General features: G+C 33.9%; 6 protein-coding genes across 13 annotated transcripts; 4 read left to right on the top strand and 2 right to left on the bottom strand.

The window, feature by feature from the left end:
• Window positions 1–9,314: 9,314 nt before the first annotated feature.
• Window positions 9,315–20,577, top strand: LOC114372085 (ABC transporter G family member 22-like). 4 transcript variants are annotated; one of them, XM_028329474.1, is made up of 11 exons: window positions 9,315–9,436; window positions 10,160–10,529; window positions 14,965–15,032; window positions 15,533–15,768; window positions 16,202–16,357; window positions 16,577–16,760; window positions 17,091–17,399; window positions 17,971–18,258; window positions 18,795–19,079; window positions 19,466–19,573; window positions 19,999–20,577. In XM_028329474.1, exons 1-11 carry the CDS (start codon window positions 9,326–9,328, stop codon window positions 20,218–20,220), a joined length of 2,337 nt encoding a protein of 778 aa, XP_028185275.1. In that variant the 5' UTR covers window positions 9,315–9,325; the 3' UTR covers window positions 20,221–20,577. The 4 variants fall into 4 exon arrangements, with proteins under 4 accessions (XP_028185275.1, XP_028185276.1, XP_028185277.1 ...); XM_028329475.1 differs by having other exon boundaries at window positions 19,964–20,080; XM_028329476.1 differs by lacking the exon at window positions 9,315–9,436 and adding an exon at window positions 15,175–15,269 and having other exon boundaries at window positions 10,512–10,529.
• A 2,206-nt stretch (window positions 20,578–22,783) lies between these two features.
• LOC114372247 (prolycopene isomerase, chloroplastic-like) lies at window positions 22,784–29,720 on the bottom strand. 4 transcript variants are annotated; one of them, XM_028329721.1, is made up of 13 exons: window positions 29,130–29,718; window positions 28,317–28,523; window positions 28,124–28,223; window positions 27,290–27,372; window positions 26,954–27,010; window positions 25,928–26,080; window positions 25,762–25,840; window positions 25,491–25,639; window positions 25,259–25,393; window positions 24,972–25,085; window positions 23,770–23,880; window positions 23,555–23,663; window positions 22,784–23,128 (listed from the first exon to the last, which is right to left on the bottom strand). In XM_028329721.1, the coding sequence occupies exons 1-13, from the start codon at window positions 29,586–29,588 to the stop codon at window positions 23,055–23,057; spliced, it is 1,830 nt and encodes a 609-aa protein (XP_028185522.1). In that variant the 5' UTR covers window positions 29,589–29,718; the 3' UTR covers window positions 22,784–23,054. The 4 variants fall into 4 exon arrangements, with proteins under 4 accessions (XP_028185522.1, XP_028185525.1, XP_028185524.1 ...); XM_028329724.1 differs by having other exon boundaries at window positions 29,126–29,182; XM_028329723.1 differs by lacking the exon at window positions 29,130–29,718 and having other exon boundaries at window positions 28,301–28,505.
• A 16,635-nt stretch (window positions 29,721–46,355) lies between these two features.
• Window positions 46,356–48,518, top strand: LOC114369748. Its single transcript, XM_028326996.1, has 3 exons — window positions 46,356–46,470; window positions 46,613–47,101; window positions 48,042–48,518. Exons 2-3 carry the CDS (start codon window positions 46,689–46,691, stop codon window positions 48,328–48,330), a joined length of 702 nt encoding a protein of 233 aa, XP_028182797.1. The 5' UTR covers window positions 46,356–46,470; window positions 46,613–46,688; the 3' UTR covers window positions 48,331–48,518.
• A 9,687-nt stretch (window positions 48,519–58,205) lies between these two features.
• Window positions 58,206–61,985, top strand: LOC114372119 (sucrose-phosphatase 1-like). 2 transcript variants are annotated; one of them, XM_028329532.1, is made up of 9 exons: window positions 58,206–58,359; window positions 58,674–58,756; window positions 59,012–59,311; window positions 59,431–59,532; window positions 59,655–59,849; window positions 59,942–60,229; window positions 61,157–61,343; window positions 61,540–61,586; window positions 61,666–61,985. In XM_028329532.1, the coding sequence occupies exons 2-9, from the start codon at window positions 58,697–58,699 to the stop codon at window positions 61,741–61,743; spliced, it is 1,257 nt and encodes a 418-aa protein (XP_028185333.1). In that variant the 5' UTR covers window positions 58,206–58,359; window positions 58,674–58,696; the 3' UTR covers window positions 61,744–61,985. The 2 variants fall into 2 exon arrangements, with proteins under 2 accessions (XP_028185333.1, XP_028185334.1); XM_028329533.1 differs by having other exon boundaries at window positions 58,213–58,359; window positions 58,609–58,756.
• A 17,152-nt stretch (window positions 61,986–79,137) lies between these two features.
• On the top strand, window positions 79,138–81,484 carry LOC114371397. Its single transcript, XM_028328858.1, has 7 exons — window positions 79,138–79,453; window positions 79,548–79,798; window positions 79,927–80,139; window positions 80,234–80,326; window positions 80,398–80,499; window positions 80,584–80,910; window positions 81,361–81,484. The coding sequence occupies exons 1-7, from the start codon at window positions 79,138–79,140 to the stop codon at window positions 81,430–81,432; spliced, it is 1,374 nt and encodes a 457-aa protein (XP_028184659.1). The 3' UTR covers window positions 81,433–81,484.
• A 6,381-nt stretch (window positions 81,485–87,865) lies between these two features.
• LOC114371396 lies at window positions 87,866–88,531 on the bottom strand. Its single transcript, XM_028328857.1, has one exon. The coding sequence runs from the start codon at window positions 88,529–88,531 to the stop codon at window positions 87,866–87,868; it is 666 nt and encodes a 221-aa protein (XP_028184658.1).
• Window positions 88,532–103,699: the final 15,168 nt, after the last annotated feature.

Below are 103,699 nucleotides of genomic sequence, written 5' to 3'. Positions count from 1 at the left end.
TGCAAAGGAAATAACTGACAGGATTGAAAGTCATTTTTAATTAATAATTGTAATTATCTTTGTGTATTCTGTGAATTTCTTGGACAAATATGTGTTCGGTACATGATTCTTTGGACGAGCAGGCGTCACAAGGATTGTTCGTCCTCCATGGACATCAGGATATCCTGACTGCTGTCATTGGGCGACCAGAGCACCTGGTTGTGTTCGTGCTGTTGGTGCCGGTGTCACCATAAAGCAATACTTTGGATCGGTTTCATGAACGTCCCGAAATTTTCCTCCATGCCTCATGAAGACCTAGAACAACTGACCCAACAAATCAGAGACCAACTAGAGGAGTTAATCACAGAAAAAGTGACTGGAAAGCTGATGGCATCCTTTAGCCAGATGCAATCCCAGTTTTAGTCTCAGATGCAATCACAGGAACTTGCACTACCTCCAAAGCCAGAGGTTGGTCTCTCAGATCCTTGTGTCAGCACAAAGGAGAGTTGTGTTGCTCCCTCAGGGAACGATCCAGGGACGGGTGACTCAGACAAATGTGGGCTATACATTGAAGAAAATCCTTCCCGCTTGGTTTCCCTAGGAAGAATTTATGAGGGATCCACAACAGTTCACAACATCCCTTTGTTGCATGGCCAAGTCAAGATTGGTGTTGAGGAGGTTAAAGTTGCAGAGGCTCTCGTTCCTTTACCCACTGACGAGGTTACCTTAGTGGGGCAGATACTTAACACCTTCCTTGCTTGGCCAACACATCTTGTGAAGCGTTTATCAGAACAAGTATTTTACTCTGATTATATGTTTATTTTTTTCAATTAATTTGTTCACTGTAATCAAAACTTGTTAATTAACTATGTTTGATCAACAGACAATTGTGTCACCAGCAAAACCTCCAGAAATCCCGGATGAAGAGGTCGATGATCCCCTGTACCTGATGACATTGACCATCCCACAACTGTTTTTGAAGCCTCTCCAGGTTATGTGGGATGCTACCATATTCGGGGTGTTTAATCAAAACTTCCCGTTGTATATAAAGTACGAAGATCTCTCTGAAATTGCACACGGTGGTCAATGTCTCAGCGTATCTGTTATACAGTTGTGGATTATGTAAATCATTTTAGATTAATGTTAATTACCAAAGTAATTATTTTAAATTCATACATAATTAACTTTGGCTTAACAACACAGCCATCTGACTGAGACAAGTGTGCGAGCGGAGAATTCTGATGTGTATGGATTCCTCGAGCCACAGTCCATTCAGAGATCTAGGCAATCACAATTTGAATCCGAAAGTTACATCAAGAGTTGAATACAAAGTTCAAAACGAGATGTTTACCTTGGAGCCTACCTGAATGGGTAAGTCAAACACAACAACTGAATTTAAATAATCTATACTACTACAATAACCGATATTCGTCTTTACTACAGCGGACACTGACAAATGATCGTCATTCTGCCTAAGGAAAACCTAGTTGTCTGATTTTGTTCTTTACATAACAGGCCAGACAACTACCTTAAGGGAATAATTAACAGGTTAGTATTGTTTTAATACATTTTCATTTACATAACTCAACAACATCAATATTTTAATGTTCCTCATATTCAACACTAGTGCTTTGAAAGGACTTGATGATACTCCACAACCTAAATCCAAGGCTGTTGTTAGGTGGATTGTTGTTAAGGTACGTGATTTAAATAAAACTTCTACTTATGTATTTAGTTAATGTTTAATTAATAACCTTTATTGATGTACACTAATTGTAGTTAACGCTTAATTAATATCCAAATTTCATTATGTATTTAGTGTAATAGACAAAAAGGAATCATTGAATGTGGCTACTACGTGATACACTGGATGTCCACGATAATCTTAGGATCTTTCAGGAATAATTGGGAGACAGTAATTGTTTATTTCAAACAAAGTTGGTTTTCTTATAATTGTTATTACATTATTAATTTATTTTTTTATTTGATCATGCAGTATTTTAATGAAGTTAGACCATTGGAAGCAGAGAAATTCAAGACGCTTCTCATCCAGTGGGCACAGTATTATCTAAAAGTTAGAAATCAAACATAGGATGTTAGGCAACTATGTAACTTTAGGTTACTCAATTAGTTTACATATTTTGCATTACATTTTTTACAATTGTTGTTTCATTTAACATTGAATAACCTTTGTCGATAGCTAATTTTTTGCTAAAACCTATTTGAAAGCAGAATGCAAATGATATATGTTGTGTGCTATGTGGTCTGATTTTAAATTTACAAGTTAAATTTTGATTTTTTTGTAAAAACAAAGACATTATTTAAAAAAAAATTCTTGAAAACAACATCGGTTTTTTTTACAGAAAATCGATGTTAACCTTAGTTAACATCGGATTTTATGAAAAAACCGATGTTAAATGTCAATAGTAACACATTCGTTAACATCGATTTTTTTATTATAAAAAATCGATGTTAACTGTCAATAGTAACACATTCGTTAACATCAGTTTTTTTTTACCAAAAACCGATGTTAACTGTCAACATTAACACATTCGTTAACATTGGTTTTTTACAGAAAACCGATGTTAACTCGGTTTTTTGAAAAAACCGATGTTAACTGTCAACATTAACACATTCGTTAACATCGATTTTTTTTTACAGAAAACCGATGTTAACTTTCAACATTAATATATATTTTTTGGGTGTAATTCATATTAGCAACATCGGTTATTTATATAATCGATGTTGGTAATTTTACGTTAGCATCGGTTTTTAAAAAACCGATGTTAACGATAATACTATCAACGTCAATGTAACCGATGTTGAAAGTCATAAATAACCGATGTAGAAAACATATTTTCTAATAGTAATAAAAGCTCAAATGCTACTTTAGTTTATTAAAAAAACATTATAAAATAATGAAAAAAAACACTATGTGCTAGTTAGATAAAGATTTTTAATCAATATTTTACTTTAGTAGAAGAAATTTATCAAGTATAAGTAATTCGTTATAAGCAATCGATATAAAGATACTAGAATCTCTTTAAAGACTTGTTTTTTTAGTGTACACCGGTGATAATAAAATTTGAACTTGGAATTTTGTGTAAATCATTCAAATATTTCACCATTAGACTAACCTTAATAGGTTTAAGACTTGCTTATATTTGTGACTCATGTTGCCAAATTTACTTATGTGGGAAAGTATTAGTTTTGACTTTCTAAAATTTAGTTTGACATTTGTCTTAATGACAACATAGAAATAGCTGGGTCGTTATGGTACATAATTGAGAATCTAATAAAAACTCAAATGCTACTTTAGTATATTAAAAAATATTATAAAATTATGAAAAATGCACTATATTCTAGTTAGATAAAGGTTGTTATCGATATTTTTATTTTGGTAAATTTTTGTTATCAAGTATAAGGTATCTCTTATAAACAAATGATATAAACTTTCCGGAACCCATGTGCTAATGTAAAACTTGAATCTCTTAAATACTTATATTTTCAGTGTATAAAGACAATAATAAAATTTGAACTTGAAACTTTGTGTAAGTTATTTAAATCTTTTACTATTGGACTAACTTTAATAGGTTTAAAACTTACATATATAATTGTGACTTGTGGCACCAAACTTGCTCATGGGAAAGTATGAGTTTTGACTTTCTAAGAATTAGTATGGCATTTGTTTTTAATGACAATGTGAAAATAGCTCGGTCGTTAATTAAGGTACATAATTGAGAGTTATGAAATTTATCTTTATGAATTAGACTAGTACTTTGGATTTTTATTAGACCTAGTATATATAGGTTCGAAAGACATACTCTAAAATAATTAGAACAATTATTTATATATATAATTATTGCTTATTAGAAATATTTTTTCTTACAACTGATTAATCTTATATGTACGTACAATCAGGACACCAGAAGAAGAACCTCCAAAAATAATTGTACTTCTGACCAGGTAGTACGGAAATTCAAAGGCTAATTAATGTACTCGTAATTCATTATGATTCAAGAGTTTGTGATCATTATTCCTCACAATAACATTATTTGACTAGACAGTCAACTTAGCTATAAACCATAGTTTAATATAGAATCAATAAAAAAGAGAGATAGGTACGCACGATTGATATTCAAAAATAAAATTGTGAATTAGTAATAATTGGATTGGAACAAGTGTAAGCATATGGTCCTGAACTGTGGAGATTATGGGTGCAATGATAATCCTCTAGGGATGAAATGGACATTTGGAGTATTACGTGGCGAGGTGTCGTTGATCAAACAATGCTACACAGCTTATCGTCAGGATCCACCAAACCTAACGAGTCCTTTTTGGGCCAGCGTTTGTTTTTGTCCACACCCTTTCTTTCCACACCTATTTTGTTTTGACCACTCTTCCTAGCCACAAACCCTTCCACTATATATATATGTCACCCATCAGCATGATCATTTTATTCATTTTCTCAACGTTCTCTTGAACAACCTAACCCTTGCACAATAAGAAGTTGACAGAATGACAGCTAGCTCAGATAAATAATTTGTAGTGGATATCATTAACAAATATTTACTACATCTCTATTTATGACTCAACATTTGTGTTATGAATGTACTTTTATATATTATGAATATGAATATCTCAGGTTAATAATGGATTCTGAACTTCTATAGTATATAGAGATAGATATAAACAGATAGATAAAAGTTTGAAGTGATTAATTTGTTAGCTTAATATTTAAGATTTAAATAGACTAACGGATCTTTTGTTAAATAGGCCAATAAATTCATGGATTAATAGACATATCACTAAAAAGGATTAATAGATTTACAGACTTATCGCTAATAATCAAATAAATAGGTTTAATTTGTAAGTTAACGGACCTATCACGCTAAAAATTAAAATATAGCTAACAACTCAAAATTTTATATAATATTTTATAGTTATTAAAATCAGCTTATATAAGTCAGAAATTTAATATTTTTTTGTTAAAAGAATAATTTAATATATATATATATATATATATATATTAAATACTAATACTAAAAATAATATTATTTATATATAGACTGATCCATCAAATTTATTAGACTTTTCTTAAAGCTCACAACACCTGATGTTATTATAAAAAGACTTTTCAAAAAGCCATCAAACTGAGCATTATTGGCAGACCAAACCAAGTCCTCCTCTCTGTTTTCCCCTTTCAACTTCAACAACTAACCACTATTTTTTTTTTTGTTACTTCTCTTTCTAACGCACTTCTATTATTAATTCATATTTACATGGGTCTCACTAAATTATGTGGGTAATTTTGGTGAACATTGGTATAATTAATAACTTAAATTGCACGTATGCATATTTGATACGATATTTTACTCAAACAAAAATTATGTCAGTGGGTCATTAAATCACTATTTGAACCAACTAGTTCTATTTTGTTGCTTCGAAAACTTGCTGCTATACTGGTAAACCTCTTGAGGTAGAAGCTGAAGCCATGGTACTAGGGGACGCTGTTTCATGGATTCAAATTAAAGCTTGAATTTGCATGATGTTGTTATTGAAACGGACTGCAAACAAGTTGCTGACAACATTTCTAATCACAATACTGATAACACTGATAGCTAGAATTTTTTATAGAGTGGAATGAAAATAAATTGTGATAATTTTTTTTTGAAAAAAAGTAGAATTTAAAAGTGTAGGTTCTCCTTCATTTTATTGTCCATTTCACTCCTTTTCACTGCAAACAAAGAGGGACTGACTACTGAGTTTGGTTCCATCATTGTCACTTGTAGAGAAAAACTTACTTTTCTACAAAAGGTTACAATGCGTTTTAGTCCGAGGCAAACAAATTATGTTGCTCACTATCCATAAATGTTTCTTATTGGAGGCAATAAATAATTCATAGTATTTTTATATGTTCAAAAATGTTCTATTATTTTTTCATTATAAATACCGTCAAAATTAAAAAGATAAAATATTAAAATTAGTATCATTTTTTATTTTTTGTATTTTTTACATTCATTCTAAAAAAATTATTTTATAGAGATAATATTAATTTTTTATGAGAACAGTTATATATATATATATATATATATATATATATATATATATATATATATATATATAAGTATTGTGGTGCAATTTCCTCCTCACCCTATAAGGTGCATCCGCCATTGGCTTTCTTGCAATTAAGTGCGTCAACATTGTATTTTTGCCACCATTATTTTGGTTTATTCCACCGTGTATTAAAACTTTAAATTATCAATGAAATGATATAATTCTCTTTGGTTAAAAAAGTTTTATTTGAGTTAATCAGTGTTAGCCATTACTCAATTACTACTGATTCTTTTTTAAGATTCAAAATTAATCAATTTATTCTTATTTTGTAGAAAAAATAGTTGACTTCGATTAATTACAATTTTTTATAATTAAATTTTAAATTTTTTCATTTTTCATTTTTCTTCTTTTCAAAGTTATATAGTTCTCCCTGTTTTCTTTAATTTTTATTAAAATAATTATTATAATTCACATGCACTTGTTTTTTTTTAAAAAAAATAATAGTAAGTTAGCAAATGTTTTTTTTTTAGGGAGTAATTTAACAACTTATATCTACAATAATCTAAAAAAAAACACTCAAGAGGTAGCTCACTAACATACTTCTTTTAAAAATTAAATGGATGTATATATGTTAACATATGACTATGATACTATCTTACTGCTGGCTTGGTCTTCAGGTGTGAGGAGGCTTTTGCTGGAATCGAATTCTGCTGTTGTGGTGAAGCTTGTGAAGAGTCCCCATATGAGAAGTCATCACTATGCACCTATTCTCAATGCCATCAAAGGCTAGCTGCTTAGAAATTGGTGTTAAAAATAATTCAAGTCTCACATCGACTAAAAGTAATTTCACATTAGAATATATAAGTGAGGGACAACCCTCATCTCTTGAACTAATTTTTGAGGTAGAGTTAGACCTCTCACATTATATATTCTAAGACGCACAAATATCACATATTTTATGGGAAAGCAATTTTGTAGCATATTGTTTGGTTTCTAAGGGTTACCTCCATGAGTGGGGAATCCGCGTTTTTGATACTCCTCCCCAAGCTTGTCATTTCTTGCTATGGGGAGATAGGATAGGGACTTTTTCCTATAGGAATACATGTGCGTATTGGCTTTTGTCTCCTTCGAATAATAAAAAAAAAGAATGTAAAATCTCATCAGTAATATATTTTATTTTAACTTTATTTTTAGACGATTTGAAATTTCTTACAAATAGTGTAACTTACTAAGTTATTCTTTTTGAAAAAAATATCAGCAGATCTAAGAGTGTGCTCAGAAGAAAATATGACAATAATATTAAATAAATATATCTTTTTTTTTAATCTTATATCTTTTACACTCTATTTTAATTAAAAAATATTTTATTTTTATCATCTAAATCATAAGCTAACACATCTCAAATGACACACACCCCACACACATGTGTGTGAGTTTTGCGGTATCCCGTCGAGATTTGTACTGCAATTCTTCAAGGTACAATAGCGTAACGACAATCAAAATTTTAATGCATCATGTTTGAGAAAAAATTGCGGTAACCCGTCGAGATTTGTACTGGAATTCTTCAACGTACAAGAGTGTAACGACAATCAAATTTTTAATTTGGACAGTACATGATTACAATCATATATCTTCGAAGGAACCTTCCTAGAAACTTCGTGTAACACAGAGTACAACTTAATTGATAGCACATGCTGACAGAAAACGGTGGCAAGCAGGACGACATTAATTAATTAATACTCGACAGCTTCAGTAACGATAATTTGTACTTAATCAAACCTAAGGAAAATGTTTGTTTTATGTTAGCATTTGTTTTTACACTCACTTTTATGAGATTAGTAAAATAGTTCATTTGTTTCATTCTTCTTTCGATTTATGAGAAATTTCATGAAGAAAGTTGTAACAAAAATTGTGTGAAAAATTAATTAAAAACTGTTATATAATTAAACAATTTCATACATGGTTTTTCTGATTGGTGCATTGACTATTTTTCTTATATCCGAGTGTTAATATATAGCTTTGTGTAGTTTTGTTTTGTAAGAACAAAAAATAAATACACACAAGTATATATAGAAAATGGTAGATATATATTGATAATATGATATATATTTAATTACTTCTTAAGTATATGCACTAAGTGAGGAATAAGAAAAAAAAATCTAATACGTAAAAGTGATGTCATAGAAAATGAGAAGAATAAAATAATTCATGTATACTCATATGCTAAAATTCTTAGAAAGAAAAAAAAACATATATATATATATATGTATATATATGTATAATAAAAAATAAGATGTAAAAAAAGAAAGAAAGACGAGAAAGAAAATGTACAATGATTGTTTGAAATTTCCATTTCTAACTAGTCATAAAGAAAAGACAAAAAAAAGTACTATTCAAATATATATGTAGATATATTCTGCATCGATGATACGCTTTAATTCAGAATGAAAAAACGTACTCCAGATCATATCTTTCTAGTATACAAAACTCCAAAAACCCTAGTTCCCTGCTGTGCAGGTAATCTCGGATGAAAGCAAGATCTCAAGTAGAAATGCACACTGCAGGTCCCTCTCTAATCCATGCAGCAAACAGAACTATTCTTTTATACTGAAATATACTGCATCATATGCCGACAAGGTTTACCCAACATACTTGATAGATAGTTGAGTTTCTTATTTTTGTTGTTAAAAGTTTAGTAATTAATTCTTGATTATGTGAATGAAAAAGAATCAAAAGATTATAATGGGAGTGATAAAACTACTTTGGTGATCTCTCGTCACGAAAGAAATTAGTTTCTGGGTACCAATTGAGGGAAATTGTTGTTGTATAGCTTCTGAGTTCTGTCCGCATTAGAGTTACTTAATTAGACGGCATATGAGTCATGAGTTGCCACCCCTCTCCTTTTGCACATAAGGTTAAACACCTTCATTAATACCAAAAGCATTCTCTTTGACATCAACTCAACCTCCATCGAACTAGTTGATAGAAACCTCCAAAATTTGAGGAGTTGCATCAATAATAATAATAATAATAATAATAATAAACGGATTACTACATGTTGGACGCGTGTACGGCAAACATGGCCTTACCTAGCGTGCATGGAAGGTCCATGATGTGCCATCATATCTACATGTCTCAACTAAAGCTCAGTTCTTATCTAAAAAGATGAAAACAAATATATATATATATATATATAATGGAGGTTGATATTTGCAATGAAATGCAAGGGTAATTTGGTAACTTCACATGGTGCTCTTAATTGCCCTTTATAAGAGGGCGAGTGCTCCACATGATTGGATGTGCTAATAATTTATCGATTGCTGTTGCTGAGTTGAGCTTTGGTCTCATATTCCATTTTCGGATCATCCCCAGCACTAAAAACAACTCTTGCATTCTCGAGGTATTGTCTTCTGCTTTTTCTGCCCCTATGGTTTTTCTAACTAGTAGTAATAAAAAGAAATGGATAAATTCAACGATACATCTTCCTGTACGATTTGTCTATAAATATACTATCATCAAATATTCCTATTCCTATTCCATTTATAATTTAATTAATATATTTTTCTTGTCATAAATTATTACTCCTCGTACTCTAGGAGTACATAACTATTATATGATGAAATAACTTCTTCCCTCCTAATCTTCCTCTTTGAAAATAAAAACAAAACATACCCAATAGTACTTCTGGTATATTATATGCCTTTCCTAACATATAAGTTTTCATGAACTATTATATTATATAAAACTTATATTAGATATATTACTTAATTACTATATATCTAATATGAGAGTTGCTATAATATATACCCAGTAAAATTTAAGCGTTTTGATAAGTTGTTTTTTGAATTAATAGTTAAATGAGTATGAACACATACATCAATAGCAAGAGAGAAAGAGAGAAATTCTTAATAACAAAAATTCCTAAATTAATTTCAAAGTGTTTGATAGAATTTCTCATTTTTTTTTATAAACAAAGATTTTAATTAAAAAAATGAGTATAAGAGGTAATCTAATCCAACGAATTTCGCATCTATATCCTTTGCTTAATGATGTTTTATGGTCAAATTACCCACGTAAAACAAAATTGTTACATTTTTTTTATTTCTCATTCTTTGGCAAACAGTGGGTGACTATGGAGAAAGCAAATACATCACTAGTGAGAACAAAATCAGACCAACTATTAGAATCAATGGTGGCAGGCTTAAAGTCGCCACCATCGAGCGATCACTCCGCGAACGGAGTGGTGGACTCGAGGAAGTCAAGCCGATGGCTGACGGGGGCCTCGCCGGGGCGCGGCGGGAAGAACACCCACATAAGAAAGTCAAGGAGTGCTCAGATAAGTCAAATGAAGCTAGAGCTCGATGATGTGAGTAGTGGTGCTGCACTTAGCAGAGCCTCAAGTGCTAGCTTGGGACTCTCTTTCTCCTTCACTGGCTTTACTATGCCTCCTGAAGAAATTGCTGACTCCAAGCCCTTCAGTGATGATGATATCCGTAAGTACATGACAATTTAATTACCATACACTTAATTTGTATAAGACTGATACTCAAAGACAGTTCTATAAATCATACACCTCATTATACTAGTATTTTTTATAATTAACAAGTGTCAGAAATGATTTTTTAATATGTTTTATTATTATAATTAGAGTTTCACAGTCAGAGATTCACCTTGACATTTAATCAAGACCTTCAACATTATTGAGATAAAACTTCAATTCTAAACAAATAATTAACAACACTAAAAATACCGATTAAACTACATATATTTTCTATCATATTTTTTATGTCTTTCTTTTCATCATATCATATCATTTATTACTATTATATGTATACTACTTAATTTCTCTTTTTTTCTCAATATATTTAATAGAATGTTGTGTCTACCTAATTTTTCCTTTAAATAAACTTTTTTTTAATAATTACTTATATACAAAAAAATATTGTGAAATCAACCTATTCAAATGAATTAAACTTCTTTTGTTGTCTAGATTGATTCTTTGTAGTCCTACCGTCAACCATTCAATGATACAGTTTGACTCTCGGATAAGTGAAAATAATGGACGTACACCATCACTTGTTGATTTTTATTTTATTTTATTGTGAAGGATTACTTATGTAACGAATAAACAATAACAACAACAACTTGATTTTAAAAACGTTTTTGACAATGAAATCAGACATGCATGCAAATCACAAAGCAATAGATGATCTTGTAGCTTTCCATGTATGTGTTTGTGAAAGTATGATATATATATATATATATATATATATATATATATATATATATATATATATATATATATAATATAGTTAATGTAAGGCACACTTTATATAGGAAGGGAAGCATTTTGTCATACTAATTAATACTAATTTAAGAGTAGAAGTTAATGAACCATGGACATAAGTTACCTTGTTTTTTTATTATATTACTTGGTTTGACTCTTTTTACGGTCTTCTTCTTAATTAAAAAAAATTCTTGTTAAATAATGGTATTGTTCGTCTTAACTATTTACTTAATTACTTACCTTATTTTATTTCTCTTTATTACTCCTAAACAAAACGTTAACATTTTGTAGTTTGTACCATCTGAATGAAAAATTTGATATGTTTCTTTATTAGTGAAGTATTATTTGAATTTCAGCCATTCAATTTAAAGAGCAAATGCTATATACCATCGGTCTAGGTTTGTGTCGTGCCCCTATAGTATCCACAAAATATACGTGGTGAGGTTTCCTCTGTTGTCTGATTTACTACTTTACAGATCTGGGTAGATTTCCTTTTTCTGATTAATAATAATGACACAACATATGCATTTATAAGAATGACCTTTTGGCAAGGGCAAAACAAACTCAAGTACATGTGAAAAAGTAAAAATAGAAAAAAGTCATTCATTTTCTTTTAAACTGCTATGAAACAAAAAAGTACAGTCCCTGTTGGTACCCTTCCGTTACCCAGAAAAGATTGCTAATGCTGGAAGTGATAATAACGGCCCCTGACTGGTCAGTGATAAGTATGAGAAATTTCTTTTTAAAGTTTGAAAGGCAAATTCATTGATATAAAAAATACAAGAATCTTAACCAAATCGTACTAACAGTGTGGAGGCTAAAAAAACCATTTTTTTTTCCTGATTTTAATATATGATGATTATATTGTAGGTACAAAGTATTAATTAATTTTACTAATAACTAAATTTTTAGTGAAAAATTTGGTTAACTATATTTAGTAGTATCTTAACTATGTATTTTTACCCACCGTGTTATACTCACTTATTTTGAAAGATATAGAAGTTAAAGATATTTCTATATGATATTAAAAAATGATTATTTAATATTTAAGAAAGGGGTCGAATTTAGATCTTTGTCTTAATAAAAAAATTGTGAAATTATCATATTTAAAAAATATAAGAGAATTAAAAAAAAATTATGTATATTTACTGATATTATTTTCATGTTGTTAGTTCTCGTATTTTAACTCTGATATATATACTTCCTGAACTTTTTAGATAAGTAATGATTTTCATCCTTTATAGATCACAAATAGTTTATATAGTGAGAAAGAACGAAAATAATTTTTTCCCTAAATTTAAAAACTAAATTTGTCAAAATTAAAGATTAAAATCAAGTTTCACATAAAGGAGTTGAAAACTTCAGAACTTTGGCTAGATCTCCATTCATGCCATGGTAATATGGCAACATCTTAATGTAGAGGTGGCTAACATGCTTGGAAATATATGCATGTTGAATTCACTGTTAAACCAAACACACACTTACCTACTTGCGTTCACATTGATTCACGTACGCGAAGGAAGGGAAGTGTCTTTGTCGGATCCAATCCAACCAGCCACCTCTGACTACAAACCCCGTGATTAACGATCCAAAAAAACAGGTAACTATAGTGGTACCCACACTACCCACCACTGAAACGACCAAGACAGTGGTGTAGCTGCTGTCCATAGATAAGTGTCATTTTCGTTAGACCAATCATATATACGTGTTGCCGTTAATAATTGTATCATTATTATATATTACTAGGGCGTGCCTCTCTAAAATTTATAAATAAATAATACAAAAAAGAAGATAAATATAGTAGTGAGAAGTTATGAAGTTACTGTAGGTTATAAAAAATATTTGAAAGTTTAAAAAATAGTTTAAAGACAAAATTATCTAAATGAAATATGAATATCGAATGAGATATTTTCTTTATTATTAGTATAAATTAGAAAAAAAATATGCCTTAAGGATAAAATGAGTGATTTGTTAAGGTAATGAAAGATAAAATATTAATTTGTGGATGTAATTATAAGAGAATAAAATGAATATAAAAATATTATATCAAAACACCTTATTTTCTTTATATATAGTTATAGATATATACATGTATATAATTTATTTTAATGATACATATTAAAATTTTAATATATTAAAGCATCAATTGATATATACTCGGTGTCAAATTTTCATACTATTATTAATAACTTTTTTCTAAAGTATAAAATTACCAATTCAACAATTGAATTGAAACATTTTCATAATATATTTAGTTTATAATGAAATCTCATACAAGAATAATTAATGCTTTATCATACTACTTTTCTGTAACAGATAATATATTATCTGGAATACAAGTAAATATCCACGACTAACTAAAGTATAAAGTCATGTATAAATTATGTGAAATTTGTTATATATGATTAAAATAAAAATAAAATAGTTGGATCAATCATAATCTAAAAAAATTATTAGTGTAAATATAAAATTTATCACCTTATATTAATTAATCATCTCGTCCCTATTTATACTTGCATATAGTTTTTTTACGCGCTTAAGCACACTTATTTATTCTTTTATGGACAAAAAGCACACTAATTCTATCACCTAAATATATGCAAATGTTTACATATATATAGTAACGTCGTTTTAATTAGCTGTACTAATTATCTGTAATGCATGCACACTCTCAATTTTCCATTTCTCTCTGATGTGATTCGTGGGTGGCTTTTCATTTTCTTGGGGAGACTTCTTATTTTTTTGTTTCTTCCCCTTGTTCCCATCCTCATTTATAACAATGTTCAAGCATTTTTTTCTTTCTTTCTCGGAGTACCATTATGTGGGGAACACGACCCATTTTGTGGACTAATATGTCTTTGAAAGACAATTTAGCTCTTAATTATGTCGTACCTACGGGTCCACAACATACAAGTGAACATGTCTCTTTCTGTGTTTTTTTTTCCTTCCTTTTTTCTGGGAGAGCAAATTGCCCCATTCTTGGGGCCACTCAATTAAATTCAGGTTGACTTTTTATTTTCACTGCTATGTGGATAACACTTCACTTATTGATGAACAAGTAGTTGATACAAGTGACACAAGTTTCGGGGTCGTCCCTTAAGCTTGTAATGAGGAGTTCGAATTCTAATTGATGTATTTAGAGAAATTCTTGTTGGAAGGAAATAATTCACCTATGATGGCTAACAGATTTCTTGGATAAGATGAAAAAATTTTGTGACCTACCGAGGATAATTCTATGCAACCATATGAACCAAAAAAAAAAAACTTCACTTATTGATGTCAATGCTCAAGTCACATATAACCATGGTCCATGCTACCCCACTTGAGTTTTCATGGCCAGCAAATGTTGCACCCTTTTAACGGATCATGTAATGTCAATGACATGAGAAGCATCCATGCATAGTACTTTCTTGCAAATCATATTAAAGATATTTACCACCCTATAGCATAACACAACCACATACTTAGTCAAGATCAAGAACGTGCATTTTTTATTAATTAATTTCTAGTGCACTATTGTGCCAAGTGAAACTAATATATAGTTGCATGCTTGGTATATACTATATAGGCTTCTGATTGTAGGAGCTTCTTTTTCCCACCTTGAATTTTATAAAGAGGGTCATTTACTATGTATGTTGCAGCTGAGGATATTGAAGCTGGACCTAGGACGAAGTTTCAAACGGAACCAACTCTACCAATATATCTAAAGGTAATGTACATTTTGCATATTTTAATACTAAGATCTTCTTGTTCCATGCCTGCATCTACCTCTGCATAGGTTCAAAACTTCAAATTAACCTTCTGATCGATAATAGAGCATGAGTTTGATGTGGCCCTGTGTATTTGGGCAGGCAAGGATGAAGCTTACTTTAGCAATCATTGCAACCAATAGAACATGATCATCGGATTCAGTCTTGTACAAAGTTTCATTTCATGTGACATCAATGTACAAGATTAACCCTTCTTTTCAGTTACCAGAGAAATAAATTAGTACTAATACACCTACCTTGGTACTCAAATCTCTTGAGGCTTTATAGCATGGTCTTACCGAGAAAGAAGAGTGTGGAGTATGAGTAGTTAGACACTAATTTCTTAGAAAAAATATTAATGTTTTGGTGCATTGAGCTTACTTCTGATGATGTGTTTTGTTTTGAGTTAGTGATGGATCACACTTAACGAGTTTTTCTTTTCTTATTATTGAATGTGCAGTTCACGGATGTGACCTACAAGATAGTGATCAAGGGCATGACAACAACTGAGGAGAAGGATATCTTGAATGGGATCACTGGTTCTGTAAATCCAGGGGAAGTTTTGGCATTGATGGGCCCCTCGGGAAGTGGAAAGACAACTCTTTTAAACCTTCTTGGGGGAAGGTTAAGCCATCCTATAAGTGGTGGTTCTATCACTTACAATGACCAACCATATTCCAAGTTCCTTAAGAGCAGGTAAAACATAAAATCCACCACCTTACCAAGTGCATCTAGAACAAACACATTCCAAAGTGAAAAAACTTTATGTTGTTAACCAATCAGAAATTATGCTAGGTATAATTTTTAAGATAGTTATTATTAAAATCAACAAACTTATCATACATGACGATTTCTAACCGGTTCAATGTGTAAACCTTTTATAGTTTTAGTGTTTTTACTATTTTCTCTAGATTGAAACATAGTGATGGAATTCTTAACAAGTCAAAGGTTACAAGTTTGTTAGTGATCAAAATGTTCTTCTATCAACAAGATAGTAAATGATATTTAGGATGTATCACCACAACTTTGTATGACAGACAATTTTTTTCCTTCAAATGGTGAACTTGTATTTGCTTCTTAAAGTGTGCAAAATCACCATTATATTGTACTTACGTGAAACATGTGGCAGGATAGGATTCGTGACACAAGATGATGTTCTGTTTCCTCACCTAACTGTGAAAGAGACATTGACATATGCAGCCAGGCTAAGACTACCAAAGGCATACACAAAGGAGCAAAAGGAAAAACGAGCTTTAGATGTAATCTATGAGCTTGGCTTGGAAAGGTAAATGGTTCCATTCCATCCTTAAGAATGAAATGTCAAAATTATTATGAGCACAAAAGTCACATTTATAGAGAAAGACATGTTAATATAAACTATTAGGTAAATGGTTCCATTCCATCCTTAAGGACTCAAAAGTCAAGAGTAGAGCATTATAACCATTTTACACATGTTAATATTTAATTTTGGAAGCTAATAGTTTATATTTTATGTATGGAAAAGGTGCCAAGACACTATGATTGGTGGTTCCTTTGTTCGCGGAGTATCTGGTGGTGAGAGGAAGAGAGTTTGTATTGGCAATGAGATCATAATCAACCCTTCTCTTCTTTTTCTTGATGAACCAACTTCTGGTTTGGATTCTACAACAGCCTTGAGGATTGTTCAGATGCTACAAGACATAGCAGAAGTAATTGTTATATCATATGCTAAGATTTTAGATTACACTTAATAATTCACATAATTGAAAGCAAGGGAAGGAAAGTCACTATTACTAATCATCAAGCAATGTGACAATAAGCACACTATGAGTCATGAAAATGACATTACATCTATGACAAATCAATTCAAATTCTTTTGGATCTCCATGAAAATGACACTTAATTCAAAGCATATAGTTTATTCCAATCTGAGTTTATTAATTCACATGCACATTTAATTCTATTCTTTGGTGATGAACATACAAGATATTTTTCCCATGACTAAACCTTTATCACTAACTTGTTAATTGAAATTGTAGGCAGGGAAAACAGTGGTGACAACAATCCACCAACCATCAAGCAGACTCTTCCACAAATTTGACAAGTTGATCCTTCTTGGAAAAGGGAGCCTTCTTTACTTTGGAAAAGCCTCAGAAACAATGACTTACTTCCAGTCCATAGGATGTTCACCACTTATTTCCATGAACCCGGCAGAGTTTTTGCTAGACCTTGCTAATGGAAACATAAATGATGTTTCCCTACCTTCAGAGTTGGAAGATAAAGTGCAGATGGGAAATGCAGAAGCTGAAACACAAAATGGGAAGCCATCACCAGCTGTTGTACATGAGGTAATCATCACCAGCAGTTTGTAATTTGTTTTTACCAAGAATGTAATTTCTATGCACAGTCAGTTTTATATCATCAACTAATAAAAAATCATGGGCAACTTGACAATTATGACTTTAAAGATATATGTTGTAAAATTCATCAAACTTACAATACATATCAAAAAATTGATAGATATCGATCTAAAAGTACATGAACTATTTACTCTTTATTAAAAATTTACCATAGTTTCGTATAGGTTTCACAGTAAAAGTAAAGATTTGGTGAGTTTGTTTAAACTTTTAAAAAAATTTAAAATAAATACTTTTTATATAAGTATGTTTTTAATAAACAGATGGGATTTACTTTTAAAAATAAGTAGAAAACTATGTTTTTTAAGCAGAAACAATTTAGATAAACTTACTAAAAAAAACATATAACTATTTATTTTATCAAAATAAATATTTTTTTCACAAATAAATTTAAACAAACAAGTCCATTATGCAGTTTACTCTTGAATTTTAATATGATTCAAGTATAAATGATCTTGAAGGAAGAAATTTCTCCTATTACGACTGAAATGAATTTTAACAGTATCTGGTGGAGGCATATGAAACTCGAGTAGCAGAAACAGAAAAGAAAAGACTAATGGTTCCTATACCTCTTGATGAAGCACTGAAGACTAAAGTGTGTTCTCATAAGAGACAATGGGGAGCAAGTTGGGATGAGCAATTTTCCATACTATTTTGGAGAGGAATCAAAGAACGGAGGCATGACTATTTTAGCTGGTTGAGAATCACCCAAGTTTTATCCACTGCTGTCATCTTAGGATTACTTTGGTGGCAATCAGATACTAAGAACCCAAAAGATCTGCAAGATCAGGTAAGACCATATACAGATAAGAAAATTAACCACACTTTTTCTAACACATTCTTTATTACTCTCTTTCTTCCTTTTTGAGGAGTTTTGGAAATTTTTTATTTTTATTTATTTGTCGTTTGAAAAGTTTAAGGTGACATTTATTATTCTTTCATCAATTATTTGTCACCTAATAATTAATTTGCACATACATTTATTATGGACTGAAAAGAAAAAAAAGGGATAAAATAAAAAATCCCACAACTATTTTATTAGAATCAAGAAGATTTAAAATATTTCTTAATTTCCACATGAAAACTTAAAAGACAGATAAAAAGAAATGAAGAAATTACTATTTGAGATTTATTCAAACTTATGAAATTATAAATGACTCATTTTAAATAGAGTGGCACAGTCCCACATTATTTTGTGACTCCTAAGAAATTTTAGTCAATAATAACATATTGGAAAGCATATATAATAGAATGTGTTATTAGCATTTCTCAGACATAATTTCACAAGCATAAACATTGTAAGCTATTTATCTTTGCGGATTGCAGGCAGGATTACTATTCTTTATTGCTGTTTTCTGGGGATTTTTTCCTGTTTTCACTGCAATATTCACATTTCCTCAAGAGAGAGCCATGCTGAGTAAGGAGAGAGCAGCAGACATGTACAGATTGAGTGCATACTTCCTGGCTAGAACCACAAGTGACCTTCCACTAGACCTCATTTTACCAGTGCTTTTTCTACTTGTTGTTTATTTCATGGCCGGCCTCAGACTCAGTGTTGCACCATTTTTCCTCACGGTTCTCACTGTTTTCCTCTGCATTGTGGCTGCTCAGGTATCTACTTTAACAAATTCAGAAAATATTTTCTTTTTTTTTATAAATAATATAAAATAAAGTGTAATTGTGGTGATTTTTTTTATATTATCAACTAATTAAAAAAACTCTAAATAGGATTTTTCAAGTGATTGTTACAAAAGTTAAATAATCTTTTCATATATATGATAATTTAAGATTGGATGTGTCAGTATATTCTAATTAAATAATCCTAATTTTACTTAGGTTTAGTAAAAAAATTTATACTATCAATTAAAAAACTTTTTGATGTAATTTCTAAAGTAATTATTATAAAAATCAATCGAGTTTATTACAGTAATAATCTATCATTGATATAATGCAACTAAATTAGTCTCTAGTTCTGACCGTGGCTGGTTGTGATGCAGGGACTTGGACTTGCTATTGGGGCCACACTTATGGACTTGAAAAGAGCAACAACTTTGGCTTCAGTAACTGTGATGACCTTCATGCTGGCTGGAGGATTTTTTGTGCAGGTAAACAAACATACCAGTTTTTGTTTGGAATAAAAGATTACGAAGAGCCTAACAGTTTACATTTTAACACATTGATTATAAAATATTCAAAACTATAAAATCATAATATTTATTTATTATATAAGAAATTAGATTTATAAAAATAATTATTTTAATAAATTTTAATCAATAATAAAATGTCTGTTCAAAAGACTCTGTTTAGATACTGTGTTGTTAATAATTTTGAAACATTAAAGCACTGAGGGAATTTTCACTAGTATAATAGAGTTTGAAGTAAAGAAAATCGTGAAATAATTGACACAATTTTGAATTTCAAAATTGAATTTGTTTTGGTCACTAATTTAATGGTCCAATAGCTGACATGAGTAACCTTTGCATGCAATCATTTAGTAGAAGAATGTAACAAGTGATGCTAAATTTGGCAGAGGGTCCCCATATTTTTTTCTTGGATTCGTTACATGTCATTCAACTACCACACCTACAAGCTTCTTCTCAAGGTGCAATATGAACACATCTCACCAGTCATCAATGGGATCAGAATTGATAGTGGTGCAACAGAGGTAGCTGCTCTAATAGCCATGGTTTTTGGTTACCGTTTCTTGGCATATCTTTCTCTAAGGAGAATGAAACTTCAATCTGGAGCTTAAATTCAACTTGATCACTCTTTGCATGTGGGTGATAATATTAATTAAACAAAGAATCACATGTACTAAGAAGGACCAATAATTGAAGTACCTAGCACATTAGAGATAGTGGCTTTTTTTTATTTTGTCTTGTGAATATTTATATTTCATTTAATTAGTTATGTTGAAACACCACAGTGCAAGCCACATGTTATGATCATCGTAGGCACAACATTATCTGGAGAATTCAGATTTTTGTTTTCGAGAGATACTTAATTAACTCTTCCGAGAATGTTTAATTGACTGAAGCTTGTAACTAGTACTGTAGTGGAATTATAGAGTTTATCCATCAATTCCCTACGTATATAGCGTAGTTAAGTTGCTCACGCCTTTTTGAAATGACATTTGTCAAGTAATTAAGATGTAACTTGACATGAAGAAATGTTTTATCTGACCAAAAAAGATCTTTCTGCTTTTGTTTTGAATTCAGAAGGCATTATTTATAGTTATTGAATTTGGGTTAATTATCCATTTAACTGACATATTGGGTGAGTATATCATCAGTTATGATTGACAAATAAGTTTTTTTTTTCTTAAACATATAATTATGATTCGATCCTCAAGTCCATGTGTAAAAAAAAAAAATCTTTTAAGAGGTCAATTATTTAAATTGATTTCAATATTTTTAAAAATTAGTCATTGATTTCTAATAAAGAATACCTTGAGTTCACTCAGATAAATATATCATCAATAGACATTGTAGACATTAATTGAACCAATTAAACTTTATATATAAATTTAATACATAAATATTTAAAACGACAAATATAAAATTGTTGTCATTTAAAAGAAAACGGAGCATCGATTGGAAACAAACATGTAAAAAGGTGAAAACACTACATGTAACGATTTTTTTTAAAAAAAAAAATAACATGAAACTAGTTAAGATATCAATATTGATAAAAAAAGAATTTAAGTTAAACTTACGTCCAAAAAGCCATTCAACTTTAGCACGAGCTACACAACTTTGAGAATAGAAATTCAATTTACAATAAATGAGACAGGTATACCATGGACTTGTAACCTTCAGTTTGTTAGAAGAGTGAAAATAGAAATTCAAACTTCAATAATGAGACAAGTATAACATGGACTTGTAACTTTCAGTTTGTTAGAAGCGTGAAAATAGAACTTAAACTCTTCAATGAATGGAATTAACAAGTACAACATTGACTTGCAACCTTCAGAGTTTGTTAGATGAGTAAAGAAAAAATAATAATTTAAATTAGAAGAGAAATAAAAAATGCCATAAGATTATTAGGCTATCAGCTGTTATTCAAACTTCAATAAATGAGACAAGTATAACATGGACTTGTAACTTTCAGTTTGTTAGAAGAGTCAAAATAGAACTTAAACTCTTCAACGAATGAGACATTTACTTTGTTAGAAGAGTCAAAATAGAACTTAAGCTCTTCAATGAATGAGACAAGTATAACATGAACTTGTAACTTTCAGAGTTTGTTAGATGAGTGAAGAAAAAAATAATAATTTAAATTAGAAGAGGAATAAAAAATACCATAAGATTAGACTAGTTATGTAGTTTGTCATATCCTGTTGTTATTGACGTAAGCTATGTTTTAATAAATATTTTATAAATATTTATAAAGAGAATGAATCAACTTATTTTAACAGTAATTCTTTAATTATTGTTTATTCTTATCATTTATTTTCTTGAAATTTAAAGATTATAATAAGAATTTAATTTTAACCATTAAAAGAGAATAAATGAAAGTGATTTTTTTTAAACTTATTTTTGAAGTAATTCGATCTCTTCTCATTATTTAGTCCTTGAAAGAGTAATATATTGACATTTGTCTAAGCCCTGAAAGTGTAATCTAGTTTCACTTTGTTTTTCTTTTTATTCCCCCCTCAATTTCACTTCCAAGTTGCAAAATAAAAAAATAACAATCACTTCTGATTTGGGTTATTGTTGCAGCAACCATTGACTATGTTTTTGCCCTTTGTTAGGATGAACGAGTTAAAAGGACAGATGGCTGATTAAAAAAAAAACATAATAAAACGGATGATTGTGTCTCCTTTCAACTATTTTTACTTATTTATAGCTAGGAAGAATCACCTAGGAATTTTTATAGAATTAAGACCTAACAATGAAAATGTAAAAAGGACTATACTACAATACTAAAAATATGACTAAAATTCACTTTTGATCTTTATGTTTTTGACTATATTCAGATTGATTTTCTATTATTAGTTTCTTAGTTTTTAAAGTGAGTTAAAATGATATTTTCAAAATAATGATCGTTTTTTATTTTATGATATGATTTTTAAACCTAGCCTAACATAATTTAGAAATTGTTTTTTTTTATATATTTTTCAAACTCATTTTTCCATGACTTCATTTTTTACAAGAAACTTATACAATATGACTTTAATTTATAGATTTTTCTTGTGATCAATTTTTTTCCTGTGAATAATTTATCTAGATTCTTTCAAAAAAATAGATCAATTCTCCTTTTTTTTATTCAGTAGCAGACAAGGTTATAAAAGTCTAGGGAGTGTATTACTAAAGTTAAAAAAAATATTGCAAAAATAAAATTAAGAAAATATTTAATATTTAAATATTATTATAAATTACTTAAATCACGTATAAGACATGATATTATCAAAATTATTACATTAAACTTATACATTTTAAACTTTGGCCCCTTCTGTGACAAATTGATGACTCTTGAAAATTGTGGATGAAATCTGCAATGAACCAATGCTGTAATGAAAGTTGAGCTTCTTATGAAAAATGGATGATGATACTGCATCCAACAAATGCTCCTATATATTAAATCTCATGCCATTGTTCTTAACCAACCAAGCAACCGAAGCAGCATGGAATCCAACACAGGTGACTTCTTCTCCAGCCCTATTTAAAGGAATAAAAATTAAATAAAATGAGGGTAAAGAAAAATCCAATTAGAAGTTCACCATTCTCAGCAAGAGCAGTTCAACAGTGTTATATACCATGATATCCCAATATTCACAGATTCAAATTCTGGCAATGTGTATTAAAAATTTTGAAATTAACAGGAGCAAACATATATAACTAAAATATAAATTTAACTTAAAAGGTAAGCACAATAGAAACAACAACTTTGTGCATTTGCTATTGACATTTGAAGGAATAACACACATGCATTTCTTCACATTATGTGAAACATAATGTAAATTTGCCAGAACATGGGAGTGCTTATAACTTTGTGCATTTGAAGCATTAAGTAAGGGTTTGCCAGAATTTGAAGGAAAGCTTGCTATTAATGTGTTGCACATTTGAAGGAATGCTCTATCTTACCAATATCAGCAGCTACTCGATGAGCACACATAACTCCTGAGAAAGCTACAGCAATAACACCTTGTCCAGGGAAGCAGCTATCACCAACACAGTAAAGACCATCTATGCCCTGAAAGTTTTATTGGTTTATGGCTTTAGTTAATCAGTGCCTTCTAAAAGCATAGCAGAGTGTTTCCATAACTGAACCAGTTATTTTCTTGTGGAAGTAGACTTACTGTGGTATTGAATGGCATTCCCAATAACCCTTTTGGGATTCTGCGCGGCATCGGACCATAAGTTCCCTCGTCACGAGCCAGGTATCGCCGGTGTGTCTTTGGGGTCCCTACCTATAATGAGGCTTAAAATTTCAGAAAAAACATACACATAATAGAAAAAGGCATAAGAATCAAACACAAAAAGAATTCCTAAGCATTATATAGATAGTCTCATCCATCTAAACAGATAATTCAAACACTAACAGAATAGCAAGCATGCTTCTTAGCTACCAGCTTCGATGAAAGTGGTTCTCCTGTTTTGATTCAAAATGATTTTCTAATAGCTCTTAATTTAATCAAGTATAAGCTGTCCCACTTCCAGATGTTTTTCTAAAAGTAATCCTATTGAATTAATTTTGACTGCTTTAAATGAAAGGATTTCATCCACACGACTAAAACAAAAATTTGAAAAATTAACGGAAACTACAAACACCTATGAAAGAAAGAAAAAACTAGCATATGAAATATTCAGTATTGATTGTTTTACAAATTATGTCTACGGGTAATACCAACAATAACATGGGAACAGCTTCTCTTGCCTACTATTCTAGTTGCAGTCTGTTACAAGCATCACAAAAAAGAGTATCACATTTGAGGACGGCCACAGAATCACCTAAAACAAAGAAATAAAGGTTTTTTTTAACAATTAAAAACACTTAAACAGAAACAGGCATCACTATATTAAATGCTGGGTGGGGTTTGGATCTTTCAAGAACAAATGCAGTTATGCTGCACCAACATTTATGCTTAACCGTCACCTTTAGCACGACACAATTTAGGCCCACAAGCAGTGAAGTAGACTGTAATAAGTTCTTTTCAAATATAACACCAGATTATTATTTTGTCGACAGGAAAATAGCATTATTCAAATGCCATTACACAAATCAATGTTCCACATACCACAATATCATATCTGCATAATTCTGAATTAACCAAAGAGAGATCAACAAATCCAAGTAACGAACTGCCAGATTAACTAAATTTTTAAAATTAAAACATTTTAACCAATGCAGACAGAAAATTTGTGTTCATGCCCATGTGGTTGAGCTAATAAAGATAAGTACAATAACATCTCCTTGATTTATTTTTGAATTGCTTGTTACAGCATAGGAAGTCACAGAAATACCATTCAGTAGTATGACGTCTGAGGTTATAGTCCATACCTCCATAAAATCAATGGATGATCTAAGACCTGGAAACAATTTATTCTCTAATCTGCTTGTGATTTCATCTGCTACAAGCTGCTTCTTTGCCTCGTAGTCTGCTCTTGAAAGACCCTAGCACAGAAAACAGTGACATATTTGATATTGAGATTTTAAGCATAAACTAATCTGCAAATGAGTAAAACAGCAGGCAAAAAGAAAAACAAAAAAAACTATAAGTCATAGAAGCAAGCAACGTGAAAATCTTCAACTTTGTTTACCAGTAATCATTATTCAGTATTGCCTACCTCCCAGTCCTCCACAGAAGAAGTTGTGAATATATGAAGGATATGACGGCCTTCAGGAGCCAATGATGAATCAAGAACAGTTGGTATACTTAGAAAGATACTTCCATATGGCTCCTCCAATTTGGACCAGTTGCTCTAGAGAGGTGCAGATGAAATGCATAAATAAAGTTAATTATTTGTTCTAAGGCACAAAGACTATTAAGGAATATAAGTTGAGCAAACTTCCAACTACCTCAAGCACGAAATGGTGACAGTCTGTATCTGGTGGTAAAACCTCTGCTTTAACCCCCATGTGAATTGAAAGAAAAGATGGAGCTTTAACATAAACTTTCTGGAAGTTCTCTTCTTCTTTCGGAAGTGGAATGTCCTTCAGTAACTTTCCTACAATGTAGCATTATGCAATTAGAGGTTAACTAAGACCGAATGAAGGCAGAGAAACATATCGGAGATTATCATTGAAATATTAACAAAAAATCTTATAAAAATTCTTATTTGGAACCAACCAAATGTATCCCATCTGGTAGCATTTGATATTATGGTTTTGGCAAAGAACTCTCTGCCATTTGAAAGCCTCACACCAACCTGCAAAAAGCATAGTACAGTTCTTGAGGAAACAAAACTTCTTTCCAAAATATGTATTCAATGTTTCTATACTGATGTCTCACTTACAGCTTTGCCCTGCTCAATTATAATACTGGTGACATTTGCTTTGTAAGCTATCTCACTACCCTGATCAACGAGACCTTTTGCTAAGGACTTTGCAATCCCACCAACACCCCCAAGAGGGTAGTTAATCCCACCAAAGTGTCTGTCACATAGAACCTGAAGGAGAAAAAGGAGTCTAGCTATGCAGGAAATGGAGAGCAAGAGAGGCATAGGTGAACTATGCAAATGGACACTATACTTGACATTACATTAGTGTTTTCACTGTTTGGACAGGTAACATGAATTTCTAATTCAAACAGTGTTATCTGTCAGTCACCCCTACACTTCTCATGGTGGGTTTAATATGTTGAGTCCCTGTAAAAATTGCAAATTTTGGTTTTAGTCCTTCAAAAAAAAATTGTCGGTTTTGGTCCTTATAAATTTTTTAAATTTTGAGCATGGTTCCTATTCCTATTTAGTGATAATCTAGCATGCATTCAGACATGCCACGTCACATTCAATGTTGGAGTGGTCATTTAGGTAGCATGCTAAGATGTATGCCAATGACATGTCATCACTAAATAATAATAGGGATTAGGGACTATTTTCCAAAAAAAATAAAATAAATAAATTATGAGAACAAAGTCCAACCGAAAAGAGTAGAACTTAAACCAAAATTTGCTATATTTATAAGGATTAAGGACTAAATTTAACCCTTTACGCATTTTAGAATCAGTTATTAGAAAGAAAAAACAACAGATCAAAAACATGACAAATACTAACTGAAGGGTGGCATTTACATCTTACAATTTATATGTTTAACATTTCAAATAAAAAAATAATAGAATATTTGTAAAGTTATTAGGACTAAGCAGTCTATGTTGGATCAAATTCATGCTAGTTCCATATTTTACTTTCTAATCCCCCAATCCCATCCATTGCAACCAGAAACAATGAATGCAAGCATGAATCCTCCTCTCCTAGACAATTTAAGAAATGCAATAAGATTAAAAGAACTAAAAGAATGAAAAAGATAAATGAATAGATTACCATGGCAGCATTGATCATTGGTGTCTGCAAAGCATTGACTGTGCTCACTATAAAACACTGCAATAACACATATTTTACCAATCATGCACCAATAACTGAATAATTAATCAATGTGTAAATCAGTGGTGCTATCTCACTTGAAAATAGTTTTTAGAAAAAGATACAAATCATGTGGCACTGTTTATTTTTGCCTCAATTTCTACAATGGGACCCACAACAATTTTCCTCAACCTCATACATGAGATCCACTAGAATTGATTCCTCATCAGGACACATTTTCCTTAATAATTTCTTGAAACTTCTAACTGAATCAAACAAATAGTTACATCTATCTACCTCTGCATCTATGAAAGACAACAACTGTGGATCTTGAATGTACTTCCGAGCTATGGCTCCAGCATTTTGAGGCAAATAATAGGCTGCCAAAAATATCGTCAGAAAGGCTAAAGAACAAAACATCTGAAAACATTGATAAAAGGCACAAATATGGAGGGATGTGCAGATGGTGGTCAATGCCAACCCATATCAGTAGTGCACTGTTACTAGGCATGTCATGCTTATTGGTTAATAGAGACTGGTCTATCACCTAAATGCCATACAAAAGAAATATACCAAGAATGATCACACCCTTTGCTATGTTCTAATAGACAAAGAAAAAGTTAAAGATGCTCACATTGATTGAAATTTTCATTTCAAAGGTTTTCATAAATTAAGTATCACAGCGTGGTATTACAATAAATTGACACATTTCAAAGATTTAAGCCAATTTAATCACAAATTCAGAGACCCCTTAGGAGATCAATACAGGTTGGCTGAAATGTTTGTTCTATCCACATTCTTCACAGTTAAAAGTAGATTATGTACATCAGATGTAATTCTCTAGGTCTAGTGTATCCTTATTCAGGAAGATAAAAAAAATTAATTGTATGAGGAATTTTCATAAGCATCAGTAACTCAAATCTTGCCCTGATATTCATGGTTAGGGTAAAATTTGTTGAGTCAACTATGCAGCATTTAAGAAGCAAACTGTAAATAACATATAGTTTAGTGATGCATTTGTTCCCTTTGAGACCCTTTGTTCCCACTCAACATTTCTTTTAAATCATACATTTGAAGTTTAGAGTTTTACATTTGTGGCCTCTCATTTTAAAATAAACAAGATGAAAATACCTAGTGTCAAGCATTCAAGTGGCTTCTGAAAAAACTGTCCAAAAAGGTAGAGTGGCTCTTCTAGTGACTTCAATTCCAACGAATTCAGGGCATCAAAAATCTAGCCATAACACATAAAAGCTCTTAAAAAGTGAATTTCAAAGAGAGGCAAAAATGCCTTTAGGGGGCTGCAGTCACCTCAATTAAGACAAACCTTCCAGCATTCACCGTAGAATTTGAGAATACCCTCCTTTTCATGGGGAAAGTAACTGGTCAATTCTTCAGTAAATTTATCATATTCTTTGTGCACTCGAACAGAAAGGTTATTTGGTAGATGGAAGTAAACGGTTGTTGGATCAGGCACCACTTGCATCCGACAACCAACTGCTTCCAACGCTTGTGTTATCAAATTGAGATTACCCTACAAAATTTAACTCACATGATGCTCATGATCCTAGGAAGCATACCATTCAACATAAAGAATAATTAGAAGTACCCAAAAAGCTACTGTTGGCTAAGGCATTACTCATAAATTAGCAAAATATAGTTATTTGGAGCTTAATTGATCAAAAACCAAGTTTTGCATAAAGCAACTCATGGCCATGGCCTCATGGGATTGTCACTGAAAAATCATCTATGTTTATGCTTTTGATTCCATAATTTACTTCTCATGCGGTCTTTCTGTTATCATAAACTAATCTTAAGAGCAAACTAGATGCAGCCATTTTGCTCATTGCCACTAGCTAAGCACAATTAAACTGATAGATTATCACAGAATAGTGTGTTTACTTATTAGTAAACCCAAAAACAAAAACAAAAAGTGATTGCATGGAAACCAGGGAGAAACAGTAAGTCCCTCTCACAAACAAAGCATCCATATTCCTTCACTGTAACATTCAGCCCAGTGACCTCTCACCCCCAAATGTTCAACACCATCCATATCTCATCACATCACTAATGAAATGAAATTAAAGTAAATGATAACAGAAAAAGAATCACATGCACCAAAATTGAATAAATAACTGACCTTATCACTGAAACCAAACATGACAGAGGACCCCACATCAAAAGTATACCCATCTCTCTGGTAAAAACCAGAGCTTCCACCAGGAATCACATACTTCTCCAAAACCAAAACTCTTGCACCCTTCACTGCTAACTGTGTCCCTGCAACCAACCCTCCAATCCCAGACCCTATAACAATTGCATCAAACTCTTCTTCACCCTTACCCTTCACTCCTCCTCCCTCTGCCACCACTTCTTCTACTCCCAGCGTTGACTTTGACCGCACAGCCAACACCCCTTTTCTTCTGGGGGCATTGGAGCAAGACCCAGATGGGAATTCACTCACTACATGGTTTGCAAAGGCTAAAGATTGAAACTGTGGCTGAAGGTTGGGGCTTTGAGAAGAAGCCCTTGTTGGGAAATGATGGGGAGTGTGGGAAAAGGTGTGTTCAGAAACGGTGAGGAAAGAGGAATTGAGCATTTTTTTTTTTTTTTTATGTTTTGGTGGAGGTGTGACAAATTGGCATTGGAATGGAGGGTTGGGGAAAGAAATGTTTTGTAATTTGTAATGGCGTTGGTGTGTAAGGATTCCACTCACTAGTAAAATTGATTCCTACAATAGAGAAAGACAGATAACGTTTGTTTGTTATTTGTTGGTCCAAACCGGGAAATTATTAAATTCAATAAATTCAAAATGACAAAAAAATCATTTAATTGTTATTAATATTTAATTTACTGTATTTAATAAGTGGATGCGCATATTTATTGTATATTATGATTATTTATATTTTCCCTTAATAGTTAATATTGAGTACTATTTTTCGAAGAAGTATTAAAAGATTTGCAAGCATTCATGCATGTTACTCTACCTTTAGACTCCTTAATTAAAGTTCATACAATTAAACCACCTCTACTCGATCAATCAGAATGTGTTTAGAAGAAGGGGACTTTTTTCATTGGCCGAAAATCAGGATTTTTAAAAATCACGCCGGAAAATTATGATTCTAAAAAATAATTAAAATCTCTTTTTATTTATTCATTGGAATTTGTTTGATTCGTCATTAGTAATCTTGAAAATATTTATATAAGTTTCTCAAAAAATTTAATTACTTATTATATTAAATGATCTAGTAAAAATAATGTAGTATTTATATTGCACTAAAACTTTTTTTAAACTTGAGAAAAGTTAGATTCTCACATGTCCGGTTATGAAAACATTAACTAAAAATATTGTTTCGTGAGAATTATTTTTTAACAAAATAAACTGGAAAAACAAACATTTCTAAATTCAAATTACAAAGAAACTAAAATTTTTGCCTTTACTAAACGCTCTCTTACCGTTTGTACGTAGAAATAGGATACCACATTTCTAGACAACATTCATGGAAATTTGTTATTTTCTTTCTCTTGTTCTTTTTATTACTTATCAAGTTATCATCTCTTCGTGTAAAAAGTTATCATCTCTGTTTTTAAAAATTTATAAGTTTTTATTTTTTTTCAATAGCACGTTATTTGTATAATTATCTTTCCTCTATATTCACTATTGGCATTGTAGTCTACAAGAAAAACTGTTGTATATAATTTTATTGAAAAAATTATATTTTGAATTTATGAAACCCTCTATCTCATACATATATCTACTAATAATAAAAAAAATAGGAATGTGAAATTAATTAAGAGTTTTTGAAACACATTCAAATAAAAACATTTCAAAAGGGTAAAAGACTCACATTCATTTTTCTAAAATCACAATAGAACTTATACAAATAAATAATAAAATCATCTCGGCTCAAAACAAGAATGTCCAAAACATGATACAATTAATATGGAAACTTATGTCTCAATGTCACATCTTATCAGAGTATTGTGTCCCGACATTTTTCAGCATATTATTCCTTAAAGCAATCCACCTAGTCATATACTCATTCGAACACAAAGTTTGAGATCATCACAGGATCCAAACACAAACAACACACAGGGAGTGAGTTATCACATTCCTAACTAATAGAGAGAAACAAGACACCATGTAGATATACATATCATATAAACGAAATACAACTTACTTAAACATAGTTCACGTCATTCCACCACTTGTCGTGTAACATCACATCTCAACACAACACGTCTCATTTATTTTTAGATCATTCACATACTCAAGGATCAAAACACAATATCACTAAATCAATCAATATCGATCAATACACAAACATTATGCAACAGACACACTAAGACTCAATCCTAAATGCAATGTGGTACCATGTAAGTGAAAAATCACACCGGGGCGTTTAGGAGTACATAACAAGACACACCACACAATGGGTATGTCAGGTCACTCTCGCTAAATAAAATCATAAGGTGACCTGTCAGGGTCAATCTATTTTGCGAGAATGCTCCAACCATATGAGATCAACATAGGCTTAAAGGAACATTCAAACCGAGTGTCTTTAACCCCCAAGGCCTAGAGTCTGAAGAATCCATTAGAGTCTCACCTTCCTAATTGAGGTCCAACCCCTAAAACAATTTTTGTACACAGACACTGCTCATGAATTATATAATACCCATGACCTCACTGCAAAAACATTACTTCGCAGAAACATTATTTTGCAAATCCCAATGGTGAGAATATGTGAAGATGGGTTCCGAAGGTGGTGTTCCAATTTCACAATGATCCAACGGTTGAGGAGTCCAGGATCGTAATTTTACTAGGATAGGTTTGAGTGTATATGAGAAAAGAGAAAGCTTAGTGCAAGGAACATTTCTCCCACTATAGACATTATAAAGAGAAAGCTTCCCTTACCAAATAGGTTTTGAGATTTTATTAAAGAAGTTATAAAGATAAACTTGGTGCTCTTAGAGAGCTATTTACTCAACTCTTCCTTTGGATTCAACTAGAAGAGACCTATATCAATGCCAAACAAGCTTCAATCAAATTTTGATCCACCCATCAAGATTTTAGATGAAACCCATTTCTTGGTTAGTTACTTGTCGAAGGAGAAAATGAAATCTAAATATCAAAAGAGACTAAGATAGGTGTTTACCAACTAGGAATCAACTAAGGAGACTCTAGAGAAGTAGAAATATGCCACTAATGATGTAGAAATTCAAAGTTCAAGCTCCAAGGAAGAGGAAAAACTTTGAAGGAGGAAAGTATGAAGGAAATGAGAGAAAAAGGATGGGATTTCAACATATAAGAGAATTGAAGAAAGTCTTTGAGGTGGGTTTGGGCTTTTGCTATCCACCTATACTTTTTTCCTATACACACCCCTTCCTAGTACTTTGGTAAGACTCCCTTAGTGGTTTGTGTTGATTTGTGGTCTTAGAGTCCAGACACATTGTGATCCATGAGTTGATACTATAGCCTTAGATGTTGGATATAACTTAGAATGTGTTGATCTCCACATAGAAAAAATTTGAAATAATCAAAGGAAAACTATATGTATGTGTATTATTATTGTTTTTGTACATCTAAGCATGTGTTGAGTTGTTGGATACAAGCACTACTATGCAAATACCACAACGGTTATCGAAGAACTGTCATCGTATGGGTAGCGGTGGCAATTTTGTAATTATTGGCACCATTTCAAAGACGATTTGCATCAAAAATGTCTTTGAAACCATAAAAATGATGATGTTTTGAGGAAAACCGGCATAATATTACAATATTCAAATACAGTCTCGCGAAAATCGTATTTGAATTAGGGCAATTTAAGTTATTCGGTCGTGCCATGATATCACCCCGCTCATTCACACAACCTCCCGCCGTTCTCTCGATGTTTGATTACTCCGTTGAAGTCGTTGTGCTCTGTGATCATTGAAGTCGCTGCCGTCGATGTTTGTGAAATAACAGGTTTTGGACAACCGGTTTATTCGTTGTATTCTTCTCTTGTTGGTTTAGTTTTGTTACTACTTTTTGTTTTATGACAACATATTATTTGCACTAGATTTCCATTATGTAGTTATATTTGTTAATAAAATGGAAATGGCTAACTAATTAATGTTAGAGGTACATTGTAGTCCTTTGGTGCTCGCGATCCCTAGTTGAGCTGTGATGGGGCCGATTCTATTTTCCCCTATAAGATGTGGTTAAGTCATGCATATACCTATCATATGTGTGTGGCTTAATTAGTGTAAGGGTTTGAGATGTTGTATTGTAGCTCATTATTAGTATTAGTGAATATTAGGCTGCACATTAAAGTAGCTAGCTAGCCATGTAGCTAGATTAAGGGGATTGGTTGTTGAAGTATTGAGTCATGAAAATAGATGGTCTTGTCAGTGCATACCTTTTGTAACATCCCATTTTACGTAGACTAGATTAAAAATAATAGTTTGAGAGAAAATAAAAAGGTATTTTATACATTTGATAACAAATAAAATAGAATTTGTTTTTATAAAATAATAAAAATAAATAAAATAATAGTATTCAGACGGTAGCTTTTACGACTGTTCATCCTTTCAATTTCGTTTTCCCTCTCCTCTTCCCCAAAATCCTTTCTTTTTCCCGCAGCCCACCAAACTTGTGTCAAAAAAACAATGATCTTGGACTCATTCACCATTAGATCGTCGTGAAATTTGAGCACAACGTTCACAAACCAATTACGAGAATCCTCACCGTTGGGAATTTCAAAAACATGTCTGAGCTAAGAGAAATACCCTTCACACCGCAGCTTTCTCTTTTCCCACCGAAACCCAAAATAGTCTCAGTAAAACTGTGATACTGGTTTCGTTAACCGTTGGATTTTCATGAAATTTTGATATGTAGTTTAAAATTCAATTCCCCACACTTTCACAGTTGGGATTTACGAGATAATTCTCATGGAGAGAGAAAAATGAATCTCATGAAGACAATATATATGGAGGCTTCAATCTCTTCTTCGTCTCTCTGACGTTTAGGAACTCTATCGGAGCAATCGGAGGAAAAACTGGAGAAATCTCAGGGAAACGCTAGAGATGCCGCTATCGCTGTCGGAAGACACGTGAGTCCGCTTAGAAGTAAGAGATGAGTTATTCACAATTGGGGGTTAGTGAGAACATGTGTAGGGATCCTTAGAGGATTAAATTAAGGTTTTATTTTGGGATGTTTATTAAATTGCAATTTTTTCTTTATGATTATAAATAAAATATTGATGTTCTGATAAGAATTGTTGGATAAATTGTGCTCTTGATATTTGTATATTTTGACCTATGATTTTGATATAATTGTGTAATATTATTTGAGGGGTTTTAGTCCCCAGGTTATGATAGTCTTTTGTATAAATTGTTATATTGAGGATATGAAATGATGATTGAAATTGTGAGTATGTGGTGAATTGAACATGTGATGAATGATGGAATACATGTATATTGAGATGTGTATTATGTTGTGAGCTATGAAATTTACAATCACATAACTATAAGACCCTTTAGGGGCGGTGAGTTTTCCGCGACGAGTATTGTGATGGGATCCATTGTGGGAACCTGATGAGTTTAATCACAAGTGCAATGAGTTAAAATGATTTTGAAAATAATTGAGTAGTTGTATGTATTGCATAGTTCATAGGTAAAGTGAATATGATTCATGAGGTGTGATAACATGCTATTTTGATATTATACCATTGTAATTGAGATCGAGTGTATGTGATAAACTGAGTATGCACGTGATTGAGATGTTGTGTGCATTGAGATGTAAATTGTGGATTGTACAATCACACGACTATAAGATCATTTAAGGGCGACGAGTTAATGCTAAGTCCCTTTAAGGGCGATGAGTTAATGCTAAGACCCTTTATGGGTGACGAGTTAATGCTAAGACCCTTAAAGGGTGACGAGTTAAAAATATTCGAGAACAATTGAGGAGTCGGGTGTTTTGTACAGTTCATAGATAGAGTCTGTGTGCTAAAATATTTTATGGGTTGGACCTGAATCAGGAGGGAGAGGCCCTGAAGGACTCTTCAGAGTGTAGGCCTTGGGGGTCACCCGATTTGAGTGCTCTTTTAAGCCTATTTCGATCCCACATGGTTGGAGCATTCTCGCAAAACACTGTGACCCTGACTGGTCTCCCTATGATATCACCTAGTGAGAGCGACTTGACTTGCTAGTGTGTGGTTTGTCTTGTCATGTACTCCTAGGCGGTCGACGAGGTTTTTCACTGACATGGTACCACATTGCATATAGGATTGAGTCTTAGTGTATATGCTGCATAACGCTTGTGTATTGTTCTATATTGATTGATTTAATGATATTGTGTTTTGACTATTAAGTATGCGAATGTTGTGAAAACGAATGAGATGTGTGGTGAAATAGAGTGAGTTATGCTCAAGTAAATGGTATTTTGTTATATAATATTTATACCTGTATGTTGTCTTATTTTTCTCTATTAGTTAGGAATGTGATAACTCACTTCCTGTGTGTTGTTTGTCTTTGGATCCTGTGATGATCTTGAACTTTGTGTTCGGGGAAGCAGATGACTAGGTGAATTGCTTTAAGGAACCTTGTGCTGAAGGACGTCAAGACACAACGCTCTGATAGAATGTGACATTGGGGTATAGGGTTTTATATTAATTGTATAAATTCTTACACGACCGTGTTTGAGCCTAGATGACTTTATTATTTATTTGGACAAGTTTAAATATGATGTAGAAGAAAGTGAATGTGAACCTTTTACCCCCTTTGAAAGACTTGTATTTAAAAATACTTTTAATTAATATTTGAATTTTTATTCCTTTATTAGTATATATATGTGAGGGGTAGAGGGTGTCACACCTTTATCTCATACCAATGTAAATGTTTTTTCTTTTGTCTTTTCCTATTTCAATGTTTGATCTCTTTCTATCCCAAATGGATTTGATTAATTGTTGTCTAGCATTTAATAGGTAAACTAGTGAATGCTATCTTTTCGTACATTATATATTAGGGTCCATATTCTTAGAATTTAGCATGATATAGATATACCATGAATTGAAAAATGCTTCGCATCTCCATAATCCAAATTGTTGTTCACTAGCCTTTTCTAATTTCTAGTAAAACTAAAACTAGTTCACCATTGGCTCCACTCTCTCTAGCTTGTTTTCATAATAAACTTTGGAAAACTATAACCATGAATTTGAATGGTGTTTGGTTAATTCGAGAAAAGTAGTTGGTATTGGCATTTGCTTGTCCTTAATACCCGTAATGTTTGTTCAACTTTGAGTGCAAAAGTAACAGTCTTGCATGTGCATAACAGAGGGTGGTAGTGGCAAAGGAAGGTTATCGTATTTTCTAGCACAACTAATAAGCCTTTTTTCTAACTAAGTAACTAACTATATATATGGTAGGGTAGCATATTCCCAACTATTTTTTTCATTGTTTTTAACAAATACCAACCATTCTGAATCACAGAACATGGGTAGCCTCTTTTCAAGATTGAACCTGTAATAACATGAACACAATAGCCTAAGGTTCACACTTGACATTTTAAACTTGTTTTAGGCATCTCATAAAGTCACCATTCAGAAAGGATGGCCATAAAGTTTTCCCAGACTACCATAATTACAAGCTAGTCATGGCCATAGAGACGGAAGTTGAAAGTCTTAAATGTTAAAACTTATCAAAACATGTAAAAAATATTATAAGTTTTACCGACAAATTCTTAAAATAAATTATAAAAAAACTTATAGAAGGATTTATATTCTCTCTGGTTCCTAGAATTTTTCAATACGACAGATATAGACACAAAGGTCTTGTAAGCCCCACATGAACACATGAACATGTAGGATCCACCGTGGTGGTGGTCGAGGGAGTGTCCTCGTTGGTAGTGCTCTTTGGATCACCTTCTGGTGTTTGGGTTATTGGGAAATTGGTGTTGGCATTTATCCCACTCATTAGAATCGTAGCTTGATCATAGGCTCTAACAGCGTCTTCTGTTATTTCTAATGTCCCTAGCTGATGCAAGCTCCATTGGAGCTTGTAGGCCTAGGATCTTCTTCATCAATGGATTCCTTTGCTTCTTGGAAGATAAATGGCAGCGGAATGGAGAAGGAAGAGAGAGAGGAGACGCCACTTCAAGGAGAAGATGAGTTTAGAAAAAGCTCACCACCATAGGAGGTCATGGATAAGAGCTTGGAGGAAGAAGGAGATGAATGAAGGGAGAGGGAGAGAAGAGCACGAAATTTTGTGCTCAAAAAGAGCTCTGAAATCTGAAGTTAATATTCAAATGATCAAAGTTGAAAAAAAATGCACACACATGACCTCTATTTATAGCCTAAGTGTCACACAAAATTGGAGGGAAATTCAAATTTCACTTGAATTTGAAATTGAATTTGTGGAGCCAAACTTTGGAGCCAAAATTTCACTAATTATGATTAGTGAATTTTAGTTATGGTTCAGCCCACTAATCCAAGATCAATTCCAAGATTCTCCACTAAGTGTGCTTAGGTGTCATGAGGCATGAAAAGCATGAAGGACATGCACAAAGTGTGACTATATGATGTGGCAATGGGGTGTAGTAAGCAAATGCTCACCTCCCCTTCTAAAATTTAATTGGATTGGGCTTCTACCAATTCAATTAAATTTATTTCCAACCACACACATCAAATATCCACTTAGTGCATGTGAAATTACAAAACTACCCCTAATACAAAAACTAGTCTAGGTGCCCTAAAATACAAGGGCTGAAAAATATTATATTTCTAGGATACCCTACCTACAATATGGAGCCCTAAATACAAGGCCCAAAATTAATGAAACCTTAATCTAATATTTACCAAGATAAGTGGGCTCATACTTAGCACATGGGCCCGAAATCTACCCTAAGGCTCATGAGAACCCTAGGGCCTTCTCTTGCATTTTTGGCCCAATCTTCTTGGAGTCTTCTATCCAATGCCCTTGGGGGGTAGGATTGCATCATTCCCTCCCCCTTGAAAAGGATTTGACCTCAAATCCAGAGGTTCTTGAAACTCATGGATTCTTTCCTCAACACCTGTAAAAAGAATGAAAACATATGTATTAGTGATGTTGGGTATGTTAGAGTATGGTAAGGACTGAAAACCCCTTTCCTGGTCATCTTCCCATGAGAGAATATAGTTCCGCACCCACTCAATGAGTGGTGCTACAAGTATAGAAAAATATGGGACAAACCTTTTGTAAAAGTTTGCTAAGATATTGAAGCCCCAAATTTCCCTTATACTTGGTGGAGTAGGCCACTCAAGAATGACCTTTATTCTCTTAGGGTCCATGGGAAGCCCTTGATCACTATTTAAAAATTTAAGGAAAGTAATGGAATAAGACATACCTTTTTCTTTATTTTCATGTTGATTATTCCTACAAAAAATTACGACAAACCTAAGGTGTCCCACATGAGCACCTAGGTTTGCATTGAAACAAAAAATAAGAACAAACCTACCTAATGAGTCCCTATGTACACAAACCATGAAGATGTTGGGTGCATGAGTGATTTTAGAAAAGAGGGTTGCACTACTCAACATATTCATCATACCACCTATCATAGGGATTTGGTGCCTAATAATACCTATTTTAGGCACCAACAAAGCACAAGGATTTAAGCTCTTGCGAACCAAACCCTCATCCAACAACTCTTTTACTTGAGGAATAACCTCAAGCTCAAGAGGTATAGCGGTGCTAAGAGATTTTTCCCTTGATAGGAGAAGGTAGAAAGATTGTTTAAGAAGGAGTGCCCTTTTAATATCACCTTTTGTTGCAAAATGATTTTCCTTCTTAACAATCTTCTTGGAGGAATCGTTTTCCTCCTTTCCCTTCCCTTTGGCCTTTGAAGACAAGGCCTTACTATCCTTCTTTTTCTTTTGTTTTTCTAGTTTTTCCTCCTCATCCCTCTTATCTTTCATAGTTAGTTGATCTTTGGCCACCTGTGAAGGTGTTTGAGGATGCAACACAAATTTAGTGCCAAGATGGGTGAGGGTAATTTCATTAGTTAGGCCATTATAAATTATCTTCCTATCAAATTGCCATGGCCTTCCTAAAAGAATATGTCCTGCCTCCATGGGAACTATATCACAATTAACTTCATCCTTATATGTCCCAATGGAGAAAGGTACCTTCACTTGTTGATTAACTATCATTTCCCCATGCTCATTGAGCCATTGAAGTTTATAAGGTTTTGGGTGGGGAATGATAGTGAGGTTCAACTTGGAAACTAATCTTGTGCTACAACAATTGCAACAAGATCCACTATCCACAATGAGAGAACAAGTTTTATCTAAAATTTTGCATCTTGTATGAAAGATGTTCTCTCTTTGGGATTGAGATAGATCACACGATTGACCTCCAAGGAGCCTTCTAACCATTAAGAGGTCACCTTCTTCATGGGGGTAGACTTCCTCACTAGACTCTTCACCCCTTACTTCATCTTCACTTCCACTAGAGGAAGGGCAAGAAGTAGTCTCCTCTTGACTACTATAAATGTCTTGACCCCTCATGATCATGGTTTTCTTTGTGGGGCATTGAGAGGCAATGTGACCTCTCCCAAGAAATTTGAAGCATTTAATGTTGCTAGTCCTTTCTTGGGAACTAGTCTTAGGGGTGTATTTTTCTATGGTCTTACCCTTATCTTTCTTGGGTTTTGAAGGTGCAGCTCCTAAAATTCCATGGGCTTGGTCCTTCCTTGGATAAGAGTGAGAGCCATAAGATTTTGAAGAAGGCTTTCTTTTAAGTTGTTGCTCCACTCTTATACAAAGTTGGACTAGCTCATCTAGGTCCCTATATGGAAGAAGTTCAACCTTGTCCCTCACTTCCATATTAAGCCCACTAAGGAACCTAGCTATGCTTGTTCTTTCCTCCTCCCTAAGTCCAGCTCTTAAAAGGAGTAATTCCATTTGTTGTCTATATTCTTCAACACTCATACTCCCTTGTCTAAGCCTTTGGAGCTTGTCCATAAGCTCCCTTTCATAGTAGGAGGGAATGTGCCTCTTCCTAAGGGCACTCTTAAGATCATTCCAATACTCTACTGGAGGATCCCCATGAATCCTTCGCTCCCTAACAAGGGAAGTCCACCAATAGAGGGCATACCCTTGAAAGCTAAGGGTAGCCAATGGAACTTTTCTCTCTTCGCTAATATGATGGCAAGCAAAGAGTTGTTCAACCTTCATTTCCCAATCTAAGTAAGCCTCAACATTATCTTTTCCATGGAAATATGGGAGGCTAATGTTAACCTCTTGAGGCCTTTTATCCTTTTCTCTTCTTTGGGAGTGATGTTTAGTATGTGAACTATGACGCCCTCTATAATAGTCGCTAAGTTCTTCACTTAAACTCTTGCAAGAGTCATGACTACTATAGGAGGCATGTTTTTCCCTTTTCATTTCTTTCATTATTTTTCTTCTTTCTTCCTCTCTTATTTTCTCTCTTTTATCTTGACTTATTTCTTCCACTCTTTTTTTACCTTTTTCTTTTCTCTCTTGTTTTTCTTTCCACAACTTAAGGGATCTCAACTCATCTAATATCTTATACAAGGGGTCCTTAGGAGTAGAGCCCTCACCATTAACACTAGATGAAGAATGAAGACTCATGTTGGTTCCTAAGTTATGGTTCTTTCTTGTTGGGGGTTTGAAAACAAAAGGTAAAAGAAACTATGGTTGAAACTAGCCAAAATAAACACTAAAAGAGGTGTGAAAGATAAGGTAAAAACTAATTGGTAAAAGGCAAGCTATCTAGGCGGTTTGACAATGGAGGGTAAAAGAAATAAGCTATGAAAGTAAGCAAGAAATTAAAGTGCAAGAAATGCAAACTAGGCGGATCCTAAGAGTGTTTGGATGACCTCATTTAAGGTTCCCAACAAAACACTCACTATCCTAAGGAAAAATTGCCTAAAATTATTACACACAAATGGAAGTAGGGTGACCTAGTGGAGGCTCCCAACTTACTTCCAATGAAAGGTCTTTTTGTTACAAAATTTGAAAGCAAAGCAAATTGCCAATTACAAAATTACAAAGAAAAAAAAAAGTCCTCAATTGTAGTGGCTATTCTCTCTTTAGTGTTTCACTCAATTTGGAGTGCTTCTTAGTCCAATAGCTCTTAAGGTGGTTGGCCCCTTTCTTCTTGACTCAAATTCTTCAAGATATGGCACCAATCCTCCTTTCCAATTCCCTATATGGAAACTCACAAACAAGGAAACAAAGAGACAAGCAATAACCAAAGACAAAAAAAAAATGAAATGAAAGATAAACCAATAGAGTTTTAACAAGACAAATTTTCAAGGATTATTCAACAATTAAAGCAATGAAAAGCACAAAAAAGCAAGCTAGGACTCAAAGAGAAACCTAGAATGGCTTTAGAGTAGAGTAGAAAAACTAAAAAAAAAAAAGACTCAAGAAACCTCTAGTTTTGGCACTTGTTTTCACAATAATTTTCAATTTAAATTTCAGAACTAGGATTGGTATAAAATAGGCACCAATTATAGAACAAATTTTTGAGCCAAAACAACAAGCACACTTTCCTTTCACCTTTTTTTTTCCTGGACACTGATTTTTCTGTCAACTTGTGAGATTTTTCTTATTTTTTCCTTTAATCCAAATCGCTTGGTTCTTTTTTTATATTTTTTTTCCAGATGTCTAGAAAATTCAGTAAAAAATTCAGCTCAAAACTCGTAGTGACCAATTCCCAGTAATTTATACAATTTTGTATGTTCAAGCTTCCAGCACTAGTGATTTCAACCTAGAAATCAAGAGTAGTGTTTATGTTGTTTAAGGCTTGGATAGTTACAATTTGTGTTTGCTTATGCTCAATTATATTGAATAACACAATTCAAGAGAGCTTAAGACTTATTTTGATTCACAAATCCAGCCACAACTCAGCACCACAACTCAACTTCATCATAGGCATCATGTAGGAAACTTAGAAAACAAAAAAAAAAAAAAAGAGTTCAACAACAAGACTACTTCTAGGAATTGATTTAGAACATGTTATGAACTAAATAACATGTATGAATTAGACTCAAAATTCAAAAGATAGGCTAAGAATGACAAGAATACATGAACAAATGTATCTAGAATTCAATCAACAAAATAAAAATTCAACACAAACTTAGAGCATAATGTGACAATTACTATGACTAAACATGACTCTAAGACAACATGGATTAAGTGATTTACACTTAGATTTTTGTGTTTTTTTTTTCTAATCAATATTTTGGAAGAAAATTTAGATCTAAGGTTCAGCACAAGAATATTATGAATGAAAAATGATAGAACCTAAAATCAACACAAAAACAAGATTCAAGAGTAGATCTACAAAATTTGAACCATGGAAATGCAAGAACAAGTGTAGATCAAAGATTTAATCGGTTTATTTTTTTTTGAATCTACTCTAAACAGCACCAAACCACAAGAAAATGGAGGATATACATGGAGAATAAGATGAAGAACAAGGAATTAAAGAGAATTCACCAAACAAAAAGATAGAGGAAGCAAAAGAACATCACCTAGATGAAGATGCTCTTGATACCACATGATGCAAGCTCCATTGGAGCTTGTAGGCCTAGGATCTTCTTCATCAATGGATTCTTTTGCTTCTTGGAAGATAAATGGCAGCGGAATGGAGAAGGAAGAGAGAGAGGAGACGCCACTTCAAGGAGAAGATGAGTTTAGAAAAAGCTCACCACCATAGGAGGCCATGGATAAGAGCTTGGAGGAAGAAGGAGATGAATGAAGGGAGAGGGAGAGAAGAGCACGAAATTTTGTGCTCAAAAAGAGCTCTGAAATCTGAAGTTAATATTCAAATGATCAAAGTTGAAAAAAATGCACACACATGACCTCTATTTATAGCCTAAGTGTCACACAAAATTGGAGGGAAATTCAAATTTCACTTGAATTTGAAATTGAATTTGTGGAGCCAAACTTTGGAGCCAAAATTTCACTAATTATGATTAGTGAATTTTAGTTATGGTTCAGCCCACTAATCCAAGATCAATTCCAAGATTCTCCACTAAGTGTGCTTAGGTGTCATGAGGCATGAAAAGCATGAAGGACATGCACAAAGTGTGACTATATGATGTGGCAATGGGGTGTAGTAAGCAAATGCTCACCTCCCCCTCTAAAATTTAATTGGATTGGGCCTCTACCAATTCAATTAAATTTATTTCCAACCACACACATCAAATATCCACTTAGTGCATGTGAAATTACAAAACTACCCCTAATACAAAAACTAGTCTAGGTGCCCTAAAATACAAGGGCTGAAAAATCTTATATTTCTAGGGTACCCTACCTACAATATGGAGCCCTAAATACAAGGTCCAAAATTAATGAAACCTTAATCTAATATGTACCAAGATAAGTGGGCTCATACTTAGCCCATGGGCCCGAAATCTACCCTAAGGCTCATGAGAACCCTAGGGCCTTCTCTTGCATTTTTGGCCCAATCTTCTTGGAGTCTTCTATCCAATGCCCTTGGGGGGTAGGATTGCATCACTAGCCCACACCTTTCTCTTCCAATTCCATAAAAGAAATATATTACTAATTTGTTAGTGTTCCATACGCCAAAAAATCTCACATCGCTTTGACAAAAATGAAGTGGAAATAAGTTACAAAAGTGGGTGGCGAATTTCGGATACCCATGAACCCTAATGGCGCACTGCTTGACACCTCTAAACTTCTTTGATTGCACCATGATGTTGTTAAAAGTTTTTTAATTGGGGTTCGGGGATGGTTCAACTGATGTTATGTTTTTGGACTCAATAAATAGTTATGGCCAAGTACACAAGGAACAAAGTACCAATAGATATAGAGTAAGATTTCAACCTTAAGAACGCACATTGCCGGCTAAATAAAAGGTTCAAGTACAACAATTAATATTTGAACGTGGACACAAACTTGTTGTGCTCATCGAATATGTTTGTGCTCATAATAATTTCTACAATTTTGATTTTCTTAACTGATTGCATGTGGTCTAGTCTCTAATGCATTATTTAACTCATAAAAAATCCCCCCTAGTTCGATGAAGATGATGATCCAAAGTCCAAACCTTCCTAAATCACTGTATCAAGGTAAATTTATCTTAAGGTGTTGTCATGCAGAAAAATAATTGTTAAAACATTGTTGCAATTGAATTTGGATATTGTTAGTTTATTTATTCAGTATGTTATACACTCCTTTTTCTTAAAACATGCTCAAATCACTACAGAAATATGCATATTTTATGATGTAAAATTAAAGTCGGTTCGCCTGAAACCGTCTTAAAATAAACACGGTGGCAAAATTGTAATTAAAAGGAGATGAGCGATGACGATTTTTACAAACACTGTCGTCATTGAGATTTTTCGCTTTTCAAACACTACGGTCTTTAGAAAAAACCGTCATTGTCTAAACCTTCATTTTCTCGCTCCCTTCTCATTTTCTCACTTCCTCCAAGCCCTCTCTCTCACTCTGACTCTCACCCTCACTTCCTCTAAACCCTCGCCTCCCTCTTCTGCTCCATCGTCACCGCCAAACTCCTCTCCTTTTAGTTCCCCAGCTTCGACCTCTCCCTCCTCTGCATCCTTTACCCCGACACCACCTACAGCCTTGTTAGAGGAGGAGCTCTTCCGTTCAACACCATGTTTCCTGAGGGCCCTCTTTTTAATAGCCCTTACTGCTTCATATCTCGGCTTTCAAGGCTTCGTTGATTCCGACAAGTGCTACCTCTCCGCCTCTTTCACGCACAGATGCACCTCACGATGCAAGCTGGGGTTCGCTACACCATGCAGAATCCCCACTCCTACATCCAGAGCACTATCGTAGGCCTCATCACGCTTCTCGAGGCCTGTAAATCGGTGAACCCTCAGCCCGTAATCATTTAGGCCTCATCCAACTCCGTGTATGTGGTCAACGAGAAGGTTTCTTTTTCCTCAACGAGAGGACTATGCTAGAGTTGTTGAACCAGTTAGATGGTTTCGATTCAAGAAGAGATGTTAAAGTGTGTCTTTTCCTTTACTCTCATGACCAATTTTTTTTTTTAAATATTTCTCTTCAAGTGACGCATGCTGATTTCAAGAAGGCAAAGGATAAGGTTATGTTTAAGAAGAAAAAAAGGGTGCCAGAAGGATTGCATATGTAAAGCATCTTCATCATTTACCCCAGAAGTTCTATTGTAGCATTCTTTCTGAAAACTTGAAGGCTATTATCATTGATATTACAAGGCTCGGGAACTGTGGGCATTTGTGGCTTCACAATCTAGTATCTCTTTACTCATCCATCAATTGCATTGAGCATTGACGCGATTAATATTCTTGTTCTGATTATGTCAATCTTTAAAGCAAATTTGAGTTATGAATCATTTTCAGATTATGTGATTTAGAGTGATAGTAGCAAAATTGTTTGGTCCTATTGCTGTGTCCATTCCTCATTTTCAAATCTGCCTCTTTGGTAAAATTTCTCATGATTTGAGAAATTTTTTTTGTAGAAGTGTGCAACTTATGTTGTTCTTTGCTATTGTATTTGGTTAGAGAAAAATGCCTAGGCATCTTTTTGGCCAAGATTCGATTTATGATAGCAATGTGTATTTAGGTTCTCTCTTGTATATTACTTATAACTATCTGAAGAGTGTTTCCATTTATAATGAATGGTTTTGAACATGCATTGGTCTGTTAAATTGCTTGTGTTATACCAGATTATTGTCTACTTTCGTTCCTACTTGTTATGAATTCTATTTTGGTTTGGTATATATGGATATGAATCACTAAAGATTGGGTTCCTAATTGTATCCTGAATAGACATATCAACTATTTTCCTCCTTTGATTTTAATTTTTGTCTTTGTTATCTAAATTCTTCCTTGTTGCTCTTTTTCCCATAGTAGTTGAAATTTTCTTTTTCAGGGTTAAAACCAACATTAGATTTCATGTTAGGGATATTGAAGTGGCAGCAGTTCCATGTGGCTTCAGACGTGCTATTGGCAATAAAGTGGACCAGTACTGTTTGCTCTATTATTTTGTTTTGCATATTAGTTTTGACTTAGTTTCTTGTGTTTCTATCTATGATTCTATCACTCTATTTTTCTAATAAAAGGTGTATTAAGATATGGCAGTTGGTCATGATCATGGATCTCGTAATTGTGCAGTTCCACTTCCAATTTTTTTATTATTTGTAGACCAATAAATGCACAGGGTACAGTATAGGATAGGAAGAAAGATCAATATATATCCAGATTTTTATTAATGTTGTTAAAAGTGATTGTAGGTTATTAATAATTGGTGATTATTGGTATCACAAGTAACTTTTGAATGATTTTGATGCATTGCATAACCATTTCTTTTGCTTTCTTACCCTTTACTTCAAGTTTGTGTGTGTGTGTGTGTGTGTGTGTGTGTGTGTGTGTGTGGTATCTTGAAGATATTGAGGATCAAGCACCACCTCGGAGGAATGAACATCATCGTGTTTCAAGTACGGTGGCAATAAAGGAAGTAAAGGTGAGATAGAGAGCTTTTTCACTATTACCAATGTTGTTATTGACATCCACTTACAACATTTCATAATTGTAATTGCTTTTAAAAAAGCTATTATTTATTAAAACATACAGTTGTTACTTTGTTCTGTTATATAATTTTGCAGAAAGTTGAGCCTCAAATTTCTAAAGTGGATTCAAACTCTGCAAATGAAGAGGAAATCAACTGGTAACAAGTAACAGATGATAACCACACGTGGCACTCTAGAATGTGCACACCAGACAACACTAAGGATTCTTCAGCAACTGAGTGGCTTCTCGTGGGATGCGAAAGCACTAATAGCAATAGTTGGTTTCTCTTTATATGGGGAGTTTTGGAGGCTTGATCGGGTTCAAGCTGTAGATCAATTTGGGAACTCACTGAGAAAGCTGAATCAAGTCCAAATCAGCAGAAGGGTCCCTGTAGATATGATTGATCCGGTCGCAGTTTTCAGAGAAATGCTTAATTACATCAATCTATGGGCAAAATGGTTTTCCATGGATTACAACACAGAGGCTGTGCATTCCTTGCAAGCTGGCATGCAAGATATCCCTCTTGTTGTGTACTGGACAATTGCTTCCACTGTTGCTTCTATTGGCAACCTTGTTGATATATCGTAAGCTCTTCCCCTAATTGCTTCATTTTGCATTTGCAAATTAACCATATTATTAGCATCAAACATTCAACAACTTTACTATTGATGATTAATCTTATCTGAAATCTGAATTATCCCTTTTAATGGGATTGTTCTCCTAACATGGTTAATTTTTTGGTTAATATATTATTAGTGTCAAATATTCACCAACTTTTTTTTGACAGGTTGTCTGACTTAACTATAGATTGGTAATTACTTTTTGTTTTATTTGCTTTGTGACACTTTTTTTCTATATAATTATTTTCAGAAATTGTTCGATTAAAGATAAATTTAGTTGAATTTTAATTGGTATGCACTATGTTACTAATTTTATTAAATATTTTAATGTATCATTAATTTTTATTAATTAAACTAAATAATATTAAATGTCTATGTAAAATTATTTTAGATTCTCATTGTATATCAATTAAATTTATTTTAGGAAACAACTGATGAACAACACTAGACCTTAACATGGTAGTATGCTTGATTAACCTTCAAAGATTTAGCTGGCTCTTCAAAGATTTTCACATTGTTTTGACCTGAAGCTATGATTCTACCTGTTTTGCAAGATCCTGGGCATGACACAAGGATTAAATCTTATTTTTGGGTGGGACTTGTTCACTTGTGTCTTTTTAGCTACTACTGGTGTTGTTTTTCATATACTTCTCTCAGTTCTTCTAATAAGTATCATCATCTACTTATTCAAAAATCTCTGTTAAACAATACTATACTTATCAAATTGCATTTGTTCTAGGACAACTTGTTGCAGGTTTTGTATTGTTTTTTATTTTTACTTGGACATATACAATGAAATGTCTGCATCCTTCGAAAACTACAAAGAACATATGCTTAATGTGTCTGTGGATATATTTGCACCTCATGTTTTGCGTGTCATAATTTCACATGTACCCGAATCAAGCTCATTAGAAGAGAGAATGGTGGAGTTGCAAGTGAAAGTGAGAGGACAAGTTTCTCAAACTGATTTATTAATCCGGTTATTGGAATTCTTAAAACTGGCTCACCACGTGAGCTTGGTTTCCATGGACGCAAACACCCACATTGCAGAAGGGAATAATGCACTACATCAACTATCCTTCAGATTGAGGATTATTCAGGTATGTGTATGTATATCTATCTCTAGAACAATTCATGAAATATCATATAATAACTTTGTCATCAAGAAATGTCGTATAATAATGGAAGCTTAAGTGCTTTCATGTATAATTTTTTTTAACAAAAATTAAACATTATAATTTTGGTGGGTCCAATTGATTGGTCATAAAATTAAGCATTATATTATTATTATGATAATATATATCACAACGAACTTGCCTTTAGAGAAGGAATCTACATGTACATTTGATTAAATAAAGACGTGTTTCACCTGCTACTTCACCTAGGGATTAACTTAGTTTTTATCATGAATCTATATATATATATATATATATATATATATATATATATATATACACACTAGTTGAAGTCAAGATTAAACAATATAAGCAAGTTGAATACATGTTTAAGTTAGCCACATGTGTCTAAAAAAATATATTATATGCATAAAATAATTTGAGTATTATTTATGTTTGTTGGATCAAGTGACCTCAGAATAATTAAGTAGGGGGATTGAATTAATTATGAACGTGTCTTGACTAATTAAAAATTTATCCTTCTTAATGTTACTAGATTCAATTAGGTTTTATTACTAAGTTATGAGAAAGTAAAGAACAGAAACAATAACTTAGACAAAAGTAAAGCGAAAATAAAAAATGCGCAGTGGAAATTAAAGAGTGTAGGGAAGAAGAAAACAAACACAAGTTTTTATACTAGTTTGGTAACAACCCGTGCCTACATCCAGTCCCCAAACAACCACCGATTCTTGAGATTTCCAATAACCTTGTAAAATCCTTTACAAGCAAAGATCCACAAGGGATGTACCCTCCATTGTTCTCTTCGAACAACCAAGTGGATGTACGCTCCACTTGAACTGATTCACAAGAGATGTACCCTCTCTTGTTCTCAGTATTACAACCCAAGTAGATGTACGCTCTACTTGTACCACAAAGGATGTACGCTCCAATGTGTTAAGACAAAGAATTCTTAAGCGGTTAGTCTCTTGAATCTTTGTAAGGGGAAACAAAAGATATCTCAGGCGGTTAGTCCTTTGAAATATTTTGTTCAAAGGGAGGAGGAAGAATCAAAAGAATTCTCAGGCGGTTAGTCCTTTGAATTCTTTTGGCAAGAGGGAGAAGAAAGAAAAGATAGTACACTTTTGTTTTCTGCAGAATTTCCACTTGCAGAAAAACAGTTTTGAAACCGAAGTTTAGAAAGCTTTTTGGCAAAAGTTTTTGCAAAGAAAAACAATGGGCAATGGTAAGAAAAGATTTGAAAGAGATATGCATTTTTTTGGATGCTTTTTAAAATGTGTGCCAAGGTCTTGCTTTTTATAGACTCTTCATGTCTGGTAAAAAAAACATTGGAAGAGTTATGACTTTTAAGAAAATCATGTTAAGAGTTATAACTCTTAACTATTTTCTTCAAAACTATTCACTGGTAATCGATTACCACAATGGTGTAATCGATTAGACAATGTATTTTATGAAAAGTTATGACTCTTCACAATTGGATTTGAATTCCAACGTTCAGATTCACTTGTAATCGATTACTAATATAGTGTAACTGATTACACTATTTGAAAATCATTTTGGAACGTTACAAATTATTTGAAAACATTTTGAAAACCAATCTGGTCACTGGTAATCGATTACTGTCAACTAGTAATTGATTACCAGAGAGTAATCACTCTGGTAACTTTAGAAAATTTGAGAAAATTCTTTTGTAAAACAAAACTGTGCTATTTGGTTTTTGAAGAAAAAAATATTTTAATACTTATCTTGATGCTTTTCTTGAAGTTCTTTTACATCTTGAGTCTTCTCTTGAATCTTCACTTTAATATTGATTCTTGATTGAACGACCCTTTGATTCTTGATACGTGCTTGACTCTTGATTCTTGACTTGAGTCTTTGGCATCATCAAAATAAATTTGGAAAGCTTTGCTTCCGCAATATTAATGTATTATAGTAAACCTATATTTGGAATAAGTTGTATCACTATTCGTATCCAAATGATAATGAGTATTATAAGCTTGTATAATATACATTTAGTTCAGTTTTTTCTTGCATGGTTCAACAATTGATTTTTTTTTTGTTACCTTTATAAAACTCATGGCACAACATATTCTAAGACAGAGAGAAAAGAAGCTTGAAGAAGAAGACGAAAGGAATGCTTCTCATTACTTAATTCAATCATGAATACAAATTATATACAAAAGTTAGTTTATAATAAACTAACTGATAGCTATGACAGCTAAGACAACTAAGACAGTTATAACTACTCTAACTGACAACTATGACAACTAACACAGTTATAACTACTCTAACTGAAATGAGAGAGAAGGCTAATATCCCCCCTTAAGCTGGGGAATGAATGTCATTCATACCTAGCTTGGAATAGATAAAATGAAACGCACCGGGAGCTAAAACTTTTGTGTAAACATCATCAAGTTGTTGTGCTGAAACAATAGGCAAGAGTTTGGTCAAACCCGAAAGTAGCTTGTCACGAACCAAGTGACAATCAATCTCAATATGCTTGGTTCTTTCATGGAAGACAAGATTAGCTGCAATGTGGAGAGCTGATTTATTGTCACAGAACACCAAAGCAGGCTTATGAATAATACCAAAGTCATGAAGCAAATATGTGAGTCATTGAATTTCACAAGTTACAGTAGCAAGGGCATGATATTCGGCTTCAAAAGAACTTCTTGAGACTGTGGCTTGATTCTTAGATTTCCATGATATAAGTGATGAACCAAGATAAACAGAAAAACCAGTAACGAATTTCCTAGTATCAATACATCCAGCCCAATCATAATCGCTAAAGGCTTTGAGTTGAAGCTCGCTGGTAGAAGGAAAGAAAATACCCAAACCAGGAGCAGCTTTAGTGTATCAAAGAATATGATAAAGAGTCGTGTAATGAGCAATAGTGGGAGAAGCAATGAACCCACTCAGGTGTTGAACAACAAAGGTGATATCAGGTCTGGTATTTGTAAGGTATATTAACCTGCCAATTAAGCGTCTATATGAAGAAATTTGTGAATCAGAAAGCAATGACTCAGAGGATTGATGTAGTCTAGTACAATAATCAAAAGGAGTAGAAACAGGCTTGGAATTTAACATATAAGTATCGATGAGAAGATCAAAAGCATACTTTCTTTGACAAATGTTAATACCAGAGGTTCCACGAGCAACTTCAAATCCAAGAAAATACTTCAAATTACCAAGGTTTTTGATCTTAAAAGTGTTATCCAGTAATGTTGTAATATGAGAAATAACAGAGAGATCATTGCCACTCAGAACAATATCATCAACGTAGACCAATAATGCAGTGAATGAATTTTCTCTTTTCAAAGTAAAGAGAGAATAGTCAGCAACAGACTGTTTGAAGCCATGAGCAACAAGAAAACTAGATAATCGAGCATACCATTGACGACTGGCCTATTTCAACCCATAGAGAGATCTTTGTAACTTACAAACTTGACCAGGTTTAGTAGATTTCATACCTGGAGGTAGAATGATATACACCTCTTCATTAAGATCAACATGAAGGAGCGCATTATTGACATCAAGCTGTCTAATAAACCACTTATTCGAAGCAGCGAGTGCCAGCAAAAGTCGAACTGTAGTAATTTTGGCTATTGAAGAAAAAGTATCTAAATAGTCCAGGCCTTCAATTTGGGTATAGCCCTTAGCAACCAAGCGAGCCTTATACCGTTCAATAGAGCCATCTGCATTATGTTTGATCTTGTACACTCATTTGCAACCAATCACATTTTTATGCTGAGGTAAATTAGTAAGCACACATGTATGATTCCTTTCTAAAGCAGAAATTTCATCATGCATAGCTCGAACCCATGAATCATGTTTACAGGCTTCAATATAAGACTTAGGCTCAAAATTAGTATAGACATTAAGAATAAAGTTGTGATAATGGGAATAAAGCTTATTATAGGAAATCATAGAGGAAATAAGATGTTTAGTGTATGGATGATTAGTGATAGTGGTTGATGCATGGTTTGATAGTCATTGTATTTGATGGGTTTGGTTTGAACTCTGTCAACCTTACGAAGGGAATGTTCAGAGGAGGTGGGCTTAGTATATGGCTAGTCAATGGATATAGGTTCAGGTTGAGGAGGTAAAGGTGTAGGAGAAGAGGAATCTATAGGAGAAGAAAAAGCTTCTGGATTATGGGTAGTGATGGAAGGGTGGGCAAAGGTGGTAGGGTCAACAATGTTGAGAGTAGAGAAGGGAAAACAGTTCTCATAAAAAATGACATTTCGAGACACTTCAATGGTTCGTGTTTGGAGATTATACACAATGTAACCTTTCTTGTGGGGTTTAAATCTCAGAAACACACAAGGTAAGGCTCTAGGATCTAGCTTTTTTCTGTTAGCACTAAGAGTGCTAGTGTAACATAGACAACCAAAAACTCAAAGTAAATTAACATCATATAATACATAATAAAGTTTTTGATATGGAGACTCATTATAGCCAGGGATGTATTGTTGTGATGGCTAGAGGTTGACTTGAGTTTGTACAAACCAGTTTCAACATCAACTGTATCAATCATCCTCTTGGTGGAGATTTCCTATATAAGACATTTATTAGCCAAGAATACAAGCTGATAATGCATGGAATTAGTCAATTTGGAAATGGAGATCAAATTGAAATTGAAATTAGGTAGATACAACACATCAGTCAGAACAAGAAATTCTGAAATATGCACAGTCCCAGAGTATCTAGCAATCAGTTGTTCTCCATTAGGGAGGCTAATAGTGATGGGAGAAATCTGTTTACACTCACTATACAAATCAAGGGAAGATGTAATGTGATCAGTAGCCCTCGAGTCAAGGAACCAAGTATTGAGATCAAAATCATTATTTATGGTGCAAACTATAGGTAAAACACTTCCTATAACATAATCAATTTTAGGAACTATACCAAGTTGATTGATATGGACTGTCTGTGTAGAAGAAGAACATCCAGTGGTAGATGTCTATTGTAGAAAACTCATTAGAGCTTGATATTGTTGTGATGTCAGTTTCATTTTTGAATTCCGTCCTTCCTGAAATGTAGTTGCTGCTACAGAATTCTCAATATTCATTATTTTTGTAGCTGTGTTATTGATATTAGCACCGGACGCCTTGTGCAAACGATGTCCTGATGGATATCCATGTTTCTTGAAGCACTCTGTCTTAGTGTGGTCAGTGATACCACAGTAATTGCACACTTTGCAGCTTCTGTCAGCATTTGAGCCTCTATTGTGACACCCTCCACCCTATACATATATATACTAATAATAAAAGGAATAAGAAATCATAATTAATTAATTTTTTTTAAACACATTTAAATACAAGCCTTTCAAAAGGATAAAAGGCTCACATTCACTTTTCTAACATCATAATAAAACTTGTCCAAATAAATAATAAATCATCTCGGCTCAAAACAAGGTCGTCCGAGACTTCATGCAATTAATACAGAAATTTATACCCTAATGTCACATCCTATCAGAGTATTGTGTTCCCGTGTCTTTTACTATCTATTTAAAGTTGTTTTTATGTGTTCATTGCTTCTATCTACACTTAATTCTTGCATGCTTGTGGCTTGATCACCCATTTGTGTGTAAAGTTAGGATTTTTAGCATTGGAAAGTGTTTTAAATCCTTAGAACTGGATAAAGCAGGCTAGAGAACTGTATGTCTGGACACGGAGTGCAGGGATTTAGTTTATATTATGTCATAATCTTAATGCAAATCGTTTAGACTAAGTTCGAAGAGGGATCTAGAACGAAGTTTAGATAGAGTTAGACCAATTCACTTGAGGGATCCTAGTTGGGGGTAGTTGTTTTCGGCATAGAACACGAAAAACAACCTTAAATAGAGAAAAATACTCAATAACATCAAGTAGGTTCAGTAGAAACACCCAACATTTTTAATCATCTGTTTATCTCTCACCTTTAAATAGTTAATTTTGTAGTTAAATTAGAACTGTAGACACAATTTCTTTTTATATTTACTGGCTTTATACAAATGTTTACTTACTGATTGAATGTTCTCTGAATGAAACAAGTTCCCTGTGATTCGATACTCGGTTCTTACTGTTTTATATTACTTGCGCGACTCAGTACACTTGCTGATTAGTATCGCAATTGGGAGAGTGTGGAACAAGTTTTTGGCGCCGTTGCCGGGGAACTTCTTTCCATTTGGGAAGTATAGTTCAGTTGTAGACATTTATTCTTTATTCTTTGATTAATTTTTGTGTGAATAGTTGAAATTTATTCTTCTCTTGATTTGGTTAACTGCTGCTCTTGTTAGTGTTTTGTATGCGAGGTAACCCTTCTGCAGGTGATTTAGCTCCATTGGATTTGGAGATAGAAGCCACTTGTAGGAGGAACAACGCAGAGAGAAGAAGAAAAATTTTGCAGGACAGGACAACACAACCAGGTCCGAAAGAAGCTCAATCATCTGAGTCATCTTCTATCTTTCTAGAGCCAAGAGAACCAGAAGTAGGTGCATCTGAGGCTGATATCATGGCTAAAGGTCAACCTAAGAGGGTTACTCTTGAGGATTACTCTAGCTCAACTGTGCCCCAATTCTTCACAAGTATAGCACGACCGGAAGTTCAAGCACATAACATTACTTATCCTTATTCCTTAATACAGTTAATTTAGGGAAATCTATTTCATGGCTTGCCAAACGAAGACCTGTATGCACACTTGGCCACATACATTAAGATTTGCAATACAATGAAGATTGCCGGTGTGCTTGAAGACGCAGTGAGGCTGAGTTTGTTCTCTTTTTCATTATGTGGGGAAGCCAAGAGGTGGCTACATTCATTTATAGGAAATAGTTTGAAGACTTGGGATGAAGTAGTTGAGAAATTCTTGAAGAAATATTTTCCTGAGTCCAAAACAGCTGAAGGAAAAGTAGTCATCTCTTCATTTCACCAGTTTCCGGATTAGTCCCTAAGCGATGCATTAGAAAGATTTCGTAGCTTGTTGCGGAAAACACCAACTCATGGATTCTTAGAACCAATTCAACTGAATATCTTTATTGATGGGCTAAGGCCATAGTCCAAACAGTTATTAGATGCTTCTGTTGGGGGGAAAATCAAGTTGAAGACCCCAGAAGAAGCCATGGAGCTTATTGAAAATATGATTGCTAGTGATCATGCCATTCTGCGTGATCGGACTCACATTCCCACAAAGAGAAGCCTGCTAGAGCTTTCCTCTCAAATTGCACTATTGGCACAGAACAAGTTGCTATCTGAGCAGCTTGAGACATTGACAGAAACTTTGAGTAAGTTGCCTAATCAATTGCAAGTGACTCAACCTTCACATTCAGCTGTTTTACAGGTTGGAGGATCCAGCATATGTGGAGGGGCTCACGAATCTGGCTGTTGTATCCCACTAAGAGTCAGGGTCATGCATCTTCAAATTGTGATAATGACTATTCTTATACATATTTTTTTTTAATAAAACCATGATTGCTCCTATGAATTAGAGTTTTGGTGTGTCCACTAAATAGTTTATGCATATGTTATGATTTTAGACCAAGAAGACCTTGTTGGTGATATATTTATGATGTTAGAGGACACAATCAATTGATGAATCAGGTATAAACTTGTTAACCCCTAAGTAGAGTTGGTCTTTTGCATGAGTTTTCGTTCATATGCATTGATTTTGTGTGCATTATTAATTAGTTGATGATATGCAGTGACAAAACTAGGTAAAGCAAAATAGGGGTAGCTACCCTGAAGCAAAAGAACCTTGACATTTACATTTGAAAAAAAAAAAAAAAAGCATTCACCCCCTCTACATAAGCAAATTGCCTTTAAGAATTTAAGGTAGCATTTCAGTTTTGGTGGTCAAACTGAAGTGTTTAAGAATTATTAGAAATATTATATTATATTTTTTATTAGACTAATTAAAGTTTTGCCCCCTTAACTATATTTTTTGGTTCCGTCATTGATGAGATAATTGAAATATTTGAGGACAATAGTAATGCGAGAATCAATCTTCGCTTCAACAAACATTTATTCTCCTTTTCATCTTACTTTTACATTTATTTTTCTTCTTGTTTCTTTGTATATTTCTAAATCGGTGTACATATAAATCATTACGCACCTTTTACTTTTTCTTGCTTTTTTTTTTCATCCCCTTGCCCCGCAAAAGTTTCAGAGTTTTTTTATTGTGAAAATTTGGTAGCTTTTATATTTAAGAACCTTTAGAAAATCTAAAAGATGAAAAAATATTATATAAAAAATTGGTTTCATTATTGTTCTAGTCTCTTAGAGTTGTGCTTTGTAGTTTATAAAATTTAAAAATGTTTTTTAGTCCCTAAATTTTAATAAATTATTTTTTTAATCTCTGTAATAAATTGATATTTTATAATGATTTTTAATATTTTGTGGTGATAACATTTTATATTAGTTTTTTAAAGTAAAAAAAAGTCACATTGTCTATAAGACTTCACATATAATTATTTTTAAAGTAAAAAAAATCTCTCTTAATTTTTATTTTAGATTTCATTTTTTATTAGACCGACCTTGTGTAATATTTTCTAATACTTTATGACAGTTCAAGCAATTAAAAAATATAAAATAATTTATGACAACTAAAAATTGACATAAAATGTCAATTTAGTATGCCAATGACAAAATAATAATTTATTAAAATTCTGGGACAAGAAAAAAAAATTTAAAATTTTAGTAACTAAAAAAATATACCCCAAATTAACAACTAAAAGAGTAATTGATTGCTAACATATTCCCCACGAATATGCTATCTATTTGTTTGTTGCCAAAATTCCATCGAATATGCTAATACCTAACAAAATTACCTACCATTATCTTTAACTGAAATATGAAAAGGAAAATGGAAGACAGTCTTTAATTTTTTGTTATTTTTATTATTTATAGGTACAATTTATTATTGTTATTTAGTTTCTTTGCCTTTTCTCGTGTCCATCTTTGGTTTGTTTGCTTGAGGTGACATACTCGCACTCATGATAATTGATCGAATCCAATCCCATTTGGTAACTCAAATTGAACGGTGGCCCCTTATTTCATTATCTCGTGCCTACTTCATGTGTGTGAAGGACATTTTTTTGCTTGGTTTCTATAAGTTTTCAAAATTTAGTGTTTTCAACCTAACCAATTAAAAACAAAGCAAAAGGTTACCGTACTAATTTAATTATGTTTCTTTATTTGTTTTAAAAATGACACTAATTCATAACCTAATAATAATTTATTTTTCTATTATATTTTCAATGTATTTCTCATTTAAAATTAAAATAAAAGATATCATGTTATTATATTTATGCCCTTATTTCATTTATCTAGCATGCCACTATTTTAATTTTAAAACTTTAGAGCATTAGAAAATAAAAATATTTCAAAATTAATTATAAAAGATACCACTTATACTCAGTTAAAAAAAAAAGCTTCTGTGGTACTTTTTATTGTTATAAAAATAGTTCCAAATCTTTATCTTAAAATAAAATTCTATAAAAACAGTTCTTCAGTACTCGGATTACCTATTTTAGTAATAAAACGAATTTTACACAAAATGATTACGCAAACAAAATTTATGAACTCTCTGATTAGTGGTGTCAAATTAATTGTTAATAGTTATATCAAAGCGAGTACATCTATCTTAATTTTACAGGGAAAAAATCTAAGTTTTTTCTAATTTAATTATTTGTATTTACTTTGAATATTAGTATCTAATCACATAGAGTATTGCTAACTTTCATAATAATTAACATTAAAAATCAGTTTAGGAATGATTTCTAATTAATCAAGAGGGTAAAAATCCATGAGTTTTAAATTCTTGTGTTGAATTTCAGTTTAAAATAACCTCTATAATATTTGTTTTTTTGGTTGTGACGTGTGGGTGAACGTCTTACCCTCACAGTCACAGGTACAGAATAAGCGCTAACCGATTTCCGTTATATTCTCATCTGTGACTCAGTCACACTGCAATCCCTTCTTCCTCAGTACCTCTTCTTCTTCTCCTCCTTCAATCATAACATTATATAAAATATATGGTACACTGATTACATTTATAATATTATATTATTATATATAACTTCACAATCTCTAGCTATTCATTCTCATACAGGTAATTCTCATCACCTTCGCCTTCTTCCTTTACTTCACTTCTCCCAACTAAGTGTTTTACATTTCAACTTTCAATATAAGCCCACTTTTCGGTAAAAAAAAAATTATATTTTAGTTATGAGTAACTTAATTAGCGGGAACTAATATTTCTAATAAAATTAATAAAATAATATTTATTCATAAAAAAAAGATAATTGTGATTTCCATCATTGTCGTCGTCATTTTGATTTATTTGTTAATTTGGATTCAGGAATGTACTGCATAAAATTCTGATTCAATAATCTTTCCCTCTTTGTGTTGAATTCCTATCTGAAGGATTGATTTGGGGATTGGACATCATGGATCGCCTAAAATCTTCTCCGCAGCTCATGATTGTTTCGGATCTTGATCACACAATGGTATGTTTCTGTAACTGCTCATCTTATTGTTTGATTATTTCAAAATTTTTAATCTGGGGTCACGATTTCGTCGCAAAAACATGGACAAATGCTAGCCTTAATTGCAGTCACAGACAGCCCAAAAACATTGATGTTGCAGCCAAAATCGCAGTCATGGACTGTTATTTAAAAGTTAAAGCCTTGTTATTATTGTTGTTGTTATCGGTGGTGATGATGTTGGTTGTGATTTGAATGGTTGATATGTTTCGTGTGCAGGTTGATCATCATGATTCTGAGAATTGGTCCCTTTTTAGGTTCAATGCCCTTTGGGAAGCCCATTATCGCCAAGATTCTCTGCTGGTGTTCTCAACTGGAAGGTCACCTACACTCTACAAACAACTGAGGAAGGAAAAGCCTCTGATAACTCCTGATATAGCCATTATGTCTGTGGGGACTGAGATTACTTATGGGAAATCAATGGTGCCTGATGATGGATGGGTTCGGTGTTTGAACCAGAAATGGGATAAGGACATAGTCATCGAGGAAACAAGCAAGTTTCCCGAACTTAAGCGTCAGGTATGGTTTGTTTTCAGATTGTCTTCTTTGATTTGGGTGTATAGTGTATCTTGTTTGATTCTTTGGTTATTCTTTTGAGCTAGCATCTTAATTAGTTTGATTCATGATTGATGGTGCAGGCTGAAACAGAACAACGGCCGCACAAGGTTAGCTTTTATGTTGAGAAAGACAAGGCTAAGCATGTTACGGAGACTCTTTCTAAGGTTTTGGAAGGGCGTGGGGTAAGATATAATGACACTTATATTCATTGCTTTCTTTTCATGAATAGTTTTTGTATGTAATTTAGATTTTTTGACACCTTACTTTGTATATAGATCCATAACATTGGGTAATTTTTTGCCAGTTAGATGTTAAAATAATATATAGTGGAGGAGTTGATTTGGATGTATTACCAAAAGGTGCTGGCAAAGGCCAAGCTCTTGCCTATCTGCTCAAAAAGTTTGAGACTGAGGGAAAGCCACCTGTTAATACTCTTGTTTGTGGTGACTCTGGAAATGATGCCGAGCTGTTCAGCATTCCGGGAGTTTATGGAGTCATGGTTGGTGGTTTTGCTTGTTTATTGCCATATTTTGTCTTGCTGGTTAAAAGTTGAGATATTGCTTATTGCATTTGTTTCTGTTCGTTGTGTAGGTAAGCAATGCCCAAGAGGAACTGTTGCAGTGGCATGCAGAAAATGCAAAAGATAACCCCAAGATTCTTCATGCCTCAGAGCGTTGCGCATCTGGGATAATACAAGCCATAGGTCATTTTAAGTTAGGCCTAAACCTGTCCCCTAGAGATGTTTCAGACATTGGACAAAACGTTGAAAATGGATCTCCAGGCCTTGAAATGGTTAACTTTAGTTTGTTACTCGAATCATGGAGGCGTGCAGAAGTTGAGAAAACGGAGCTGTTTATTTCTGGTTTAAAGGCAACCACTGTATGTCTGATATCCTTTATCTTTACAGATTACCTATTGTGTGTTCTATTTGTGTTTGCAGACTACTGGGCATTTGAAATGTTATCCTAATTAAGTCCATTTTACCATTTTTTTTTAAATATGAACTGAAAACTCTTTTCCTCTTCACTGCATTGTTTCTATATTCACTTTTCAAGGACTAGCAAGTTCTAAGATTTACAAACAGGAAATTAAATAGCAAAATAGAATGAATATCTGGGGTGTAATCAATCAATTTGCCTATTATTTTTACAGGTCTTAAGTTTTTTAGTATATTGTTCATTTTGCTTTGGTATAATTTCCTATTTCCCCTTTTCTGAGTGAATGTTGTTGCTGAAGAATATCTTATTTTAGCGTATATTTTTCTTTTCTAGAATATATTCCTTCAATATTATGTTTTTTTTTTCTCTATACAACCATTAAGTTTTATCATTAGCATATATGACCATCCTACATTTTCTTATATATTCCACATTCTTGCTCAACTGTTCAACCATTTCAACAGCTTGGAATAAGGCATTTCCACAGTTGATTTCAGGAAATTCTATCATAAGTTGTCGGAAAAGCTTCTTTCTCCATCTCTTTTACATATGACCATCCTACATTTTCTTATATATTCCACATTCTTGCTCAACTGTTCAACCATTTTAATAGCTTGGAATGAGGCATTTCCACAGTTGATTTCTGGGAAATTCTATCACAAGTCATCAGAAAAGCTTCTTTCTCCCTCTTGTTCTCTATCTTCCCACCATAATATTTGTATTTTCCCTTTCTCATTTTCTTGTTTCTTGATCTACGAATTCTTTATTTTTCCAGCGGCACATTTGGACATGACTTTTTCATAGTAAAGTCTTTTTGTAAAGTTTCTTTTTGATAAATATCTAAATTGTTCTTTCTTTTAATATGCAGCTCCCATCTGGTTTCTTTATCCATCCTTCTGGTGCTGACCATAATATTAAGGAGTATGTAAATATTCTTAGAAAGGTGCATGGTGACAAACAGGGAAAACAGTTCAGGATTTGGGTGGATGATTTATTGGCTACACCGTTAGGTTCAGATACATGGCTAGTGAAATTTGACAAGTGGGAGTTATCTGGTATGATTTTGCATAACTTTTTGCTTTTTATGCTCTTTTCATTTCCCACCCCTTTGTATCTCAAAATAAGCAATTCTATATCATGTTTTTATGTTGGGATTGGTTTTATGAATAATAATCTATCTGCAAGGAAATTAGAAAATTTGGCATTGGATATCTTACCATTTTAGCTACTGCTAATTTGCCAACATCGCAGGTGAAGAGCGGCAGGGTTGTGTTGTTACCGCCATAATAAGCAAAAAGGTATGTTGTAATGCATCAACATCAACATTTTTTCATGTTTTGTATTTAATATTTTCTAAGAATGAAATTTGAGTTTCAGGATTCGGATTGGTTCACTTGGGTGCATGTGCATGAAACCTGGTTGGAAAACTCAGAGCAAGGTTTATGGATACTTTAGTTTGTTCCTACGGCTTATCCAAGTTCCCGTGTGTCTTGTGATAACTTCTGCAATAAATGTAATGTAATCAATCACAAAGTAATTTCTATTCCTGAAATTTTTAAAGACCTTCCATCATGTGAAGGTGTCTTATGTCATATGTATTTCAAATTTACTGTAAATCTTTTCTGGTTGCATAGCTGTCATGAGAATCCAATTTTTAACACATCGGCTTGATTATAGGTTATTTCAATCTGTTGTTATGTCTGGTTTTTATTCTTTTTTCCCCTACCTTTCGGCTGAACGGGATTCATCATTTGCATAATTAATAGAATAATAAAAATCATAATATTCTCCTTCCAATTGAGTTAGAAAAATTGTGTGTTCTGTAAATGTTTATATTAAACTTCTGTAAAGCATGGGGCAATTTGCAGTTTCTGTATTTTGGCTTCTAATTTCTTGTTTGTCTTTGCTTCAAGCTCTCTAAAGTTCAGTGTTTATTCAAATTCTTGAATCGCAACTTTAATTATTTTCTTGCGATAAGGTCCCCTGCGTGTGACTGTTGTGCGAGATTAGTATGTTAGGAAGTAATTTCTGCCCTTTTTAACCGTCAGAAAAATGTAATAACATAAAATAATAGTAAAATGAATGTCAAGTCATCACTTATGGTTGGATTGATATGAGAGAAAGTAGGAAGAAAGAAAATAGAGAAGAAAGAAAACATGCTTTACTATGGTTGAAAAGAAAATGAGAGGAAAATGAAAGGATAAGTTAGACTTTTAGAAATAAAAATTTAAATTTTTCCTTTTTATCATTTTCTTTTCAATTCAAATTTTAAAATTTTCTTTCTTCCTTTTTCTCCTTCCATCTAACCAAAGGGACCATTAATGTCTTAAATAGATGAAAAGAACCAAAGCATTGGAAAAATAAAAATAAAGGACCTTGACTGTTGAAAAGTTTAGGAATCAAAATCATAAATACCAAAAAGTTCAAAGATAAAAAAAAAACCATAGTTTATCTAGAAAAAATTATATTTAAAAATTTATTTTGATCTTAAACTTTTGGACTATTTATACTCTGCACTTCATTCATTTTAACTTTTTAATTTTTGTTATCTTAAATCTAAGTTATTTATATATTTTTTACTTAAAAAAATTCACTTAATGCCCCCAATACTTGCTAGTGACTTATATGAGCTTAGATGATGAATATAAGACTGAGTAAGATGTCAAAAATACTATATTCACAAGGCTCCGCCAGCCGACCAAATATTTTATATTGGTGGTTTGAAAAAATGTGAACCCAACATTTTCTCAGACACACCCTCTATCTTGGCTCTTCCTACAATGCTATTTTCATTAGCTGCTTATGCTTTCGGATAACATTCACATATTGCACTACTGGCTATCATTTATTTATTTATTTTTATCGGCCAATAAAACTTCATTAAGACTTGGTAAAAAAAAATTCATTAAGATGGGTACAAGGGGTAACTTTTTCATTTACAAAAAAGTGCAGATTACAACTAAACATGTATACCCATTCCCTTCTATAAGGACCAGTGACTGCATAAAAACTCAAAAAATTCCCCATCCAGAGTTGTAGTACCATTTAGCTGTGCACGTATATATTTTCTGTACTCTCACTATTGCATCGGATATCTCATTACATTTCGAAAGGCCTATTCTAAAATGCAAATTTACATTCCGGAATTCAATGGGAGGTGTAAGATGTGATATTAGGGGTGCAGGATACAATAGCCAGGTATACATCCTCAGATGTGCATATATCCATGAGAAAAGAGAAACCTCTACAAACTTCTAAGACACATAAGATGGTTTGGTGTACCATTCATAAAAAGAAAAATTGAAGTTATGATGTTTTGCAGCAAGCCAAGCCAAGCCCAAGACCTAAATCTAATAATTTCAATCATTGAATGAAAGTCCAAAAACTATAACCCTTGAAAATGATTTGATTTCAATGGCACCACAGAGACCAAACAATAGCACAACAAACCACCCTCCAAGCTTTAGTTTCCCCCTCCCCAACCAGTAGCAATTATGTTGAACCCATATAGCAATGATACCAAACAGATGATGCAAAAGAGCAATGGAATAACAAACGTACCATATTTCCTCCTCCATATGACAAAAGGTGAATTGTAATCCAAGGCTTGTATGGCTATGTTCCGACTTCCCAAGTTAGCTTTTGTTGGGAGCCTATGTAAAATCTTAAGGTTTCTCGAGATTAACAATTATAAGAAACCAGTTGAATTTTGAAACCTATGATTCTCACACAATCATTAGAGAGTAAGACATACATTTGTCCATAGTGAGATTCCTACCGAGTCTTTGGTGTGTCTTGATTCCTTGAAAAAGGAAAGAAACAAAATTTTGCTCCATTGACAATTTTTATCTCTCCATGTTGTGATGGCTAAGGATTAGAGAGAATACTTTTTTGTTAGAAAAGAGTCTTTATTTCACGTTAGTGGGTATTAATCCATTTATAACCACTACTCTCATCAAATAGTAGTTATTTCTAGAAACTTCTCCAATTTAGTCCTTAATTATTAATTATTTATTTATTAGTCCCTACATATGTCGTTTGCCTCTCACATGAGACATTAATTTTTACATTCTCCCACTTGACTCATGTGACATTACCAAACATTATGGACTAAATAAATAAATAGATTAAACTAACATAATGCACATTAAAATGACTAAATCATTTTATACATTGGATACAACATAATTTCATGATTAAGAATAAGAACCAATTTGAGTCATGATGGTAGAGAATAGGTAATCAGAAACATATTATAAATGAGCTCAGAGTGTCAGTAAAATGAATAAGATAAATTACACTTAATGATCATCAATAACAATAGTGCCAATATTTTCAACATGTTCTATAAATGTCTTAGGTGGTAACCCCTTTGTCAAAGGGTCAGGTATCATAAGGTTTGTGCTAATATGTTCTATTGACACTCTTTGTTTCTAAACTTCTTCCTTCACAACAAAGTACTTCAATTCCATATGCTTAGCACCCTTAGAGTACTTATCGTTCTTAGAAAAAAATATTAGATCGAGTGACCTCAGAATAATTAAGAAGGGGGGGTTGAATTAATTATTCCTAAACCTTTACTAATTAAAAAATTACTCTTCTAAGGCTTTTACTTATGTTGTTAAGAGAATATGGAGTAGAAGAGAAACTTAACAGAAAGTAAAAGCGGAAATTAAATACACAGCGGAAAGTAAAAGAGTAGGGAATAAAGAGACAAACACACAAGAGTTTTTATACTGGTTCAGCAACAACCCGTGCCTACATCCCGTCCCCAAGCGACCTACGGTCCTTGAGATTTATTTCAACCTTGTAAAAATCCTTTTACAAGCAAAGATCCACAAGGGATATACCCTCCCTTGTTCTCTTTGAACCTAGTGAATGTACCCTCTACTAGAACTGATCCACAAGAGATGTACCCTCTCTTGCTCTCAGTCAAACCCAAGTAGATGTACCCTCTACTTGTACCACAAAGGATGTACCCTCCAATGTGTTAAGACAAAGATCTCAGGCTGTTAAACCTTTGATACTTTGTGAATGGGGATACAAAAAAATTCTCAGGCGGTTAGTCCTTTGAACACTTTTGTATTAGGGAATGGGAAGAATCAAAAGAATTCTCAGACTGTGTCATTTTGAATTCTTTAACAAGGGAGAAGGGAGACACAAAAGAATTCAGGCGGTTAGTCCTTTGTTCTTTTGGAAAAGGGAGAAGAGAGACACAAAAAGAATTCAGGCGGTTAGTCCTCGGCGAATTCTTTTTGGCAAAGGGAGAAGAGAATGAAAAGATGAATAACATAAGTTTTTAAGGTTTAGAAAACCAGAAAACTTCAGAAAGCTTTTGGTACAAAGAAGAAGAAGAAGTTCAAAGAGATTCAAGGCTTGTAAAGGATTGTATGAAATAAGTGTAAAAGTATTGAATGAATGAATAAGTGTATAACAAAGCCTTGTTTTTATAGACTCTTCATGTCTGGTCAAGAAGACCATTTAGAAGAGTTATAACTTTTTAGAAAAACTTAAAACCAATTTGAAAAATTCAAAAACCTTTTGAAGAGTTACATCTTTTGATTTATTCAGAAACAATCACTGGTAATCGATTACCAAATCAGTGTAATCGATTACACAAGGCTTTTATGTGAAAGGATGTGACTCTTCACATTTGAATTTGAATTTCAACGTTCAAAGGGACTAGTAATCGATTACCAAAACATTGTAATCGATTACAGCTTTTTTGAAATTAATTGGAACGTTGTAAATTCAATTTGAAAACTTTTTCAAAACAATTTTGCTACTGGTAATCGATTACAACAATCTGGTAATCGATTACCAGAGAGTAAAAACTCTTTGGTAAACATGTTTTGAGAAAAATCATGTGCTACTCAATTTTTGAGAAAATTTTTTTATACTTATCTTGATTAAGCCTTCTCTTGATTCTTGAATCTTGAGTCTTGAATCTTGATCTTGATTCTTGAGATCTTGAACCTTGAATCTTGATTCTTGACTCTAAACTTTCTTCTTGAGTCTTGAATTCTTCTTGATTCTTATCTTGAACTCTTGAATTGTTCTTGATTCACTTGAGTTGTTCTTTGATTGATCTTTGATTCACTTGAGTTGTTCTTTGATTGATCTTTGAGCTTTTTGTCATCACCTTTGTCATCATCTTTTGTTATCATCATTGTTATCATCAAAACACCTTTGAATCACCTTTGATTCACCATGAAGCTTTGCTTCTACAAAAAATACTGTGGTGGAGTTATCACGATACATATTTAGCGGTCTAGCAATACTGTTGACAATTCCAAGCCCTAAAATAAACTTCCACAACCAAATAGCCTGAATTATAGCCTCAAAACATGCTACAAATTCAGCTTCCGTGGTAGATGGAATAACAACTGATTGCTTTGCACTCTTCCATGATACTGCTTCTCCAGCTAAAAGGAATACATAGCCAAAAGTGAATTTTCTCGTATCCATACATCCAACAAAGTCTGAGTCTGAATACCCAATCACCTCCAGGTGATCAGACCGTAAGCATGTGATCTTTTGTTCCCTGTAAGTATCTCAGAACTTTCTTTGCAGCTTTCTAATGTTCCATTCCCGGGTTACTTTGATATCTTCCTAACCTTCCATCTGCAAAACTTATGTCTAGTCGAGTACAGATCTGAGCATATATAATACTCCCAATAACAAATGCATACGAAATTGCTTCCACTTGTTTTCGTTCCAAATCATTTTTAGGACATTGTGCGAGACTAAATTTGTTTCCTTTCTGAATTAGAACGGGTGATGCTGAGCACTTTTCCATCTTGAATCTCTTTAGTACTTTATTGATATATGCTTTCTAAGACAAGCCTAACAATCCTTGTGATCTATTTTGGAATATTTCTTTCCATATCACATAGCTTGTCTCACCCATGTCTTTCATTTCAAAGATACTAGATAGAAACTTCTTAGTCTCATGTAGAAGACCAAGATACAATCAACATATAGAATTAGAAAAATAACCTTACTCCCACTGACCTTCAGATATATCCATCGATCAATAGTATTTTCCTTAAATCCAAAGGAAACAATGGTATCATTAAAGTTAAAATACCATTGGCAAGAAGCTTGCTTAAGACCGTATATTGGTTTCTTTAATTTGCACACCATGTGTTCCTCTCCTTCAAATGAGAATCCCATTGGTCGGTCCATATAAACATTTTCCTCTAAATCTCCATTAAGAAAGACAATTTTTATATCCATCTAATGTAGCTCCAAGTCATTATAGGCTACTAATGCCATGATAATCCTGAAAGAATCCTTTCATGAGACCGATGAAAACGTCTCTTTATAATCAAAGTCATCTTTCTGAGTAAACCCCTTAGCAAAAAGTCTAGTCTTGTAATGTTCAAGGTCGCCATTGGAATCACGTTTAGTCTTGAACACCCACTTACATCCAACTCTCTTACAACCCTTTGGAAATTCTACAAGGTCCCAAACACAATTATGTTCCATGGAATTTAGCTCTTCTTTCATGGCATCTAACCACTTCTCATAATTATCACAGCTTTAAACTTGTAGAAACAAAACTGGATCATTATCATTAACGCTTAAGTCTATTTATGTTTCATGTACGTATACCACATAGTCATTCAAAGTAGTTGGTCTCCTTTTTCTTTGAGACCTCCTTAATGCTACTTCTTGTGGTTCTTCCACAATAGGTTCATTGTGTTGCTCTTCTTCATTGTTGTTTGGAACAACAACTGAAGGAACAATCACCTTACTGCTAGAGGCACAATTTAAAGGGACTCATACTCTAACTTCGTTAATTTCCACATCTGGTGGAACTGTACTCCCACTAATTTCACCATTTTCAATGAACTTTGCATTTCTAGTTTCGAAAATTCTCATATTATGATTAAGACGATAAAATATATACCCTTTGACTTTTCTAGATAACCAATGAAATATACGTTGAATGTTCTTGCATCCAATTTTCTTTCTTATGGATTATAAATCCTTATTTCTATCTAGCAACCCCAAATATCCAGGTGCCTTATACTAGGTGTCCTATTCGTCCATAGTTCAAAACGTGTCTTTGGAACTGCCTTACTAGGAACCCTATTCAACAAGTACATGGTAGTTTTCAAGGCATGCATCCATAAAGATACAAGTAAAGTTGAATTACTTAACACACTTCTAACCATATCCATTAAAGTTCTATTATGCCTTTCTGATACACCATTTTGTTGTGGTGTACCAGGCATTGTGTATTGCACTCAAATGCCACGTTTTTTAAGGAGTTTAGCAAATGGACCTAGGTGTTGCCCAATTTCATCGTATCTTTTGTAATACTCACCACCTCTATCAAACTTAACAACTCTTACCTTTCTGTCTAATTGTATTTCTAGTAACTTTCTAAGGCATCCATTGCTTGAGATTTTTCATGCAGTAAGTAGACATAATCGTAATGTGAATAGTCATCAATAAAGGTGATAAAGTATCTTTCCCTTTCGAAAGAATTAACATCAAAAGGCCCACAAATCTCAGTATGCACAATTTCAAGAAGTTGAGTGCTCCTTGTAGCTTCTTTCTTTGTATGTTTGTTTTCCCTTAATACAATCCACACAAATATTTAGATCCATAAAATCTAGATCGGGAAGAATTTCATTCTTTATTAATCTTTCCATCCTTTCTCTAGAAATGTGACCTAAATGTTTACAATAAAGTAGATCATTCATTCACTAAACTACATTTAGTGCCAACATTATGATGCATAGTTAAAACGGTTTTAGCATACAAACCATCTAATTTCAATTTATATAAACCATCACAAAGAACACCAGTACCAATGAGATGATTATGCTCAAATAAACTGAAACATAAAGTTTAGATAAGAACACCAGATTTCCCATACACATGGCAATTATTGCTCTTTGATGCCTTCTTATGGATTTGCAAAGAGTAATCATTGATCTTTAATGGCCCTTTGCCTTTACCATGCTTCTTCACAAATTTCTTTCCAACTTCTTGATTCCCTTGGTGGCTTACAAAATGGACAGAGTGACTTCCTTGATTCTTAAGCCTCGTTTCTTTTTGAACTAACATACTATGCAATTCATGCACATTCTATTTATCTTTTATGGTATTATAGCTCATTTAGAATGAGCCATACTCATACGATAATGAGTTCAGAATAAACTAAACAAAAAGTGTTCTCATTCATAGCCATTTCGAGGGCCTTAAGTCTTGTTGCAATGTTTGTCATCTCAATAACATGCTCATGCATAGTACATGAACCATCAAACTTCGTAGTGGTCAGTGTACTCATTAATGTCCCAGCAAGAGACTTATCATTTGTTTGAGAATGCTCTCCCACTAACCCCATAAACTTGTTAGCACTATTGATTTTAGGGATAATTGTCTTAATATTGTCTGCAACAATCATTCTAATGAATATTAGGCTAAGTCTGTTAGATCTTTCCCAAGCTTTATAATGAGATTTCTCTTCATTGCTACTAGAATCAATAATAGTAGCAAGTTTCTCTTCCAATATAGAAAGTCCAAGATCCATTACATCGAGGTGAAATTGGACTCGCTCATTCCAATTAGAGAATTTAAGCCCATTAAAAATTGACGCAAATGATACACGAGAATTCAATGAATTGGGAATAGGTACTACATAATAAAATTCACATAAACATTTTGAGACATAAAACACATGTCATACATATAATTCATTCAGATAACAATCAATGTATATTGATGCTCTCCTTTAGGAGATACACCAACACACAACATACAACATGATGATGCTGATATAATTTTAACATTATTTGGCAATTAAAAATGTACCAATTTGAATCACCTACTACCTTTGGGTATATAAATAAAACTAATGATACATACAAATCACCTACAATTATATTCATTAATTATAAGAACAACTAATCAACCTTTGGGTGATCCATAGATGTCTTATAACGATGAATTTCAATTACCCATAAACCAATAGTTATATATTTTAGCATCTATTATTCTATGAGTAATTGAAATAATCATTAATTTGAAATTAAATAACCTTATAGATTTAATCACTTTGGTGACTAACAAATCCATCATACACTTAATTCCAAACAAATACACAACCTACACATACTTACTCCTATCATCAATTTCAAAGCATTCTCGCTAATTTCATTCTAGACCATAAACTTTCAATCCTTTGTTCATGTTCAACAATAATACTAGAAAATAGTGAGCACGTGGGAATGAGAATAACAAAACATGGATTGAGAGTAGCAACTCCAAAAGAATACTATTTATCTACATCATCCTTTTTTTTTCACATACATGGAAAAGAGAGAAGGTTGTGGCTTTCTCCATTCAAACGAAAAGCCTATTAGGTTTCTATTACTTTCCTTCAATTCATCATTCAAACAAAATATATGCTTCCTTCTTCGAGTGTTATTAATTTAGTTTATCATACAAACTCAACAAACAAAACATTGTCACCCATGATATACAACAAGTAGAGTTCAAGAGGAAGCCAATTCACACACACACAAATTAGATACAAAATTCCATATGGCGGAAAAATAAAATTAGGGTTCATGCATAATTAGGAGAAAATAAATCATTCTTGGAGAATCATAAATTTCATAACCCATGCTCTGGTACCACATGTAAAATCTTAAGGGTTCCCGAGATTAACAATTATAGGAAACCAATAGGATCTTGAAACCTATAGTTCACACACAATCATTAGAGAGTAAGACATACCTTTGTTCATAGTGAGATCCCTATCGAGTCTCTAGTGTGTCTTGATTCCTTGAAAGAGGAAAGAAACAAGATTTCATTCTTTTATTCTTTTTATCTCTCTACATTCGTGGTGACTAAGGATTAGAGAGAATAGTTTTTTGTCAAAAAGGGAATCTTATTTCACATTAATAGGTATTAACTCCTTTATAACCACTACTCCCATCAAATAATAATTATTTCTAGAAACTTATCTAATTTAGCCCAATTATAATTTAGTCCTTAATTATTAATTATTTATTTATTAGTCCCTACATAAGTCACATGCCTCTCACATGAGACATTAATTCTCACTACCTATCCTTAACTAGAAGTCAAACACAATATGTTACATTGGTGGGAACCTGTAATATCCACAATCATCTATTGAAAAGTGCATCAACAAAGTTGCCTTATTAACAAAATATGAGTTAGTTTGTTTACATTTTAAATAAGTGCTTTTTTAAAAAACACTTTTTTTATTAAGTAGATACAATTTAATTCTTAAAATAAGTAAAAAAAAAATATTTTTAATGCTTAGAAAGCTATTCACCAATGGCATTTCCCACTCAAATCATACTTTCCTCCGCTTGACTTGAGATCCATTCCCATCTCCCATTTACCCACCTCCTCCATTATTGGTTATGATTATTATAATAAATTTAAGAATTTGTTTGATTTGTTAAAATATACAATACTAGATAGAACAACTATAATTGTTCTATGTTTGTTTTAAGAAAAGATCACAAGACAAGTGGACAACACAACTGAAGTGGAGATCAACAAGACAAAAAACTATTTTCTTGTTATTCAATTATCCACAAAATAACTTTTTTTTTTTACAAATACAACATATTCAAAAAGACTAAAATACTCACTTTCTTTATTTTCTTCTCTTTCCTTATTTTTTCCCCTATTATCAATTATGAGTGTAACCGACTTAAAATCGTTCATCTGCTCATATGAATTGTTTTTTTCACAGTTGTTAACTTCAAAAATGCTCCTCCACTCAATCATTTGTTCCTACTGGAGGCTAGTAAAAAAATTAAAAGAGTGAAATTTGATAATATATGTCTTTGATACATATCATAATATATATTTTTATAATAATAATAATAACAATATATGCATTATTGTATCATAATATATTATATTTTGTTAATAAAAAAGCTTTTGATACCCTTGAATGGAACTTCCTAACTCATGTTCTTCAGTGCTTTGGGTTTAATCGCACCTTCTTTCTTGGATTTGTGCTATTCTTCAGTGGGCCAAACTTTCATTCTCGGTCAATGGTAAAGCAACAGGTTTCTTCCCTTGTGTGCGTGCGTGGGGTGCAACAAGGGGACCCTTCTCAAGGAATTTGGCACTTGAATTCATAATTTTATATGGTCTGAGGATGGTAATCAAAGGGAACTTGTTACCATGGCTTGGGATTTTGTTTAGGATTGGGTTTGAGATCTTTAAGGCACATTAATGATGCAACTATGATGATGATGGCTTGGAGCTCTGAACAAGGCTGGAAATGATGTCACCTATGCTAGGTTTGTTGGAATTTTCAATTCCTATTTTCCCAGACTATTTTTCTGTTGTGATTTTTATGGGAAGTGAGTTTTTGTACATGGTTCATTTTCTGTCTACATTGAAACCATGTTGAGCAACGTTCATCAACAAATCATGATCTTATTATCCATACTCTGTTGAGCTTTATGATGGACATAGCTCTATAAATAGAATCGGGTGCTCTCAATTTTAAGGTTAGATATAAAGCTAAGGTTGAATATAAAAATACTTTATCTTATTGTAATTATATCTACAACATATATATATATATATATATATATATATATATATATATATATATATATATATATATATATATATATATATATTTTGTTTGCAACAACAAAGACAATAAGTAACATAAAAACATCTACAACATGTATAATTTTATGGTTATCCATTGTTAATGTAATTTTTTCTTACATTGCAACTGATTGTAAATCATCAATATGATTTTTAGAGTAATTATTATTGAAGTAAATAAAATTATCATACAAGTAATAATTTGTGATTAGATGATAATGTACTTACAACATCACTTATTACATAGTCTATTTCTCATTTAATATATATAATATATAATATATAAAACATTAAAATTTTAAGTATATATTTATTAAATTCCTCTTATATACTTGAAATATGTTGTTTTCAAGAATACAATATTATATATTTTTCATAGGAGATAATCCTACTATAATCGGTAGGGTTACTATAGGCCTCAACTTTTGACATCTAAATATTTAATACTACGATATACTTATGATCCAAACTTGAGATCATAAATTAAATTGGAATAACCTGTGTCATCGTGTCATGTTGAAAAACAACACCATAACAACAAATGAAGCTAGGTAGAGGCAACACATTTCTAAAAGCCTCCATGTCCCTATGGGCTTGAGAGTTGACTCCTCTTCTAGGTTCATGATGAACTAGAGTACTATTAAAATCCCCTATATAAGGTCCAAGGTTTCGAGACATTTCCCATTATCTCACAAAAATCATCCCACGAGGCTTGTCTACGAGCAAACTGGGGAGCTCCATAGACCACTAGCTGTGAGGAGCCAATATATTGAATTCCTCCAAGTCACTAGCATGTGAACAAATTGCTGAGAGCTTCTCAAAATATCCACTTTCCAAACATTTGTATCCCACAAACACCACATCCCACCTGAGTGACCTCTAGCCACCTCCACAGAAGTGCCTCAAAGACCAATGCAACGGATGATCCCCTTAGGCTTCTCACCATAAGTATGCGTTTCCATAAGGATAACAAAAGAAGTGAAATGCTGCTTCATCATATCTTTAACTAAGGTACAAAAATCTTTATTTCATCCTACGACAACTCCTCGAGGAACAGAAGAGGTAACACGACTTGTAAGAGTTATATGCATATATAAAAAATTATATTTACAAACATACAAATACATAAAAAATAATATAGGAACGAAAAAAAGGAGATCATTTATAATAAAAGATAAAGATAAAGATCCAACATATAAATAAGACAAAATTCTAAATAGATTCTTAAGTCAGAAAATAGATTCAACTGTTACAATTAGAAATAAATTTCTAATGTAACTTCACTCACTCTCTACTCACATCTCTACTCACACAGCGCAAGAGGAAACAAACTAAATCATTTTTATTTTCTACCTCCTTCTATGAGTACATACTTGATATTTATACTCTCACTTTCTAATCTTATCTAATTATTTAAGATAAAATCATAATCATAACTTTCTAATAACTAATTGACCCTTTATTTTTTACTTATTACATCAATGGAACACAAAAATAAATCAAACCAGAACAAAATAGGGGTTTGATCACAACGAAGAAGTGGGAAGTTCGATTAGCAAGAAGAACATAGAATGTCAATGCAAAGAAGAATAGAGAAGTTTGATTCAGTCAAGGGCAGTGCTAGCAATGACCAAGGACCACCAAGGACCGGAGACGATTCACACTTCACAATCACATGGGCTGGGGTTCGCACTTCACACACTTCACAACAGCCTTCGAGAACCCTAGAGCAAAGTGTTGCTTTACCTTCTTTTTCAAATTGGGTCAAGTCTCAAACCTACGACTTTCATATTATCAGCACATTGGTATGACACTTTAACCAACTAAACTAATAAATTAATTATGCTAAAAAATAATTAATGTCGTTATATATAACATTAAAATTTCTAATATATATTTATTACACATATAAAATTACATAATAAATTTTGTAATAATTAATTTTGATCTAATAATATATTTTTTTACATATATAAATTTTAAATAAAAAATGCGAGCAAACTCGCAATCCGGCACATGAACGATCTTGGCAGCAATTTTACTCACTGGAGGTCCAGAAAACAAAGATTGCATGAGTTTCCGAGTCAACTAGCCATCTTACAATATTGGATGGAAGAGAAAAAAAAAGAAGCAAAGAATGTATATTAAGAAGGGAACTCGAGGACCAAACCAAATAATGTAGATATTGGTAACCCAAAATGCATGAACTTAGCATAGTCACATAACATTGACATGTTCTACATTTCAGTTACATTGATATCTGCTACATTTCAAACTAGAGAACCCAAAAGGACAAAACGAACACATAATTTAACTACCAGCAGAGAATCCATGAGACCGCAGCATAAGGCCACAGCTTAAGGATGTATAACCAACCTATTAGACCATGTAGACAATTAACCAACCCTGCCGCAGCATCATTCTGGCATGCGGATCAAGGCACGAGAAGTTTTACATGACAACACATAATCTTAATGATTGCGAAACAGTGAAACATAATTGGTCTATAAAAAAATTAATGAGTTTTACTTCATAGACATCACAATTCTTATAGCAAATCACTACGTGGTCTAAATTTAGAATTAGGGGAGTGCATGATTCATTCTAATTAAACTACCGAGACTTAATTGCATTCTGCATTATAGTTTTTCTATATACACATTCAAAGAATCAAAAAAGAAACTCTATCTTTTAGATACAAAATACAAATCAACTATCTCCACAAGTTTCGAACACATAAAAAAGAATAACCCCCTTTCATTATTTTTTCCACTTCAACTCAACAAAAAACACACTAAAAAATCAAAATGTGAGGGGGAGAAGAAGGTATTCAGGTACAGTGCATAAGTAGATGAAGAATGCTAAAAAAGAGAAGAATATACTTTATCTTCCCTTTTTTCTTTCTTTTTAGTGTAAGTAGTCCTGGTGGGTTTTTGTACCGTGCATCCCTCTAGGTTCTGAAGTTTTTTTATAAGAAAAGAAAATAAATATATTAACTGAGGTACAAGGGTTACCCAGTCCTATTACAAAGTTCATTCATTCAATCATAACACTATTCTGCAGGATTATATCATAAAGTGCTATACTATTTACATAACATTAGCATCCCGGTTCCCCTCGTTATTCACAAACAGAAAATCAAAACATCAACCTCCAGTTTTCCATCATACCAACATGTTGAAAGTATCATGATTCAAACTATCCAACAGATGCCATACTTCTCCTATATCACTGATCCTGCAAACAAACATGTTCCTCCATCACATGGTACTCAAATATGCTTTGTTTCAATATAACACATCCCAACATATGGTTTCAGTTTCAGGCCTTCGGATCTTCTTTGTAGATTGACATCTTGTGTGTGACACTCTTTCGTCCATGTAACTTGCTCTGTTTCCAAGTTAGATACTTCCTACTTATATCGTAAACATTTATGCTAACTACAAATCATTCCTCCAACAGTCTTCTCATCTCACTACAAAAAAATGTTAAATAATGGAGGTTATTTTGCGGAGATTTTAGAAACCTTCTTAATTTATTAAAAACTACAATTTTTTGTACTTAATTTTTTGCGGAGGTTTATAACTCTTCTAATTAAATATTATTTTTCCATCCTTTATTCTTTAAAATAAAATAGACCTATATTCACACTATTGAAAGTAATTAGTTAAATAAATATATTTTCTGATCATTTAAAGGCATGAAACATTAATTAATTATAAATGTATTTTATAATTTGAGAAAAATTCTTACATATAATTATTTTTTTTATTTTACAATGATTTTAATTAACTTAATTAAAACATATATATGTGTTGATAATAATAAAATTAAATATTTTAAATTAGAAGATATGATGGTTATAATTACCTTATTTATTATATTTATATATTTTTATGAATATAAAATTAATAAATTCTCTAAAATTTTCCTGTTTATTTGCACAAGATTTTCCTTTCAGAATTTTTTATTTTTATTATATTATTATAATAAAGATAAAGATTCATCTGCCTACCTATTTATATACACGCCTCAGAGATAAATATTATTTTTATGTTTTTTAACAGTAAATATTTCTATGTTAGATTTTAGTATGTTAAGAGAGAAAAATAAAACAATTTTAATAAGTCTCATTAATTAGAAGAGTGTATGAAATATTTGCTACATAAAATGTTTGCTAATATCTCCTCTAATGTTATGAGAAAAAAAAATACAGAAATAATCTTAGAACTCATCTTGGATCAGTAACTTTATGTTTGTGAGATAGTTTCCTACATAAAATGTTTGCTAATATTTTCTTTTGTTAGATAGTTTCTTTGTTTCTTGTTCTGCAGAAGAATTGGAATTATCCAAATAAAAGAAGGATTTATCAAATTAAGTAAATAAAAAAACACTATGCATAAAAAAGGTAACCGTGGCCAAAGATTTCGCTACTACTCTGTGAGACACGCCCAGGATTCCCTAAAACCTTTTTTGTTCTTACTAGAATCCGCCAAGAAAATAAAAAAAGAGGTACCCAGGACGAGTCGAAGAAATTGGAGCTGATGTCTAATGTGTCTACCATGTTTTGTTATTTTCAGAACTTCAATTTTATTCCATGTTTTACTGTAATATGTTTCGTGGTTTCCTCCTGTTAGTCCTTTCAGATTATTTTTTTGGTGGGTTTATGATGTGTGAACTGTGAATGCTCTTACGTGTGCACTCTTTAATTGGTAAAGAATTAAATAATTTAAATTTATGATGTTATATTACAAATATCTTACTTGTACATTCTTTAATTGTTAGTTATTTCTATAGGGAATTAGGTCACTTAAAATCCTTTGTGAGAAACAAGGCACAACCTGAAGGATCCATAGCTGAGGGGTATTTAACTGAAGAGTCTCTTACCTTTTTATTCTCGGTACGTGGAAGGATATCGAGAGACAAGGTTCAATAGACCTAAACGTGTTTGTGATAACCCAATTGATAATGAGACTTTTTTTGTGTCCTCTATCTTCCCACAAATTGGAAAACCAGTCGGAGATTGTTCAATGTTCACGTTAACTCCAATGCAAAAATTTGCAAGCTCATCGATATGTGCTCCTTAATTGCACTATAGTCACACCATTTGTGGAGTAAGTAAAGTGACATAAACTTTTATTGTTATACTACTTATAAATAATAGTCATGTATTGATTATAATAATTAATTTATGTAGTGAATTTAAAGAATTCATAAAAGGGAGTTCAAGAGGAAGAAGACCTCCATCTATAGAGATAGAGAAAAAAGTCAATAAAGAGTTTGTTGATGGGTTTAGAAAGCGGGTGAGTAGTCATTCAGTGGATAGGGATTTTTTTACCGTCTTTGTTTCAAACTCTACCTTCCAATTTTTTTAGATTATGAATCCAGATACAATGAATGAAATGTCTACTGATCTAAAGTTTTTAGCACGAGGACCCTTGGACAATGCAACAAGATTTACTGCATATAATATTAATGGATTCAAATTTCGAACCTTGGCTCGAGAAGAAGGATTGAAAACACAAAACAGTGGTGTTTTCTTAACATCTAACACATCATGTGTTTCAAGTAGCGTTGACAACTTAAGGCAAGCAGATTTACCTTATTATGGGAAGTTGGAAGATATCATTGAGATTAACTACTATGATCGATTCTTTGATATTCTTTTTAAATGTAAATGGGCTGATACTACACGAGATAAAGGGTATAAAAAGGATTGTTGGAATTTTAATTGTGTTAACTTTGATAGATTGATTCATATTGGTGATCGTGAAGAACATGAACCATACATTGAAGCATCTCAAGCACAAATGGTGTATTATGTAGATGATGTAGTCAATGAAGGATGGAGTGTTGTTGTACACATAAATCCAAGAGATTTATATGACATGGGAGAAGAAGTAGAAGAAAATGCATATGAAAATGAGCCATACCAAGAGCAACAACTTGAACAATTTTCTAGGCTTGATGATCAATATGTACAATTGGCTACAAACCATCTAAATGATGATATAGTTGATTGAATTGTAACTCCTAAAATAGTAAGAAATTCACACTTGTCTAAATATGATATAGTTGATTGACTTATAAATGTTGTTATTATTTCATTTATTAATTATTTTAATCTTGTTTTAATTTTGATAGTATGTCATCTTAAATTTTATTATTCTTTATTTATTTTTCTCTTAATATTGTTGTCATGAATATGTAGTCATGCCAAAGGTGAAGCGTTTTAGAAATCCACAAAAATCAGCACCTCAACCACAATGTCCCTCACCAAGTGATTCCACACAAGCTCCTGAAGTCCCAACTAGTAATGTCCCTATTTCTCATGGATCAACATCTGAAGTTCCAGCAATGAATCCTGAAATTTCTTCCCCACCAAGTGATTCCACACAAGCTCCTGAAGTCCCAACTGGTAATGTCCCTCTTTCTCATGTATCAACATCTGAAGTTCCACAAGAAGATGAAACAAATAGACGTCATGTTGGGCGTGAGTCTACACACTGTTGGACTGTTGAGGCAATAGGTATACAAGTATTGTATTTTATTTTTATTTTTGTAATTATCATCATATGAAGTATATTACATTTTCTAATTGAGAAATTCTTTTATTGTTAAAGACTCTGAAGAAACGATCAAGAAGATTAAGGTGAAAGTTAGGGGAGTCAATAGCTTACCTAGGGAGTTACGCATCATTGTGAATTTTGATGACCAAGGCCAAGCAATTGGTGAAGCACAAGCCTTGCTTGCAGGATTTCTTGGAACACTAGTAGCTGATTGCAAATTATTTCCTATGGATTATGATAGATGGTCTGGACCTTCAGGCGTACCTAAAGCTTATTTTGATGATTGCTTTGAAACAATTTTAAAGGTATGTCAATTAGTTATATATAACTTTTTATATCTACACCACTTAGAAACCCTATCTTTACTATTTTTCATATATATATATATATTATTTTGCATATGATATTTGATAAATTTGTCTTTTTTTTTTAGCCTCGATTTTATTTTAAGATTAATGAAGCTGGTGCAAAACGGTATTGCAAATTGAGTATGGGAAGAAAATGGGCTGCAAATAGGCAAAGCTTATGGAATGAATTCAACGATCCAACCAAAACAAGAGATGAAATCATAAAAAATGTGCCGATAGGCATAGATAAAGATCAATGGGCTCGTTTTGTTCATTATCGTCATAAACCATCAACATTGGTACAATTAGATTGTTTTAATTATTGAATTGTTTTTATAGCTAATTATATGATTACTATTACAAGTTGTAAACTTGAAATTGCTTTGCATATAGGAACTTTGTAGGAGAAATAAAGAAATTCGAAGCAAGCAAGTTATTCCACACACTAGTGGATCCAAAGCTAATCCTAGAAGAAGAAATGAGTTGGTAATGACACTAAATGTTAACTTTTACTAATTAAAGAAGTTCAATGTTTACTTACTCTTTATTTATCTTAGTTGTTAGAAACTGAGAAGCTATCAAGTCATGGACAATTATATATTGAAACTCATAAAAGAAAAGATGGATCATTTGTAAATGAAGCAGCAAAGACTATAGCGGTATGTTTTTCTTTAGTAACATTGTTTTCAAGGATTGTGCTTAATCTTAAAACTTTTGTAATTCCTTTTATTACATGTTTGCAGGAACAAATTGAAGTAGGGTTGACTCAAAGCATAGTTGATGAATCTGAAGTTTCTCCTCTTGATGTTGTTGGTAGAGTGTTAGGGTTAGAGCACTCTGGGAGAGTGCGATGCATGGGATTAGGAGTTGTTCCTTCTAATACATTCAGGAACACAAGACTTCGAGCTTCTAGTCTGAGCTCTTCTTCATCTGGTGTTGCCTTTCCATCTTCAAACCAATGGCAAGAGAAATACAACAATTTAGAATCAGCTTTTAAGGCCTACATGATAATGAAGGAAGGAAGGATCCCTGAAGAATTAGCTAGTTATTTCACTCCTGATCAAACACATGTAAGTAATTAATATGCATACATCATTATGTATATGAGGTATCCTAAAACTTGTTAGTATAATACACAATGTAATCTTAAAACTGTTTTACATATGTCTATAGTTTATTAATTTATTCACGCATATTAGTTAGGAAATATATTTTGTAATTGGTACGTGTATTTATTAAGCTAATTAATTTACAGTTTTGTAGGTAGATTTTATAGTTAATCAACAATATTAAGGTAGAATTTTATTCATTTTGGCTAGCTCTTAATACTCTTTATCTCAAGTTAGGTCTTTAAGTAAACATACATGATCAAGGTAATAACCATGCATAAGTTTAGAATATTAAAACAATTGTTTAGAATTGATTATTTTTATTGATGGTCATTATGATTTAGTATGTGTGATACACCCTTGTATATATATAGTATATGTGACTAAGTGTTTTTTCTTTTCTTATTTCAGCCAAATGATGCTTCAAGTGTTCCTAATACACCTTTGGATGCAAGAGGATCTTCTGGTGCTAGCAACCCTTAGTTTGCTTATAATGTATTTTTGATTTAAAGTTTAGTACAATACTAATATTACTTTGTTATGGATTTCATGTCATACTTTGATTTACAATAGAAATTTGAATTATAAATCTTTGAACTATATGCTATTATTTTGGTTATTGAAATATAATTTCTACGTCCTCATTATGAGTTTTTTTATTACATTTTTTTATCGATATCATAAGAAAATGAAAAATTATAATACATGTAGATTATGAAACTAAAATGAGTATACAAAATCATTATATACAAGAAAATAAGGAGAATTAGAAAATCAATTGTAAAACATCTATTGCTAGCATGATTTAAAAAAAACCCTCCATAGTATAGTTTTAAAACCTCTTTTAATAAATCTCCGCATTTAGCATAGGTTTAAAACCTCCTACAAAAAACTTCTGTATTTAGTGTAGGTATAAAAACCTCTTCAAATAAACCTCCACAGTTAGCGTAGGTTTAAAACCTCTACAAAAAAACCTCTGCAAAATGTTCTCAATACCAGAGGTTTTCGAAAACCGCCGCTAATTGCTTGTGGCGAATCTAACTGCGGAGGTTTTTGAAAACTTCCGTAATTTATTTTGCGAAGGGTAAAAACCTCCACTAAACGAAAAAATAACCTCCATTATTTAACAGATTTGTTGTAGTGTCTGGTGCTCCTTCAATTGACACTGCCTATGAGTTACTCCACTCACCAATTAGAAAATACCTCCTAGCTAGAGAATAAGCTGCCAAATCATTTGAGCTTCTTTTCTGATATTAGCAACCAGTTACAACATATATGGTTCAATTCTATCCGTCTGGAGCTATATTCCTGTTCATCAGTACTGGGTCCTACTATATCAGACTTATGTACCAATATTTTCTTTGTGTCATGATATGAAGCCAAAACCATGTCCGCATCCATATAGAGCCTTCATATGACATGAGTTTGTGTCCCAGAGGAAACACACGTCCCTGCGTATTTCATTATTGCATATTTTTCAAGCACAACATTGGTTCAAAAGATCATTCATAGTATGAACAAAAAAATGTATTCCTCGTTGTCTTTAACCATGATCGGATTTGATTGAATCCACCACCTGCTGAAGTTACATTACTGCTAACCACACTACCCCACCAAGCTTTCTTCCTTTTCTTCCCTGCAATAAACCACTACTACAATTTTTAGATTTAACATCGCACGGTTAACATCAGTTATTCACAAAACCGATGTTAACAAAAGCGCGGTGGCATTTTTGTAAATAAGTAGATTTAGTTAACATCGGTTTTTCTGAAACCGATGTTAACTACTCGATATTAACATCGGTTATTAAAATAAGCGATGTTACTATGGAGTAGTTAACATCGGTTTTGGAAAAACCGATGTTAGTATGTTGTTGTTAACATCGGTTTGGGAAAAATCGATGTTATCAAGTTGATGTTAACATCGGTTTTAAGAAAACCGATGTTACCTAGTTGATGTTAACATCGGTTATTTTTAAAAGACCGATGTTATCATTATATATTAAAAATCTAAAATTGCACAACCCGCGCGCTCGAACCCTATCGTTCTTCTTCTTTCTCCTTCTGCTTGAGTTCGTATTTGTCGCAAACTGGCTTGCGCTTCCGTGACTGCAACCACATTGTGGAGATCGTGTTTGTGGAGTTCGTCTCTGCCACTTATCGATTGAGGTACGTCCTTTCATTTTAACATTAGGCGTTCGTCGTTTTAACATTTGCTCACTTTCGCAGGTCGAAGAAAACTAGGAAAGGAAAGAGTCCCGGAAAGGGTGGGAATCGATTTTGGAAGTCCATTGTGGTTCACCTTAAGAATCCCAGGGCGTTCTTCTTCTTTCTCCTTCTGCCTGAGTTCGTCTTTGTCGCAAACTGGGCTGCACTTCCATGACTGCAACGACATTGTGGAGTTTGGCTTTGTGGAGTTTGAGTCTGGCACTTATCGATTGAGGTACGTCCTTTCATTTTTACATTAGGCGTTCCTCGTTTTAACATTTGCTCACTTTCGCAGCTCGAAGAAAACTAGGAAAGGAAAGAGTCCCGGAAAGGGTGGGAATCAATTTTGGAAGTCACTTGTGGTTGGCTTTAAGACTCCCAGGGAAGCCATCGAAGGTATGTCTCTGTTGTCATGTTTTGAAACCAATTGGTTAACTTTGTATATATCATGTCTACTTTGCTGCTCAGGTGATTTGTTCGTCTTCTTTAGTCACTGTCATGGTTCGTTGTTGCTTGTGTTCTGTGTGCTGCTAAGTGATTAGTGCTGATTAGGAATATCTTCGACACTGACAACAATTGACAATCGGTGAGTATATGCATCTCTATTTGTGTGATGCGAACCTGAGTAGGAGCGGATCGTTTGATACAGGCTACGGAGGTTTTGGATGACGCCACTTCCAGTGAAGGAAGATAAGTCAGGGTAGACGCCACTTCCGGTGAAGGAAGATAAGTCCGGGTAGACACCACTTCCGGTGAAGGAAGATAAGTCTGGGTAGACGCCACTTCCGGTGAAGGAAGATAAGTCTGGGTAGATGCCACTTCCGGTGAAGGAAGATAAGTCAGGATAGACGCCACAAGGATTACCTTGATAAGTCTGATATTGGTTCAACAAGGAACCCAGAGAGAAACTCTCACCCAATTTTATGAAAATGCCAAAAGTTTTTTTTATTCAAAAAAAAAAACCAATACTTATAGTGTATCTGAACTAAAAGATAAAAATAGACATGGGCCTTCTAAATAGTTTGGGCCAAAATTACAATAAATAAAAATTATAACTAAAAAACATATTTAACTTGGGCCTTCAGCAATAATTAATAGTCTTGATAGTGTCTCTGCCTCTGGGCCTTCATCCTTCTCCACTCGGGGGCTTTGTCCTTCTCCACTTGGGCCTTCGTTCTTCTCCACTTGGGCCTTTAGCCTGTATTTGGCCAGTTTCATGATTCTCATCATTCCCTCCTTCTTGGAAAACATTTGTCCTCAAATGTCTAGGATCATCACCGGATTCAAGTACCACTTCCTTCCTTTTCTTGTTGACTTGCTTGGCATAACTTTCATTCTTCTTTGCAATTTGCACCTTCACTTGGTCATACAATCTTTTCACATACTGAACTTTGGCATGTGCATCCTTACGTTGAGTCTCTTGGGGATTGCTTTTGTAAGTTGACCTGTTAGGCAATGAAGCTTGTAGAAGGAGATCAACTTGATGTTCTATGCTTCTTGAAGGTGGCAGTCCATGAGGAATCTCCTTGGGAAAGACATCTTTAAATTCCTGTAATAAGGGTTGAACACTAGGAGAAACATAAATAGTTAACTGATTAGAATTATCACTCTCTCTCTCTTGTGTATCACTCTTTTCCTCGGGTGTATCACTCTTCTTTTTCATATTCCTTTGTGGTGCCTCACTATTTTCTTTCTCTTGTTCTCTCTTTTCTCTCATTCTGATTTGGTCATCACACACTTTTCTAGGGGATAGAGGTTTAAGAGTAAACGAGGAAGATTTGGCTATTCGTCTGTAGGGCTCTTCTTTGTTACGGTTCAACAAACGTTGCATTTGTGTAGTCCACGCGTCCAGAAATAAGCGCTGAGATTCGTCCAATTGATGATATACACCACCATTGTCACCAGCTCTTGCCATGATTAAGGAACAAAGAATTTTGCAGTAAATTAAAAAAAAATAAAATTCAGGACCTCACCACACTCTACTCACGTGTTTCTCTCTTTAATGGTAGTTCACTCGTGTTTGATGCTATCAATATAGGCTTTTGTGTGATGTTTTCACTCTTGCCTTTTACCACTCACTCCCTCTTAAGTTCCTGGATGGACCGAATTAGACACACAAGGTAATATAAAATAAAAGGAAAGACAATATAATTATCAGAGTAACAGATTTGATTTGGGATAACAACTTGGACTTGATTTGGATAGCATATTGGATTTGATTTGGATAACAGATTAGATTTGGATAACAAATCTGATTTGGATAAAAAATTTTGATTTGATTTGATTTGGATAATAGATCAGATTTGGGATAACAAATTAGATTTAATTTGGATAACAGATATGATAACAAATAAGATAACAGATAGGATAACAGATAGATAACAAATATGACAACTAAACTTCAAATGCTCATAACTTTTGCTTCGGTTGTCTGTTTGAGGCCCACTATATATCAAAACGCTCAGAATTCAGAGGAGAATCTAGATAACGGGATTTGGTACACGATTTTCTGCCAAAAAAAAGCCTCTAACTGCCTCAATTTCGTGTTCAAAGATCAAACACCCACTTTCTCTTTTTTCTCTTTCTTCTTTTCTTCTCTTTTTTTTTTCAAAATTTCTGCAACTTTTTTTTTTAACTTGAAACAGAACTCAAACAATTTTTTTTTTTTACACAAAGTCTGAAAGACACTAGAAACAAGAACACAAACGTGACAAGAACAAGAACGAAACAAAGACACAAACAAGAATGCAACAAGACGCAAACAAGAAAACAAATAACAGAACAAGGACAAAAACACGAACCTAGACAAATTACAAAGAAAAAAAATAGGATAGGATAGGATAGAACCTGTATCAAGAGCCGAAGCTCTGATACCAGATGATGTGAATCTTACGGGGCGGATCATTTGATACAGGCTACGAAGGTTTGGATGACGCCACTTCCGGTGAAGGAAGATAAGTCAGGGTAGACACCACTTCCGGTGAAGGAAGATAAGTCTGGGTAGACGCCACTTCCGGTGAAGGAAGATAAGTCTGGGTAGATGCCACTTCCGGTGAAGGAAGATAAGTCAGGATAGACGCCACAAGGATTACCTTGATAAGTCTGATATTGGTTCAACAAGGAACCCAGAGAGAAACTCTCACCCAATTTTATGAAAATGCCAAAAGTTTTTTTTATTCAAAACAAAAACCAATACTTATAGTGTATCTGAACTAAAAGATAAAAATAGACATGGGCCTTCTAAATAGTTTGGGCCAAAATTACAATAAATAAAAATTATAACTAAAAAACATATTTAACTTGGGCCTTCAGCAATAATTAATAGTCTTGATAGTGTCTCTGCCTCTGGGCCTTCATCCTTCTCCACTTGGGCCTTCATCCTTCTCCACTCGGGGGCTTTGTCCTTCTCCACTTGGGCCTTCGTTCTTCTCCACTTGGGCCTTTAGCCTGTATTTGGCCAGTTTCATGATTCTCATCATTGTGAGTCTTACCAAGATGAGAATATGCTTGTTGCTAATAATTAAAATATGTTGTGTTGTAGTTCCTTTGGGTATTTGTATTTTGAAGTAATGGATTTGAGTCATTTGATGTTGCTGGATGTATTTGTATTTTGTTCGTTTTTATTTTCTCTTTAGTTCATGAAGTTATAGACCTTGCAAGTATTTTGTTAAATAATGTGATTGAAGTAAATTTTTTATTAGATTTAATTAAATAAATGTTTAGTATTTTGTTCTTTCCTATTAGTCTGCATGGTTTTTTTTTATCGGCAAAAATATATAAATATTTCATTATCTAAATAGTGATGAAGTACCAGAGGTACTTTGTACATAGATAGGATCCCATAGATATGGTTCCTTAGAAAAAACTAATACAGTTTAATTAGGAACCATATTATGGCTAATACATCTGCTAAAGCCCCAATAAAAATCTACCCTCTAGTGATACAAAAAGCCTTGTCGAATATGACTTGACTAGTGGTTAAAGTTAATTGTGAAATCTTTCTCAAAATTTGTAAGCCAGGTCCAAGTTAGTAACATTGCATCCTCCATCAGCTTGTTTCCATTGAAGCTTTCATTTGAAAATACAATTCTATTGCGCATTTGCCAAATGGACCATACCACAACCACCCACCAGCATTGCCATCTCTTAACCCTTATGCCAGCCACCTGGACAAATGAATGTTGAAGGAAGTGGCAGCGAGGGTTTAAAGGAAGAACACTGCTAATATTCATCCACGACAAAGTTTCCCACCAAATAGACTGAATTTTAGTGCAGTGAATGAATAAATGAGATGCCTCCTCCTCCACCTTGCCACAAAAAGGACATAAAAACTCCATAATCTGCACTTGCCTCCTCTATAAATTTTTCTTTGTTGGCAATCTATCTTTAAACAATCTCCACACAAATACTGCATATTTTTTTGGGGATCCTCAACTTCCAAATCTCCGCAAAACCTTCCTCCTTGCTTCCAACTGCTCCCCCCTTCCTCCTTCCAGCTGCTCCCCCCTTCCAGCTGCATGGCTAATTTTTTTTTTGCTCAGCAAAAATATATATTATATATATAAGAAAGTACCAGAGGTACAGTAGATACAGATAAATGTTTAAAACACAGCTGGTGCAGAGAATTAAGACCCAGCTATACCCCAAACTCAAACACATACATGCTACACCTCTTGGAAGAGGTGACAATCATTACCCTCCCTTTCTAATTATACAAATACATCTGACAAATTGGAAGACCACTGGTTGAAATGAGTATCGAAGTCTTTTTCCATAACTTTGAGCCAGGACCAGAGTAAAAAGAGCGCATCGTCCATCAGCTTACTTGCGTTAAAAGCTTGGTTATCAAAAACTAGCTTGTTTCTATGATGCCATATGGTCCTTCTGAGGGCTATCCACCAACAACTCCATCTCATATCTTTTGTTCGTGTAGCCTTCGATCTGTGATGCATGAAGTGGTCTTTCAGTTCTTTTGGGAAAGCACCCACTGATTTGACCCATGAGAGTGTCTGCCACCACAAGGGAAGTACCTTGCTGCAGTTGAAGAAAAGGTGCGCTGCATCTTCATCCAAATTGTTACAGAACAGGCACAATGGATCAACTATCTCCACTTGTCTTCCTCTTAAATTCATCTTCGTTGGTAAACGGTCTTTGATGAGCCTCCATGTAAATACCTTTGCCTTAGGTGGTATTTTAAGTTTCCACAGAAGCGAGAAACTCCCATCCTCTGATTCCCCCCTTATTTCCCCCAGCAGAAACTTATATGCAGTTCTGGTCGAATAGATTTCACTCGAGTCTTGCTTCCAAACCCATGAGTCTGCTCCTTGTTGCTGTACTGCTAGCCCTACTGTTTCCTCTAGGAATTCAGCAGCCATGGTAGCTTCATTATCAAATAAGTTTCTCCTCCATTTAAAGTTCCATTCTCACCCTTCCTCCTTATGACTTCCCAAGAGGCTGATAGGTTGTTGTTGTTGGTTAGAGATTTGATACAGCGTAGGGAATTTTTCCTTTAAAGATCTGTTCTCTCCAAGCCATTTGTCCTCCCAAAATCTGATCATGTCTCCACTCCGCAGCTTCCACTTTCAAAGAGTTGCATGGTTAATATTAGTTAGAACAGTTTCATCTGCTTTTAGGCCTTGATATTGTAACAATATGGTTGTGATCCACTCATTTTCTCTTCCTATACCTCTCTGTACTGGCTTATCATAAATTAAAATACACTTTCAAATTTCTCTGAAGTCTAAACTATAGTTTTTGTATGGTATCAAGAATCTGGACCAAATGATCTTGAGAAAATGAATCTGGGCTACATCTGCGAGAGTGAATCCACAATCATTTTCACAATTGAACAACTTTACACTGAGATAAAAAGAACTAAACTTGGAAATCTCTCACTCAAAATTTCTCCTTCGCATCAAAGCCATCATTGATTCCCTGTTTGCTGTTGATCTTATCTCAACTCAAGTAATTAGATGTCATTGTTGAGGGCCTACCAGATGAATATGATGCCATAGTAACCTTTATCGGTAGCAAGTTCAAACCATTTCCACATCGAGGAGATTGAAGCACTGTTACTGGCTCGAGGTTTATAAGGCACAGGCAGCAGACGACTCAGGACACTATCTTTATTAATGCTACTTAACATTAAGGTTACCAAAATCTAGAGAGGCTATCAAACTTGTGAAATTTCCATAAACTCGACTTGTAAACTCAACCTACAAATGCGGTATATAAAAGTATTTAAAAAAACTATGATAATACTCATAGGTAAAATCCTATAACCAAAATAGGTTTTTTGGCAAACCAGATTTTAACTTGGTTTAGAACCCAAACTAATTTTAAAAATGGTTTCCAATCCAAAACCACTTTCAATACTAGTTTTAAAATTGATTTTGGGTTAAAAACCACTTGTAAATCCAAAACCAGTTCTAACATTGGTTTAACCCATTTTCTTAAAATATGTTTTTAAATCCATTTCTCAAATCCAAAAAGAAATATGAATCAATACAAGTTCTAGTTTTCTTTCTACGTTTTTGCTATACCTGTTATTTTATTAAATTTAATCATGCAGTTGGACCCTTGTTGACAAGTTCAAAATAAACTGCAAGTGAGAATATTAGAAACACTATTAATAATTATAGCAATCATTGTTACTGCACAGTATTTTGGTCTACTTTGATGATATATTATTTTTACAGGGAACTCTCCTATTTTAATTCAACAATTGATCACTCGATTGAAATCAGTCTTGGCCCTAAAACAGCTTGACCATCTTGATTACTTTTTAGGCATTGAAGTAAAGCATCTTTCTGATGGTTCTCTACTTGTCACTTAGAGCCAATATATTTACAATCTTCTTGCTAAATCCAATACGACTAATTCTAATGGCATCTCATCTCCCATGATTGGAGACAAAAAAACTCCCAAGACAGGGTTCATAATATGTTTCTGATCCTACTCTATATTGTTCAGCTATCAACACCTTAGAATATTCAACCATTGAAAGATCAGAAATTGACTACACTGTTAACAAAGTCTGTCAAGTTTTGTACAAACCCCTAGAATCATACTAGAAAGCATTTAAGAAGGTCCTTAGATATCTCCAAGGTTCCATCTCCTCCAAGTTGTACCATTTACAGTCTGCACCTACTCACTCTCCTCTCCAAATTCAATGTTACTGAGACACTGACTGGGCTTCCAATTCTGATGATCATAGGTCAACCTCTAGTGTGTGCATTTTTCTTGGGCCTAATCTAGTCTCCTAGTCCTAGTAGCACAAAAAGCAAACTGTTGTGGCCACCTACTGCAGTTGAATACTGCAGCCTTGCTTCAGCTACCTCAGAAATCTTATGGATTCAAACACTACTTCCCAAGCTTCAAGTTTCTACCACCCTATCTCCTACTCTCTTTTTGAAATTAAAAGCCAAGCTCAGTTTCTGGAATTAATAAGCAAAATTATCTCATCCTCCCTGGGCTTGAGGGAGGATTATTAGTGTATACTGGTCTGTATGGGGCAGCCTCATCTGTTGGTACAGGTCAGTTGCTATTAGTATGTTAGTATTAGTCATAACAGTTGCATCTGTCTCAGGCTTTGCTATTGTAACAGTGTGATAACGACCCACTCATTTTCTCTTCATATATAAACCTCTCTCTACTAGCTTATCATTGATGAGAATACACATTCAGTCTCTTGAACACTTAGCTTGAGTTTCTCAAAATTCTCTCGACTACAGTTTTCTAATACTTCCTATCCTAAGTGAACTAAAATATAAATGGTGAATTTCAAATTTAAAAGTTAGCTTAAGAAGATGACATGTATGCAAAAGTGGGAAAGAAAAAAAACTTACTAGTCCTGGTTTCTACATTACCATTTGTTGAAATTGTCGATTCCCCACTTCTGCAAACAATAAAAGATAAAAATTCTTCAGTTGGGCTTCCATTCACTAGAATAGATATGGATGCTGATGAAAGGCAGCCCATTATCCATCCGATCCACCTTTCATGAAACCCCATCATATCTCTCTGGTTACTGGATAAAACATTGAAGGAAACCCCATCTAGATTGGGTCTGTTTAAGGAAGGTTCAGCAAATCTGCCTTGGAAATGCTGGAGGATTGCAGCCTTAACCATAGCAGGTTTGTCTACCCAACTGTCCTCAATGTGCAGCCCCCTCAAGGCATTCCTTCTTCTGCTAAAATTTATAATTTTGTGAAAATAAGAGGTGTTACCATCACCCTCTTTGATCCATTTGCTTCTAGATTTCTGTCTCACTATTGATTCATGAAGAAAAGACTGCTCCCATAGGTCAGACTGTATTTTCTTGAGTTGTTGGACTTGTTGATCAGAGGGGTGAGCTATAAGAGAATTCTCCAGGTCATTCAGCTTTTTCTGAGTTTGCTTCACCTTGTTGCCCAGGTCTCCACAATTATCTCTGCTCCAGGTTTTTAGCCTATGTTTGAGGTTCTGAAGTTTGCATTTTAATGCATAACCCCCCCAACCCATATGCTGATTTGCAGACCAGCAGTCCCTAACCACCTTAGTGTAATCCTTGTTAGACAGCCAAGCATCAAAGACCCTAAAAGGCTTAGGACCCCAGACACACAGTAACCCTCCAGCAGTATTCACAGTAGGGACTGATTCCCAGTCAAAGTTTGAGTGACCCCACAAAGCCTGGCACACTACCTTAGAAACTAAGGCTTCAAATCCTTCCAAAAGTGCTTAATAAATCTGAAATTAAGTTTACTAACATGACATATTGATGAAAGCCAAGATCTCATGGTATTGCATCATTATTATTGCTCCCTTTCAAGAATCTAGACAACATAGAAACATGCTCATAGACTGAAAGCAAAGCAATTGCAATAAAATACAAGAAGAACCAAACATAAGCTCAATGTTGTAGCTGAATTTCTATTTGGTTTCAACACCTAGCTCAATGTTGTAGCTGAATTTCTATTTGGTTTCAACACCTTTATACTGCATTCAATTTTGCTATCACACACACACACACACACACACACACACACACACACACACACACACCCACCCACCCACCCACCCACCCACCCACCCACACACACACCCCCCCCCCCCCCACACACACACACACACCCACACCCACCCACCCACACACACACACACACACACACACACCCCCACACACACCCACACACCCCCCCACCCCACACACACACACACACATTCACACATTGAATTTGATCCTAGACGATGAAATTATTTAAGAATAAAAGTTAAATAACTTAATTTGGAAAGTGACCATTCTCTTTAACTCTTTTTATCTTATCTTGGTCCCTCCTAAACCCTTTTCACTCCGTGCGGAAGAAGCTAAATTTAGGGATGTATCGTTGAAATGACAACATATATATTCGTTTGGTACTTGAGCTTTGAAGGGAAACAATAGCATCTCTTGTTTGCATCCAAAGTCAGTATAATGCCAATTCACACCATAGTCATTCCAAAGAATGCCAGGCCATGGCATGGCCTTTTTGATTGATTCCCTTCTATCAGTTATCAATCTTCACCTAGCTCCACCTCTCTACTAGTCTTTTGGTGAAATAAATGGTTGGCTTGGCATCTTAGTCGTGGTGCTAATAAGTAATAATCCTTTCCTGGTAGCAGTACTAAGTCGCTTTCTCTTGTACGTGTTCGACCCTGAATTATATTCCCACTTTCTATGTGACATAATTTGTTTGTTCACCTAAAAACATTGAAAAGTGGAGAAAATCAATTTTGGATTAGCAATGTTGTTCATCGTTTCAAATATTCATACACACACCCAACCACAAACACACACCCAACCACAAACACACACACACACACAGCTCCAAGTTTGGACTTTTGTTTCATCAGACTCGACGGGGCTCTCACCCTCGTCCTCGAAAAAAGAAGAAACTTGAAGGAACCTTGACACAAGAGTTTGTGCAGTGTCAAACCTAAAGGAACCACAAACACACCCACACACACATATATACCTAACTACAATAATAAAGCATAAGCACCCTTCAAACCCAGCATTTTAAATTAGATACATAAACAACTGCTGATGTCTATATTTGCCTGTAATTGAATTTTACCTTTTGTATGTTCTTGTATGTGATCAGTGTAATTTGCTATATAAACAATTGTTGTTCATGCTGAGTGAACCTTAGATTCCTGTTTGAGACTGAATGCAATGACTCTTGCAGACAGCTTGCATTAGTCATTGTATTTAGTCTTGAATTGTCCGTTTGGACAGTTTGGGGAGACTGTTATTTTTATGTTAGATTCATTCGTGAAGGTTATTATTATTTTCATTAATTTGATTAAATTTCGGTTCAATGCATTTCAAATTGTTCTCTGAGTGCATACTTGATTATCGGGAAATTCATTTCACCGATGTCATGTCGTGTACTTGGAGACCAATGCGAAATGCTGCCGAAATTTAGTCAAATTTTTGTAAATAATGGTAACCCTGACGTTTGAAGCTAACATAAAAGACAGTTTTCCTAAATGGGATAGGGCCGCACCTATAAATAAAAAAGTGGGATTTTCATGCATGGAATTGCTTAGATGGATCGAAGTTGGATGAATGAAAGTCGTATGAGCCCAGAATATGAGGATGGCGTCGAACAGTTCTTGCAATTTGCTTCAGAAAGAGGTCGACCGAATGAAGAAGGAAAATATTATTGTCCTTGCATCAACTGTTTGAATGGAAGACGACAAGTACTCGATGACATACGGGACCATCTATTGTGTGATGGGATTAAGAAGAATTACAAGACGTGGATATGGCATGGTGAAGTCACAGACATGCAGAGTGGGTCCCAATCTGAACCGTTTGATGTAGAAATGGGAAATCGGTTGGAGGACATGATTCGTGACCTTGGACAAGAGTCTTTCTAGCAAGCACACGCCCCTGTGTATGAAGGATTGTAGAGTGATTCAAAGAAGCCTTTGTATGCAGGGTGCAAGAATTCCTTAACCCTGTTGTCTGTTGTGTTAAGTCTGGTTAATGTGAAGGCCAGGTATGGGTGGAGTGACAAAAGTTTCACCTCACTGCTTGAGGTAGTGCACAATCTGCTTCCAGAGGACAACACGTTGCCTAAAAGTTACTATAAGGCGAAAAAGATATTGTGTCTGATGGGTATGGAGTATCAGAAGATTCATGCTTGCCCCAATGATTGCATACTGTACAGGCATGAATTCCAAGAAATGTCGAAATGCCCTATCTGTGGAACTTCATGGTACAAAGTGAAGGATGAAGAGGAAAGCAGTTCTGATGAAAACTCCAACAAGGGCCCCCCAGCGAAGGTTTTATGGTATCTTCCAATCATTCCAAGGTTTAAGCGTCTTTTTTCTAATGAGGATGACACAAAAGACCTTACATGGCATGCAAATGGAAGGATTTCTGATGGAATGGTCCGTCATCCGGCTGATTGCTCGCAGTGGAAGAAGATTGATGGTTTGTATCTGGATTTCGGGAAAGAGCCAAGAAATCTTCGACTTGGACTAGCCAGTGATGGAATGAATCCATATGGTACCTTAGGCACTCAACACAGTTCATGGCCAGTTTTGCTAGTAATTTACAATTTGCCTCCTTGGTTGTGCATGAAGCGAAAATACATGACATTGTCTATGATGATATCGGGCCCAAGATAGCCAGGAAATGACATTGATATTTATCTAAGTCCGTTGGTTGAAGATCTGAGAAAGTTGTGGGACGGGGGCGTTGTAGTGTTTGATGCGTTTCACAAGGAGACGTTCGAAATGCGTGCAATGCTTTTTTGTACCATTAATAACTTTCCAGCATATGGGAATCTCAGCGGTTATAGTGTTAAGGGTCATCATGCATGCCCCATCTGTGAAGAAAACACAAGTTACATACAACTTAAACAAGGGAGAAAAACAGTCTACAGTAGGCATCACCGCTTTCTAACACCCAATCATCCTTACAGACGACTAAAAAAAGCTTTTAATGGAAGTCAAGAGCATGATATTGCACCGATACCGTTGACTGGTGAGCAGGTATATCAGCGGGTTCAACACTTGAATACTGTATTTGGGAAGACCCAAAAGAAGGATAAAAGTCAGAGTTGCATATGGAAGAAAAGGTCCATTTTCTTTGATCTTCCGTACTGGTGTAATCTTGACGTTAGACATTGTATTGATGTTATGCATGTGGAGAAAAATGTTTGTGACAGTGTGGTTGGGACGCTCCTTAACATTCAAGGCAAGATGAAGGATGGCTTGAATACCTGTCAAGATCTAGCTGATATGGGTATACAATCACAATTGCATCCAAGGTCTGATGGGAAGAAAATTTACTTACCCCCAGCCCGCCATACTTTGTCCAAGAAGGAGAAGATAAGTTTTTGTCAGTGTCTTCGTCGGGTGAAGGTTCCACAAGGATACTCTTCAAATATTAAGAGCCTTGTGCAGTTGAAGGAGCTTAAGCTTGTAGGGTTAAAGTCTCACGATTGTCACGTGCTGATGCAACAATTGTTAGCCGTGGCTATACGAGACATCTTGCCAAACAAAGTCAGGTTAGCGATAACTCACCTGTGCTTTTTCTTCCATGCTATATGTAGCAAAGTCATTGATCTAGTCAAGTTTGATGAGTTGGAAAATGAGGCCGCAATTATACTGTGCCAGTTGGAGATGTATTTTCCCCCTACTTTCTTTGACATCATGATTCACTTGATTGTGCATCTTGTCAGAGAAATCAAATGTTGTGGTCCTGTTTATCTACGATGGATGTACCCGGTTGAGCGATACATGAAGATCTTAAAAGGGTATACAAAGAATCTATGTCGTCCAGAAGCATCTATTATAGAGAGGTACATTGCAGAAGTAGCCATTGAATTTTGTTCAGAATACTTAGAGAAGGCTAAACTTGTTGGGCTTCCTGAGTCTCGGCATGATGACAGAGTGGGTGGTAAGGGTTCAAGAGGACTGCATGTGATCACTCCAAGTGTAGAAGATTTGTTACAAGCTCACTTGTATGTCTTGAACAACAATAATGAAGTTTTGCCATACATAGTTTAGCATGAAGCTTTAGTCAAACAGAATAATCCGAAAATGTCAAAGAATTGGGTGTTGAAAAAGCATAACACGACTTTCTGTGATTGGTTTAAAGATACAATCTTTGCATATGAGAATGCTTCAGAAACATTAAGAAAGCTAGCAGATGGGCCTAAAAGAAATGTTATAACCTGGAAAGGATACGACATAAACAAGTATTCATTTTACACAAAAGCACAAGATGACAAAAGTACAATGCAGAACAACGGGGTCACCCTAAGGGCTGAATCTCAACACTTTGCAAGTGTCAATGACGCCAATCCTTGTGTAGCTTCCATCCCTTACTTTGGGTTCATTGATGAAATTTGGGAGCTTAACTATGTCAAATTTACGGTATGTGTTTTCAAATGTAAATGGGTTGACAGCAACACCGGTGTGCGCACCGATGATATAGGATTTACGTTGGTAGACCTAAAGAAACTTGGTTTCCACAATGACCCTTTCATTATGGCAGAACAAGCTAGACAAGTATTTTACGTGCAAGACCCTTGTGATGAAAGGTGGTGCGTGGTTCTGCAGGGCAAAACAATTGGTGTTAATGTAGAAGATGATGATTCATACATTAACACCTATGTTAGTCCTTTGACCGCTTAAATCACTCCTAACGTTGTCGGAGAAGAAGAAGCTGACGATGTTCATGCTAATCGAAATGATCATGATGAAGGAGAATTGATTAACATCGTCTAATGTAATTTTCTGCAGAGACAGAGGTCACCAAAGCAAGTAAGTGACAGCTACATTTTTCTCTGATTGAGGCATCAGTATTTTCTTTTAGATGGTATCCTTAGGACTTCATACAGCTGATGTTCGTCGCCAGTTTCATCATCCACCACCCTTTTCTTCTCTGTCTTCTCACGTTTATTGTTGTTAAACCCATATTTATGCTTTCTTCCCTTCATGTCTTGTTTTGTCACAACTTTAGCCGAATCTCCTATCTTTAGCACAGTTGAATCTCCTGTCTTATTCTCCAATGACACACTTTGATGGCCTGTATCTCTTTTCTTCGTATGTTCTAGTGGTTTAGCTTCAGAATGCATAGAGTAATCGGAATTTTCCAGTGATCACCAAAGGCTTCTGCATCAACATTGACACTCTCTACCTTCTTTGGTTTATGCTTCTGTGTTGCATTCTATGCTTCCTCCTTATAATTCTCAGATTTATTAGAGGTCTCACTAGAAGGATTAGCACCAATTCGTGCCTGTTCCTCCTCTACCAGCTCAATATCTTTCGTTTCACCTTTGCTTTTGTGAACTACACTGTAATTTACAAAACAAAAGTTGAAAGGAAAGATATTGAGCTGGTAGACGAGGAAGAAGCACAGATTGGTGCTGATCATTCTAGTGCAACCTCTAATAAATCTGAGATTTATAAGGAGGAAGCACGGAATGCAGCACAGAAGCATAAACCAAAGAGGGTGGAGAGTGTTAATGCTGATGCAGAAGCTTTTGGTGATCACTGGAAAATGCAGATTGCTTTTTGTATTCTGAAGCTGAAGCACTAGAACATACGAAGAAAAGAGATACAGGCCATCAAAGTGTGTCATTGGAGAATAAGACAGGAGATTCAACTGTGCCGAAGATAGGAAATTCGGCTAAATTTGTGATAAAACAAGACATGAAGGAAAGAAGGCATAAATATGGGTTTAACAACAACAAACGTGAGAAGGCAGAGAAGAAAAGGGTGGTGGATGATGAAACTGGCGACAAACATCAGCTGGATGAAGTCCTAAGGATGCCATATACATGTGTATTTCTGAAGATATAGTATTTATATTCCATCAAACATACATTGACTGTTGATTACATGTAATAGACTTTTTATAACATGGGTACCCCAAATCACAATTAAAAAGCACAACTAAATCACTTTCAAGCACCCCTTTTGACCTTCCCAAAGTCATGGATGATGCTTTATTTCTTGCTTGGTCTTGGTTAAAAGCTACTGAGAAAGGTTTCAATACTTTATTTAACCATTGGTCTACCAATCTTTCGGAGTCCTTTGGTTAATTTGTCTTGTCTCCTTCTGTGGTGGGGTTTTGTTGGGTTTTATGTTTTTCGAAGGTGGCACCTTGGATGTCTTGTATCTGATCTCCTCCGTACCTCTGGTACTGTTATGTTTTATTAATAATATTATACTTTTTCCTTCCAAAAAAAACTTATGACTGATCCTCTTTTGACTAATCCACCTGCCTCCACACCTTCTCCTTCGGACGCATCGGCTTCGCCGTCTGCCGTGAAGCGGACACGCAAAGCCTCACGTCTACGATCGTTGTCCACTAGACCACCTGGTGTTGAGAGACTAGTGGTGCATGTTGATCCTGTTACCGGGAAGGCCGACGGTCCCCACAGGAAGAAATTAAGAACATATTTGGGGATTGTGGCGCGTGATAAGGTGGACGTCACCTACGAGAACTGGAAAGAGGTCCCTACTGCTTAGAAGGACCTGATTTGGGAGGATATTCAGGTATTTTTCTTTTCTTATTTGATTTTGTTTAATTAATAGCCAAAAAATACATTATTGTAACAAATAAACTTTATTTGATGTTGTCAGACGGAATTTGATATCCTAGAGGCTTTTGACAGTAGGACGAAGAGGAAGTTACTGCAGATAGTGGGGGAGAGATGGAGGCAGTTTAAATCAGACCTCACGAGGGAATGGGCCCTTGCAGCCGATCAGGACGGTGTCGAGGACACTGTCTGTGAGAAATACGGCATCAGCAAGGAAAAGTGGGCCCAGTTTTGCCAGACTCGCAGAGACCCTTCTTGGGAGGTATGTTCCTTGCCATTTAAGTTGTTTTTCATATTAAACATGATATTGTTATACTTCATTCTACCCATTTCAAACATTATTGTTTAATTTTTTCAGGATGTGTGCATCAAGGCATAGGCCATCCAGAAGCAGAATACTACCCCCCACGTTTTGTCTCGTGGGGGTTATGATTATTTGGAGCAGAAGCTCCTGGATGAGAAGACTTAGAAGAAGCTGGAGGAAGCTGCACAGTCAGGAAGCGTTGATGGCGTCATCGACCCTCCATCCCCGGTCAGACGCCACGTGAAGTGGAAGATGGCCCGCACGAAGAAGACAGGGGAGATGACGACTGAGGCCGCAAAGGAAATCGCTGAGAAGATTGTAAGTCATTTTCAACTAACCATTACAATTATATTTCAATATTTTGAGAATGCCATGTACCACTGTGTGTTTTCTGTGCAGGATTCCTTTGAGGAGTAGGCAACACAGGGATCGTTCGTCCCCCATGGACGTCAGGATGTTCTCGCCGCTGCTATTGGACGTCTAGAGCACCCTGGACGTGTTCGTGCTGCTGGAGCCGGTGACACCATCAAGCAATACTTTGGATCGGCTCCACGGACGTCCCGCAACGCTTCCTCCTTGCCTTCTGATGAATTGCAGCAGCTGACCCAACAAATCAGGGACTAGCTAGAGGAGTCCATCAGAGAGAAAGTGACGAGGCGGGTCATGGCATCCTTCAGCCACATGCAGTCCTAGCTTCAGTCGCAGATGCAATCTCAGGGACTTGCAGTGCCTCCTAAGCCTCTGGTTGGTCCCTCCGGTCCTCGAGTGAGCACAAATGGGAGTTGTGTTGATCCCTAAGGAAACGATCCTGAGACGGGTGACTCTGACAGGTGCGGCTTGTACATAGAAGTAGATCCTACCCGTCTGGTTGCCATGGGGAGAGTTTATGAGGGATCCACTGTTGTTCATAACACTCCTTTGTTGCCTGGCCAAGTAAAGGTGAGTGTGAAGGAGGTTACAGATGCAGATGCTCCAGTTCCTGTACCCACTGATGAGGTTTCCTTAGTGGGGCAGACACTTCACACCTTCCTTGCTTGGCCGACACATCTGGTCAAGTCTTTATCACAGCATGTACTTATTGTCCTTACTATATGTTTCTTCTTTTTAAATTAATTCATTAAGTGTGCCTCAAATTAGCCTATTTAACTTTGTTTCATGAACAGGTAGCTGTGTCTCCGGAAAAACCACCTCCGAAGCTCGATCCGGAGGTCGATGATCCGCTTTATCTGATGACATTGACCATCCCAGAGCTTTTCTTGAGGCCTTATCAGGTTAGATGGGATGCCACCGTGTTCGGGGTCTTTAATCCAGATTTCCCCCTCTACATAAAGCATGAAGACCTCTCCAAAATCGCACACGGTGGTCAATGTCTCAACATATCAGTGTTACAGTTGTGGATTCTGTAAGTCATTATATATTACTTTTTATTACCTAAGTTATTGCTTTCAATTCATAAATATTTAACTTTGACTTAACATAAACAGGCATCTCACTGAAACATGTATGCAAGTGGGGAATTATGATATCTATGGATTCCTTGAGCCACAGTCCATTCAGAGGTCTGGGCAATCGTAGTTTGAGTCTGAAAGTTACATAAAGAGTTGGATGCATAGTTCACAACGCGATGTCTATCTTGGAGCCTACCTAAATGGGTAAGTCACAAAATAACTAAATTTAATTAATGTTTACTAATGTACTAACCCATTTTAGGTTCCACTGCAGCGGACACTGGCAGATGGTGGTCATCCTGCCCAAGGAACACTTAGTTGTCTGGTTTTGTTCATTGCATAACAGGCCAGACAACTACCTTAAGGGGATTATTAATAGGTTAGTGTTCTTTTCAAAACATTTGCATTGTAATACCTCAACGTACAACACCAGTTTTTAATTGTTACTCATCTGAAACAGTGCTTTAAAAGGTCTTGATGATGCTCCACAGCCTAAATCAAAGGCTTCTGCTAGGTGGATTGTCGTCAAGGTACGTCATTTACATAAAACTTCCACTTATATATATTTTTTTATGTGTCTGTACACTAGTTGTTTAATTAATATCCAAATTTCATTATGTATTTAGTGTAATAGACAAAACGGAAGTACTGAGTGCGACTACTATGTGATGCACTGGATGTCCACCATCATTTTAGGAACTTTTAGGAATAATTGGGAAGCGGTAAGTTTATTTTAAACAAAATCGATTTATTTATAATTTCTATTACATTATTAACTTATTATGATTTATTTCATCATGTAGTATTTTAACAATCCTAGACCATTGGAGCCAGAGAGATTAAAGACATTGCGGATCCAGTGGGCACAGTTTTATCTTCGAGTTAGAGATCAGACCTAGGATTTAGGGACAGTGGTTTTTTCCTTAGTTTACTTTGGTTTAACATTTTTTACATTTTCTATGTAATATGAACATTGAATTCATTTGATGATTGTTCTTTATGATAAATCAATTATTTGATGTTTATTATCATTAAAACTGCTTGAAAGCAGAATAAAATGTTTATTTGCTGTGAATTGGGCTTGAAATTGCATTTGACAATTACAATTTTGGGTTTACTGTAAAAAAAAAGTATATATAAAAAAAATACTTGAAAACAACATCGGTTATTAACAAAAACCGATGTTAATATGATAAAAAACATCGGTTATTTATAAAAACCGATGTCGACATGAACCTTAACATCGGTTGTAATAGACAACTGATGTTAACGTTTGTATATTAACATCGGTTATTTGTGTATAACCGATGTCAACGTTTGTATTTTAACATCGATCATCTGTAGATAACCGATGTCAACTCTTGTACATTAACATCGGTTAGTTATAAATAACCGATGTGAACATTTGAATATTAACATCGGTTATCTACACATAACCAATGTTATACACAAAGAACTACACCAAATAAGTGTATGCATCATCAACGTTGACATTGGTTTTCTAGCAAAAATGATGTTAATGGAATATATTAACATCGGTTATCGTAGAAAACCGATGTTAATATAACATATTAACATCGGTTTTACTGCAAAATCGATGTCAACGTTCATCATGCGTACACTTTTTTTGCTGTTGTTCATTGTGTTTAACATCGGGTATTTAGAGAACCGATGTTGTCATATATATGTTAACATCGGTTTTACAAAACCGATGTTAACATTGATACATTCAACATCGGTTTTAGAACCGATATAGAATGTTCTAAATAACTGATGTTGAAAGTGTATTTTCTAATAGTGAACCCACTATGCTGCCAGAAATGACTTGTAGGATCTTTAGGTAGCATCACTTTTACTCCTATCCATGAGTAACATTCCTTCCACACTTGGTACGAAAACTTGCGAGAACATTAGATGTTCAACCAATTCCTTATCAACTTATTGGCAAAACAAACAGTTTAATCCATCATCAACCATCCCAATAGTCCACTTCCTAAGATTCTGTTGAATCCTATCCAAGAGGAATCTCCCGGGAAAAGCTACTTTAGATGTTACAGGGATAATTTGGCATATCCTCTTCACTTCCTCCATCCCAAAATCCAATTCCCAACAAGAGTAAGTAAACAACAAACATCTAGACTGTGACAATGAATACATCGCCAAAAAGGGCAACCTGTTCCATCTTGAACCTCCTACCTCACCTTCTTTTTCCCCCTTTTCCAGGTTTGTCGCCATTGATGTATTTTGCTTTACGAATTGAATCTCTAGCTGTAATTTAGACACACTTAGGAGTTTCAATAAATTATATCGGTTGCCAATGTAGTGCACAGTAATGCAATGATAACGGCTAAATATGAGCTATTTTGCTAATAAAAATATATTGAAAATATCTTTGAAAATATTTATTTAGCAGTTATTTTTGTATTAAATGATATGAATTGATATTTTTCTTATTTATGACTTGCAGACATAAAAATGAGAGATTAAAAGAGAAAAAGATAGAGAAAATATCCAAAATATCAGGAAGTCTCAGGAAGATATGATTAAAAGAAAAATAAATCCAAAAGATATCAAAAATATCAAAAAAGGAAGATTTTTAGTATCAGGTCCAAGTCCACTCCAACAATTATAAAAAAAAAGAGTCAAGCCAAGGAGGACAACAACACCAGAACCCCCTCTCCTAGGGGTTTCATTTACTCCATTTCTTACTTTCACCCCTCTTATCCCATCAATTCTTATACCCCATCCATTGTAAAGCCCTCAATGGCCATGAGTGGATAAACCTCTAGTTAGGGCCTGTCAGGCCTAAAAGCCAAGCGATATATGATGTACTCACTATTTATCAATGTAAAGGTGTTTTCTATTCTAATATTTTTTCTCCTTTTATCTTGCATTATTCATCTTTATATTCTGTTAGGGGTTAGACGCTCGGGAGAGAGTAGCTTCTAAATAAGAATAAGATTTAAAGAAGGTATGCATACATTGGTTTTAGGGGTTAGATGCTCGGAAGAGGGTAACTTCTAATAGAACAAAAAGAAAAGATTTCATAAGAAAATCATTGCTAGGAATAGAATGATAATTTTATGCCCATGCATTCTTGCAAACATCTAGAATTCATACTTCATGCATTTTATTTGTTAAGTCTTTGCAAAGGAATTTGGAAGATAGATAAATAAAACAGGCTTGTCATCGTGAGGAATCAGG

This window comes from Glycine soja, chromosome 10 (assembly GCF_004193775.1).
Source record: "Glycine soja cultivar W05 chromosome 10, ASM419377v2, whole genome shotgun sequence".
Taxonomy (NCBI): Eukaryota; Viridiplantae; Streptophyta; class Magnoliopsida; order Fabales; family Fabaceae; genus Glycine; species Glycine soja.
This window is presented reverse-complemented; position numbering and strand designations above follow the sequence as displayed.

Excerpts from the sequence above, each read along its gene's own strand:
- LOC114372119 (XM_028329532.1), top strand. The coding sequence starts at position 58,697 with ATGGATCGCCTAAAATCTTCTCCGCAGCTCATGATTGTTTCGGATCTT. Across the intron at positions 59,312-59,430 it reads TTCCCGAACTTAAGCGTCAG|GCTGAAACAGAACAACGGCC; the intron begins GTATGGTTTGTT and ends TTGATGGTGCAG. Across the intron at positions 60,230-61,156 it reads CTGGTTTAAAGGCAACCACT|CTCCCATCTGGTTTCTTTAT; the intron begins GTATGTCTGATA and ends TTTAATATGCAG.
- LOC114371397 (XM_028328858.1), top strand. The coding sequence starts at position 79,138 with ATGCCAAAGGTGAAGCGTTTTAGAAATCCACAAAAATCAGCACCTCAA. Across the intron at positions 79,799-79,926 it reads GCTTTGAAACAATTTTAAAG|CCTCGATTTTATTTTAAGAT; the intron begins GTATGTCAATTA and ends TTTTTTTTTTAG. Across the intron at positions 80,140-80,233 it reads GTCATAAACCATCAACATTG|GAACTTTGTAGGAGAAATAA; the intron begins GTACAATTAGAT and ends CTTTGCATATAG.
- LOC114371396 (XM_028328857.1), bottom strand. The coding sequence starts at position 88,531 with ATGGCTGCTGAATTCCTAGAGGAAACAGTAGGGCTAGCAGTACAGCAA.
- LOC114369748 (XM_028326996.1), top strand. The coding sequence starts at position 46,689 with ATGATAACCACACGTGGCACTCTAGAATGTGCACACCAGACAACACTA. Across the intron at positions 47,102-48,041 it reads GGCAACCTTGTTGATATATC|CTCATTAGAAGAGAGAATGG; the intron begins GTAAGCTCTTCC and ends ACCCGAATCAAG.
- LOC114372085 (XM_028329474.1), top strand. The coding sequence starts at position 9,326 with ATGATTGGATGTGCTAATAATTTATCGATTGCTGTTGCTGAGTTGAGC. Across the intron at positions 16,761-17,090 it reads TGCTACAAGACATAGCAGAA|GCAGGGAAAACAGTGGTGAC; the intron begins GTAATTGTTATA and ends TTGAAATTGTAG. Across the intron at positions 18,259-18,794 it reads CAAAAGATCTGCAAGATCAG|GCAGGATTACTATTCTTTAT; the intron begins GTAAGACCATAT and ends TGCGGATTGCAG.
- LOC114372247 (XM_028329721.1), bottom strand. The coding sequence starts at position 29,588 with ATGCTCAATTCCTCTTTCCTCACCGTTTCTGAACACACCTTTTCCCAC. Across the intron at positions 23,664-23,769 it reads GAATGCCATTCAATACCACA|GGCATAGATGGTCTTTACTG; the intron begins GTAAGTCTACTT and ends TAAAACTTTCAG. Across the intron at positions 23,129-23,554 it reads TCGAGTAGCTGCTGATATTG|GGCTGGAGAAGAAGTCACCT; the intron begins GTAAGATAGAGC and ends TCCTTTAAATAG.